We start from the raw sequence: 142,655 nt of genomic DNA, 5'->3' as shown, positions 1-142,655 counted from the left end.
TGTAAATAGCCCATCCAATCTACCTAACTCATCCCCATATTGTTTTTATTTACTTTTTTGCTATTTTGCACACCAGCATTTCTACTTGCACATCATCATCTGCACATCTATCACTCCAGTGTTAATTTGCTAAATCGTAATTACTTCGCTACTATGGCCTATTTATTGCCTTACCTCCTCACGCCATTTGCACACACTGTATATAGATTTTTTTCTATTGTGTTATTGACTGTACGTTTGTTTATTCCATGTGAAATTATGTGTTGTTGTTTATGTCGCACTGCTTTGCTTTATCTTGACCAGGTCGCAGTTGTAAATGAGAACTTGTTTTCAACTGGACTACCTGGTTAAATAAAGGTTACATTTTAAAAAATGTGTAAAATAAAATTCAGTCTACTTTCCACCAGACACTGTGAGATGCAGGACAACAACTAAAACACCAAATCTACACTGGCGTTGCTTACGAAGAAAACAGTGAATGTTCCTGAGTGACCGAGTTACAGTTTTTACGTAAATCTACTTGATAATCTATGACAAGACCTGAAAATGGTTTTCTAGCTGTAATGAACATGATGGGAGACAGAGAGCTGGTTTCATGCGCAGCGCACAGAAGGTGTTTATTTGTGAAGGACCACAGGTGGACTCAGGTAGCTGGGTCCAGGGGCAGGAAGGTCATACACAGGGTTCCAAAAAGGCAACAGTACAGGCAGGGAAAAGGCTAGAAACGTCATCTGGGAGATCAGGCAATAGGTTGATAACAGGAAATCCGATGAGGTACAGGCAGGGAATAGGCAAAAGGCTTCGTTAGTGAGGCAGGCAAAAACTAACATACACGGGAGGAGAAAATCACGGGAAAAAACAGCGCTCCAAATAGAAGTGTGTCACAAAACAAACAATACCTCACAGTAATGGGGGGCAACGAACTGAACCAAATAGTGTGTGATAATGACATACCGGTGTGTGAACAGGTGATCAGAATTCAGGTGATTGGGATCTGGAGAATGAGCTGCATTCAGGGGATCTATGTGTTTGAGAATGTGAGTTTTGACATTTGACAGAGCTTGAAGAATTTATAAAAGAATAATGGGCAAAAGTTGCACAATCCATGAGTGGAAAGTTCTTAGAGACTTACCTAGAAAGACTCACAGCTGTAAGCACTGCCAAATGTGCTTCTACAATGTATTGACTCAGGGGTGTGAATACTATTGCAGATATTTATTTATTTTATTTTCACTAAATGTGAAAAAAATTATAGAAACATGTTTTCACTTTGTCATTATGGGGTAATGTTTTTAGATGGGTGAGCTATTTTGTATATAGGGACTGGGAGATTAGTCAGGATCGAGAGGAAATGCACAGAGCTAAGTACAGAGAGAACCTTGAAAAAAACCTGCTCCAGGGCACTCAGGACCTCAGACAGGGTCGAAGGTTCACTTCCAACAGGACAACAACCCTAAGCATACAGCCAAGACAACGCAGGAGTGGCTTCAGGACAAGTCTCTGAATGTCCTTGATTTTTATTTTATTTTATTTGGATCTCTTTTAGTACCCATTTGGACTAATCTTCCAAGAGTCCTTAAACATTAAAATACCATTTATAATACAAACACATTTTCACATATAACACACTATTACAAACATACATAAGTGACTTGGGCCTTGAGTGGCCCAGCCAGAGCCCGGACTTGAACCCGATCAAACATCTCTGGAGAGACCTGAAAATAGCTGTGCAGCGATGCTCCCCATCCAACCTGACAGACCTTGAGAGGATCTGCAGAGAAGAATGGGAGAAACTCCCCAAATACAGGTGTGCTAAGCCTGTAGCTTCATACCCAAGACCTCAAGGCTGTAATTTCTGGGGGTCTGAATACTTATGTAAATGCTATATTTGTAAAAAAAAACACGAAAAAACAACAAAAACAACAACATTAAAATCTGTTTTTGCTTTGTCATTATGGGGTATTGTGTGTAGATTGATGAGGACCATTTTAGAATAAGGCTGTAATTTACCAAAATGTGTAAACAGTCTGAATACTTCCCGAATGCACTGTATTAGGAAATAAACTGCCTGTTTTCCTATAACTGTTGTTACAAAGACACAATGGATTTATAATAAGCAAAGCATAATGTGCTGGAGTTAGCCATGAAACTCATCTCCAACGCTCATTAACCTCCGGCCCCACTTGTTCTTCTGCCTTGCAGGAACCACAACATTGTCTGAAGATGGCAAACTCCACGGCTTCCTATGACCAGCTGGTCTACCAGGTGGAAGCTCTCCGCCAGGAGAATTCCCATCTGCGGAGAGAGCTGGAGGACAACTCCAACCACCTGTCCAAGCTGGAGAACGAGACCACCGACATGAAGGTGAGAGAGGTTAGAGGGACGACCCCAGGGCTAAGGGAGAAATAAGAATAGGAGGCTAACATTGGGCTGTTGATTTGATGATTGGTTAGAAAAGTGGATTTTCAACCATTTCCAGATTTCCTTGACCTCTTCATTTGTTGTTTGTTATTTCTATGCATCTGGAATTAAGATTTTTTTTAAATATGAAGACACAGATGAGAATATGTTGCTTTGATGATAGCTCATAATAATTGCAGCAATTGTCATTTGTTTTTTAAAAGGACACATTTTTCATTTGGGATTTTCTCTATGCCTACATTCCCTCCATTTTGTCAAGCCATGGCTAATAGTATGATTTAGATAGAGATAGGACATTTCCCCATTCAAAATCCACTCAGTTCTGCCTCAGATGGATAGAGTTCATCCCTAATTCTGAAGGATGCTGTAGACTTCATGTAACTCCTTCACTAGAGACCCGGTTTCTCTCCTGAGTGACTGAAGACACTAATGCTTCATGGCTAGAATTCCTGGCCTGGATAGACGAGGCACTGAGCTACCCTTAAAATCATTCCTCTTTCTGCACTGATCTATCTAACCAGTTGTCCTCGTTACAGTAATGAACCACCAGGGATTGAGACAAGCTGCAGAGGAAGAAGGAAACCATTAGACCACATAGCCCGCTAAGACATTTTCTCATTATCGATTATTTTGCTGCTTGAAATCCCAGCTTGTCTGACAGGATATTTCTTCTTTGATATAGTCATTTTTTTCTCTGTGGCTAAACCTGCTTCAAATTTCTGTATACTCCTCCCTGTCACACCATGTGCAATTAGGGTTTACTGTTAGGTCTGTTTGTCAACAAAACGTTTGGTTTTTATAGACATGCTGCCAGACTGTCATAATAGGATATCTGTGTCAGAGTCTGTGGGGATATTATAGCCTAGGTCACAGTTTTGTGCCAGGCTAGCTTTAAACGTTGCCAGAATCCCAGTTTGTGGGGAGTTTGGATTACTGGCAGAATTAGGGACCATCCCAAGGGGAGTGGAATCAGGGTTTCCAATGTGCTTTAGTGTGGCTTTAGCCTAAATGCTGTGTACAGTGGACTACCACTGAAACACTGGTTACCTGATTCTGAGGCATGAGCAGAAAGGTCAAAACATATATCATAATCTGGTTATTGAAAATGTCCCACTCATCCTTCTTTCATAACAAATTATTTCAATCTGAATTGACGAAGTGAACAACAAAACATACCAAAACAATTTCTCCATTCCAGCCAGCAACATCAATCATATAATAGTCTGGATAGGTCACCATTTTAAGATTTAATTGTAGGTGCCATCCCCAGGTCATGCTGGTACGCCCTATCACTCCTCTGGCACACAGCTGGATTATCCCCAGCTAAAGCCTTTATATTCCTGAGGGAAGCTTGAGCTATCAGCAGACAACCAGGACGCTCTGTAGGGAGCTCACAAAGCCAGACACTGGTGGCAAATAGACCTAACCTTCCATCCTCAAAATAACCCCTTGGAGAATATTGATTTGAGGAAAAGGCTTGGATTTTACATTGACTTGGCTGTGATTTCAGGCGGCCTACTAAGGAAAAATAAATGACAGGAATAGGAGGCATACAGTAGTTGCTTTGCTTTTTTCATCTCTAGGAGGACATTGTAATTACAACAGGTTGTGACTCATTTTTGGATTCACTGTGGCCACAACAATTTCATTTGACTGGGATTCTGGTTGGACACAGATAGTGAATTGCTTTCTCTTCCCTAGGGGGTTCTGAAGGGGCTGCAAAGCAAACTGGAGCTGGAAGCTGGCACTTTGGCCTCTTCCGGGAGGACTGATGTGCTGGACCAGCTCAAAGGTATGTGTGCCTTAACCCTGTGCTTTTCTGTCTATTTTCCCACTATTTAATGTCTGTTTAGACTGATATTGTGCAGAACTCATTAATTAATTCAATATCAGCTATTCCAATCATTCATTTTGAGAAAATAAAATCATATTCAAATATGAATGACATTTCTCTCTCAGAGTTGCACATGGACTTGACCAACTACTATGAGCTGAAGTACCAGCCGCAAAACATGCGCGTTCTCCCAGACAGTCTAGCCAGTCTGGCAGCTCAGTCGGGTGACATGGACGATTGTCTGGCCTGCTTGCCTCCCTCCTCCTCCAGAGCCAGGAGCCCCCTGCGGCCTTCATCCCGCCAGAGCTCCTCTCTGTCTGGGGAGGGCACGGCTGTGAACCCTGGAGCCCTGACCAAAGTCATGCTGGGAGACAGACGCATCACGGCCCAGCATCTGGAAGACCTCTACAAAGAGAGGTTAGCACTTTACCATAGTTCAATCAGATGTATGTATTACTAGTAATACTAAATCAAACATCTTTAAAATAATACCTTAAAAATAATAATTCACTATAAATCAGTAGTCCCTTCAACAACAACAAAAAAGTGAGGTACTATGAATCCCCAGTGATGTTGTGGTGGATGGTAGTCAATGTGTTAAATGTAGCTGGGTGTGTTCCAGAACGATGTTGCTAAGTGAGATAGACAAGGAGGAGCGGGAGCGTCACTGGTACTACAGCCAGCTCCAGGGACTGTCTCAGCGGCTGAACCAACTGCCACGCATCGACACGGTGAGAGCACTTCAACACCACTGAGTCTCCAGAATATTCTCTCCTGCACAGTGCTCAGACACAGTGGACCATAACGTACAGTACAAAGTATACTTGTACTCAGCACTCAGTTGCAGGAAATGTAAACTGTCGCCCCCTCGTATTTCATTGTGTGCTTGTTGTTTGAAAATGACTATTTGGAAACAGTTTAGAGTATGAGTAGAGCATTACTTTATTATTTCAGAGACAGACACAACATGTCTTATTGCTCATTGCTTTCTTGCATGTTCATTGTCATGAAATCAACTCATTATTGTTTTAACAGGCGCACAGGCGAGAGTTAAACCATCAAGTAGAATAATGACCCAGATATTTCACAGGATGTATAAATGTGAAGCATCCACTTGGTATTTCCACTCACTACCAAATATGGTGATGAGAGGAAGCCCAGCGGCCGGCAGTGTGAGAAGATGGAGCGTGATGGATTTTGGCAGACATTCTGCAGATTTTTTCGTCAATTAAGCCAAAGTTTCGTCAATTTGCCAAAGTTTCACATTTTTTGTTGTTGTTTAGAAGGAGTGCAAGGGCGAATTCAGTTATTGCACACGCGCACTTCACAGAGTAGGTCGTTCCATAACAGAAATGTGCAAATAAATGCTAGATTGCACCAGTAGGATCTCTCTAGCTCATGCTTGGTTCTGCCCACTATGATTCATTTGGTCCCATTGGAAACAACAGGCTCTGGTCTATCTTGGGTTAAATCTTTGGTTAAACTCTTTGGCAGAGAAGCTAGCGTCCATTTTGTTTCAGAATGCCCCAAAATGGAGGCTTGTGTTGTGCAGAAACTAATCTCTTTTTCCTTATCTTAACAGTTCTCCATACAGATTGACCTCATTCGCCAGCAGCTGGAGTTCGAGGCACAGCAGTTGCGTTCTGTCATGGAGGAACGCTTCGGAACCAGCGATGAAATGGTCCAGAGGACACAGGTAAGGAGAGGCACTCTCTGCCATGTCTGTCTCTGTCATGGCAACACACACAGTAACATTTGGCAACTATTCTCAATATCTTCACTTACATTATTGCATGTGGAACTTCTTTCTGAAACATGTTTTGGATGCAACCCACACATTTTACATGAAAAACCAAGAAATTAAAACTGCTCTCAGAGGGTGTTGTACAATGTTTGGACAATGTTTGTCGTGCCACAAAATGACTGTGGCGACTAAAGACTCTCTCTCTGTCTCGCCTCACAGATCCGTGTGGCTCGTCTGGAACAGCTGGAGAAAGAACTACAGGAGGCCCAGGAGTCCAAAGGCACCCAGGAGAAGAGCCTGTGTGAGGTGAGAACACAGTTCGGACATATAAAGTTGGTATTTGAAAACTATTTCTAGATGCATATTTTCAGTTTTTCCCGAACCCACTTCAGTCGCGTAAAAGAAGTAAGCTTGCGCTGCTCTTGCTGGCACATGTGCAGATCAAATACAACACAGTAAGTATGATTAAGAAGTTTACATGAAAGATCGCTCATAAAACCAGGTGTTTTAATCGGCGTATGCTTACTTCGATTATAACCTGACGCCGATTTAAGATAAGCAGAGTAAGGTTTTTAAATGACTAATGCCATACTTGGCTTACTGCCATACTCAGTTTAATATCAAATTATTAGTCTGCATGTGAACATACTGTATTCAGTTTTCACAAAATGATTTTGTACTGTAAAAATGAAAGATGACAAGGATTATTTTCTTTACATAGCCACGCTACTGTTGTTTTTATTTCTTTACATACCTATTGTTCACTTTTCTTTTTTTTTTGCACTATTGGTTAGAGCCTGTAAGTGCCTCCTTGCAGCATGCCTAAGGCATGTTCTCGCAGATGAGCAGGGACCCTGGGCATCTTTCTTTTTGTGTTTTTCAAAGTCAGTAGAAAGGCCTCTTTAGTGTCCTAAGTTTTCATAACTGTGACCTTAATTGCCTACCATCTGTAAGCTGTTAGTGTCTTAACGACCGTTCCACAGGTGCATGTTCATTAATTGTTTATGGTTCATTGAACAAGCATGGGAAACAGTGTTTCAACCCTTTACAATGAAGATCTGTGAAGTTATTTGAATTTTTACGAATTATCTTTGAAAGACAAGGCCCTGAAAAAGGGACGTTTCTTTTTTTGCTGAGTTTATAATACTGTAGATTGTGGAATGTTGTGTTATCCTGTAATATACAGTTAATCCACTTTTTTCTCTCTCTCTCTCTCTCTCTCTCTCTCACTCTCTCTCTCTCTCTCTCTCTCTCTCTTTCTCTCTCTATCCCCCTCTATCTCTTTCTCTCTAACCCCTCCCTCTCTTGCTCTCTCTCTCCATCCCCCTCCGTCTCTCTCTGTCCCCCTCCATATCTCTCTCTCTCTCGCTTTCTCTATCCCCCTCCATCTCCCCACTCTCTCTCTCTCCATCCCACTTACCTTGCTCTCTATCGGTGCCGTGCTGCTATGCAGAACACAGGCTTTGCCCCTCTTTAGCTTGGCTCCAATTGGTAGCTCCTCCCAAAGAGTATAGTGTTGCTTGGGCACTGCAAGCTTGGCACAGTAGGAGTGGGTGTTTCGGTTGAGTGGGTCTCAGACTGGCCCGTTTAGGTGTCTGTGTATCTATCCTCTGGGGCTCTGTAGGAGAATAGCAATGAGTTCTCTAGTACCAAGATGCAGGAAGAATGTGAATTAAAAGGGACAACAATAGACACATTGTTCCATGTTTTTCTGGGCTATTGTCAACCATCTTGCATCACACAGCAGGTTCCTATGCAATCCATTGTGAGCGTTTGATTATTTATTTGAACTGCGTGGCTACGACAATTAAAGGGGTAAAATCCACGGCAGATTCAATCCATCAAAACACAGACACATTTAGCATGTTTATCTTGTTATCAGCGAGATCACACTTTATTACTTACAACATGGTGGAGCTATTCAGACTAGCATATGTCTAATAGCCCTTCCCCTTTGTCTGAAAGCTTGTCTTCGGTGTGATCAGGCACAAGCCTGGTTACCATGGTGATCGACTGGGGGAATGAAAGAGTTGATAGATGACTCTCTGAAGATTTGTGATGGAGCCAATTGGTTTGTTGAATCCAAATGGAGTGTGTCTGTATGCTGGGAGTGTGCAACTCATACCTTATGAGAAAAGACATGAATGTCTGTCTGCACGGCAAATATTAAGATGCAGGAGGTGAAATTAATTGTATTGATATCGGTTAGTTGACTACTGACAATAACATCTCACTCTGGTGTTCACTTCAGGAGATACTAATGCTGATTACTAAATACTTTTTAAAATGTTTGGACAGCAAATTTATGTCATTTATTTTTTTCCTATGATCTACTAATGCCAGAGGCTGGATACATTTGTTATTTATTCTGGCCTATTTATCGGGTATAATTATATTTGCACGATCATTTTAATGGGATATTAACAAACATTATTTTAAATTAGATGTTCATAATCTTTCTATTCAGATGTAATTATTTCAAAATAAGTTTGTTAAACCCAATAAACTTAACCAACTCCAATTGTGTACATTCAGTATTGAATATAATTATAGAATATAATTTATCTACAAAGATATTAGTCTATTTTAGATCATCTATTCTATTTTAAATAATCAATAAGATTGTAATTTAGAGTGAAATTAATAACAAAATACATTTTTTCAAGGGAACTTGAAGGCCAGTCTTGATTTGTTTTGGATGATATTATATCAGTACTTTGACTCCAAGTATCAATTTTGAACAATTTTTGTAATATATACAGTAAATCAAATCAAATGTATTTATCAAATCAAATCAAATGTATTTATATAGCCCTTCGTACATCAGCTGATATCGCAAAGTGCTGTACAGAAACCCAGCCTAAACCCCAAACAGCAAGCAATGCAGGTGTAGAAGCACGGTGGCTAGGAAAACCTCCCTAGAAAGGCCAAAACCTAGGAAGAAACCTAGAGAGAAACCAGGCTATGTGGGGTGGCCAGTCCTCTTCTGACTGTGCCGGGTGGAGATTATAACAGAACATGGCCAAGATGTTCAAATGTTCATAAATGACCAGCATGGTCGTATAATAATAAGGCAGAACAGTCGAAACTGGAGCAGCAGCATGGTCAGATGGACTGGGGACAGCAAGGAGTCATCATGTCAGGTAGTCCTGGGGCATGGTCCTAGGGCTCAGGTCCTCCGAGAAAGAGAAAGAAAGAGAGAATTAGAGAGAGCATATGTGGGGTGGCCAGTCCTCTTCTGGCTGTGCCGGGTGGAGATTTTAACAGAACATGGCCAAGATGTTCAAATGTTCATAAATGACCAGCATGGTCGAATAATAATAAGGCAGAACAGTTGAAACTGGAGCAGCAGCACGGCCAGGTGGACTGTGGACAGCAAGGAGTCATCATGTCAGGTAGTCCTGGGGCATGGTCCTAGGGCTCAGGTCCTCCGAGAGAGAGAAAGAAAGAGAGAAGGAGAGAATTAGAGAACGCACACTTAGATTCACACAGGACACCAAATAGGACAGGAGAAGTACTCCAGATATAACAAACTGACCCTAGCCCCCCGACACATAAACTACTGCAGCATAAATACTGGAGGCTGAGACAGGAGGGGTCAGGAGACACTGTGGCCCCACCCGAGGACACCCCCGGACAGGGCCAAACAGGAAGGATATAACCCCACCCACTTTGCCAAAGCACAGCCCCCACACCACTAGAGGGATATCTTCAACCACCAACTTACCATCCTGAGACAAGGCTGAGTATAGCCCACAAAGATCTCTGCCATGGCACAACCCAAGGGGGGGCACCAACCCAGACATATATAGCCCTTCTTACATCAGCTGATATCTCAAAGTGCTGTACAGAAACCCAGCCTAAAACCCCAAACAGCAAGCAATGCAGGTGTAGAAGCACAGTCAAAGGTTTGGACACACCTAGTCATTCCAGTATTTTTTATTTTTGCTATTTTCTACATTGTAGAATAATAGTGAAGACATCAAAACTATGAAATAACACATATGGAATCATGTAGTAACCAAAAAAAGTGTTAAACAAATAAAAATATATTTTAGATTCTTAAAAATAGCCAACCTTTGCCTTGATGACAGCTTTGCACACTCTTGGCATTCTCTCTGTGATGTCTTCACTTTTATTCTACAATGTAGAAAATTGTAAAAATGAAGAAAAACTCTGGAATGAGTAACTTTTGACTGGTACTGTATATATATATATTTATTATCATGTTTTTCTAGGTAGTATTAGCTAGCGCTGGTCGGCTGTAACTCCACAAAACTCTGGTATTTTTCATCCTGTTCTTCTTTTGTTTTTCTCATCTTCTATTTAAGTTTTTTCAGCACTTTTATTTCCATGACTGATCAACATTTTTCTCATGCTCTCTCGTCTCTCTGCAGCCGACATATAGTGAGCAATATGCTGAGGAAATTGCAATAGAATCACAGTATAGAATCGCAATACATATACAGTAGAATCGTGATAATCGCAATACATACCGTATCAGCAGCGATGTATTGTGATAATATCGTATTGTGAGGCAATTCCCAGCCCTAATAGAAAGTTCAAAGCAAACCGCCTGCAATTGACTTTAATGCTACAAAATGAGAAATTTGAAACCATGTCATTTACGATCCCTCTTTCTTTGCAGATCTCAAGCTGTGAAAAGCAGCCTATTCCCGAAACTGAACATGCGTTGACTGCTTCTGCTCTGGATGCACAAGGAGATGGAAGCAAAGTAAGGCCATCATCACATCTTTAGTAATAATGAATGGAGTTTGCAGTAGTGGCTCTGCATTTTTTAGATGACTATTTGTGTGTGGACAATAATCAGATCCCATCGAGCCATGTGTAGTGAAAGTAGATCTTACATGCTTATGATAATATTCAACCACCATTTTCCGACGGGGTATTTCGATGGTTTTGCATATGTAACCCTCTCACCAGGCTCGAATTTGACTCTTACAATATTACCTTACTTAGATTTCTGAACGAGATGGGATATTAGGTGAGAAGGACATAAGAATCCCTATTGTAAACTCGCCAGGGTGATTACAAACTAGGGTAATAACTTCAGATAAAATTTAAAATTGTAGGTTTCTTCCAAGGTTCTGGCCTTTCTAGGGAGTTTTTCCTAGCCATCGGTGCTTCTACATTTGCATTGCTTGCTGTTTAGGGTTTTAGGCTGGGTTTCTGTACAGCACTTTGTGACATCGGCTGATGTAAAAAGGGCTTTACAAACTAAGCATCGGGGAGTGCTGGCTTTCCGGTTGGTGACGTCGGGTCCGGGGGCCGCCACCGATAGAACCGGGGGTGCCTAAGCCAGCTCGTCAGGCTGTCACGCCCTAGCTGGCTCGAGAGGTTTTTTGCCCCGGTTGGCTCGGAAGGCGGCCATCCCACGTCAAGCCTCAGCCAGATCGTCAGGTTTTTACGCCCAGCCGGCTCGTCAGGCTGCTACGCCTCCGACGGATCATCTGACTCCCACCCCTCAGCGGGATTGACAGGCCTTCATGCCTCAGCCGGATCGTCAAACTCCTATGCCTCAGCCGGCTCGCCAGGCTCTCACACCTCTGCCGGTTCATCGGGGGTACTGTCACGCCTGCTCCCGCTCTTTCCCCCTGGTGCTCGAGGGCGCCAGGCTCCCCAGCATTACGCACTCCTGCCACCATCATTACGCCAACCTGCCTTCCTCCGTCACGCGCATCAGCGATTATTGGACTCACCTGGAATCAATCACCTCTGTCATTACCTCCCCTATATCTGTCTGTTCCCCCGCTCTGTTCCCGGCTTCAGCATTGATTGTCATATGTCCTTGTATACCCGTGTGCTGACTCTGTTCCTGTCTTGTTTCATGTCTGTTCCGAATTAAATGTTTGACTCACCATACCTGTTTCTCTACTCTAGCGTTGGTCCTTACAGTTACTGACTACTCGTAGATATTTCCTCAGCACCGTATAGCAGTTTGGTGCAGGTGAGGTGTCCTCACAAGATCCACAGCAAACACAGTTTTCAATGCAGCCAGTACTCCGTAGCAGCAACCGATATCCCGTGGAAACCATAATTCGCCGATCGTTCACAAGTAATTCTCTCCAGACCTTGCAAGATGCTAGGCTAGCCTTGAGGATGTTGAATGTATCCACAATGCGAAGGCAGCTCCAGTCTCTAATAGGTCTTTCTTAACAATATAATAATACTCTCTTGTAAAAAATAAAATCAGTATTTCCCTTCAAAACTCTGTAGGTATGTCTTTGTTCCCTCCTTATAGTCTTCTTTAGTCATTTTTCTTCACCAACACTGACAACGTCTCTCCTCTCTCTTTTTTCAACGTCCCCCTCTCTCTTTTTTTCAACCCAGGCCTCCTGTTAACCAGGTCAACTGTCCCATTGGCCACATCATAACAAGCTACTTCATTAGTCACAACTTAACCAGATACATGGGAAACTTAAACTTAACAGTAAACCAACCTATTCACAAGTACATTAATAAAGAAACATTGCTTCAAAAGAAATGCATTAACGACATAACAAATCAGGAGCAATTCTATCACCTTTTAAATATAATATCAATGAATTATAACAAATAAACTCTATGCTTGGTTTTAACAAAGGTATTAGACATAATATGCAAGTTATGCTTATAATCATTGCTATAAAATATTGAGGCATCTCTCAGTCGACTTATCTGCCAAAATAAAGGTAAATAAATGAATGAATAAAATATGTACTCTCCACTGCCATGTATTTCACCTGGATTAGGTGGAGATGGTGTTCTGGCTGCTCTCCATGCTGGCCAACCGGGACAAGGAGGAGATGTCTCGCACTCTGCTGGCCTTGTCCAGCTCCCAAGACAGCTGCATCGCCATGCGCAAGTCCGGCTGCGTTCCCCTGCTGGTGCAGATCCTGCACGACGGCCCAGGGGGCGCCGGAGAGTCGGCCAGGAGTGTAGCATGCAGCCGGGAGGCCCAGTCCAGAGCCAGCACTGCCCTGCATAACATAGTGTACTCCCAGCCCGACGAGGGCCAGGCCCGGCGGGAGATGAGGGTGCTGCACGTGCTGGAGCAGATCCGCTCGCACTGTGACAGCGGCTGGGACTGGATTGAGAGCCATGTGCGTACTCCCTCTCCTGGAGGTACTACAACCACAGGTTAGTAGAGGAGGATTATTTTAGGAGATTAATGTGATCTCTATAGCAGACTGTGGATTATATAGTGATGTGAGAGTAATTCAAGATATACTTGTCCGTGTTCCGTTCAGACATCCCTGAGCCAGTGGAGCCCCAGATCTGCCAGGCCATGTGTGCTGTCATGAAGCTTTCCTTCGAGGAGGAGTACCGAAGAGCCATGAATGAACTAGGTTAGTGAACAACACGTCAACGGGAAATATACAGACGATAAAGCATAACCATAAAGAAAAATATGATATGTGAATGAATCTATTATTCAGTTTGTGATGTGCTTGGCGGGTGTATCTGTTTAGGAGGGTTGCAGGTGGTTGCAGAGGTGATGCACTTGGACCAGGAGCTGTACGGCATGCAGAACGATCCCATCAATATGGCACTTCGACGCTACGCGGGAATGGCACTGACAAACCTTACTTTCGGAGATGTCGTCAACAAGGTATCATCCGAAAAGCATCGAACCACTGAAAGGGATACATATTTATCTGATTTGTAAAGGCATTTTTCAATAAATCAAATCAAATCAAATTTTATTTGTCACATACACATGGTTAGCAGATGTTAATGCGAGTGTAGCGAAATGCTTGTGCTTCTAGTTCCGACAATGCAGTAATAACGAACAAGTAATCTAACTAACAATTCCAAAAAACTACTGTTTTATACACAGTGTAAGGGGATAAAGAATATGTACATAAGGATATATGAATGAGTGATGGTACAGAGCAGCATAGGCAAGATACAGTAGATGATATCGAGTACAGTATATACATATGAGATGAGTATGTAAACCAAGTGGCATGGTTAAAGTGGCTAGTGATACATGTATTACATAAAGATGCAGTCGATGATATAGAGTACAGTATATACGTATGCATATGAGATGAATAATGTAGGGTAAGTAACATTATATAAGGTAGCATTGTTTAAAGTGGCTAGTGATATATTTACATCATTTCCCATCAATTCCCATTATTAAAGTGGCTGGAGTTGAGTCAGTGTCATTGACAGTGTGTTGGCAGCAGCCACTCAATGTTAGTGGTGGCTGTTTAACAGTCTGATGGCCTTGAGATAGAAGCTGTTTTTCAGTCTCTCGGTCTTTGATGCACCTGTACTGACCTCGCCTTCTGGATGACAGCGGGGTGAACAGGCAGTGGCTCGGGTGGTTGATGTCCTTGATGATCTTTATGGCCTTCCTGTAGCATCGGGTGGTGTAGGTGTCCTGGAGGGCAGGTAGTTTGCCCCCGGTGATGCGTTGTGCAGACCTCACTACCCTCTGGAGAGCCTTACGGTTGAGGGCGGTGCAGTTGCCATACCAGGCGGTGATACAGCCCGCCAGGATGCTCTCGATTGTGCATCTGTAGAAGTTTGTGAGTGCTTTTGGTGACAAGCCGAATTTCTTCAGCCTCCTGAGGTTGAAGAGGCGCTGCTGCGCCTTCCTCACGATGCTGTCTGTGTGAGTGGACCAATTCAGTTTGTCTGTGATGTGTATGCCGAGGAACTTAAAACTTGCTACCCTCTCCACTACTGTTCCATCGATGTGGATGGGGGTGTTCCCTCTGCTGTTTCCTGAAGTCCACAATCATCTCCTTAGTTTTGTTGACGTTGAGTGTGAGGTTATTTTCCTGACACCACACTCCGAGGGCCCTCACCTCCTCCCTGTAGGCCGTCTCGTCGTTGTTGGTAATCAAGCCTACCACTGTTGTGTCGTCCGCAAACTTGATGATTGAGTTGGAGGCGTGCGTGGCCACACAGTCGTGGGTGAACAGGGAGTACAGGAGAGGGCTCAGAATGCACCCTTGTGGGGCCCCAGTGTTGAGGATCAGCGGGGAGGAGATGTTGTTGCCTACCCTCACCACCTGGGGGCGGCCCGTCAGGAAGTCCAGTACCCAGTTGCACAGGGCGGGGTCGAGACCCAGGGTCTCGAGCTTGATGACGAGCTTGGAGGGTACTATGGTGTTGAATGCCGAGCTGTAGTCGATGAACAGCATTCTCACATAGGTATTCCTCTTGTCCAGATGGGTTAGGGCAGTGTGCAGTGTGGTTGAGATTGCATCGTCTGTGGACCTATTTGGGCGGTAAGCAAATTGGAGTGGGTCTAGGGTGTCAGGTAGGGTGGAGGTGATATGGTCCTTGACTAGTCTCTCAAAGCACTTCATGATGACGGATGTGAGTGCTACGGGGCGGTAGTCGTTTAGCTCAGTTACCTTAGCTTTCTTGGGAACAGGAACAACGGTGGCCCTCTTGAAGCATGTGGGAACAGCAGACTGGTATAGGGATTGATTGAATATGTCCGTAAACACACCGGCCAGCTGGTCTGCGCATGCTCTGAGGGCGCGGCTGGGGATGCCGTCTGGGCCTGCAGCCTTGCGAGGGTTAATACGTTTAAATGTCTTACTCACCTCAGCTGCAGTGAAGGAGAGACCGCATGTTTTCGTTGCAGGCCGTGTCAGTGGCACTGTATTGTCCTCAAAGCGGGCAAAAAAGTTATTTAGTCTGCCTGGGAGCAAGACATCCTGGTCCGTGACTGGGCTGGATTTCTTCCTGTAGTCCGTGATTGACTGTAGACCCTGCCACATGCCTCTTGTGTCTGAGCCGTTGAATTGAGATTCTACTTTGAATTGAGATTCTACTTTTTTTCTACTCTGTACTGGCGCTTAGCTTGTTTGATAGCCTTGCGGAGGGAATAGCTGCACTGTTTGTATTCAGTCATGTTACCAGACACCTTGCCCTGATTAAAAGCAGTGGTTCGCGCTTTCAGTTTCACACGAATGCTGCCATCAATCCACGGTTTCTGGTTAGGGAATGTTTTAATCGTTGCTATGGGAACGACTTCTTCAACGCACGTTCTAATGAACTCGCACACCGAATCAGCGTATTCGTCAATGTTGTTGTCTGACGCAATACGAAAGATCTCCCAGTCCACGTGATGGAAGCAGTCTTGGAGTGTGGAGTCAGCTTGGTCGGACCAGCGTTGGACAGACCTCAGCGTGGGAGCCTCTTGTTTTAGTTTCTGTCTGTAGGCAGGGATCAACAAAATGGAGTCGTGGTCAGCTTTTCCGAAAGGGGGCGGGGCAGAGCCTTATATGCGTCGCGGAAGTTAGAGTAACAATGATCCAGGGTCTTTCCACCCCTGGTTGCGCAATCGATATGCTGATAAAATTTAGGGAGTCTTGTTTTCAGATTAGCCTTGTTAAAATCCCCAGCTACAATGAATGCAGCCTCCGGATAAATCGTTTCCAGTTTGCAGAGAGTTAAATAAAGTTAGTTCAGAGCCATCGATGTGTCTGCTTGGGGGGATATATACGGCTGTGATTATAATCGAAGAGAATTCCCTTGGTAGATAATGCGGTCTACATTTGATTGTGAGGAATTCTAAATCAGGTGAACAGAAGGATTTGAGTTCCTGTATGTTTCTTTCATCACACCATGTCACGTTGGCCATAAGGCATACGCCCCGCCCCTCTTCTTACCAGAAAGATGTTTGTTTCTGTCGGCGCGATGCGTGGAGAAACCCGCTGGCTGCACCGCTTCGGATAGCGTCTCTCCAGTGAGCCATGTTTCCGTGAAGCAGAGAACGTTACAGTCTCTGATGTCCCTCTGGAATGCTACCCTTGCTCGGATTTCATCAACCTTGTTGTCAAGAGACTGGACATTGGCAAGAAGAATGCTAGGGAGTGGTGCACGGTGTGCCCGTCTCCGGAGTCTGACCAGAAGACCGCTTCGTTTCCCTCTTTTTCGGAGTCGTTTTTTTGGGTCGCTGCATGGAATCCACTCCGTTGTCCTGTTTGTAAGGCAGAACACAGGATCCGCGTCGCGAAAAACATATTCTGGTTCGTACTGATGGTGAGTTGATGCTGATCTTATATTCAGTAGTTCTTCTCGACTATATGTAATGAAACCTAAGATGACCTGGGGTACTAGTGTAAGAAATAACATGTAAAAAAAACAAAAAACTGCATAGTTTCCTAGGAACGCGAAGCGAGGCGGCCATCTCTGTCGGCGCCGGAAAATAAAGACATACACCTTAGCCAAATACATTTAAACTCAGTTTTTCACAATTCCTGACATTTAATCCTAGTAAAAATTCCCTGTCTTAGGTCAGTTAGGATCACCACTTTATTTTAAGAATGTGAAATGTCAGAATAATAGTAGAGAGAATTATTGATTTCAGCTTTTATTTCTTTCATCTCATTCCCAGTGGGTCAGAAGTTTACATACACTCAATTAGTATTTGGTAGCATTGCCTTTAAATGGTTTAACTTGGGTCAAATGTTTTGGGTAGTCTTTCACAAGCTTCCCACAATACGTTGGGTGAACTTTGGGCAGTTCCTCTTGACAGAGCTGGTGTAACTGAGTCAGGTTTGTAGGCCTCCTTGCTCGCACATACTTTTTCAGTTCTGCCCACAAATTTTCTCTAGGATTGAGGTCAGGGCTTTGTGATGGCCACTCCAATACCTTGACTGTGTTGTCCTTAAGCCATTTCGCAACAACTTTGGAAGTATGCTTGTGGTCATTGTCCATTTGGAAGACCCATTTGCAACAAAGCTTTCACCTGACTGATGTCTTGAGATGTTCCTTCAATATATCCACATAATTGTCCTACCTCATGATGCCATCTATTTTGTGAAGTGCACCAGTCCCTCCTGCAGCAAAGAACCCGCACAACATGATGCTGCCACCCCCGTGCTTCACGGTTGGGATGGTGTTCTTCAGCTTGCAAGCCTCCCCCTTTTCCCCCCAAACATAACGATGGTCATTATGGCCAACAGTTCTATTTTTGTTTCATCAGACCAGAGGCCATTTCTCCGAAAAGTACGATCTTTGTCCCCATGTGCAGTTGCAAACCGTAGTCTGGATTTTTTATGGCGGTTTTGGTGAAGAAGCAGTGGCTTCTCCCTTAGTGAGCGGCCTTTCAGGTTATGTCGATATAGGGCTTATTTTACTGTGCATATAGATAATTTTGTACCTGTTTCCTTCAGCATCTTCACAAGGTCCTTTGCTGTTGTTCTGGGATTGATTTGCAATTTTCGAACCAAAGTCCGTTCATCTCTAGGAGACAGAACACATCTCCTTCCTGAGCTGTATGACGGCTGCGTGGCCCTATGGTGTTTGTACTTGCGTGCTATTGTTTGTACAGATGAACGTGGTACCTTCAGGCATTTGGAAATTGCTCCCAAGGATTAACCAGACTTGTGGAGGTCTACAATTTTTTTCTGAGGTCTTGACTGATTTCTTTTGATTTTCCCATTATGTCAAGCAAAGAGGCACTGAGTTTGAAGGTAGGCCTTGAAATACATCCACAGGCACACTTCCAATTGACTCAAATGATGTCAATTAGACTACTAGATGTTTCTAAAGCATGACATAATTTTCTGGAATTTTGCAAGCTGTTTAAAGGCACAGTCAACTTAGTGTATGTCAACTTCTGAGCCACTGGAATTGTGATACAGTGAATTATTAGTGAAATAATCTGTCTGTAAACAATCGTTGGAAAAATTACTTGTGTCATGCACAAAGTAGATGTCCTAACCGACTTGCCAAAACTATAGTTTGTTAACAAGAAATTTGTGGAGTGGTTGAAAAACTAGTTTTAATGACTCCAACTTAAGTGTATGTAAACTTCTGACTTCAACTATATGTCTGACCTTTATTTTACACAGGCCACTCTCTGCACAAAGAAAAGCTGCCTGCAGGCCATTGTCACCCAACTTGCATCTGATAGTGAGGAACTACATCAGGTTCGATGTTGTTACTACTATACTAAAGCTATTTCCAGAGTGTATTAATTCTGTCACCCTTTCAGGATCACTAGGCATTACTCTTTTTAGTTTCAGTGCTTCAAATATATTTTTACAATACCACATGGCTGAAGAGGTTATGTCTATTGTTCCCTCACAGGTAGTGTCGAGTATTCTTAGAAATCTGTCATGGCGTGCAGACATCAACAGCAAGAGGGTCCTTAGGGACGTGGGGAGTGTAACAGGATTGATAACCTGTGCTCTTCAAGCTACAAAGGTAAAATCACACCTAGATTATGTGATTAATTCATGTTGGCAATTGTAACCAAAGCAATTATCAAAGGAAATAATTGCAAAATATAATATATTTTTTAAATCTCTAATGCAATGTTAATGCAAAATCCCAATTTAGGAATCCACCTTGAAGAGCCTCCTCAGCGCTCTGTGGAATCTGTCAGCACACAGTCCTGAGAACAAGGTGGCCATTTGCTCAGTAGATGGGGCTCTGGGCTTCTTGGTCAGCACCCTCACCTACAGATGTCAGACCAACTCACTGGCAATCATTGAGAGTGGAGGTGGCATCCTGCGTAATGTGTCCAGTCTTGTGGCCACCAGGGACGATTACAGGTATTTCCTTGAATGGAATTCTACATCAGTGCAACTGTTCAATGATTATTGTCATCAATTTCTGCACATTTCATTCTGACATGCTTGTATACTTAGTATGTTCTCATTCTTTCAACACAGGCAAATCCTCAGGGAGCACAACTGCCTCCAAACGCTGCTACAGCACCTGCGCTCCCACAGCCTGACAATTGTGAGCAACGCTTGTGGGACCCTCTGGAATCTCTCTGCCCGCAGTCCCAAGGACCAGGAACTGCTGTGGGACCTGGGAGCGGTCAGCATGCTGCGCAACCTCATCCACTCCAAGCACAAAATGATAGCCATGGGAAGTGCCGCAGCTTTACGGAACCTGCTCACGAACCGGCCCTTCAAGTATAAGGATGCCGCGGTCATATCCCCTGGTTCCTGCATGCCCTCACTCTACATGAGGAAGCAGAAAGCACTAGAGGCTGAGCTAGATGCAAAGCACCTTGCGGAGACATTTGATTCTATTGAAAAAAAAACCTGTGCCAAGCATCCAAGCATCAACAAGCCACTGTGGCACATCGAGAGTCTGGCAAAAGATTATGCATCTGACTCGGGCTGCTTTGACGATGATGAGGCCCCTAATGTCTCCAGTAGTCTGGACACAGGGAGTTTCTCCATGCTCTCCATGTTCCTGACCAACTCCAACTTTCTTCAAAACCAGCCTCGCAAGAAGGACAGTGAACCGGTTAGAGATGTGGAGCCACCACAGACAGAGGAAAAGAAGCCAGTGCCTCCAGAAGATGAGGTGTCTGTTGCAGCAGAAAAATTAGCAAAAAAGATCACCAACACTGTGGCTAAGATTGATAAGCTTGTGGAGGACATTACCATGCATACATCTTCGGAGGACAGCTTTAGCCTTAGCTCAGAGGACCGTTTTGCAGACCTGCCCTATGGATCAGATGAACTCCATGAGGCCCGGGCCAAGTCATGCTCCCCCTGCCGCCTCTCTGATACCAGCAGCTATGCACACAGAGAACGTCTAAACAGAGCCCATGCTATCTTACGTCTCAAAACTACCCATGCAAGTTTGTCCACTGACAGTCTGAACAGTGGCAGCACCAGTGATGGCTATTGTGGTAGCAAGGACCAGATTAGGCCCTCAGCGAGACGGCCTAACAAGCTTGATCTTAAGGTGGCCCATCAAGAATACCTTAACGTCGGAGCTCATGTCCTCAATGAGGCAAATCAGATCGACGTACCAGAGAGAGATTCTGTGGACAGCAAAAATGTGAAATTGCCTGATCTTAATAGCACAGAAACAGAGAAGAGCCAAGCGTTGCCCCCTCAAACACCAGCTAGCCTATCAACTAAATTCTCTTCTGATGTCAGCATGACTTCCATAAAGCTGTCCCCTTCCTATCAACATGTCCCTCTAATTCAAAGTGTCGCTAAGTTTGGTGTTGCAAAGACTGCCATCAATGTACATGCAGCTCAAGCAATGAGGAGACAAGCCTGGGTCCCAACTGTGATGACTGGGGGGAGTTTAACCAAGTTTTCTCCAATGAGCTCTGCTAGAAGTCCTACCATTGGACCAATGGAGACACTGCAGAAGTATTCAGTGGAGAACACACCAATCTGTTTCTCCCGTTGCAGTTCCCTGTCCTCCCTCTCCTCTGGTGATGAAGCTCTTGACGGGCAGAGTCAAAGTGAAAATGAGTTAGAGAGTGACTCATCACTTGAGATCATTGAAGTGGAAGATGAGGATCTGGTAAAGAGGGAGGAGGAGAATGAGACCTTGGAGGATCTTAGTGATAGCCAACTGCTAGTCACTGATTCAAAAACCTGTCAAAGCCTTGGGACTGATCCAATTGAAATTCCCTGCCCAACCAAACATGAAAAGGTGTTCCTGAGGGGTGTCTCACCAGGCATACTTGAGGACAGATCACCTTCAAGTTCGTCAGAGAACTACATCCATGAGACCCCACTTGTGATGAGTCGTTGTAGCTCTGTCAGCTCACTGGGTAGCTTTGAATCTCACTCAATTGCCAGCTCCATACTAAGTGATCCATGCAGCGAAATGATCAGTGGGACCATAAGTCCAAGTGATCTTCCTGACAGTCCAGGGCAAACCATGCCTCCCAGTCGAAGCAAAACTCCATGCTTTGCTGAATCAAATGGTACAGAAAGCCAAAACGCCGGGACAGCAGGGCAGTGGGAAAGCAGCTTGCGCAAGTTCATGGACATTGCAGACTTTAAGGAAAGGTTCAACCTGCCTCCAGATTTAGACACCATGATCTACTTTACAGTGGAAAAGCCGACAGAGAACTTTTCATGCGCCTCTAGCTTGAGTGCTCTACCTCTTCATGAGCACTTCATTCAGAAGGATGTTGAACTGAAATTGACCCCCATACTCCAGCAAAAGGACAACAATCCAACATTCCCACAGGCTCAGGGAGAGCCAGATGACAATGAGCATCCTTCCTTTATGGACCAAGGGGAAAGATATAGTGAGGGCAATTCAGATGATGATATAGAAATTCTCAAAGAATGCATCAATTCAGCAATGCCCTCCAAGTTCAGGAAAGTAAGGCCCTCCCTGATCTCCACCTTACCCACCCATGTTCTAAACTCACAAACCCGAAAACCTATACCTGTTTATATGATGGTTCCTAACAATGCCAATCAAATGTGCTCAGGGAGAAGGATTGTAATGCAACAAAAGGACTTATATCTTGATGATTCCTCATACACTGATTCTGCCGAGGGCACTCCCGTAAACTTTTCCAGCACGACATCGTTAAGTGACGAAACACTTCAGTACCCAGTGAGGGACAAGGGGGCAAAAGATTGGAGGGTAAGAAATGTGAACAAACAGGAATTGTTGGATCAAGAGGCAAAGAGAATTGAAGACCTTCGGGTTTTCTCGCACTTCCACAAGAACACTAAAATGACCAGTCAGCCTGACATACCAGTCAATCAAATGAACAGGTCAATCAAACATGTCATTCCCACTCAAAGAGTACTGATGCAGAGCAAAGAGGTGGCTGATAGAGTGGCTAACCAGAGAAAGCATGATCAATCACCCATTCAACAAAGACAAAAGCAGGGACAGGTCCTGACAAGGAAACTGGATCTGCCTATCATAAAGCCAAACACAGAGGGGAACCAAAATCAGAGAGCACTCCAGGGGAACAAGGCTTTTCAGTCCATCTGCTGTCCCACAGAGGAAGCCATTTACTGCTTATACAATGAACAGACAGACAAAGAGGAGGGAGTGATTAAAAGGGCAGGGAAAAAACAGATGAGAGAGTCCAGCAAGAACACTCTCTCCCGAAGTATGACTAATATTGGTCGCATTGACAATTCCCAGACAAGACCCAAAGGTTTTAATAGGATCAAGCACAAACTAATAATGGACGAAACACCCCCATGTTATTCTCTTAGTGGATCTCTTAGCTCTTTGATTGATGCAGAATTTGAGGAACACCAATCAAAAGCCCAGCAAATATGGGTGAAAAACAAACACAACAAGATATCTAACCAGGCCCAACAAAAAAGACCAATGCACATCCACAATCAGTATGAGGAACAAAGCTCACCAAGCTCAGTCAGTATGGATTCAGAGGATGATCTTCTGCAAAAATGCATAACATCTGCAATGCCCAAGCAGAGGAAGAAGCTTTCTGCAAGAAAGAAAGCAGAGAAGAAGCAGAAACAAAGAAACGTCATGCAGAATGTGGCCAGTGGATGGAACAAAGAACAAGAATTTGACAGTGAGGATATGGCTTCGGATAAAGACTCAGACCTCAACAGTGTTGAATGGAGAGAAATACAAGAAGGCGCTAATTCTGTTGTCACACGCTTACAAGCATCAAAGTCTCAAGAACCGTCCTCTGAAGAGACCGAATCTGTACTCTCTTTTATGTCTGGATCTAGTTTTACTCCTAAAGAAAAGAAGATCTTTAAGGACAAAAAAGCTAACAAACCTCTGGACTTTAACCAACGTAAGCCAGTTCCAAATCTGCCAGTGGTCTTCAGAGGTAGAACGGTGACATACACCCCTAAGAAAGAGATAAATCTCTCACAAATACCTCCTCCTAACAAAATGTCACCCAAGACAGTTGCTCCAAAGAATCCAAACCTTGCTCAACAGAGGTCAAGGAGTCTCCACCGTTTGGGACAACCCCATGACTCCACACAGTGGTGTTTGCCGAAAAGAAGCTCAACCCCACCTCCGAGGATACCAAAGAGCTCATCATCTGGATCATCTCAAAGCTCTACTCCATCGAGACAGTCACCGAAGAAAATAACCTTCCCCTCACAAACTAGTCAATCTGTTTCCAAAAAAGATACCACACCAGCAAGTAGTCCACCTGAAAGGAATGGACGTTCCACTGTTCCTTCAAATCCGACCCCAAAATCTCCAGCACACAAAACACAGAAGTCACCCGTCCGAATACCCTTCATGCAGAATGCAGCAAGACAGTCCAGAACTCTATCACCATTGGTAACCAACCAACCCACAATTATCAGCAGGCAAAATAGTCAGGTGGCAGGAAAAAGAATACCTCCAGCCAATCGCATGACATCTGTCCATTCAAGCTGCAGCGAATCTGACCGCAATGGGTTCCTGAGGCAATTGACCTTCATCAAGGAATCAAAGACTATGATGAGACGTGACGGTCCGTCCTCACGCTCTGTTCCTACCTCGCAGCATGCATCGCCCAGAAAAGCAATCCCAGGTGCTCCTGCAGTCTTCCTCTGCTCATCTCGATGCCAAGAGCTAAAGGCAGTTGCTCAGGGACCAAGAAGGATGCAAGAAAGGGGGCCAGGGCAAAGGCAAGAGTCAAGGCAGGGGCTACAAAGGCAGACTGTGACTCTGTCCAGAGCCTGCTCTAGTGACCGAGACCTCTCAACCAGGCATCCAGCCAGGAGAACCAGCTCAGAGAGTCCCTGCAGGTTGCCTCAGAGGAACATCTCTGCAACCAAGCAGCAGGAAAGAGACACAATCAAGCGCCATTCCTCATCGCCCAGCATTAACATACTGAGCAGAGTAACCAGCCGCTCCTCGCTCCGCTCCTCGTCCTCTGACTCAAGTGGGCGAGCCAAGAGTGAGGACGATACAAATAAGAAGCAGCAGAGAACTGGATCACGTCTCAATGACAGAGTCACCTGGAGGAGAATTCGGGATGAGGATGTCCCTCAAATCTTGAAGAGCACTCTGCCATCTACTGCACTGCCTCTGTTGCCTGTTCCTGAAGGGCCAAAACCTAAACCACCGGCACTGCCAGGGAAACTGCCGACCATTTTACTTAATTCAAGAAAGACTAGCGACGCCACAGTCCAAACAGAGGATTTCTCGTCCAACAAGACCAACTCAAGCACCTCTCCAACTGTTGAGACAGCTCCAGTCATCTCAGAGGAGGCAGCGAGACTAGCCCTCCTTAGAAAGATCAGCATTGGCTCCGGCCAAGATGGAGGCTCTGATGGATCCCTAAAGAGCTACAGCACAGCCTCTACTGGAAATTCACACTCTGTGGAAACTCACACAGGTGGCGTCGGTCATTTCCGTCAGAGCTCCCCCAGCATGGCGGTTAGGGTTACCCCATTCAACTACATACCCAGCCCCATGGCTTGCTGCCTGCAAGACACACAGAGCCAAGAAACAACAATCAATGAGAAGTCATGTGATAAATCTGAAGCGCAGTAGCTACTACGTAGTACCGTATGTACTTCTGTACATTTGAGATGAATAAAATCCTACTGTGTTCCTGATTGATACTAACACTCAGATGGCTTAGTTGTGAATATCAATCATTTTACCTCGGGTATTGAACCTTTTTTTTCCTCACTGCTTCAGAAATATGTCTTCAAAAAACAACACTTGTCATGTCAAATCATCTGATCCCACATGCCATTCATACAAGTTGGATGTATGCATAAGACAAGACTTCAATGGATAGACTAACACTATCCTTTAGAGAGGAGTTACGGGGAATAGCCTATTCTCTTACAAAATAACATTTTTGTACTTTTTGTATTTGTATATAAATCATTGCCTGTTAGAAAAGTAGTGTAGACATGACAACATACAAAAAAAGAAAATTGTATGTGGATTCCAAGACATACAGTACCATCATCAAAATGAAGGAAGTACCATTAATGAAAAACAATATGCAAATTATTGAGTGAAAACCCGGCTGGAAGAGTTTGTGGTTTTGGAAAGGTACTACTGTGTCTCCAAACTAATTTGAGAAAGACCATTGAAATACATCAAAATAAGGACATAATCTCATGTACAGTATTTCTTATGTACTCACATGTCACTGCTTCACCTTCACCACACTACTCACTACTGAGGATACAACACTGTTAGCATTCACTTTTGAACCACTGCAGGAATTATTATTGCTAATAGTTAACCTTAAACAATCAGCACTGCTGGAACTCTGTGTTATCTGTATTCTGTCTTTAAAGTAGTATTTAAATGCGTGCAGGCATACGGTAGAACTATAAGCTTCCCAGTGAGCAAAAACAACTCTGTGTTGCTCCTTACAGCATGTTAAATACACCTGTATTACACCTCTTAATATTGTGGATGTTGGACTAAAATCAACTTCTCAGTGGTATTCTTCATTATTTAAAAAGTTCAACAAAAAAGAACCAGTAAACATGCATTTCTAGTCCATCTGCAATCTGGATCAAGTGGCAATGAAGTAACGTCATGCTCATTGATGCTCATTGTACATGAACAGGCTAAATGACTTGACTGTATTTCAAATTAATAGCTGTAAATGCCTTTGTCTATTGAATGCTATAACATATTTGTGTTTGCCTCTAGAATCAGTTCTACTTAAAGTAATCACAGGCAGGTAAAAGATGGTGTTAAGGTGGCTGATGGTCACTAAGAGAGAAACAACTGTTGGGTTTTACAGACGTGTACTCTTACAGAAATTATTCTGTATAACTATTTACAGAAATGTGTTAATATTTGCTTAAACGTCTTGCTGCCAGTAGTGATAGGTCAAAGAACTCAAGCACTAGAAATTAAAATTAATATTCTCTGTAGTTGTAACATCACCTGTTCATATGTTCTCTGGTCATATGTTCTCTGAGAGATGTAACCAAGACAAAAGTGCTTGACAAAAATGAATCTAATCTGGCTTGATCTCCATGACATTTAAGGGCTGTTTATTCTCATTAAATGTGCAGTGTTGAATTGTGTCAACAAGTAACATGTCCATGTTTTACTCGTGTTTTCAGTAATGCAATGAACCAAGTCTCTTTGTCACACAAACATTGTCACATAATGACCATTGATAATGTATAAACAGCCCTTAAAGACAAATAGTGAGTGTGCAGTATGTAGGAAAGTTTTGTCAAAGACGAAGACATCATCTTTGAAAGTTTTGTCAAGATCCTTACAACTGAAGTGTTGTATATGCTATGTTACGATTAAAATGTCCAAGGTCGTCCACCATGAATGTCATATGCTTTGTTTACACCTGGCATTACATTACTTCAAGTTATATTCAGTGCTTGGAAGCGCCAGAATGATTTGCAAACTGGTTGTGAACGAGTCTAATGAAATCACCTCCAAAGTTGGAACATAAAAGCTGATTTGCATCGGCCATGACTTGGAACTGGACTACTGTAGCAGTTTCCTGTGAAGATAACTGTCATTTTGATATTACCCACTTTGCTACAACTAGAATAAATGAAGTTGGACAACTGGGTGAAGGGAAGGAGGATTATAACAGATCAGATATGGGGGACAAGAAATCTCAAGCCAGGTGTGAACAGAGCCATAGGCAGCAAATGGTACAATGTGAAATAGGCCAAGGAATGAAAGTCATCATAATAAATGTTCTCATCAAATAAATTGTGGACACATTTCATTAACCTGTCTGACTAAAACCTTCATTTGAATTTTTCTTGAATTTGTCAAAACAATAAAATGGGCTTTCAATTATATTGACTTAGCATGCACACATGCCAATGAAATGTGGACATACTGACAGTTGTATGAGCTGTTATCACATGGCTAGATGTTATCACATGGCTAGATGTTATCACATGGCTAGATGTTATCACATGGCTAGATGTTATCACATGGCTAGGTGTTATCACATGGCTAGATATTATCACATGGCTAGATGATATCACATGGCTAGATGATATCACATGGCTAGATGTTATCACATGGCTAGATGTTATCACATGGCTAGATGTTATCACATGGCTAGATGATATCACATGGCTAGATGTTATCACATGGCTAGATGTTATCACATGGCTAGATGATATCACATGGCTAGATATTATCACATGGCTAGATGTTATCACATGGCTAGATGTTATCACATGGCTAGATGTTATCACATGGCTAGATGTTATCACATGGCTAGAGGTTATCACATGGCTAGATGATATCACATGGCTAGATATTATCACATGGCTAGACATTATCACATGGCTAGATGTTATCACATGGCTAGATGTTATCACATGGCTAGAGGTTATCACATGGCTAGATGATATCACATGGCTAGATATTATCACATGGCTAGATGTTATCACATGGCTAGATGTTATCACATGGCTAGATGATATCACATGGCTAGATGTTATCACATGGCTAGATATTATCACATGGCTAGATGTTATCACATGGCTAGATGTTATCACATGGCTAGATATTATCACATGGCTAGATGTTATCACATGGCTAGATGTTATCACATGGCTAGATATTATCACATGGCTAGATGTTATCACATGGCTAGATGTTATCACATGGCTAGATGTTATCACATGGCTAGATGTTATCACATGGCTAGATATTATCACATGGCTAGATGTTATCACATGGCTAGATGTTATCACATGGCTAGATGATATCACATAACTAGGTGTTATCACATGGCTAGATGTTATCACATGGCTAGATGATATCACATAACTAGATGTTATCACATGGCTAGATGTTATCACATGGCTAGATGTTATCACATGGCTAGATATTCATATGACCCATGTAGCTTAATTAACTCCTGCCTGACACTCGATCCATGCACATAAAGTCAGTGTGGTTGAACATTAAAACCATGTTATATTTATTCACAAATTAATATTTTATTCATATTCATTATATAAAACCTAGAAATGTAGACAATACACATAACTCATTTGTTTGACCATTTGTGAAAAGTCACACCAATTTATGGAGACAATGTTAATGCCAACAATTATTTGGAACAACAATCAACTGACAATGTACAATCAATCTGTTGAGTCCCATTTCCATTTCTGAGACCCTCCTGTGTGAGATTGAGGTGGTGTGACTCGAGGAACGCCAAGTTTTCTTGTGATGAATCTGTTCAAGCTAAGGTAAGGTTCTCACCCACCCCTGAGGTTAGATGCTCCCCCAGACCTGAGGTTAGGTGCTCCCCCACCCCTGAGGTTAGGTGCTCCCCAAGCCCTGAGGTAAGGTGCTCCCCCTGCCCTGAGGTTAGGTGCTCCCCCAGCCCTGAGGTTAGGTGCTCCCCCACCCCTGAGGTAAGGTGCTCCACCAGCCCTGAGGTTAGGTGCTCCCCAAGCCCTGAGGTTATAGCTCCCTCAGCCCTGAGGTAAGGTGCTCCCCAAGCCCTGAGGTTAGGTGCTCCCCAATCTCTGAGGTTATAGCTCCCTCAGCCCTGAGGTAAGGTGCTCCCCAAGCCCCAAGGTAAGGTGCCCCCAGCCCTGAAGTAAGGTGCTCCCCAAGCCCTGAGGTGGTGCTCCCCAGCCCTGAGGTAAGGTGCTCCCCAAGCCCTGAGGTTATAGCTCCTTCAGCCCTGAGGTAAGGTGCTCCCCCAGCCCTGAGGTTAGGTGCTCCCCAGCCCTGAGTTAAGGTGCTCCCAGCCCCGAGGTAAGGTGCTCCCCAGCCCTGAGGTAAGGTGCTCCCCAAGCCCTGAGGTAAGGTGCTCCCCAAGCCCTGAGGTAAGGTGCTCCCCAAGCCCCGAGGTAAGGTGCTCCCCAAGCCCTGAGGTTATAGTTCCCTCAGCCCTGAGGTAAGGTGCTCCCCAAGCCCTGAGGTAAGGTGCAGCCCTGAGGTGTGATGCCTCAAAGACTGGTTCGAGGGCTCTCCCTTTGACCTTGGCCAGCTGATCCCCAACTGCTCTCCAGCTGTCCTCAGTTCCTCCCTCTGCTGCACGAGTTCACCTCTGACCTCTTGAAGCCGCTTGTTCATCTCCCAGTACCTGCAGCTCTGAAGATACTTTGTCTCCACTTCATTGTCTGATGACCCCCTCTTGGCATCTGTGGAAGGGGGAAATCCAGTTTAGTTCAATACAGTAGGTTTCCTAAAACACAGGCCACCAAATCGAGTAGACAATTTGCTGAAAGCTCAACATTAGATGCTCTCCCTCATAACATTACATGTGAAATAAAGTGAAGGGTGTCTGCTTGAATTCACTTAGTAATAGTGTCATCTATTTGACAGATGTACAGTAGCTAGGTGCATACCTTGGATGGCATCCTCCAAGACGCTGAAGACTGGATCTTTCGGAAAGGCTCTGATGTCCATCAAGAATGGGATCCACAGTGGGCGGATCTGGTCGACTATGAAGCACCACTTACTTCTTATTTTAGCACCCATGCTGATATTCATTTTGCAGAACCAAAATGCGGATTATCTGGAATAATGGCACCGTGGAGAAGTATGTCTTAAGATAGCCAGCTAATTTATATATCCAATTATCTATTATAGCTAAGAGTCCTATCTTGCTACTGGTGTCTGTCTACACATGTCAAATGTCCTAAGTAAGACAGTCATGGTTTTACGGGGTCTCCTAAACTTGCCACTTCTCTGTTGGTAGCTAGCTGAAGACTTTCTACGGTGCAATTTTACCAAGCTGTCTTACAAACGTTTAGAACTGTGCATACAACATATCTTAAACAATATCAATATGCAACAAAAAAATCATTATTGTGCGCATGCGTGGACCTGAAGTTGAGACGTAATTTGTGTGAGACAGACACGTCATTACGCACGTATTTGTTATATTCTTTGATAACCTTGTTCATTATGTTTTTAATCTTGTTTTAATTTTTTTTTATATCTGTTGAATAATACATCAAATTGTATGTTTTTATTGCCAACACGCAATTTAGAAGCCGTTTTTCATCCCTGTTGACACAATGATGATGACCATCAATAGAGGGTACTCTCCTCTAAAATGCTTTGTCTCCGTTGCTCCCTGCCAAAGAATCTGTGATCATCTTGATAAGCAACATGTCCAGTAAAAAACACACTAAATAAGAGGACACTTTTATTCATACACAATTGGTACAAATGTATGTGCTTTTGAGAGTACAACATCTGTACATGTATAATAATAATAATAATAATAGTAATAATAATGGAATGTTATTGAAATATCTTATTCCATTGCTAACTCACAACTACAATAAGTAGCACTTACTCAGTTTCTCATTCCATTTAAATGATTGGCTAAATATATAGTAGCAGTATTTACCATTGGAAAATGATCTCACCAGAATTCCAAGACCCACTGCATTAAAATCTAACTTACAGTAGAGGTATGTGGCAATTTCATTTTAATACAGCCTAGATCTGACTATAATACAATTTTACAAGACAAAAAGAGAAAAAAACATGTTCAAATAAAAAAAAGAAACAAAAGACAATGATGAATAAATATTTCATTCAGCACAATGAAGTATGTGAAAACAAAAACAAAGAGGTCTAAGACTAGAACACTGTGCCTATTGTTGAAGCATTGAGCCCACACACTCCCTTATCGGAAGACAAGGACATTGACTGTAAAGCGAAGACATATCAGACAAATTCAGTTACTCTAATCAGGTGATGAGAAGGTCAAAATATCAGACATTGCATAGCATTCAACTGACCAGACACACGACCACGCAGCTGTGAAGTGATTTTCAGCTGCAGTGGTTTTGGTCGATATGAAGATTGGCTATGTGTTTTTCCTGTCCCGTTATCTGTCTGTGTAATGGTATCCCATCTCTGTCAGATTTGTTTCATCGTTTTCCCACCATAGGGCATCAAGTATAAGTGGTTCAGCAGTTTGAAAGTCAACATGGAAACCAAAGTCCTTCCGGTGAATCTGGCATGGTTTGGTTTGCTGTCTTCAGTACCATCACTGAGACGATGCCTCTACCTGTGGATCTGTAAATATAATGAAAGACACTTGCTCACAGTTCACTCAAAGTTGCTCATTGTTCTCTCAAAGTTGCTCATAGTTCACTCAAAGTTGCTCATTGTTCACTCAAAGTTGCTCATAGTTCACAAAATCTAATTTTGTAAAAATACTTTCAAATCCCAAAGGTAGTCTTATGTTGAAAGTAGACCCTTCTATCAGTCTATATCTCTATTATTGATTTGCGATTGAGGCATAGCTGGGTCTACACAATGATGTCATGGAACATGAACTCATATCGACATGAGACAACTTTGGAAGTCTGAAAACATCTGACAAACTTTTGGAGTGAACGATGTTTTTAAGAGGTTAGGTATTTTGCTTAATGCAATTAGTAATCTATCTATGCCACCAGATCCAGCCACTGCCCTTGTGGTTGACCAGGTGAATACAGTGTACACACAGTATCACTGCGTGTCACTTACCATTAGTCTACTTTGGGTTCAGTGTAGGTCAACTCATGAATCATCTTATGAACAGACATGGAATAGGACCAAACAAGACAATGAGGAGGAATTACTTTCAAACGAGCTTCACAACCATGTTATGAAAGGGAAACAAAGCAGTGGGAAGCATACGTTTAGCATCCTTGAAATATAGGCTAATTGGCCGATAGTCGACTACCTCTTCTCACAGCTCAGGTAATGGCTGTTGTAGTGGTTCTAGATAAGACCCTGAGGAGGGAAGCCTGGGAGAAGCTTTAGTCCCAGCATGTGTTCTTCTCACAAGCGGGATTTGCTGATTTATGTCCTTGTTTTCTTTCTTCATAAAACAGCCCTCAAGTCCAGACCTCACCATGTGGTTGCTGTGATAAAGTCTCTGACGAATCATATATGAAAGCTTATTTTGTGTTGAGGCTGCACTTCCTACTACATTTCCTTCACAAAGCACTCACAAAACTGAATGTACAATAGACCCACATTCAAGCTTGCAGAAAGAGAAAAATAGCTTTGCTACTCATGGCAGCATTATCAGTATCCATTGTCCACAGAGGAGAGGGATTGGTTTGTTAGCACCCCCATTAACTTCAGCCTGACTCTACAGAGGAATCGCTCAGGACACTCCAACAACATTTACCAACCGAAGGGGAGAAAATAGTGGTCCACCGTGTGACTGAGGGGCTTGACACTTGCACCATACAATGACAAGCACTTTCAATAGTGTTTTGACTTTCAATCCCACTGAGTGTTTTCATCTTCTGTTTTTGACAAATAATAGCAATAAAATGAGATCTACAATTGTTGATTTTCTATGGCTATGTTCATTAAGGGACTGACAAGCGACTAGAATGAAGGAGTGGTTTGCATAAGGTTACAACAAAATGACAAAAATCATGAAAAGGGGTCTTGCCAAGCAAGACTTCTTAAAGGACTAAGGGCCTATTCTCATTGAAGAGACTTGGAGTGGAGATATCGGGATGATTTTTCAATTTCATAATATGTAGATAAGTTTATCAATTCACATTATGGGAGTGTCATAAGCCGAGAAAGAGAACCATTGTTCAAGATCAGATCAGTCACCTGTACACTCATTCTGAACAATGGAGTAGAGTGAGCAAATAATAAATGAATCTCTTGTTGAGAGCTGCAACTCCTTTCTGCCACAAATTTGTCCTTTTGGAAGTTTTTCTTGGTAAGCCCTTTTCATGATCTAAGGGAAACAACTCGCAGACACAGCTAACGTGTAAGTTAACTAATAGTGGGACTATGTTAGCTGAGCTGGAGGGTTGTTAGGGAGTAACTATGGACCAAGGAAAGAAAAGTAATAAGGAGTTTGTTATGAAAATAACCTGTTTGTTTTACATACAGGTGAATCTGATGTGCTGGGTAAGCCTTTTGTCTCTGATGCTTGTTGTATAGTCTTGTTTTTCACCAGTGTTTGAAGGACTGAGGCCAGACAGGAAAGAGAGAAAGAGACATGCAAACAAAGAGACAAAGGTTCCATCAGAAACAAGCAATCTATGCATATGATATTGCAAAAGTAATTGGAAAAATTGTATACAAATAATCAAGGCTGAAACACACACACATATGCACACGCATGCACACACAACAGAATAGCTCTGTTTTTACTGAAAATTGAACGGATCTCAATATTTAGGCTAATTAGATTGTTCCGTATACTTTGCATTATTCTTAAAGCAAGTAGGCATTCTTTCAACAGGTTGCCTCTTTCAACAGATCTATTTATATCAGCTGACCTGGTTCCTGCCATCCTTTCGTCTACCTGCCGTAAGCTGTCTATGACCTCAGCCGACAATGTTAATCCCTGCTAGACCATTTGCCAGTTTATGAACTCCACCACTGGTGTGACTTCATACAGTAGTCTACAGCACATTGATTCTATCCTCATTGTTTACACGCAGGTCTCTAATAGGATTTATACAGTGAAATACCAAGTAATTTAGGGACAGCATTGGGAAAATAGTATGTAGCTGAATCTGGTGCAATATGTTGGGCATCCTTTTAAATGCACTGCTAACCGATACAATACGTTTTCATTAGCATTGCTACTGTCACGCCCTGGCCTTAGTTATCTTTGTTTTCTTTATTATTTTGGTTAGGCCAGGGTGTGACATGGGTGATGTATGGTTTTTGTCTCATCTAGGGTGTTTGTCTTGTCTAGGGGTTTTGTAAGTTTTTGGGCCTGTTTCCTTTCTAGGTAATTGTATGTCTATGGTTGCCTAGATTGGTTCTCAATTAGAGGCAGCTGTCTATCGTTGTCTCTGATTGGGAACCATATTTAGGCAGCCATATTCTTTGGGTATTTTGTGGGTGATTGTTTCCTGTGTCAGTGTTTGTGCCACACGGGACTGTTTCGTTGCCAGTTCACTTTATTATTTTGTATTTGTGTTCATGTTTAGTTTTTCTTATTAAAACCCATGGACACCTACCACGCTGCGTAATGATCCGATCCTTGTTTCACCTCTTCAGAGGAAGAGGAGGAAATCTGCCTTGACAGCTACATTCTCCAAACATACATAATTGAAACAATGGAGGCTCCTCAGATGAGGAAGGGGAGGACCATCCTCCTCAGTGAATTTCAGAAAAAAATAAAAATAGTGAAACATTCAAAAAGTTATCCTTTTTAGATAAAACTATACTAAATATATTCACGTCACCAAATAATTTATTAAAACACACTTTTGCCATGAAGGTCTACAGAAGCAATAGCAGCACTCTGTAGGGTAGCACCATGGTGTAGCTGGAGGACATCTAACTTCTGTCCTCCTCTGGGAACATTGACTTCAATACAAAACCTAGGAGGTTCATAGTTTTCACCCACTTCCATAGACTTACACAGTAAAAAACTTCCGGAGGACTTCCTTCAACCTATCAGAGCTCTTGCAGCATGAACTGGCATATTGTCCACCCAATCAATGCATCAGATAATTAATATAGTACTGAAAGCATAAACTACAGCTAAACTAGCACTGCAGTGCATAAAATATGGTGAGTAGTTGACTCAAAGAGATAGAAAGACAATAGTTTAACAGTTTTGAACAAATTAATGTCCTCCTAAATTAAGGAGAAGCGGCAGAGAGAGAGCGCTAGCTACAGTATATTTGGTTTTATGTTTTTTAACTTTCACTTAGTTAGCAAATGCAGCTAGCTAGTTTAGTCTATTCAAACACCTGGCTCAAACAGAGAGGGATGCTATGTTAGCTAGCTGGCTATGGCTATCCAACACTGGAACTCTTCCAAGTCAAGCTAAGTGTTTAGTTTTATTAATTTATTGTCATCGGGGCCCGCCGGTGTAACTGCTAAACTGTTTTCTGACTGTACACTGTACTGCGTGATTGTAGCGGGTTTACTAACGCGTTAGTTCTAGTAGTTCTAGTTGACAATGAAGTGACAACTATGTAGGCTGTGTGTAGGGGTTTTTCACCTGGCCACAGACAGCTGATGTGTTGTGCACTGAAGTCCACAAGCGAGGGAAAAGATGAGAGGAGGAGAGCACATAGATAGTTGGAGGAGGAATTGTATATACAACGAGCAAAGTGATCATGCTGTTTTTATGTGGCTGCTATGAAAGTGAACTGTTTGCGTGTGATCAAGGGTGTATTCATTCCGCCGATTCTGTTGAAAAACGTTTCTTAAACGGGACGAAACGGAACGAAACAGGGATAAACATACCTGAATTTGTCCAATAGAAACTCTCATTTGCAACTGTTGGACTAATGATTATACCCTAGTTCAGCTAGATGCAGGAAGAGTGTGCAAGGTGGTATTGAATGTGTCACTGTCTGACATCTTGATTACTCAATATTCTCTCGACCTGTGCACCTACTTTGTAAACTTTAATTCCTAGACTAGGTTGTAGCGACCTCATGATGGGTATGGGGAAAATTTGGGTATCATGTAGTAGCCTAAACCTATTGATGTTTCATTGAACTGGGTGAATGGAATATAAATGACAGTCATCCAACATGCTGTAATAGGAATAAGGCCATGCTCATTAAAAAAAAAATCATCCTCCCTCATCTTAAACAGCACCGGCTGCCACTGAATTTGAACATTTATTTTTGGTGGGGGTAGGAACTCAATGTACAGTGCCTTCGGAAGGTATTCAGACCCCTTGAATTTTTCCACATTTTGTTACGTTACAGCCTTAATCTATAAAATGGATTACATTATTTTTTATATTCCTCTGCAATCTACACACAATACCAGATAATGACAAAGTGAAACAGGCTTTTAGAAGTTTTTGCAAATTTATAATAAATGAAAAACAGAAATAATTTATTTTCAAAAGTATTCAGACCCTTTGCTATGAGACTCAAAATTGAGTTCAGGTACATCCTGTTTCCGTAGATCATCCTTGAGATGTTTCTACAACTTGATTTTAGTCCCCCTGTAGTAAATTCAATTGATTGGACATGATTTGGAAAGGCATACACCTGTCTATATAAGGCCCCACAGTTGACAGTGCATGTCAGCGCAAAAACCAAGCCATGAGGTCAAAGGAATTGTCCATAGAGCTCAGAGACAGGATTGTGTCGCGTAACAGATCTGAGGAAGGGTACCAAAACATTGCTACAGCATTGAAGGTCTCCAGGGACACCGTCAAATCAAATCAAATCACATTGAATTTGTCACATGCACTGAATACAACAGGTGTAGTAGACCTTACAGTGAAACGCTTACTTACAAGCCCTTATAACCAACAATGCAGTTTTAAGAAAAAAAAGTTTTGAGTAAAAAAATATAAATAAAAAAAACAAATAATTAAAGATCAGCAGTAAAATAACAGTAGTGACGCTATACACAGGGGGTACCGGTACAGAGTCAATGTGCGGAGGCACCGGTTAGTCGAGGTAAAATTGTCTGGGTTGCCATTTGATTAGCTGTTCAGGAGTCTTATGGCTTGGGGGTAGAAGCTGTTAAGAAGCCTTTTGGACCTAGACTTGGCGCTCCGGTACCGCTTGCTGTGCGGTAGCAGCGAGAACAGTCTATGACTATGGTGGCTGGAGTCTTTGACCATTTTTAGAACCTTCCTCTGACACCGCCTGGTACAGAGGTCCTGGATGGCAGGAAGCTTAGCCCCAGTGATGTACTGGGCCGTACGTACTACCCTCTGTAGTGACTTGCAGTCAGAGGCCAAGCAGTTGCCATACCAGGCCATGATGCAACCAGTCAGGATGCTCTCGATGGTGTAGCTGTAGAACTGTTTGAGGATCTGACGACCCATGCCAAATCTTTTCTGTCTCCTGAGGGGGAATAGGCTTTGTCGTGCCCTCTTCAAGACTGTCTTGGTGTGTTTGGACCATGATAGTTTGTTGGTGATGTGGACACAAAAGAACTTGAAGCTCTCAACCTGCTCTACTACAGCCACGTTGATGAGAAAGGGGGCATGCTCGGTCCTCCTTTTCCTGTAGTCCACAATCATCTCCTTTGTCTTAATCATGTTGAGAGAGAGGTTGTTATCCTGGCACCACACGGCCAGGTCTCTGACCTCCTCCCTTTAGGCTGTCTCATCGTTGTCGGTGATCAGGCCTACCACTGTTGTGTCGTCGGCAATCTTAATGATGGTGTTGGAGCTGTGGCTGGCCATGCAGTCATAAGTGAACAGGGAGTACAGGAGGGGATTGAGCACGCCACGCTGAAGGGCCCCTGTGTTGAGGATCAGTGTGGCAGATGTGAATGCTACGGGTTGGTAGTCATTTAGGCAGGCTACCTTAGTGTTCTTGGGCACAGGGACTATGGTGGTCTGCTTGAAACATGTTGGTATTACAGACTCAGTCAGGGACAGGTTGAATATGTCAGTAAAGACACTGGCCAGTTGGTCAGCACATGCTCAGAGTGCACGTCCTAGTAATCCGTCTGGCCCTGCGGCCTTGTGAATGTTGACCTGTTTAAAGGTTTTACTCACATCGGCTACGGAGAGCATGATAACACAGTCATCCGGAACAGCTGATGCTCTCATGCATGCTTCATTTTTGCTTGTCTCGAAGCAAGCATAGAAGTAAATTAGCTCGCCTCGTAGGCTCGTATCACTTGGCAGCTTGCGCTGTGCTTCCCTTTGTAGTCTGTAATAGTTTGCAACCCTGCCACATCCGACGGGTGTTGGAGACGGTGTAGTACGATTCAATGGCCTCCATCATTCTTAAATGGAAGAAGTTTGGAACCACCAAGACTATTCTTAGAGCTGGCCGCCTGGCCAAACTGAGCAATCGAGAGAGAAGGGCCTTGGTCATTGAGGTGACCAAGAACCTGATAGTCACTCTGACAGAGCTCCAGAGTTACTCCATGGAGATGGGGGAACCTTCCAGAAGGACAACCATCTCTGCAGAACTCCACCAATCAGGCCTTTATGGCCAGATGGAAGCCACTCCTCCGTAAAAGGCACATGACAGCCCGCTTGGAGTTTGCCAAAAGGCTCCTATAGACTCTCAGAAGAATGGGAGACACTCCCCAAATACAGGTGTGCTAAGCTTGTAGCGTCATAACCAATAAGACTCAAAGCTGTAATCACTGCCAAAGGTGCTTCAACAAAGTACTAAATGAGTTTGACACCCCTGCCCTAGGGAGGTTGAAAATAAGCTAATACTTCAACAGAGTGAACTATCACTTTGAGATGTACATTAAATACAATGGGGCTTGGAGCTAGCAGTTTCTCTGTACCTTCTCTGGTGACGGACTCGGCTGCGTTCATGGCTTTCCCGCTGAGGTCATTGACCATGCTGTCCACAGTGGCCTCATGCTTGAGGAAGAAGGGTCGCACCACCCGGTTGTACAGGATCTGAGAGCCGTTCCATGCAACGGGGGCCATGCACCACAACAAGAACAAGCACTGGGAAAGAGGGAGGGAAAAAACAGGAACATTGTGACACGTTGAAGGGCAGCACATACTAAAGGAACAACATAAGCAAAGCATGACTCCTCCATGAGCATAATAAACCATAAATACATGTGTTTGACGACAGGTATTTCACAGCACACCCAGAATTTATTGACAGGAATGTATGAATAACTAGCTCATAATGGCTTGTAAATTGTTTATTAATGTGTTATATACCATATTCCATAGCCTACAGTGATTTTTAATTAGAGTGTAATTGTAAGGTCAGTAGTTGGTCACAATTTTTTTTACCTTTATTTAACTAGGCAAGTCAGTTAAGAACAAATTCTTATTTTCAATGACGGCCTAGGAACAGTGGGTTCAGGAGCAGAACGACAGATTTGTACCTTGTCAGCTCGGGGATATGAACTTGCAACCTTTTGGTTACTAGTCCAACGCTCTAACCACTAGGCTACCCTGCCAGATCTGAGGACCCATGCCAAATCTTTTCTGTCTCCTGAGGGGAATAGGCTTTGTCGTGCCCTCTTCACGACTGTCTTGGTGTGTTTGGACCATGATAGTTTGTTGGTGATGTGGACACCAAAGAACTTGAAGCTCTCAACCTGCTCTACTACAGCCACGTTGATGAGAATGGGGGCGTGCTCGGTCCTCCTTTTCCTGTAGTCCACAATCATCTCCTTTGTCTTAATCATGTTGAGAGAGAGGTTGTTATCCTGGCACCACACGACCAGGTCTCTGACCTCCTCCCTATAGGCTGTCTCATCGTTGTCGGTGATCAGGCCTACCACTGTTGTGTCGTCGGCAATCTTAATGATGGTGTTGGAGCTGTGTCTGGCCATGCAGTCATAAGTGAACAGGGAGTACAGGAGGGGACTGAGCACGCACCGCTGAAGGGCCCCCGTGTTGAGGATCAGTGTGGCAGATGTGAGTGTGTTGATGAGTGAGTTGAGTGAGTTGAATCAGTTTTGGCTTAGAACATAAAGCACACAGATAGTGTATTTCTGTGTGAAACACATCTAATGCTCTCCTTACCTTGAAAGCATAGTAGAAAGGAAACCAATAAAGGAAGATGTCGGAGAAGAATTCTCCCACACTGAAGATTCCGTAGACCACCCAATAGGTCAGCCATTTTGTGTCATCGTCTTTGTTTTTACCCTCGAGGGCTTTGATTCTACATAGAAGAGTGGACAAAGTAACCAACATTACATAAGCCTACTTGAGGCAAGGTACTACATAACATAAAATGGCAATACATACACAGTCTGGCTAATAAATAATACTATCAGGTCTCTACGATCAGGAATCTGTCATGGGCCCAGATTCACAAAACCTTCTTAAGAAGACATTTATTCTTAACTGCCATTTTTTCTTTAACTATAGACTTAAGTAGAAAGTTAAGTTGTTATTCCTCCAAAGGGTTCTTGTAAATTTCTTCCGCAATTTCTCATGTTTCTCCTTAAGCAAAAAGTTAAGAAGAAATTAGAGTCTTGAAAATACATTTATTGGAAATGTTCTTAATTCCAAGATTGCTAAACCCTTGTCTTAAACTCAGGGCATTGAGAGAAAAAGCTCATGAAAGCAATTGAACATGTTTCTTTATAATCATTCTAGGTAGTTGCTGTAGTGTACATTAGAAGTAGATATACAGTACATAAAGATATACAGTTTTAAGTTAATGCTAAATACATGTAACTTTAAACCTAGTTTGCTACTGTACTTACGAATAATATGCAGGATACACAAAACCAATCATGTTACAGAGGAGGGAGGCGCCATAGCCGTATACCAAATACAGTCCTGTCAGAGACACTGCACCTGTCGATAACAGAAAGGACACGACGAGAGGTCAGACTTTATACTGCACAAATATCTTCATCAAGCATTGCACTGCTACTTCATGAGAATGTAAGTAGTCTTACGGAAATTAGGAAGAGTCTCAAACGCTGTTAAATGATTTACAGAACGGTAGAATGCCATGCAAAATGCATAACTGTCTTCATAATTATGGATGAGCGAGAGAGAGAGAGAGCGAGAGAGAGAGAGAGAGAGAGAGAGAGAGAGAGAGAGAGAGAGAGAGAGAGAGAGAGAGACCAAGCCATGAGGTTGAAGGGGAGGTGACCAAGAACCCGATGGTCACTGACAGAGCACCATAGTTCCTCTGTGGAGCTCTGTGGAGATAGGAGAACCTTCCAGAAGGATAACCATAACTCTCAAACCATGAGAAACAAGATCCTCTGGTCTGATGAAACCAAGACTGAACTCTTTGGCCTGAATCCCAAGCGTCACGTCTGGAGGAAACCAGGCACCGCTCATCACATGGCCCATACTATCCCTACGGTGAAGCATGGTGGTTGCAGCATCATGCTGTGGAGATGTTTTTTAGTGGGGGATTGGGAGACAGGTCAGGATTGAGGGAAAGATGGCCAAAGCAAAGTACAGAGAGATCCTTGATGAAAACCTACTCCAGAGTGCTCATGACCTCAGACTGGGGCAAAAGTTCATCTCCCAACGGGACAATGACCCTAAGCACACAGCCAAGACAAAGCAGGAGTAGCTTCGAGGCACGTCTCTGAATGTCCTTGAGTGGCCCAGCCAGAGCCCGGGCTTGAACCTGATTGACGATCTCTGGAGTGACCTGAAAATACTATAGGAGCTATAGGAGGACCGGCTCAATAGCTGGAATGGTATTAATGGAACGGTATCAAACACATCAAAGACGTGAAAACCACATTATACTCCGTTCCATCAATTCCATTCCAGCCATTACAATGAGCCCATCCTCCTATAGCTCCTCCTCTCCTCCAGACTCCAGTGATCAGTACCACCCATTGGCATGAATACACCTGTCCCATGCCTTGCCTTGTCCTCTGGAGGCTGACAATTATGCATTAGACATAACTACAAAGATATTTTTTAAATTTAACTAGGCAAGTCAGTTAAGAATAAATTATTATTTACAATGACGGCCTACCCTGGCCAAAACCTAACCCAGACGAGGCTGGGCCAATTGTGCACCGCCCTATGGGACTCCCAATCACGGCCGGTTATGATACTGCCTGGAATCGAACCAGGGTCTGTAATGACCCCTCTAGCACTGAGCCCATAAATGGCATGGCATGGTATGATATGGTATTGACACTGTGGTTGGATTTCTGACAGTGAAATCTTTGAATGAAGTTGCGTTGTTTTTGTTTACATAGTACAGCAGTAGCGTTTTATATTATAATAATGCACCATTAAAATATTCCTATTCCCAAACATAAAAACATATTATTAAGTAGTTCGATTTATTTCAAGTTACATTGATAGAGTTTCCCCTGATGAGAGTGTGTAAATTGGTCAATACCAAACTGTTTGCGACAGCCTAATTTACGTATAGGTCTACCATTTGGCTGGCTGTAGTTCGTATTCACAGCCAGGATTAACCGAAACGTGTTGTGTATTCAACGAACATAGGTTTACAATGCATTATAGATTTCACAGGTTGCCATCATAGACATAATTAGACATCATATTTCGATTTAGGTATCATCTTTTATGCACATAAAATGTGTCATCATAATAGGCTACACAGAAATGACATACCTACGGCAAAACATTTTTTCTTGATCCCCGTTTTCTCCTCAAGTTTCCCAAGGAAATCTGTCACTATGTTTTTCTCATTTAGAAATGTATCTGCGCGATCTCGAAGTTTGTCAAGTAGTTCTGAGATTCCCATGGTGAACTATTACACGTTTCGGAGTTTTTTATGGGTAAATTATAATAATAAATATGTAAATAATATAATTTTAAGAAATCCCTGTGGAGATCTAAGTACCGTGCAGTTCAAATCCGCTGACGGGACATGTTTCGGCTCCTCAATCCGCTTTGCTGGAGAATCCCTGGGTGCGTCATTTTGCGGTGGAGAGGGAATCGTCAATGATCACGTCTGGCTAAAAGGAATAGGCTACAGGTTATAATTCTCTGAAGTTGTACAGTGCCAAATTCCAACAGGTGTATCCGCTACACTGTATTCATTTCAGCAGGTTAACAACCTGTAATTATATGGGTATGTGCCTATAATTTGTCTCTATTTCCAACGGGAACAATATTTGTTGCTGTGTGCAATGTATTATGTTACCCAGCAGGTGTCAGTGTATGCATTCATAGTGAGCCCTCTGCTGGCTGGCCCGCCAGGCCTGGAATGAAGCCCTGGCCTAGACAATGACCTCAGGTCAGTTTTGCGTTTTTACACTTATGTTGAAGTTTAGCCCTTTGGAAAGGTAAGCTGATCCTGAATATGTGCCATGGGGCAACTTCAACTTTAAAGCTAGAATCCTTAGTTCAGGGGAGTCAAACTCAATCCATGGAGGGCTCAGTGTCTGCAGTTTTTGTTTTTTCCTTTCAATTAAGATCTAGACAACCAGGTGAGGGGAGTTCAAGGGTGGAGCGAAAACCCACAGACACTGGCCCTCCATGGCGAGTTTGACACCTGTTCCTTAGTTGATACATCCATTTTTTCTTTATTATAAATGAATGCATTGATTCTTGAAGTGTATTATAAGTGCCTAAAGAGCTTAGTTCAACTGTCATACTCTATCAGAACCCTACATATTGTAGTACAATTACATTCTGTACATTGTTATACTCCAATGTTGGTAAACAAAATAAATGTAAACAAACACCATATAGCCTCATAACATGGTTAAAACGATACTTTTGACATCATGGATGGTGAGTCCTGCATACGTAGGTCTCTATTTGAATTTAACAGCGGTTACAGTGGTCACCGCTTTGTTATTGTTTCAATTAAAGGATTCCAGTTTTAAGTGAACTGGACCATTATAAATAATGAGGAATGTATTTGGGGTCAACGTCAGGTAGCCAAAGTTCTCTATCAGGTGTAAAGAATGCGTCTTGTAGTGTTGCAACCAGTCCCTAGACAAGCTGAGACACATCTTGAGAGTATAAGCAGGAGAGGGGAAAGGGGAAGACAACTCTTTGCGGTAGTCTGGCGATTTCAAACTACCACACCCGACTTCTCAAGAACTCACATAATACACAAGGAGAATGGTGAAAGGAATTAAAAAATATATAACCATTAAATACACTTTATTCGTCTGCTGTTACATTTTTTGGGTAAGTTGGCAAAAACTATATCATTAGCAGAGACATGCCTTGTGTAGCCCGTATATATTTTCTTTTAATATTGTCAAAGGATGCTCTGCTAATCTATTTTCTCATCAGAAAGATAAGACTGCCGATAGAGGTGGATGTCCTGGGTGTATGTCGTTAACAGTCACAATTTCACAAAAAGCCTGCTGTGTTTACTTTAAAGTTCAGTGATTGACTATTCCTTGTAGCTAATGACAGCCTGCCTACACAGAATATTCCAAGTGAAAGGCTACTATGAAATACAAATGACAAGTTTGTAAATCTGACTGCATGCTATATTACAATTACTTCAACATTCCTTTCTCCAGGTAGCAAGTGCTGTTCTTATAGCAGTAGGAATCTATGCCAAAGTTTCCAAAGAGAAAGGTCAGTCTAAATGTCATAAACACACATTTTCAATGACAAGTGCTTGTCTAGACTCAACTGACACATATAGCCTATTTAGTGCGATACATGCCACTGATGAGACTGTGTGTGTGTGTGTGTGTGTGTGTGTGTGTGTGTGTGTGTGTGTGTGTGTGTGTGTGTGTGTGTGTGTGTGTGTGTGTGTGTGTGTGTGTGTGTGTGTGTGTGTGTGTGTGTGTGTGTGTGTGTGTGTGTGTGTGTGTGTGTGTGTGTGTGTGTGTGTCCACAGATGTTGTGGACACTTTGATGACTGACCCAGCTCTCTTGCTGATCGTCATTGGCTCCCTAATGTTTATGATCACCTTTTTTGGGTGCTTCGGTGCATTGCGCAATGGAACCTGCCTACTGAAGACAGTGAGTCGCTCCTTGCTTGAGACAATACATTATCACTGTGATGAGCTAGCCACACATAACATATTGATTTAAGTACATTGGAAAGCCATAGATAGATGGTGGTGAATAGTAGACATGTAATTATCTAAACATTGTTTATCATTATAATGATTACAGAGAGTAATTAATGCAACTGTCCTGGCCTACTACAAGGTTCAAATGTCCCTTCTGTTTCTAGTTTTCAGGGATATTGGTGGTAATCCTTCTCCTACAGATTACAGCTGCAGTGCTTGGATTCCTGTTCACTGACAAGGTAATGTGAGAACCTTGAAAGTCGGTTTTATGCTGAGAATTGCATCCCCTTTATAGCCAAGCAGGATGCAACTCTCAGCATGCCAACATTTAGAATACAAGTTAACACCATCAATCAAATTATATTGTATTAGATACTTTTGACTCATGAGATGCTTTCTGATGTTCTTTCAGGTTTTGGAGAGGACTGAGAAGTTAATGAGAAAGGCAATTGTTAGCTATCGGGAGGATTTGGACTTGGAAAATGTTATTGACTTTGTTCAAAAAAAGGTGAATTACACTGATAATCACAGTCAACGTGGTTCCGATGGTTCAGTTGGACGAAGCATGGTGCCGGCCCTAAAATAGAATTACTAGAATTGAGGGTTTTATTTCTTTACAGATCACATATACCAAGTATTTGTGTATTGGTGTCTTTGTGTAACTGCTGTAGAGTCAGGCGCAGGACAGCAGATATGAGGAATCAAACGTACTTTACTCAAAAAATGAATATATACAAAGTAACAGAATACACGCACACCATCTCAGACCAAAATACAAATAAACAATCACTCACAAAAACCATGGGGGGAACAGAGGGTAAAATAATGAACAGGTGATTGTGGGATTGAAAACAGGTGTGTGAAACAAAGACAAAACAAATAGAAAATTAAAAGTGGATCGGCGGTAGCTAGAAAGCAGGTGACGTCGACTGCCGAACGCCACCAGAACAAGGAGAGGGACCAACTTCGGCGGAAGTCGTGACACTTTGGATAAAATAATCTGATAAATTAAAATATTATTACTATATTATCTATTTAAGTACAGCACTGTTCACTTTGCTGTACAGGGGTTTATTGATACTAATGCACTTGTCGGTTCTGATTGCAGTTCCAGTGCTGTGGTGTTCACACCTATGAGGACTGGTCCGATAACGTCTACTTCCACTGCTCTGCGGAAAACCCCAGTCTGGAAGCCTGTGGAGTGCCTTTCTCTTGCTGCCTACGACTGCACAATGAGGTCAGACAAACAAATAACCTCAAAACAACACATTCATAATTCATTGATATTTCCTTCACTCAGCTTTATTAAAACACTACAGTATATAAATGACCTCTGGGAACAACCTTTGCCATGATTATGAAATGAGAAGAAGTAGACCACAACACTATGCACTGCATACCGACGGAACAATGGACAGCAGGCTGCTGACTCGACTGAAATACTTCCTGTGTTAGCAGAATCCATGCAAGAGCAATGAAACACAACCTACTATCCTAGAATAGAATGACACAACTACAGTGAAGCAACTCAATCTAAACCTCAGGGGGAAAAAATTAAATAAAGTTTATTCACTATAGTCAATCAGTTTGCCTGGTGTCAGAAGATTCAGGTGTTTTATAGCAGTGCCGCAACAAAAGCCTGCACACCCAGTAGCTCTCCAGGAGGAGCGTTGGCCATTCCTGGACTTCAGTGTCTGTCCCAAAACTCATGCTTACTAATGTTATATCCACTGTATTCTCCCAGACAGTTTTCAACACCATGTGTGGCTATGAGGTCCAGAGTATGGAGCCCAATTCAGCAGGGAGGAGTGTGTACACCAACGGCTGCCTGGATAAGGTTCTGTGGTGGGGGAAGCAGAACCTCTTCCTAGTGGGGGGGATTACTGTGGGTCTGCTCTGCCTAGAGGTAAGACATGGCTCAGTATTAGAAGATTGCAAACATTCGTAGATTCTGGAAAAGTACAAACCCCTTTCCAATGTAGTGCAGTTCAGCAGTTACAATTTAAATACATTTGTTACTTGCTCTGGAAATCTACCTGGCAACAAAAATCCATTTCAAATCATTAGGAATCAAATGTATGACGAACCAGTAAGTAGATGGCATGAACAAATATACAATGTATACACACTAGCATTCAAAAGTTTGGGGTCACTTCGAAATGTCCTTGTTTTTGAAAGAAAAGCACATTTTTTGTCCATAAAATGAACATCAAATTGATCAGAAATACAGTGTAGACATTGTTAATGTTGTAAATTACTTTGTAGCTGGAAACGGCTGATTTTTTAAATGGAATATCTACCTTGGCGTACAGAGGCCCATTATCAGCAACCATCACTCCTGTGTTCCAATGGCACGTTGTGTTAGCTAATCCAAGTTTAGCATTTGAAAAGGCTAATTGATCATTGGAATACCCTTTTGCAATTATGTTAGCACAGCTGAAAACTGTTCTGATTAAAGAAGCAATAAAACTGGCCTTCTTTAGACTAGTTGAGTATGTGGAGCATCAGCATTTGTAGGTTCGATTACAGGCTCAAAATGGTCAGATACAAAGAACTTTCTTCTGAAACTCGTCAGTCTATTTTTGTCTATTCCATGCAAGAAATTGCCAAGAAACTTAAGATCTCGTACAATGCTCTGTACTACTCCCTTCACAGAACAGTGCAAACTGGCTCTTACCAGAATAGAAAGAGGAGTGGGAGGCCCCGGTGCACAACTGATCAAGACAACAAGTACATTAGAGTGTCTAGTTTGAGAAACAGACGCCTCACAAGTCCTCCCCCCACTAGAAGGCCAGCATCCTGGAGTCGCCTCTTCACTGTTGACATTGAGACTGGTGTTTTGCGGGTACTGTTTAATGAAGCTGCCAGTTGAGGACTTGCGAGGTGTCTGTAACAGCTTACAGACGGTAGGCAAATAAAGCAACAACGTCACCTATGGGCACAAACCCAACGTCGCTGGACCAGACAGGACTGGCAAAAACTGCTCTTCACTGACAAGTCGCGGTTTTGTCTCACCAGGGGTGATGGTCAGATTCGCGTTTATCATCGAAAGAATGAGCGTTACACTGAGGCCTGTACTCTGGAGCGGGATCGATTTTGAGGTGGAGGGTCCGTCATGGTCTGTGGTGGTGTGTCACAGCATCATCTGACTGAGCTTGTTGTCATTGCAGGCAATTGCAAACCCTGTGCTTTACAGGGAAGACATCCGCCTCCCTCATGTGGTACCCTTCCTGCAGGCTCATCCTGACATGACCCTCCAGCATGACAATGCCACCAACCATACTGCTCGTCCTGTGCGTGATTTCCTACAAGACAGGAATGTCAGTGTTCTGCCATGGCCAGCGAAGAGCCTGGATCTCAATCCCATTGAGCACATCTGGGACATGTTTGATCGGAGGGTGAGGGCTAGGGCCATTCCCCCCAGAAATGTCCGGGAACTTGCAGGTGCCTTGGTGGAAGAGTGAGGTAACATCTCACAGCAAGAACTGGCAAATCTGGTGCAGTCCATGAGGAGATGCACTGCAGTACTTAATGCAGCTGGTGGCCACACCAGATACTGACTGTTACTTTTGATTTTGACCCCCCATTTGTTCAGGGACACATTATTCCATTTCTGTTAGTCACATGTCTGTGGAACTTGTTCAGTTTATGTCTCAGTTGTCAAATCTTGTAATGTTCATACAAATATGTACACATGTTAAGTTTGCTGAAAATAAACACAGTTGACAGTGAGAGAACATTTCTTTTTTTGCTGAGTTTATATTAGTAGGGAATTCTCAGCTGCAAAAAGGCCACAAAACCAGTCCAATAACACGTTTAATCACATTTGAAGATAAACTGTGCCAGTTTAGTTGAAAACAAGCAGAAACACATAAAGCTACACAAGTCACAGAGAGAGAAAGAAAAAGACAGTGATTTCTAAATTAACAGAAAGACAGTGATTTCTAAATCAACACAAAGACAGTGATTTCTAAATCAACACAAAGACAGTGCATTGAAAAGGACTTGAGAAAATATGTGTGATTGTAGGCATGTTTGTTGTGGCCATTCTTTTTTCATCATGTACCAACTTTTTGTTTTTTTTGCAGCTGTGTATGATTACTTTGGCATCTTGCCAGGTGTCTCGTATAAAGACGGTTCAACAGAGGACAAAACAAGATGGTGGAAAACATCCTTCCTTGACTAGAGAAAGACTAGACAGCAATGTTTGGTACCCTGCTTCCTGGGACTTCAATAAGGAATGAAAGGGCCCTCTTGGTCCATTAGAGTTGTACATGAGCAACAGCTTTGAACAGAAGTCGTGTGTACGCACTGTGAATCTATGTACTTTCATGTCAAAAGGTTGTTCAAGAAAGCACTGTGTGGTCCACTGTGCACAGATGTGACCTTGATGTTTGTATGTTATTAAAACTGTGATTCTGATCATCGCCAGGTTTTTCATTGCAAGCCAGAAAGCAAAGGCATTAACGATCAAATACATGATTTCCAACCACAGGAAAAGTCTCAGATTATTTGATCAACATAAGGAACTTTATTTTGAAACGGATGTTCTATCTTAGTTTGAACAGTTTCTCACATCAGGAAAATAATCCTGTAGCAACAGGAAATGTGAATGAAAATTACAAACTTTAGAAGCCGTTTTAATCATTGAATACACTAGAATTTGCATTATAGTGAAGACATCAAAACTATTAAATAACACATATGGAATCATGTAGTAACCAAAAAAGTGTTAAACAAATCTAAATATATTTTAGATTTTATATTCTTCAATGTAGCCACCGTTTGGTTTGATGACAGCTTAGCACACTCTTGACATTTTCTCAACCAGCTTCATGAGGAATGCTTTTCCAACAATCTTGAAGGAGGTCCACATATGCTGAGCACTTGTTGGAAGCTTTTCCTTCACTCTGTGATCCAACTCATCCCAAACCATCTCAATTGGGTTGTGGTCAGGTGATTGTGGAGGCCAGGTCATCTGATGCAGCACTCCATCACTCTCCTTGGTCAAATAGCCCTTACACAGCTTGGAGGTGTGTTGGGTCATTGTCCTGTTGAAAAACAAATGATATTCCCAATAAGCGCAAATCAGATGGGATGGCTGCAGAATAAGTGTGCCTTGAATTCTAAATAAATCAGACAGTGTCACCAGCAAAGCATCATCACACCTGCTCCTCCATCCTTCACGGTGGGAACCACACATAGATAATCCATTCACCTACTCTGTGTCTCACAAAGACACCTACTCTGTGTCTCACAAAGACACGACCAAACAATCTCCAATTTGGACTCATCGGAGAAAAGGACAGATTTCTACCGGTCTAATGTCTATTGCTCGTGTTTCTCGGCCCAACCAAGTCTCTTCTTCTTATTGGTGTCCTTTAGTAGTGAAGCATTTATTTGGGCTGCAAACTGAGGTGCAGGTAACTCTAATGAACTTATCCTCAGCAGCAGAGGTAACTCTGGGTCTTCCTTTCCTGTAGCGGTCCTCATGAGAGTTATTTTCATCATAGCGCTTGATGGTTTTTGCGACTGCACTTGAAGAAATGTTCAAAGATGTTGAAATGTTCCGTATTGACTGACCTTCATGTCTTAAAATAATGATGGACTGTCATTTCCAAATAATAGAAAAATAATAACACAAGGAATAAATGGACTTCGACATGTTTCAGTAATCTGTACCTGATAGAGAACGCCCTTCTTGGATGCTATAAGTAGTCTGCCATGTTTTGCAGTGAAAGGTTAGTTGTAAGGGTTAAACTATGTGAAGAGTTTTCCAAACGGTCTGCACTGTCTTGGCCTCGGCGGATGGGTTGCGTCTGAGAGGGAGACGACCATTCTGTTCAATACTCCAAGAATTATGGAGATACCGGTATCTTTGACTTGGAAGAGTATGTCTGCTGTGTTAAGATGCCATACTTTCACCTGCAGGTAAAGCAGAAGTGTTAAAGGGCTGATGATAATAATTTGGAGAGTCCCTACTGTATGTATCAAAAAAAGCTAGAAACAGAATGATTGAAAAGGTGCATTTGAAGGAAAATTCATAATCAAAAAAATGTATTTGATATAAGACAATTAACTCCTTCACATCCATGTCATACATGGCGTCCTGAGTGGGTAAAGACGAGGGCACACTCCTCAGACACGTGGATGTGTGAGGAGGAAGGCGAGGGGTTACTAGACACCGCCTCCAGCGTACAGTACAGCTGCCTGCCACTCAACAGGCTCCACCTCCTCAGAGTCCCATCAGAAGCCAATCGCCGCTGTCAATCGCTCTCACTGATAGCACTTTAGCCGTAGAGCACAAACAAGTAGACACACACACACACACACATAAACACACAGAAATAATAAGCAGAATTTGGATATGCCTCACAGCGATTCTGGCAAGGAGATTATTACACAATCAAATACCTTTCCTAAGAAATGCACGCACACACACACAGAGAGAGAGAAAGACTGAGCAAGAATAAGCAGAATTTGAATATGACTGACAGCAATTCTGGCAAGGAGATTATTACACAATCAAATACCTTTCCTACGAAATGCATGCACGCACCAACACACACAGAGAGAGAAAGAATGAGCAAGAATAAACAAAATGTGAATATGCCTGACAGCGTACCCATACTAAATCCTAACCTTAACGATTAGAGAGGTGAAATAGAGACTGAACTTGGATCATCCTATACTCCTGGGCTCATTCGCATTAAATAAGCGAATCCTACAGTACTGTGTACCAACCTTCCTGGAAACCAGCAAGCGTTGTCTTTAGCGCTCCTCCTGGAAACTGGAGGAAGGTGCACTTGGGGGTGAGGATGGGGTCGGGACAGCACAAGAGCCAGTCGTGACAGAAGTTACAGAGTCGTCCTATCAGTGAAGGGTACATCTCAGCGAAAGAGTGGAGCCTGGCCAAGACCTCCATGTAGAAAAGGGAGGGGTCTTTGGAAAGGAAACATAGTATTAGAATGGAGTGAGATGGTTGGTGAGACAGTGTGAAGAGCAGGCTCTCCTGATATCATTCATCTAGCCCATCCATCCATCTACCCAGCTCATCCATCCTAAGTATAATGTCAATGTTTCTGGTTCCAAGCCATAGAGGAATGTATTAGGGACTCATATCCATCAATAACCAAATAATCTACCCTACAGCATGGCTTCTAAATATGTGAAATCGTGATCTACTTTATCAGAAACAGGACAGATTTAAACCCAACAGAACCTGCGTCAATTCAAACGTGACACTTGACTAAGATGCCAGCCCCTGACCCAATAGAGACTGCCCCATCTGTCCATCTAGGAAGTCCAGGGTGGGCTTGAGGAGAATGAACGTGTCTTGGATCAGTTGAGTTTCGGGACAGTCCATGAGTTCGGTGCAGAGGGTCAGGTCCTCAATGACACTGGCCACCCCACAGGTCAGAGACTTACAGTACAGCCACTCACTACAGCCTGTGGGGCAAAAGAGTCTCCGCTTCAAGGTAGACTTTGTAATATGACATCATCATACACAGTAAGGGCGTCAACAATTCAAATTGACGTTCTTAACATTAGCCAATCCTTTAGCGAAACACAGGGGCTGAGGGGGTACCTTGAGAAGACAGCTGTATATTAATGATTCAACACCACACAAATGTCCCATGGGAACATTCTCACAATGGAAACACGGCCGGTTAGCTTCATGCTAGTTTCAGTCCTTATTTACTGTGAGTTTCTGGCTGTAGGTGGCGTGAGATAATTGGTCGAACTGAACTGAAATCCCATCATTCTGTTACCTTGAGGTCAGGATCCATTGTGGTATTCAGTGGAGGTCAAAGGACAGCTATACATTGGCCTTGACTCCAGCTAGCCAGGAAGTACTCTGCCAGGACGCTGTGTCTCTCAGCCCGCTGCTCTGACCTCATCTACCTCCCTCGCACTGTTTCAAATTGTTAAACTGGGCTGTCCAGACCATTTTAATTCAGATCTAGATTTCACATGCATTGTCAAATCAAAATCAAATCACATTTATTTATATAGCCCTTCGTACATCAGCTGATATCTCAAAGTGCTGTACAGAAACCCAGCCTAAAACCCCAAACAGTAAGCAATGCAGGTGTAGAAGCACAGTGGCTAGGAAAAACTCCCTAGAAAGGCCAAAACCTAGGAAGAAACCTAGAGAGAAACCAGGCTATGTGGGGTGGCCAGTCCTCTTCTGGCTGTGCCGGGTGGAGATTATAACAGAACATGGCCAAGATGTTCAAATGTTCATAAATGACCAGCATGGTCAAATAATAATAAGGCAGAACAGTTGAAACTGGAGGAGCAGCAGGGTCAGGTGGACTGGGGACAGCAAGGAGTCATCATGTCAGGTAGTCCTGGGGCATGGTATTATGGCTCAGGTCCTCCGAGAGAGAGAAAGAAAGAGAGAAGGAGAGAATTAGAGAGAGCATACTTAAATTCACACAGGACACCGAATAGGACAGGAGAAGTACTCCAGATATAACAAACTGACCCTAGCCCCCCGACACATAAACTACTGCAGCATAAATACTGGAGGCTGAGTGTCCTCAACACTCATATTACCATATCAAATTATACAAACACTGTACACTGTACAATTGAACAACGCTGTACAATTGATCGAGGGCATCTATTAAGATAAAAAAGTGTGTGTCCTCGCTCCGACACCCCAGCTAGAAGGCTATGGAAGAACCTCATCAGGTCCTCATGCATGTTTGCTGTTAGCAGGTGGGTGGCGGCAAACTGAACGCAGTGCAGATCCGGCGGACACAGTCCACGTCGGAGCTCTTGGCTGACATCCCCAGAAACCTTAACACCACCACGGCCCTGGGATCCAGGAGGCCACGCACCTCCTGAGCCAGCTTGCAGAGCAGCACTGTCTTACCCACGCCCGGAAGCCTGTGCACCATCAGGGGCGCATGTCAGAAGTTGGTGTGCTCCCACATGGCCAGGCAGATCTTCCCCAGGAGGCCCTCCCTGCCTCGGAACACACCCAAACCCTTCCTGGTGCTCAGAGCCATGTGGTGGCTCAGCTCCTAAAGCAGCCACCTTTGGTCTTCTTCCTCTTCCCCCTCCCCCTGCCCTTCATCTCCTCCTGCCCCCTTCATCCTCACCGAACCAGCCGCTAATGGGGAAGCAGCATCAAAATCAAATCAAATGTATTTATATAGCCGTTCTAACATCAGCTGATATCTCAAAGTGCTGTACAGAAACCCAGCCTAAAACCCCAAACAGCAAGCAATGCAGGTGTAGAAGCACGGTGGCTAGGAAAAACTCCATAGAAAGGCCAAAACCTAGGAAGAAACCTAGAGAGGCACCAGGCTATAAGGGGTAGCCAGTCCTCTTCTGGCTGTGCCAGGTGGAGATTATAACAGAACATGGCCAATATGTTCAAATGTTCATAAATGACCAGCATGGTCAAATAATAATAATCACAGTAGTTGTCGAGGGTGCAACAGGTCAGCACCTCATGAGATAAATGTCAGTTGGCTTTTCATAGCCGATCATTGAGAGTATCACTACCGCTCCTGCTGTCTTTAGAGAGTTTAAAACAGCAGGTCTAGGACAGGTAGCACACCCGGTGAACAGGTCAGGGTTCCATAGCCACAGGCAGTACAGTTGAAACTGGAGCAGCAGCCTTGGTCTGGGACACAAACTGCTCGCAGAGGCTCTCCCGGTACTGTGCGTGCTTGCAGCACAGTACCTTGCAGCTGGGCTTGATGTCTCCCTTGCTCAGCTCCACACAGTGCAGGTTGAGGATGCCAGGTGTGGAGGTGTAGATACGCAACTCGGTATCCAGCAGGCCATCAGCCATCACGTCCATGTACTGGGCCAGCTGCCGTCCTTCTTGTGCAGTTGGGCCACACAAAGAGGATGGTGGAGGGCTTGATCTTGTCCCCATTCGATGTTTGCAGAAACTCTTCGATCTCATGCTCCATCACTACGGAGGGAGAACACCAGAAAATGGGTTGATCCATTCTACAATGTGGATTTTTCTACAATAAGTTACAGATGGTAAGCAAATAAGCTACCAAGTAATTGTGAATTCATAGTAGTTTAAGTGGAAATTTAACTAGAAAGCCACCATGAGAACATACAGTACCTTGATCTAGCAACACTTGTCTACACACCACAAGGCAAACATAACAACTGGTTTTTAGCTCGCTCCTATTCTAACATAACTGATCCAAGATATTTCTAAACTCTGACCATATTTGAAGAACTGGTGTTTTTGTTCAGCAGTGATATCCCCATCTTCCTCAACCTGCTCGGCCCGCAGAGCGTGGGAGCTGCAATAGTCGAGCCTCTGTGTAGTGCCAGGAAATTACATTGTCGTCCTGCAGCAGCCCACTGTCAGGGCAAAGGTCATTGTAGTGAGGCAACAGAGTTGTGATTGTCTGAAGTATGTATTGCTGTCTTTTCTGAAACATTTATGAAGAAGCCCCACCTGGTCCTGTAGTAGCTTGGACAGCAGCAACTCAAATTGTTTCCCACAGAGTACACGGGGGATAGGGCGGTGTCCATACTGGTCCCCTAGCAGAGCCTTGAGAGCCAGGGGACAAATTGAATCAAATTAAATGAAATCAAACTACACAAAATACTGGTGGGATTATAGATTTAAAGATCCACTTAATTCAAGGAAAAGAAAAGCCAATGAACATTTGTGCAGGGTTCTCCAACACTAGTCCTGGAAAGCTGCTGAATAATCAACTAATCAGTCTTCAATCTAAAGCACAGTTAATTACAGTAAATCAGGTGTGTTAATGTTGGTCTGGAACAAAGCCTGCATATTCAGTAGCTCTCCAGTCTGGGGTTGGACTCCTGTGCTAGAGGAACAGCACATCTACACAGTAAATCTACAAGGAAACGTGGTCCCACAGACACTCTCTTGCAAGCCTGTATTTCCTGAAGACACAGTTCTGTGGTTATTTGGTCCACGGCGATGGCATCCTGGAGGCCCCATCACATATCCACAACCTTTGGCGACAAGGAACTTTAAGTCAATTTTTAATAGCTTATTAGCGTACACCTAATATGTTCCCCCTGTTGATGATGCTCAATATATATTAAGGTTGAATCAAAAGATTACATGTAACAAATATGAAATGAAATACAAAATTAGTATGCGAAATTTAATGAAACAATAATGTATGTTGATGCTAATATGTACAATAATCCATTATGTTTCTATATGATAACAATAGCATAATATATTTAATATGCCATATACTCTTTTTTAACAGTTTCACTAATTCATTTTAATTAACTTAATCATTATGACACACCCCTCACTATTGTCATTGGTTACACAAATTGCACTGTTCGTCTACATAACCTGGCACACAATGCAAATAGTCCAGGTAGCCATTTGATTAACTGTTCAGGAGTCTTATGGCTTGGGGGTAAAAGCTGTTGAGAAGCCTTTCGGTCCTAGGCTTGGCGCTCCGGTACCGCTTGCCATGCGGTAGTAGAGAGAATAGTCTATGACTGGGGTGGGTGGGGTCTTTGACAGTTTTTAGGGCCTTCCTCTGACACTGCCTGGTGTAGAGGTCCTGGATGGCAGGCAGCTTAGCCCCAGTGATGTACAGGGCCGTACACATTACCCTCTGTAGTGCCTTGCGGTCGGAGGCCGAGCAGTTGCCGTACCAGGCAGTGACGCAACTAGTCAGTATGCTCTCGATGTTGCAGCTGTAGAACCTTTTGAGGATCTGAGGACCCATGCCAAATCTTTTTCATTTCCTGAGGGGGAATAGGTTGAAATGTTTTTATTATTAAAAATAAATGTTAAATAAAGGTTAACTAGGCAAGTCAGTTAAAAACAAATTCTTATTTTCAATGACAGCCTAGGAACAGTGGGTTAACTGCCTTTTCAGGGGCAGAACGACAGATTTGTACCTTGTCAGCTCGGGGATTTGAACTTGCAACCTTCCGGTTACTAGTCCAAGGCTCTAATCACTAGGCTACCCTGCAGGTTGCCGTCGTGTTCTTAGACACAGGGACTATGGTGGTCTGCTTGAAGCATGTTGGTATTACATTCTCAATCAGGGACATGTTGAAAATGTCAGTGAAGACACCTGCCAGTTGGTCAGCACATGCCCCGAGCACACATCCTGGTAATCCGTCTGGTCCCACAGACTTGTTAATGTTGACCTGTTAAAAGGTCTTACTCATGTCGGCTACAGAGAATGTGATCACACAGTCGTCCAGAACAGCTGATGCTCTCATGCATGCCTCAGTGTTGTTTGCCTCGAGGCGAGCATAGAAGTGATTTAGCTCGTTTGGTAGGCTCGTGTCACCGGGCAGCTCGCGGCTGTGCTTCCCTTTGTAGTCTGTAATAGTTTGCAAGCCCTGCCACATAATACGAGCGTCGGGGGGTGCAGTCCGATTCAGCTGGCGGTGGAATTGCAGCTGAGGCTCACCTTTAATGACATGGGGGACAAGGGACATTTTAATATGTACTATCATTGTTTCCAGCTTTCGCCAATTCCTTTTAGGAGCTGATGGGCTTGATGCCACTAGTCAAATCAATTGTCAGAGATCTCGGAAACTGAGCTTTCCTTTTACCATGTGATAGGGATGAACATTTTCCTGAAAATCTACCAAGTTTCTATACCGGGAGATATTCATATCTATCCGAAGGGTCTGGGGAAATACAGCAAAATCAGAAGGGATCAGACCAAGATGCGGTGTGGTAAGTGTTCATGACGATTTTAATAAGAAAAGCACTGAACACTATGAAATACAAAAACAATAAACGAATATGTGACATAACCAAACCGAAACAGTACCACGTTGCAACAAATACACACACACGGAAACAAACACCCACAAACCAACAGTGAAACCCAGGCTACCTAAATATGGTTCTCAATCAGGGACAACGATAAACAGCTGCCTCTGATTGAGAACCATACGCAAACATAGAAACACAAACATAGACTGCCCACCCCAACTCACACCCTGACCATACTAAATAAAGACAAAACAAAGGAAATAAGGGTCGGAACGTGACAATGGTAACCCAGTTCCTGATTTTAAAAATGAATGGAAGTATTGAGGTAGTTTTGTGCCAAGAAAAAAAAGGGGTTATATGTAAAAATATATATATATATATTTCCTGAGCATTCTTAGATATAGAGTACTACCATATGAGTCATAATACACATAAAACCTAGCAGTCAAATAGGGAAATGGTTCCAATAGTTTTTCCACCATTCATTGTTCCCATAGGGGATTTTAGAAACACTTGAAATAAAGGCTGTGTTTCATGTAGGCCTACCCTGGCATGACGTTTTGATAACCATATTGTATATCTCTCTATGTGGGGCTCTATGGGACAGGCACTTCAACATCTTATTCCTTATACTTTTGGATTGTGTGTTTTGCCATTTATGAATGTGTTATTCAATGCAAACTGAAAAACAGCTTCAATCTCAAGGCCATCAGACTGCTAAACAGCCATCACTAACACAGTGGCTGCTGCCAACATACAGACTCAAATCTCTGGCCACTTTAATAAATGGATTTAACAAAAGGTATCACTAGTCACTTTAAATAATGACACTTTAATAATGTCTACATATCCTACATTACTCATCTCATATGCATAAACTGCATTCTATACCATCTGCTGCATCTTACATATGCCGCACGGCCATGGCTCATCCATATATTTTTTTTTTGTACATATTCTTATTGATCCTTTTACATTTATGTGTATAAGGTAGTTGTTGTGAATTTGTTAGATTACTTGTTAGATATTACTGCACTGACAGAACTAGAAGAACAAATTTCTATGGGCTACAGTAGTAAATGCCAAATTCAATATTTAATCAAATATTTTGTTTAAAAAATATATATATACCTACAGGGATCCAACAATTCTAAATCAAATATCTAAATGATCCATGGTCTGACCATCTTAAAACTATTCCATAAAACTCTTCTTTATAAATACCCATATCTACTCTCATGCTGTTGCTGATCACACATTCTTTACAGAAGCTCTTATATGGGCGAAAAGTATGAGACAGGACAGAGAATGTTATAGCTGTATTTTGACATGCATAGTCGAGAGACGTGCTTTGATAATCCAACCTATGGATTCTGAAGGCCTACCTTCAAACTCAGTGCCTCTTTGCTTGACATCATGGGAAAATCAGAAGAAATCAGCCAAGGCCTCAGAAAATAATTTGTAGACCACAAGTTTGGTTCATCCTTGGGAGCAATTTCCAAACACCTGAAGGTACCATGTTCATCTGTACAAACAATAGTACGCAAGTTTAAACACCATGGGACAACGCAGCCATCATAGCACTCAGGAAGGAGACACGTTCTGTCTCCTAGAGATTAACTTACTTTGGTGGGAAAAGTGCAAATCAATCCCAGAACAACAGCAAAGGACCTTGTGAAGATGCTGGAGGAAACAGGTAGAAAGTATCTATATCCACAATAAAGCGAGTCCTATATCGACATAACCTGAAAGGCCGCTCAGCAAGGAAGAAGCCACTGCTCCAAAACCGCCATAAAAAAGCCAGACTACAGTTTGCAACTGCACATGGAGACATGTCCCCTGGTGTGATGAAACAAATATAGAACTGTTTGGCCATAATGACCATCATTATGTTTGGAGGAAAAAGGGGGAGGCTTGCAAGCAAAAGAACACCATCCCAGCCATGAAGCACGGGGGTGGCAGCATCATGTTGTGGGGGTGCTTTGCTGTGCAGGAGAGACTGGTGCACTTCACAAAATAGATGGCATCATGAGGTAGGACAATTATATGGATATATTGAAGCAACATCTCAAGACATCAGACAGGAAGTTAAAGCTTGGTCGCAAATGGGTCTTCCCAATGGACAATGACCACAAGCATACTTCCAAAGTTGTGTCAAAATGGCTTAAGGACAACAAAGTCAAGGTATTGGAGTGGCCATAACAAAGCCCTGACCTCAATCCCATAGAAAATGTGTTGGCAGAACTGAAAAAGCATGTGCGAGCAAAGAGGCCTACAAACCTGATTCAGTTACACCAGCTCGGTCAGGAGGAATGGGCCAAAATTCACCCAACTTATTGTGGGAAGCTTGTGGAAGGCTACCCAAAACATTTGACCCAAGTTAAACAATTTAAAGGCAATGCTACCAAATACTAATTGAGTGTATGTAAACGTCTGACCCGCTGGAAATGTGATGAAAGAAATAAAAGCTTAAATAAATCCTTCTCTACTATTATCCTGACATTTCACATTCTTAAAATAAAGTGGTAATCCTAACTGACCAAAGACAGGGAATTTTTACTAGGATTAAATGTCAGGAATGGTTAAAAACTGAGTTTAAATGTATTTGGCTAAGGTGTATGTAAACTTCCAAATTCAACTTTATATGTGACTGCAACCTCTTTAACATGAGGTTATAATTCACTTGGGATGTACTACTGCTATACAACCACGAGGACTGCCATAGTGTCTCTAAATGAAATACACTACACAAAAGTATGTGGACACCCCTTCAAATTAGTGGATTCGGGCCATTTCAGCCGCACTCATTGCTGACAGGTGTGTAAAATCGAGCAAACAACCATGCAATCTCCGCAGGTGAACGTTGGCAGTCGTAAAGAGGGCACAACAAAACCTATTCCCCCTCAGGAGACTGAAAAGATTTGGCATGGGTCCTCAGATCCTCAAAAGGTTCTACAGCTGCAACATCGAGAGCATCCTGACTCGTTGCATCACTGCCTGGTATGGCAACTGCTCGGCCTCCGACCGCAAGGCACTACAGAGGGTAGTGTGAAAAGCCCAGTACATCACTGGAGCCAAGCTTCCTGCCATCCAGGACCTCGACACCAGGTGGTGTCAAAGGAAGGCCCTAAAAATTGTCAAAGACTCCAGCCACCCTAGTCATAGACTGTTCTCTCTGCTACCACACGGCAAGCGGTACCAGGGCGCCAAGTCTAGGTCAAAGAAGCTTCTAAACAGCTTCTACCCCCAAGCCATAAGACTCTTGAACATCTAGTCAAATGGCTACCCAGACTACTTACAGTGCCCCCTCTTTACACCACTGCTACTCTCTGTTGTCATCTATGCATATTCACTTTAATAACTCTACCTACATGTACATACTACCTCAACTAACCGGTGCCCCCGCACATTGACTCTGTATGGTACCCCTCTGTATATAGTCTCGCTATTGTTATTTTACTGCTGCTTTTTAATTACTTGTTACTTTTAACTCTTATTCTTATCCACATTTTTTTCAACTGCATTGTTGGTTAGGGGCTCGTAAGTAAGCATTTCATTGTACGCTTGTATTCAGCACATGTGACAAAAAAAATGGATTTGATTGACAGTAGAATGGCCCAAACTGAAGAGCTCAGTTACTTTCAACATGGCACCATCATAGGATGCCACCCTTCCAACAAGTCAGTTTGTCAACCTTCTGCCATGCTAGAGTTGCTCTAAGTGCTGTTATTGTGAAGTGGAAACGCATAGAAGCAACAACGGCTCAGCCACAAAGTGGTAAGCCATACAAGTCCACAGAATGGGAGAGTCGAGTGCTGAAGCACGTAAAAAAATAGTCTTTCCTTGGTTACAATACTCCCTACCGAGTTCAAAACTGCCTATGGAAGCAACACCAGCCCAATAACGGTTCGTTGGGAGCTTCATGAAATGGGTTTAAATGGCAGAGCAGCCACACACAAGCCTAAGATCACCATGCGCAATGCCAAGCATCGGCGTGGTGTTAAGCTCGCCGCCATTGGAAATGCGTTCTCTGGAGTGATGAATCACGCTTCACCATCTGGCAGTCTGATGGACAAATCTGGGTTTGGAGGAAGCCAGGAGAACGCTACCCACAATGCATAGTGCCAACTGTAACGTTTGGTGGAGGAATAATGGTTCGGGCTAGTCCCCTTAGTTCATGTGAAGGGAAATCTTAAAGCTACAGCATACAATAACATTCTAGACGATTCTGTGCTTACAACATTGTGGCAACAGTTTGGGGAAGGCTCTTTCCTGTTTCAGCATGACAATGCTCGTGTATAAAGCGAGGTCCATACAGAAATGGTTTGTCGAGATCGGTGTGGAAGAACTTGACTGGCCTGTACAGAGCGCTGACCTCAACTCCATCGAACACCTTTGGGAGGAATTGGAAAGCCGACTACGAGCCAGGCCTAATGACCCAACATCAGTGCCCAACCTCACTAATGCTCGTGGCTAAATGGAAGCAAGTCCCCACAGCAATGTTCCAACATCTAGTGTAAAGCCTTCCCAGAAGAGTGGAGGCTGTTATAGCAGCAAAGGGGGACCAACTCCATATTAATGCCCATGATTTCAAATTGGATGTCCGACGAGCAGGTGTCCACATACTTTTGGTCATGTAGTGGACACTCAATGGTTTCTCTAACGTGGCTCGACAGTGATCAATCCTCAGAGATATGTTAAGATTATAATTATACAGTAACAGTTGTGTTCTTAGGACAGTGTGTTGTAGCAGCTTTATGGTAGCAATTGTAACAGTTGTGTTCTTAGGACAGTGTGTTGCAACAGCTTTATGGTAGCGATTGTAACAGTTGTGTTCTTAGGACAGTGTGTTGCAACAGCTTTATGGTAGCGAGTGTAACAGTTGTGTTCTTAGGACAGTGTGTTGTAGCAGCTTTATGGTAGCGATTGTAACAGTTGTGTTCTTAGGACAGTGTGTTGTAGCAGCTTTATGGTAGCGATTGTAACAGTTGTGTTCTTAGGACAGTGTGTTGTAGCAGCTTTATGGTAGCGATTGTAACAGTTGTGTTCTTAGGACAGTGTGTTGTAACAGCTTTATGGTAGCGATTGTAACAGTTGTGTTCTTAGGACAGTGTGTTGTAGCAGCTTTATGGTAGCAAGTGTAACAGTTGTGTTCTTAGGACAGTGTGTTGTAACAGCTTTATGGTAGCAAGTGTACTTCAAGTGAAAGTCTAGAGCCTCCTTTTACCAGACAGGATACTGAATCTGTCAGAGATACTGACCAGAATGAGTTTGAGGTCCCATGCTCAAGGTACAGTACATATTGCAGCTCTGCAGAGCTACTTCTTCTGAGAAAACTGACAGAAGTCAACAAATGCCGACAAAAGGGTCAAGTCAATTCTTTGTTAGTGTATTTTGCTCTTTCTTACTTGAATACAATTGCAGTTTAAAATATACCTCCAAACACAGCACAAAAGGGGGGAAACTGGCTGATATTGCATGCAGAGCAATCTTTCCCAACCCTGGTCAGTACACATTTTTAATGTAACCCTGGACAAGCACATCTGATTCAACTCATTGAGGGCTTGATGATGAGTTGACAAGTTGAACGAGGTGTGCTTAATAAAACTGTGTACTGTTGGGGTACTGGAGGACCAGGGTTGGGGAACACTGCTGTAGAGCAGCAGAAATGGGAAATTCTTCTCTTTATCAATTCTTGTCTTCGTCTGGGTTTTTTGTAGTTGAAAATGTAGGTCCCTTGTGCCTGTGTCTTAAGTGTATGATTGGTTGGGGATGTTTACACTGAGCTGGCTGTGATTGGTCAACAGGCACATGGAGTGTCCGCCTCCAGCTCAACCGTTAGTCCTTTGCTCAGAAGGAAAGCTTCTTGCTTTGGCTCCCGCCCTAGGAAGTTCTTCAGCATCAGTTCAGCATCCTCCGAGCCTCCGGGCTTCAGGATAAAGTTTCTGTAGTCAAGCCCCACCTGGGAGAGATGTAAAAAGATCTCGGCATTAAACAGGAGGCCATTTTAGTCAAAAAACAATTACATTTCTGTGATGGTGAAATCTTTGGAGCTCAAAAACCAAAGTCAGATGACATGACTCCAGTCCTGGAGGGATGCAGGCAGTCACTGCTCACTAGCATCAATAACCAATGACCGCTGATATAAATTACTAGATAATAGCTGAAGATGGTCAAGTGTAAAAACAGCATTGTAAATAACTAGCTCAGCTGTTCCAACCTTTGGGTTCATGATGCCCTCCTGCTTGAAGCGGGCGTAGAACATATCCATGGAGTAGACCTCGCTCCAGAGGTAACCGTAGTACTGGGCGTCATAACCACCTGCCAGGTGGCCAAACGTGGCAGGCATGTTGGTTCCTATGGGCACAATGGCAAAGAGAATGAATTGTTTAAAAGCTGTGACAATGACCATAGGAGTTGGCAAGATGGCACAAACATATCTGGGACCAGGCTACCAAACTACAGCTGTGATGGTGGTCTGGCTCATTAGTTGAGGTTGTCTCTGACCTGAGGATGCGGGCACACCCAGGATCTCCTGGCACAGCCGGGCATACTCCTCAGCTGGGTCCAGGCCATTCTTGGTGTGGAGTGCCTGGTCCACCTTGGCCAGGACAATCTGACGCAGGTTAAACAGACCTGCATGGGAGGGAGAGAGTTAACACAACACACTGATGATACCTGTAAACCAGGTAGTTCATCAGGAGTCTGGTTGATGACCACAGCCAATAACCCAACCTCCAGCACTGGTGTACAACGTGTTAAGGGGTGTTCTATTAAGGAACCAGGACATTTTTTCGTGGTGACCCACCCGTGTTGGCCAGCCGGGACTTCATGAGTTTATCCAGCAGGTCATCGGGGATAGGGGCGCCCGTCTTGTAGTGTTTGGACATGCGCTGCAGGGGCTCTTTCTCCCACACCCAGTTCTCCAGCATCTGGGAGGGCGCCTCCACAAAGTCCCGCTCCACGTGAGTCCCGCTGAACATGGCAAAGTCCGCCTGGTAGCAGCAGAGACAGAAGCGAGACGGGTATCTGTTAATAAACTAATCCTGAGGTGTAGTAGGTTTTAGTAGTTCATATCAGTCTGAATAAAAAACATCATGCATGTACAATATGAAATATATATTTTAGATTGAATGATCAGAGGAGGACAATGCCCTCTCAGGCATTAAAGTGACTTGTAATAAGTCCTTGTTACAAAGTCTTTCAGGTGGATTTGACAGGAAATGAACAGCCAGAGTGGGAAATATATTAACCATCACACTAAAATGCCTTTATTCAGACAAACATTAATTTCAGTGCACAGGAACAGAACAATGCTGTATACTAGTAATGACACACACAAGCACACACACACCTGAGCGCAGAGCTGGTGCATGACATGGCCAAACTCGTGGAAGTAGGTCTCCACCTCGTCATGCTGCAGCAGGGAGGGGGCATCGGCCGTGGGCTTGCTGAAGTTGGCCACCATGGCTGCCACCGCCATTTGGCGGGTCCCGTCCGACAGCAGACAGCCGGGCTGCAGGCCGAAGCAGGCAGCGTGACCGTACTTCCCCTCTCTGGGGGAGGGGGGATTAAACACAATCACCATGACTGTTAAACATGACTGGCTAAATCTTCATTTTTTTTTTATTGTCTCCCTCATTATGTTGATGAGCAAAAGGTGTGCTCCTTCTCTAATTTAATTACAGTTTAACTTAATTTACAAAAAGAAACCGTAACTCTGCAGAGCAATGAAATACAGATTTCTTCCCTCCAAAACAAATGACAAAATCCTTATAAAAGATCGATATATCAAAACAACTGTACAAAACACATTGCTTTGCTTTTCATGTATTGATGTGAATATTGATGTGCATATTGATGTGTATATTGATGTGTATAGTGTTTGATGTGTATAGTGTTTGATGTGTATACAGGGGGCACATGTTAAAGAGACCTTGGTCTCAGCATGATTCCCTGTTAAAGTAAAGGCTAAATAAAATAAAATAATAAATCAAAAGGCGGCCATCTTTCCTCAGACTCACCTTGGGAAGAGGTCCAGGTAGAACTGGCCCACCACCGTGCCCGAGGTGCGGTCCTTGACGCAGTAGAGGGTGACATCGTCGTGCCAAACTGGGGCGCACTCCACCAGATCAAAGGTGAGGTTGAGCAGCTCCTGGTAGATGTCCAACAGGCCCCGGGTCACCACCTCCATCGGGAAGTACTCTTTCAGCTGGTTCTGGTCCACCGCGTACTGGGTCTCCTCCACCTAAAGGGGGGCAGAGCAGAGGAAATAGATTTAATTAAACACTTCAACACTTTATTTATACCCCCAGGGGCAAATATAAACCACATAGCCAAAAGGGTCAGCTCTACCGCCGCAGTAAAAAAATACAACAATGTTTTTATTATCACAGTATTTTTTTTAAACATAAATATACACACACAAGTATTTGATAACCTGCAAAATCGGCAGTGTTTCCTACTTACAAAGCATGTAGAGGTCTGTCATTTTTATCATAGGTACACTTCAACTGTGAGAGACGGAATCTAAAACAAAAATCCAGAAAATCACATTGCATGATTTTTAAGTAATTAATTTGCATTTTATTGCATGACATAAGTATTTGATACAACAGAAAAGCAGAAATTAATATTTGGTACAGAAACCTTTGCTTGCAATTACAGAGATCATACGTTTCCTGTAGTTCTTGAACAGATTTGCACACACTGCAGCAGGGATTTTGGCCCACTCCTCCATACAGACCTTCTCCAGATCCTTCAGGCTTCGGGGCTGTCGCTGGGCAATACGGATTTTCAGCTCCCTCCAAAGATTTTCTATTGGGATCAGGTCTGGAGACTGGCTATGCCACTCCAGGATCTTGAGATGCTTCTTACGGAGCCACTCCTTAGTTGCCCTGGCTGTGTGTTTTGGGTCGTTGTCATGCTGGAAGACCCAGCCACGACCCATCATTAATGCTCTTACTGAGGGAAGGAGGTTGTTGGCCAAGATCTCGCAATAAATGGCCCCATCCATCCTCCCCTCAATACGGTGCAGTCGTCCTGTCCCCTTTGCAGAAAAGCATCCCCAAAGAATGATGTTTCCACCTCCATGCTTCACAGTTGGGATGGTGTTCTTGGGGTTGTACTCATCTTTCTTCCTCCAAACACGGCGAGTGTAGTTTAGAACAAAAAGCTCTATTTTTGTCTCATCAGACCACATGACCTTCTCCCATTCCTCCTCTGGATCATCCAGATGGTCATTGGCAAACTTCAGACGGGCCTGGACATGCGCTGGCTTGAGCAGGGGGACCTTGCGTGTGCTGTAGGATTTTAATCCATGACGGCGTAGTGTTTTACCAATGGTTTTCTTTGAGACTGTGGTCCCAGCTCTCTTCAGGTCATTGACCAGGTCCTGCCGTGTAGTTCTGGGCTGATCCCTCACCTTCCTCATGATCATTGATGCCCCACGAGGTGAGATCTTGCATGGAGCCCCAGACCGAGGCTGATTGACCGCCATCTTGAACTTCTTCCACTTTCTAATAATTGCGCCAACAGTTGTTGCCTTCTCACCAAGCTGCTTGCCTATTGTCCTGAAGCCCACCCCAGCCTTGTGCAGGTCTACAATTGTATCCCTGATGTCCTTACACAGCCCCCTGGTCTTGGCCATTGTGGAGAGGTTGGAGTCTGTTTGATTGTGTGTGGACAGGTGTCTTTTATACAGGTAACGAGTGGAGAACAGGGGGGCTTCTTAAAGAAAAACTAATAGGTCTGTGAGAGCCGGAATTCTTACTGGTTGGTAGGTGATCAAATACTTATGTCAGCAATAAAATGCAAATTAATTACTTAAAAATCATACAATGTGATTTTCAGGATTTTTGTTTTAGATTCTGTCTCTCACAGTTGAAGTGTACCTATGATAAAAAATTACAGACCTCTACATGCTTTGTAAGTAGGAAAACCTGCAAAATCGGCAGTGTATCAAATACTGTTCTCCCCACTGTATATGCACATATATATATTTAGATGGTTTGGGATGAGCTGGACTGCAAAGTGAAGGAAGTGCAGCCAACAAGTGCTCAGCATATGTGGGAACTCCAAGACTGTTGGAAAAGCATTCCTCATGAAGCTGGTTGAGAGAATGCAAAGAGTGTGCAAATCTGAAATCAAGGCAAAGGGTGGCTACTCTGCAGAATGTAAAATGTACAGTCGTGGCCAAAAGTTGAGAATGACACAAATATTAATTTTCACAAAGTCTGCTGCCTTAGTTTGTATGATGGCAATTTGCATATACTCCAGAATGTTATGAAGAGTGATCAGATGAATTGCAATTAATTGCAAAGTCCCTCTTTGCCATGCAAATTAACTGAATGCCCAAAAAACATGTCCACTGCATTTTAGCCCTGCCACAAAAGGACCAGCTGACATCATGTCAGTGATTATCTCGTTAACACGGGTGTGAGTGTTGATGAGGACAAGGCTGGAGATCACTCTGTCATGCTGATTGAGTTTGAATAACAGACTGGAAGCTTCAAAATGAGGGTGGTGCTTGGAATCATTGTTCTTCCTCTGTCAACCATGGTTACCTGCAAGGAAACATGTGCCGTCATCATTGCTTTGCACAAAAAGGGCTTCACAGGCAAGGATAATGCTGCCAGTAAGATTGTACCTAAATCAACCATTTATCGGATCATCAAGAACTTCAAGGAGAGCGGTTCAATTGTTCTGAAGAAGGCTTCAGGGAGCCCATGAAAGTCCAGCAAGTGCCAGGACCGTCTCCTAAAGTTGATTCAGCTGCAGGATCGGGGCACCACCAGTACAGAGCTTGCTCAGGAATGGCAGTAGGCAGGTGTGAGTGCATCTGCACCGCACAGTGAGGCGAAGACTTTTGGAGGGTGGCCTGGTGTCAAGGAGGACAGCAAAGAAGCCACTTCTCTCCACGAAAACAATCAGGGACAGACTGATATTCTGCAAAAGGTACAGGGATTGGACTGCTGAGGATTGGGGTAAAGCCATTTTCTCTGATGAATCCCCTTTCCGAATGTTTGGGGCATCCAGAAAAAAGCTTGTCCGGGGAAGACAAGGTGAGCGCTACCATCAGTTCTGTGTCATGCCAACAGTAAAGCATCCTGAGACAATTCATGTGTGGAGTTGCTTCTCAGCCAAGGGAGTGGGCTCACTCACAATTTTGCCTAAGAACACGACCATGAATAAAGAATGGTACCAACACATTCTCAGAGAGAAACTTCTCCCAACCATCCAGGAACAGTTTGGAGACAAACAATGCCTTTTCCAGCATGATGGAGCACCTTGCCATAAGGCAAAAGTGATAACTAAGTGGCTCGGGGAACCAAACAGCGATATTTTGGGTCCATGGCCAGGAAACTCCCCAGACCTTAATCCCATTGAGAACTTGTGGTCAATCCTCAAAAGGCGGGTGGACAAACAAAACCCCACAAATTCTGACAAACTCCAAGCATTGATTATGCAAGAATGGGCTGCCATCAGTCAGGATGTGGCCCAGAAGTTAATTGACAGCATGCCAGGGCAGATTGCAGAGGTCTTGAAAAAGAAGTGTCAACACTGCAAATATTGACTCTTTGCACCAACTTCATGTAATTGTCAATAAAAGCCTTTGACACTTATGAAATGCTTGTAATTATACTTCAGTATTCCATAGTAACATCTAACAAAAATATCTAAAGACAGTGAAGCAGCAAACTTTGTGGAAATTAATATTTGTGTCATTCTCAAAACTTTTGGCCACGACTGTATTTTGATTTGTTTAACACTTGTTGGGTTATTACATGATTCCAAATGTTTTATTCAATCGTTTTGATGTCTTTACTATTATTCTACAATGTAGAGAACTGTAAAAAGTAAAAAATAAAGAAAAAACCTTGAATGAGTAGGTATATCCAAACCTTTGACTGGTACTGTGTGTGTATATATGGTGTAGCAACTGTTTAATAGTTTCAAGTTTTATTAGTCATATGTAGGGGATACACATGGTTCCTTCTCGACAATGCAACAATAATAAATAATAAAAAATAAGAATAGGAACATGAAGTAAATGGCTCAGTAGAATATAATAAACATTTTAGCATGAGTATAATACAGGAAGGCACAATTTATAGTCCAATATTTACACGGGGGATTGGGGGGAAAATACAACAGAACAATAATCTTTGCATCCTGCAACTCTGATATCATCCCACACCGATGTATTAATGTGTTAAATAAATCGCTGTTGGGTCACTGAGCATAACAGAGTTGTAGACATTTGTCTTTTTTCCCTCCTCTGCCCTACCTGGGTCATGAAGTAGCGTGTGTCCCAGGCTTGCAGCTCGCCATTGAAAGGCAGGCTCCTCTTCTGGCACTCCTTCTCCTTCAGCGCGAGGATGACCTTGCGCTCCTCCTCCCCCAGGGGCTTCAGCTTACGGGCCAGCTCCTCTGGAAAATAGAAACATTACCTTATTGTCAAAGGTACACAAAGGATATGTGTATCCTCTGAAAGACAGACAGACGTTGGAGCAAAGTGGTGGTAACTAGTGTGTGTGTGTATTGTTTTTTGCAATGAAACATTTTGTGTTGTAGCAGTTGTGTTTGTTAATGCATAGTTGAGTGTGAGCAGTGCCCTCAACAAATACAATATGACATCAAAACTTGGACTAAAATGGAACAGGGTGGTTACGGCCTCTGGGGTCAGGGGTCAGGGGAGTATAGGGAAGCAGCTGCAGCACACATACTTCTACATTTTTTATTGTCACATACACAGGATAGGTGCAGTGAAATGTGTTGTTTTACAGGGTCAGCCAGAGCATTACAGTGCCACTGGAGCTACTTAGGGTTAATTATTACATATTTTTCACATTGTCGGCACAGATATTCAAATCTGTGACCTTTCGGTTAGTGGCGCAACACTTTAACAGGTAGGCTACCCGCCTTCCCAATACTTTGTTTCTGATAGAACTGACAGCAGCCTCTGCAGCTAACAATAGTAAACCACAAACAACTAGCCAAATTGTACACTGGTCAGTTGAAAATGGAATCGCGGACCATAACAACCTTTCAATGAGTTGTACGAACTGAACTCCTTTCTCAACCCCTCTCATCTCGACCCACCTAGGAAGCCAGCCACCTTCTTGCCAGACTTGGCCATGTTCATCTCCAGGACAAAGTCAGTGTGGGTGGTGAAGCCCAGCAGGGAGCTCTTCTGAGCCCTCAGCTGCACCAGCTCTTTCAGGATGGCAGAGTTTTCCTACACCAGGAGAAAATTACAGAGGTTGGAATCTGAAATGAATTCGAGGGGACCATTTTTCAGGTTATACTTGGTGCTCAGAGAAAATAAAAAATGTGGAGCTGAAACGCACCACCCCCAGCCTTTATTGTCTATCATACATTTTGGCTGAAATCAAATTAATGGTACATTTCCGTGCAGCAGTTTGACTTTATTTGAGAGGGCTCAGCAATTTTCTTGCTTCGAATACTTTCTCTGGCCATTGCCGTGTTTAAAAAAAATAATATTACAGTAGGGTACCCAATTCTCTTCCAATACCAGATAGTATCTCTGTCTCACAGAGAACAGACAACGGCTCACCTCTTTGCAGCGAGAGTTGAAGGCCTCCTCCAGCTTCCTACGGGTCTCAGGGATGAAGCACTTCTTCATGGTGGGGAAGTAGTGAGGGTACTTGAGGGTGATCTTCAGCTTGTCCCCGTCCTTCTCCAGCGAGCTCAGGAAGTCCTCGGGGAGACCGCCTAAAGTGCATCGTCATACATGTCAAAAGTCATATTTCTGGATTTGCTTTCAATGATACAGCACTTGTTGCTTATTTTTTAAGCAATTCAATTGGAAACCTGAAAACTGGACTAGAAACAGAGATCATTTTCCTGAGTACAATTTACAGGTATCTTTCCCCTGAATCAGTTATTGTCGAACTGCACTGCAACCGTCGGCGAAAGTTATGTTTTTGGCATTCTTTTGATCGTGACTTCTACAAAAGAACAGGGACCGCTTTGATAAGTGTCTGAGCAAAGATCAAAAATCAGACCAAATCTATATGCTGTGAACTCACCCAGCTCCTCTCTGGTGAAAACCAGACTGGTGGTGTCCTCGTTCAAGTGTTTGTTGAAGTCAATGCACAGGTTGCTAAGCTTCTTCTTAATCCTTTTGACTTCCTGTTTTGAGACCGAAGTAAGACAATGGGTTGACAATGACCCTAATGATCAGAGGTAGAGCTGGGTTCAAAAACTATTAGAAATAATTTCAGATACTCTAGCTGTGCATGCCTGAAGCACTACAGGCAGGCTAAAGCAATCGCTCAGTATTGGAAAGATGGCAAATAGTATTTGAACCCAGGCCTGATCAGAGTATGAGCTTTGGAATTTAAAACCTTTCAGTAAAGTCCCTTACATCCTGTATCTCTTTGGTCAGGTGGAGGCCATTCCTTTGGCCCAGCTTGATCAGCCTCTCCATGTACCTCTTGGATTCATCAGTGAGCGTGTCAGCATCAAGCTTCCCCTGTGAGAGGACAAAAAGCAGAACTCAGCTTTGCATAGCCATAGGATAATTCTAAAGACAGCATGATGAGGCAATAACATGTGAAAACATACAGGCCTCACCTACTGAGATCCTATCGGTACATCGCAACAGGCCAAAGGGCATTTTCCCCTTCTTTATTAGTCCTGATCCCTCAACAAAGTATTTATCAGCTGTACTGATCTGATGAAGTGGGCAGATGAAAGCACATCTACTGAGTGTGTTTTCAGATCAGTTTTCATCAGTCAGACTGCAGATGAAGAATAAATAAAGGATAAATCAAATGTTTTTCTTCCCCTTAATAGATGGTACCTCACAGATAACTACTTTATTGAGGAAAAATGTACTCACTACGACTGATATGTGGTTGTCTCAGAAGAATGCACTAACTGTAAGTCGCTCTGGATAAGAGTGTCTGCTAAATGACTAAATGTCAATATAAAGAGATGAGGACAGGAAGCCACTTCAGACTATTGAGATGGACCTCCTTTATTGACCTCTTCCTCCTCACCTCCAGTGCCACGATCCTCTGGTAGACGTCCTCCCTCATGCTCATCTCCACGTCAAACTCGGACAGCTTCTTGTCGGCGTCGGTGCTGGCCGTGCGTACGTCCTTGGAGGAGGACACGTGCTGAGGGAAGTCCAGCATATTGCGCTCAACTGGAATAACATGTCAAAATGCAAGAGTGAGTAGGTATTATGAGTGTCATTTTCTTTGCAAGTGATTTTTATTGTTATTTAAAACAGGGAATCGCCCTGAGACCAGGGCTTCTTTATTATTTAAACAGGGAGTCTTGCACACAATAATACAAATTCACAATTCCAATGCAATAAAAACATGCAACATTTAAAAGCAATTTTTAAAAAGTAACTTACAAAACAAGATCATGAAAAAAACATTCCTCACTAATAAAGTAATCAACTGTATCATGACGATGATTATATTTGGGGCTTTTTCAGTGCTCAAAGTGCTTTCGTTACTGAAAGAGGGGGACTCACCTCATCCTTTACCAATGTGTAGCACCCACCTGTAGTTTATAAATCCAGTCTAATGTGACAATTTTCAGCTTGAAACACAAGCTCAGGTTTTGGGAAATGTGCATTGTGATGAAACCGTTAATAAAGGGCCTAAAATGATGAGAGGCGGGATAGTGATAATAAAAACATGCTCTTTTGTACGAGATATTTTGCTGCACCGGGTTTATAAAAGACTACAACTGCATGATGCAACATGTACATCCCAGTGTCCACTGCCTGTGCCCTGGTTTCAAAACAATGCCAAAAACACTATTGTGGTGAGCATAGGCTGGTCAGCTATTCTTTATGTAAAAAGTGCTGATTTGTCTATAACATTGCATACCTCTTTCCTGCCAACTCAGACATTTCCCCATCGTTTACAATGGCAGTGGAGTAGACGCTAGGTGTGGTTGCTATGAACTGCTGGACTGAACTGATTATATATCTTTAGTTTTGTTTTTGTGAAACCTGCACATCAGCTACCAACAAAGTGTATGGACTTGTTCTTTGCCCTCTTCACACAAGTATATTGGTTCTACTGAACAAATGCACCAATTGTGTATCAACCTATTTATTTTATTTAACTAGGCAAGTCAGTTAAAAACAAATTCTTAATTACAATGACGACTTACCGGGGAACAGTGGGTTAACTGCCTAGTTCAGGAGCAGTTACTGGCCCAACGCTCTAACCACTAGGCTACCTGCCGCCCCAAACCTATAGGTTCCTACATAGAGGAAATTATAGGGGAAACCTGTTGGGAAGCACTTGTCAAGTCACATACACGACCATCTAATTATTTCCTTGATGGCAGACGACTCTTTAAATAACTGGAGAGGTTGACACCATATTTTCACCGCACTGCTGTAACCTTAATTCAGTCATTTCAATTCACTGTCACAATAGAGGAAAGGGGTTAAAGAAAGGTGTCTTTTTGGAGTATGAATCTCACCCACCTGTGTACTCCACCTCTACATCAGCGAGGGATTTCAGGGTGTTCTCATAGGAAACACTGGCCAGGTCCAGGGCGCCAACACAGTCATACACCTTTTTGGTCTTGTCAATAAGCTCATCTGAGAGCTGATGGATTTGCTCGGGGGTCAGGTCCCAGCGCAGGCGGTTGTCAGCACACACTCGCGCACCACTGCCAGACGCCACCTCTCCTGTGGGGTGAAATAAGGAATGGTCACGAGTTGGATGGTTTGTCTTGGAAAAGGCCTAACTGCTGAACTGTGAGGAAGTGTACAGGTTATAAGGAAATAGCTTTTTTCCCCACTATGGCGGCATTCAATGGCATTTGCTATAAACTATGCCTAGTTTCAGCATCAGCACTGCTCACGTGGTCAGAAGATACTGTGGCTGATACTGTACAATCAACACTACTGTGACCGTTTTTACACCCCATAAAAATACGAGCTAGCAACAGTTTAGTGCTGCCCTTAAAACACTAGCAACCAATTGGCAGTATGCAAATGACAACCCATGATAGTAATAATAGTGTTGACATTTCTACTATTTAATCTATGGAAACTATGTGGATGTGCATTGTAGTAGCTAATCCAGTGATACTTTGGGGTTCAACACTGATTATCTAACACAATTAGCTAACGCTAGCAAACTATCGTTTAATTAATAAATTAGGCGGTTGTCATCCTCCCTACTGAAATATATATCTAGCTAGCGAATGTAAGAGGGCATTGTCAGTACAGCTTACTTTGTACTTCACAAAGATTGTTACATTTGGAAGGTTCCGGTTCATTATCAAAACGCGCCAGTGGGATTCTTGCCAACTTGTAATCACGCCTGGCTTTTGATCTAGTTGGCTAGGTAGCTAACTGAATGGGACGGATGCATGCTGTATTGTAACTAGCTAACTATCAATCGTGTTAGTGCGTGGCTAAGCTGGTTATTTAGCTAGATGCGATGAACCTGCAGGGATGTGCTTGCTTGCTACAAACAACATTTTAATAGCATGCAATACATTTTCTGTTAAATAAGGTTAACGTTAACTAACTAACGTAAAGCGTTTAGTAACCAGAAAGCGTTATCAAGTCCAGCACAGACTGACGATCGAATATGCAAAACGTTGATCTTATTCATTTGACAAAGACCTGTTACAAAATACCCAATGTAATATTAATGAATTTCGTACAGACTCACCTGTCGGTGCCATATTTCAGAAATCTGAGAAGCAACGTTCGCGGTGAGTTTTACAGCCTGTGGTTGACGATGCCAATTCAGCGATTAGGGGTTTTGACGACTGATGTTTCCCTTAGTTACCACAGCCACAAAGTCAAAATTGGAGGCACGCACACTGACGTAAGGACGCATGCTTCAGCCAACGCAGATATGACGCGTCACACATGCGACGAAAATCAACACATTTTTTCCCCCATCACCACCAGCTAACGTTACTGCAAGGAACGTCTGAAGCAAAAGGCAACTGGTAAGAGTAATTATTGCTAGTTTACACATTTGTATATATGTTATATTGTGTGGCATAGCTGAACGTTCTTTAAACCACATAGCTATCTGTCAGTTGAGAAAATCGGGGTAAAGTGCTCAGAAAGCCATGTTATTGCCGTCATGTCAGTAATGCTAAGCTAGATAGCTACAATCAAGATACTAGTTAGCTCTAGTTAAGCTATCCACGTAAGTTTAAACAACTCCCTACACGTAAACAAAATTAGCTTGTCTGTTTATGTGGCAATACACCGAGTGCTTTCACATGGCAGGCTAGCTGTGTTAGCCGTATTAGCTAGCAGCCGACCGTAAGCAACTTACTAGAACAGTCTAGTTAGCAACGTCACCTGCCAAGTAAACTAGCCTGATTGTTAGCATGTTAGTTTCGTTTCTTAATCCTAGACTAACAACAATCTAGTCACTAGCGGACTAAACTCCACGTTGAATTTAAGTCCGCTATCGAAACAGATGGTAACGTATAGGCTCTTTTGTTATGTAGCTATAATAGAAATGTAAGAGACAATTCATCCCAATCAGTTGCCAGTTATTTACAGTGGATGTTTTTTTTTTTATACATACATCTCATTAACTTTCTTCTTCAGGGTCCCTCGCAATACACATTCTACTGAGAGGTTTGGACCTCAATCCAAAATGACAGACACAAAGCGTCTTGCCATCTCCATCATTCAGTTTCTTCATGATCAACTGGGCTCTGGAAGTCTATCGTCAGATGCTCAGGAAAGTTTAGAAGGTAAGTTGGAGTAAGGAAGCCAAGAGTCAGTCTGAGGAGATGGGTTCTCAGCCTACGTTGGACGATGGCCAGGGACTCAACTGTGTCCAGTTAGTGTCATTGCCATTCCTAAACATCTGATTATTTTCCAGTTGCAGTCCAATGCCTAGAGACTGCCTTCGAGGTCTCGACCGATGACCAGACCCTATCTGTCACTCAAACATTACCAGAGATTTTTGCCTCTGCGACACAGAAGGTAGACTCAAAAGACATCCACTTAAAATGAAGGTGATTGTGGCCAATTGGCCTTTGTCTCAGATGTGTTGACTGTCTGTTGCAGCATCCCGAAACCTCCCAGGTGAAAATAAACACAGCCACAGATTCCCCTACTGGGGAGGAAGTAGCAGAGGCAGAGAGACTCAAAACTGACGGTAGGACCTCCCCATAATAGTTTGTGCATTACTCAGTCTTCACGATCAGCTTTAGTATTTTATTAGGATCCCCATTAGCTAAAGCAGCAGCTATTCTTCCTGGGGTCCACCTAAAACATGACATTATGGAACATTAATAGACAAGGAAAGTACTATGTTCTTTAAAATAAGATTGTATGAAAATGTGCACTTATGCCTTGACATTCCATGCATTGTGTACTCATAATCATCCATGCTAATGGCTATACTGCTGCAATTCATTTCTCCCATGCGTGCTCTAGTGCTACAACTGCTTTCTCTAAGCCGGCCCTGATATCCTTATTTCACAGCTCCAGTGTTCTGTCACAACACCAGAAAGAATCTCACAACATCAGGGGGAAAAAACGGAAACAATCCCTGTCCTTATACCTTTAGCAGTCTGACTCTAATATTATCAACAGATATGAACATTTGAGTCTAACATCCTCAACTTAGTACAAACACACTGGCAGAATCATGTGTTTACCATATGTGTCCTTCCATCTGACTTCAATGCTAAGCATAATCATGTGATGCAAAGATGCTATTGAATGTTAACACAACACATGGAAATGTGAAGTTCAATCAAAGTAATTTAATCCTGCTCAGTTCCCCTGATGTGAACAGATCCACATACCACACTGAACGTTGCGCTCTCTCTAAAGTTCCCATGACGTGTACTTAGCTCTCTTCAAATCTAAAGAGCTGTTTGTAGGCCTATAATATTTGTATTTTCTTTATGGCAGGCAATGATCAAATGAAGGTTGAGAAATTTGGGGCAGCTGTGGAATTCTACTCAAAGGCTATTGCCATAAACCCCCGGAATGCAGTCTACTACTGCAACAGGTATTGACCAACAAACTCCTGAACTTGGAGGACACTGACAAATAGTCACACATTGTGTATGTCCAAATGCACATTTTGACGATTTTCACTCATGTATGCAGCTTTAGTCAAGCAATAAATGGAATTGTTTTTGCTAGGGCTGCTGCATACAGCAAACTAGGCAACTACGCTGGAGCAGTTCAGGACTGTGAACTTGCCATTGGGATTGACCCAAACTACAGCAAAGCATATGGAAGAATGGGGTAGGTTAGACACTAGCGTTCAATATTACCGTGGACATGGGCTAGTGTGCTGCTGCTTTGTTATTGACTGATGATTGTGAACATACATTGACTTCAAACGTCCCATGCTTCCAGGTTGGCTCTAGCCAGTTTAAACAAACACACAGAAGCTGTAGGTTATTACAAGAAAGCCCTAGAGTTGGACCCAGAGAACGACACCTACAGATCCAACCTGAAAATAGCAGAGCAGAAAATGGAGACTCCAAGCCCAGTAAGTTGGTAACATCTCAACCACAATGGAGAATACATATCAGTTGTAATATATCATTGTTGATCATGTTATTTTTTCTTCAGACAGGAGGAATGGGAGGAGTTGATCTGGCTGGTTTGCTCAGTAACCCTGGTTTCATGAACATGGTGAGTTCCGTGACAGCTGAGAATGTTTAACTTTTTGGGTGACCTGACCAAATACACATAGAAATAGGAGTTATAGATCTGTCATTGTCTTTGAAAGCAAGTCTAAGAAGCAGTAGATATGTTGTGTGCTATTTCTGTGCTTCCCATTCTTACATTTCAATTTTGCATCTTTCAGGTTTTGTACACAAGCTCAAAATACAATATTTTTGTTTATGGGAAGTATGTATTTCACAGCAGTTTAGATGGTACAATGATTCTCTACACTAGCTTGTTTTGTCACAAACTGAAATTAGGCAAACACCCATAAAATGGCGGCGCGATTTCTGCGTAGTGCACCTTTAACTAAAACGGGCCTTTTTCAAATGGAAAATACTAGGAATGACAAGAACATTAATTGGCTAATGGCAAACAAGCTGCGTCATGATCTAGAAGAAAAAGAAACGCACACCTATTAAGACGAGGTGCTGGCTAGCGGAGTAGAAACTTGAAAATAAAAGAGAGCCGCACACTCTAGGAGCTCAGATGCAAAAATGTAATGCCAACGTTTCAACAGCCAAGCTGTCTTCATCAGGGTGTAATCACAAACACTGTGGGATGACTTGTTTTATATAGTGTCAAAAGACACAGGTGTCTGTAATCATGGCCAGGAGTGGCCTAATATCATTAGTTAATAATCAAATATTAAAATGTCATACAAAAAACAATTAAACTTGTATAGTCAAATTAATCTATGATTGTATGCTATCCATTTGTTTGTATGCTGTTTTTTTTTTGTATGACATTTTAATATTTATACTCCTGGCCATGATTACAGACACCTGTGTCTTTTGACACTATATAAACGAGTCATCCCGCAGTGTTTGATTATACCCTGATGAAGACAGCTTGGCTGTCGAAACGTTGGTATTACATTTTTGCATCTGAGCTCCTAGAGTGTGCGGCTCTCTTTTATTTTCAAACAAGCTGCGTCATCCATAAACAAAAAGTACAGCCATCATGCTTGTAAACAATTTATAGTGTTTAAAAGCCATATCAAGTGCCTTCAGAAATTATTCACACCCCTCAACTTTTTCTACATTTTGTTACAGCCAGAATGTAAAATGGATTAGATTGCGATTTATCTTGTCACTGATCTATGCACAATACCCTTTTTTGTCAGAGTGGAATAGCATTTTTCATTTAAATTTGTACAAATTAATTAAAAATGAAAAGCTGAAATGTCTTGAAAGAAAGTATTTAGCCCCTATGTTATGGCAAGACTAAATAAGCTCAGGGGTAAACATTTGTTTAACAAGTTGCATGGACTCACTGTGCAATAGTGTTTAACATGATTTTTGAATGACTACCGTATCTCTGTACCACACACATACAATTATCTGTAAGGTCCCTCAGTCAAGCAGCGAATTTGAAACACTGATTCAACCACAAATTTATAGATGGGTAAAAAGCAAACATTAAATATCTGAGCATGGTGAAGTTATTAAATACACATTGGATGTTGTATCACTACACCCAGTCACTACAAAGATATGGTCGTCCTTCCTAACTCAGTTTTCAGAGAGGAAGGAAACTGCTCAGATTTCACCATGAGGCCAATGGTTACTTTAAAACAGTTAGAGTTCAATGGCAGTGGTAGAACTGAGGATGGATCAACATTGTAGTTACTCCACAATACTAACCTAAATGACAGAGTGAAAAGAAGGAAGCCTGTACAGAAACATGCATCCTGTTTGTAACAAGGCACTAAAGTAATGCTGCAATAAATGTGATAAAGCAATTTGCTTTTTTATCCTGAATACAAAGTGTTATGTTGGGGGCAAATCCAATACAACACATTACTGAGTACAACTCCATATTTTCAAGCATAGTGGTGGCTTGATTTGATATGGCTGCATCATGTTATGGGTGTGCTTGTAATCATGGTTCATTCTGCTATCCACCAGACACTGGGGGATTAATTTGCCTTTCAGCAGGACAATAACCTTAAAATGCAAGGTCAAATCTACACTGGAGTTGCTTATCAAGAAGACGGTGAATGCTCCTGAGTGGTCGGGTTAAAGTTTTAACTTAAATCTATGGCAAGACCTGAAAATGGTTGTCTAGCAATGATCAACAACCAATTTGACAGAGCCCGAATTTTTGTAAAGAATGATAGGCAAAAGTTGCACAATCCAGGTGTGGAAAGCTCTTTACCCAGAAAGACTCTCTGCTGTATTCACTGTCAAAGGTGCTTTTACAAAGTATTGACTCAGGGGTGTGAATACTAATGTCAATTAGATATTTCATTTTCAATAACATTTTAGAAATTTCTAAAAACATGTTTTTAATGAGTTTCCCACTAGTTGGAGAGGCGTTCAACTGGATTCCCCCCAGTCATATTTATGAGATGTCATGAATGCAGCATATGTAGAGAAGGTTTACTGAATTAGAAATCATATTGACATTGTTAGGGCTGCTTTGTCCTAGGCGTCCGGTTTGATGAACAACCCACAAGTACAGCAAATGTAAGTTATCCATTAATTGTCTATCAAATACATTTTTTATTTTTTTAGATGTAGCACAAGGACTTTGTAAATTCACTCTGAGATTCCACAATTAGTTGTGAAATGTAGGGCGCTTTTAAAGTAAATGCATGTAGACCACCTTTCTTGTCTGTATTGTACAGGATGTCGGGGATGATGTCAGGGGCTTATGGGCCAATGGGAGCTCCAGCAGTGCCTGGGTTAGGAGCAGGGTCAGGGTTAGGAGCCGGACCAGGGTTAGGAGCCGGACCATTAGGAGCTGGACCAGGGTTAGGAGCTGGACCGGCAGCAGGAGTTGGAGTAGTGGGAGCTGGTCCAGGTGACATCTCTGGTCTCATCCAAGCGTAAGTCTACCACCAGCTCTACTCACTCTGTGCCAAATATTACTTGTATATTATACCCGTAGCATCAGTGATAAAGACATGATAACATTTTAATGTGAGTATAAATAAAATGCATTGTTTTTGTGACTTGTACTTGGTAACTGCCATTCCATCACCTCGCTGTGTCCATGTCCATTTTAGGGGCCAACAATTTGCGCAGCAAATGCAACAGCAGAACCCAGAGCTAATTGAACAGCTGAGGAGTCAAATTCACAGCCGGACACCTAGTGGTAGCAACGAAGAACAACCTTGACCCTCAGACGGGTAAGATGAACATTTTGAAATGGTTATGGGTTGGTCCATGTATTGTAGATTTGTACTGGGTTTTTGCAATGTCTTCTTTATTCCCCTTTACAAAGCTCACATGTAGAGCTAATCATAAAATTGTCTGCTCTCCCTTTTCTGACAGAGGAAGATTTGTGTGGAGAAGTAAAGACATGTATTTTTTTCTTTCTATGTATGATTTGTATTATCTCCCAACTCTATGGACAAAAAGCTTTTCATCACTGAGTAATTGTTGCATGTGTGCCCCCCCCCTGTTTTTAAGGAAACTGATCAGCAAAACCTTGCGGGAATGATGAAATTTGATAAACCTGCTGTCAACAGATATCTAGTCTGAAGTGTCTGCAATGTCACACCAGTTTAGCTCTTGGTTTAGCTGTTTAATGTTACTATTCCTTGCCAGTGAACTGTTGTCGGAACTGAACACCCCCCGTGAACTACATGCAGCTGCATCACTTGAGCTTTATCATTTCAGGTACACAGAAACACCTTGAGATTATATTACAGTTTAGCAGTCATATAAATTTGAGAAGCATCTATTTGTACACCGAAATACTGGTTGGCAGGGATGGTATCTAGAGTACTGTCAATATTATGGGAATTTCAAATTAGCATATCAAATAGGACCTATTGGTGTCCTCCATAATCCAGGAGTTGTTTAAGCATGATACACTGTTTTTTGTTATTTTATAATGCGAATGTCAGTGTTACACTGTTTGGGTTTTTTCTAACGTGGGTGGCTGTCTGTTTTTGTTCACAATCTTTGATTAAATCATACTAATAAATTACCCTAACATGTTTGCTTGATTTTTAAACCCATGTGTTTCAATTTAGGAAATTAATTGAAATTAAATTAAATTCCATTTAGAAAATATATTCATGAATTAAAGTTTTGACTTGATTGCATTGATATTGATGCATTTTTACAAAACTAAACTCAGGAGTTTAGATTTTAATTTACAGTAGAGAAACCTCAGTCATCTGGAGACCTCTGTTTACAAAAGCCCTTTCATCGAAACTGCATCACTTAGCTCATTGCAAGCTTTTGCTGTGCTCAAAACTCGTACATTTCCAACTTCAGTGTGTTCAAAACAACTGGGAACTTCAGTAAAATAACGAGCCTTTGCTGGGAAAAGCGTTTTCAATGGTCATCCAACTCGGAATTCCAAGTCGGAAACTTGGAGTCTTTATACAACTAAAGATTATGGATGTACTATCAAGATGCATGTCTCTCCGCACTGACAATAGGTGGTTGGAGGGGGGGGCCATTTATTAATTTTTTTGTTCAAATTCGACCCTCATTGCTCTCCATTAAAAAAAACACCCCAAATACAACAGGATTTTGAGAGTTCTTTGTCAGGCCATATTGTAGAATGGAATTTTTTTTTTTTTTAATGTACTGTAGAAAAAAAATCTGGACTTGTCTACAGTATGGGCTGGTTTGGAGAGGATGGAAGAGGGTGAGTTGGAATATACAATATTTAGCTTGGGTACAAGTATGCTAGGAGTTAGAATATACAATATTTAGCTTGGGTACAAGCATGCTAGGGGTATACCAGATGAGACGAGCTGACCGTGGCCCCTATTGCAGCATAAACACAAGGGTATCGAGAGACTGGCGCCGTCCAACGCCAACCCTGAGTGCAACAAGCCAGGGACTCAGCCCCCTGTAATAGTAAGTGGTATGGAATCCCAGTTGAGATTGGGGAGTTGACCAAGCAGAGACCGCAAGGATGGTTCATCAGTCCAGTACCTTGGGACCTGATGCCTTTGCTTGGCTCTCAGCATTAGGGAACTAGCGTCCTGTCCCGGAGGTAGAGGCTACTAGTATATCAAACTGCCTTACGTGACAGAAACAGGAGAGGCTTCTGCCCATATGGGCCGCACAGACCAGGATTATTTGTCCAAGGCTTAGCTACGTAATGTAATTTACAAGACTGAAATCAAGCCTGAGTCTCACATAAGAGGAGCTTTGTAGGAGAAAGCCTTGTATCCATTTGTTTTCTTAAATATTGGAGGAACAAGAAGTCCTGCATCTTGTGGTTCTCTTCTGTTTTCCCTTTAACACATACTCTATTGCAAGTTTTCACGATGCGAGAAATGAGAAGTTAAACAAATGACAAGTTAGAATAGCAGTTCATTTTTATTGTTAACTTGATGGATGATCTAACATCGATTAACACACACGTCTGTCTACTTATTGTATCTATCTAATGTTAGTCATCAGAGTTAGCTAGTTTACTAACGACCTAGACTAATATCACTCCTTTCTGTCCAGACGCTTTATCAATTTGGTTTACAACAAATGTTGTCCTTGTCTTCTGTTTCTAATGGTTCAGATTGTATACAAGAGGATAGTAAAATACTTCTGCAGACGGGACTATGACGTATCGTTTACAAAATCGATATCCCTTCTAGCCAGTTGTCTTGAAAGCATCTCCACCAATCAGAAACGTTTTCGTCATGTGAACAGGAAGTGTTACGGGGGGAAAAAGCTGTGAAAGGTCAGTGTAGAGGTATTAAATATTTCTCGTCAAAAAGCACGATAGAAATTATTATGTACGTTTCAGCTGCTGGGAAAGCTTGCAACGTGACGCAAATGAATATTAATGATAACTAGCACCCACTTAAAGCTTTGTTTTGTGAACTGGTCGACCCGATAATTTGCCAACGTTATGTTGCGTGCTAGTTTGGCTAGAATAGCTATAAGGGTCTTCTCATAAACTAGGGTAACGTTACCAGTGCGCTGGACAACTTTGTTACAGCTGTTGCTAAATCATTGATAATCTGCTTATTATTTTCATGTCATTACATTAAGATATGAGGGGGAACATAGCTATATAACGTTATATTCAATAATATTCACGAGTTGTTTTAAAACCGACGTTTAACCCATTGTCATGGTTGGTGTCTTAAAAACATTACTTTTCTGTCCTTGCATTTACGGCAGTGTAAATTGTAGTTGTATCAAATATTAAGCATGAATCAGTTAAATTAGACATTCAACTTGAACCCTGTAAGAATCCTGGATCTAGCTGTCGGACTGTTTTTTTGTATAGAGATCGCTGAAATATTTCATGTGATTGTAAAATCGAATGCTTCTAACCGAAAGTCACTTTACCTTGATACTTAACCCAAATCCTTACTGTCATTAACATGGTTCTTCAACAATTTAGCATAATACTTGTCAGATGTGCATTTGGTGTCAAGTTGTTTAATTACGCGGTAATAGTCTATCCTATTTTACACGTCATCATTTGATCCAGGAAGGAATTTTCTAAATGACAGTCAAGTGACGAACAGCTGTTGTGATGGTGCATACGATGCACCAGCAGACACAGCCTAAGTGCTTGAAAGAAGGTATTCGCGAGGAATGTCCAGAATATATTGGTTTATTCATTAAGCTGATGAAGACAGCTGTGCCTGGATCCCCATTGAATCTAATACCACTAGGGAATTGATTTTGATCATGTGACTTACAGCGTTAGATTTAACAGAGAGGGCATCAAGGTAATGAGTTCATGTTTTCGTGCTTCAGATTGGACACGGGGTCTATTGTGCGCAATTGTGTAAAATAGACTATTGTGCAACACCCCACACTATTCTTATTATTTTTTCTGGGTCTAATGACAGCCCAGTGGGCTTCTTCACCGCATGATTTGGTAATGAAATACATTTTGGTTTCCATGTTACACCTTAAATTTTAAACAATAGGCCTACAAGGGGCTTGAAGTAGCCTACTTGAACTTTAATTTGGAGCTCAGAAATTGAAGTACTAGTATAGGCGCATTGGCAATTTTAGCATGTACATTTTGGTGGGGCGAACCCCATATCTCCCTGGCATATTACATAATTTATGCAGCAGCATATAAGACATTTTTGGACTCACCTTGTGTGCGGCAGTCCTTCGCTTGCAAATTTTGTCATCGAAGGAAGAGAGATTTACAATTCTGAGTCGGATGACAAAGCGTATTTTCCCAGTCTGACTTCCCAGTTGCAATGCTTGCGGTTTGCCACTGTCACCGATTCCTTCCAAACAACTCATTGTTGAATTTGCAATGGCTGATGAGCACCAATATGTTTTATCTATAATTTCTCATTATTTCTCTTCATATGACAAAGATTAAAAAGGATTTGCCAGTAGGTTGTCTACTTGATTTATGATGACTGCAAGCTAAGCTTTTGAAAGTAAAATGTTGACATGATCAGTCCAATCAAAGCTAGTGTAGAAATGTGATTTGACATCATTTTATCTGTGGCCAATGACCTTCTTGGAAGGGCACTTCTAATCTAAGTCTATTGCTGAACCCAATGGGCTCACATTTTTTATATCTACCCTTACTAAAGGTGGGTTAAGTAGTGTCCGCATGGTTGACAGAACACTGAGCCAATCACGGTGCAATGCTCCTATTTTCTGCTGGCCTGCCCCAGCACAAACAGCGCTGAGTTAGGCTGAAACACCTGCATTTTGGAGCTGCCTGTTTTGTATGTGGCTTTATTAACTTTTTTTTAACGTTGTTTGCAAACATATATGTGACACGTAATAATTCCAAAATAACATGCAGAACAGGCAAGCCCCCCCCCCCCATATATTTATTTATTTAATGGATTTTTGTCTATATTGCCCAGCTCTAAATTACGCTTTGCAACATTCAAGATTGCACATCTAGCTATCACAGCTGTTATCATGTTGAATCAAACCAGTCAACAAAGTGGCCATATTAGCTTAGTTAAATGATAGCTAGCTAGCTGTTCTAGTTTCTGACTGATTGTCATGACAAATAAAGCTATAAAAGTTTGTTTGCACATCTTTGACATTTTTCTTTTTTCATCTGTTGTTCATGTCACAGCTGGAATTGTCTCTGGGACCAGGATGACGAGACTCTCTGTGACCTGACAGAGAAAAGGAGCAGAAGAGGCTTTGAGGGTTATGTGCCACTCATATTACTGAGCAATACCATATCTGGACATCATGGAGCTTGTAGTGGCCAAGGTCCTTTGCCTTCTGGGAGTATTTGCCCTCATGTTGGCTGGGATTCTTGTCCCAGTGCGCCTAATGATGCAGGTGGATTATGAAAAAGCCCAAAACTACAGGAAGGCTCTTGCACTCTGCAATTCTTTTGGGGGTGGTGTATTTCTGGCCACTTGCTTCAATGCTCTTTTGCCAGCGGTAAGAAACAAGGTAGGTAGCCATGTCTTATCAAAAGGGAACCATGGGGCTCTCTCTGAAGCTTGGCTGATGTGTAAAACCCATGAATTCAGACAAAGAAGTGTAATGAAGTTCGTACTCAAAAAGATGTCGCGTAAAGCTTACATTATTCAATGTTATTCATTATTCAATGTTTTTAATTATTTTCACTGCATCAGGGATAGCGTACACAGACGTCTCGGCTTTACAGGTTTCTTCGGTGTGTGTAGGTCTTGAAAACATGGTATTTTGCAGAGTAAAATGTATTTTAAATACAAATTTTAAAAAGATGATCTTTTTAATTATATTCTGACAATCTGTCGAAACCGCAACCATTTTGCTGTTGCAGAATGTTTATATGCTGATGTTAATTTATTGAGTGTCTTTTCTTTAGGTGGATGAGGTCCTAAAGCTGGTGAATATAACCACAGACTACCCCCTGGCAGAGACCATGATGATGCTGGGCTTCTTCCTCACCGTCTTTGTGGAGCAGGCAGTGCTCACCTTCAAGAAGGAGAAGCCATCTTTCATCAATCTGGAGACCTTTAACGCAGGGGTCTCCGAGGCTGGGAGTGACTCTGAGTATGACACTCCATTCATTTCACCCACCCGGGGCTCCCCTGTAGGCCACCACCATGGGCATCACCACGGACACCTCAGCCCCACTGAGCTGGCCAGAGCTGGGCCTCTGCGGCTGGCCAGCCTGGTCCTGGCTCTCTCTGCCCATTCTGTGTTCGAGGGGCTGGCCCTGGGCCTCCAGGAGGACGGGGCCAAGCTGGGAAGCCTCTTCCTGGGGGTGGGCATCCATGAGACCCTGGCTGCCGTGGCTCTGGGGGTGAGTGTGGCCAAAGCTGCTTTGCCCATGAGGGATGCCATCAAACTGGGTGTGACGGTCAGCCTCATGATACCCATTGGCATCGGACTGGGCATGGGCATCAATAGTGCCCAGAACCTGGCAGGCAGTATTGCCTCTGTGGTGCTCCAAGGCCTGGCTGCTGGTACTTTCCTCTTTGTCACCTTCTTTGAGATCCTGTCTCGGGAGCTGGAGGATAAACATGACAGACTGCTAAAGGTGCTCTTTCTCATACTGGGCTATGGGGTACTAGCAGGCCTAATGTTCATCAAGTGGTGATGGGCAGAAGAGGCCTTTTTAATGCACTGAGATGTCTATGAGTATCTTACTGGCCACACTTTACATTGTGTGCACACCTGCACTACCACAGTAAACTTTTTTTGTTTTGATAAAGGGGTACAGTAAATCAAGTTTAATAGTTTTTTTTTTCTTTGCATTTACACGGGGACATGTTTGCTTACTAAGTAAGGCTAGGTTACTGTTTTAGTTTCTGCCATAGGGAATACTCCCATGTTCCTGCCATTGAGTAGCAATAGTGAAGTCAGTCATTTTGACAGTATGCTTTTGCATGTGTTGCCAGACACATGATTACATCTTATGTAGAGATATCAGGAAAAATACTCTATAGCATTTCAAGTAAAGACACTGTTATCTTATTGGCGTTTTGCAAGATGAGTGAAGTGATATACAACTTTATGTTATAAGTAGGTTAACTACTGTATCCCTAATCAAATATAAGAACCAGTTCCCTGGAAACCTTTTGAGTAGCCTGTTGTATGGTCCTGATATCTATCGTCCGAGATGAAATCCATGGTCTACTTTTCCATTGTTTTGTATTTTAAACATTATACATTTTAACAGGGAGTCACATTGAGAACCATGTATCTTTTTATAAATGATGAGGTACAGGTTTTATGGGTAGTAGAAGGTCTATTATATTTTGTTTTAATGATCATGAAGGATGGGAAGACCAATGTGGTCTCTACTGTACATTGTTGTCACATTTGTGCTGTTTGCAAATAATGGGATCCCTGTGACTGAAGCCTTCAGACTTGGAGCTCTTGTTTGTATTATGTGTTAGGTGTCTTTACCACAGTTCGCTATGACAGATAATTTTATACAGCTTCTTAGATGTAATTTAGCCATTTTCAACTAAACACTCCTATTTCAAATACTGCCCAGGAGTATCCTTGTTTGTTTAATTTGTATTTTTTCTCCTAATGTGAATGTGTAGAACTTGTTTTGCAGAAGCCACTTACTGAAGGAAGCCTACAGATAAAGGTACATTTATCAAGTTCAGAACTTGCTGCACTCTCTAAAATCTACATAAGATCAATTCAATTGTTGTTGGTCACATACACATATTTAGCAGATGTTATTGCGGGTGTAGCAAAATGCTTGTGATTATATAAACATAGAGTAGGCTAGGTCAGTTTGAATTTGTCCATGTCAATTTGTGCTTTTAGGGACTTTAAACAAAAGGAAACATTAATTGCTATTTTAATGCTGTATTCCAAAATAAATTGTACTGCTAAATTATTCAGTGGCAACCAGATTTCCTTATATAATGAGCAGTGGAAATGCACATAAGTTATGACTTGTATTGCAACATGGTAATGGTTTAATAAACTACTTTATGTTAGATGAAATAGTAATCCTTCAAGGAAAACTGTTTGCAATGTTATGACAATTAATTTATTTTCCTTTGTTGAAACTATACCATGTTTTGTCAGTAAAAGTTTCCAGAAATTTGAATTCGATTGATTTTAGCACTAAAGACAAACCTTACCCACTCCTTGGCCAGATAAGTCTTTGCCTGAGGACTAGAATTGGCAGTACTAGAGTAGTATCCTGTTAAATACATCTAGAGGGTCAGAGTAGACATGGTTTTGACTCAATGCCCTGTTCAGCATGTTAAAAGTTAAACTTCTAGCTAATTACTGAGTGGGTATTACTGAAGGTTCTGAGTATTCCCCTACCAAAATCATTCCTATCAAAGTAAATGAACCATGGGAACAGTCAACAGTGATTCAAATCTACTACTGTAATAAATATGTTTCACATTCTCAAACATGATGGGATATAAAAACCACGGGTATAGGGGGAATTCAACCTAATTACAAATTCACCTCACCATATTAATACCCAGAAAGACAGCAAATCATCATTCACTGACTCCAGGACCATGCTAGGTATCCATGAGATGTTAGCTCCGGCCCTCATAACTCAATGCAAATGGGTCCGTATAGATCAGAAACCTTTGGTGGCAACAGGAAATATTACTGCTGTCCTGTGCTGGACAAAAGTATACCAAAATGCTTAGGTTGTTATATGTTAATGGAATGTTATAATACGTTAATTATTATGTAGCAAAGAGTACGTCAATAGTTAAATGTAAATCCACAGAAAAGACATTCAGTGGCACATTAAGAAGATCTTGAATTAATTGAAGACCTTTTGGCACACACATCTAGGTCAAAATGTGGCACAACCTCTTCCCAAGCCTCTCAAACTAGTTGCATTAACCATTGCTTAGCTGTTGGCTCACCTTTCCACCTACGCATCTTATATAGCCTGTCCGGGGTTAGGATTTGATTGGATTGCAGCCATCCCTTTGTTTTGTTATCTAGATCACAATGACGATCAAACTTTATAAGATTGACCTTAATGGGGATTCATCTACTGATTCTTAGATGTTCGAGATGGGATCAGTTTAATTGGGATTCATTTAATCTGAGTTCATAAATTCAATTTGAAAGCACATTTTAAAAAAGAATCAAGGATGCGAATGCAAACGTTTTTGAATGTATAATTTAATTGTGCAATGCTGGGGGAAAAATTGACCTACAGGCGGCCATATTGGTCAGCTAATACAGGACTAGTAAAGGCACAGTGCACTACTTTGTTATTTAATAATTTAAAAATATATATTTTTTATTATTCTATTTTTCAGGGGGTCCTGCAGCATCCTCAGCACCCCTACTTCCCACAGCTATGCCCTCAGTAGCCTATAACGTGTCCAAGAAAGTTAAAGGTCCTGCGAAAAGCAAGGTTGTTGCAGATTGCCTGTTACACCTAGAAGAGGATGGACCTTATGTTCTTAGCTTTGTTCCTCTCTAGGTTTTTCTCTAGGCCTCTAAGGAGTTTTCCTGGCCACTGTGCTTCTGCTTCCACTTCTGCTTGCTCTTTGGGTTCTATGTCGGATTACTGTAAAAACACTTTATGACAACTGCTGATGTCAAAAGAGCTTTATAAATGTGACGATTGATTGAGATGACAAGACATCAACAATGAAGAAGTACATAATCATGGCAGCCGCCTAACAAGAGAGACTTGTTAGATTTTATTACACACTTGTAAGCCTCTTAGTCCCGCTAATTCTCCCTGACTGTGGGCTGTGGCTGGCAGGTGTTTACTCTACACAGCAATGATGGCTTAATCCCCATGTAGGCTATGTGGTTCCTCAGAATCGCCCCACTCCAGAAGAATTTGACGGTCTTCCCAGTGAAGGACTTGGAACTATGGAGGAGCTACTACTGCCCACTGAACGCGAGGAGACGCGCTCCAACAATAGCTCATATTCTCCAAGAGGAGAAACCATGTACCAACGTGTCAATAGATTTCTCCATGGGGCTTTTGTTGATGACGTGAAACAGTGGTTAAGGGGCTACGTGAAGCGCAACGGCTTGCTGACGCTCTCGGTTTTTGCCGTGTTGACGGGCTGTGTCCTGGGGGCTGTGTTAAGGGGGAGCCATCTCTCTACCCAGGTAAGTTGCTCTTTATCACAGTCAGATGCATGTGCAAATTCTGTTTGATTATTTGATGTGCCAGCCTTCCAGGTCCATATGTCTCTTGGTTTGAAAGTCTCTTAGCAGTGCATACATACACTGAGTGTACAAAATATTAAGAACACCTTCCTAATATTGAGTTGCCCTCCCCTCAGAACAGCCTGAATTTGTCGGGGTATGGACTCTACAAGGTGTCAAAAGTGTTCTACAGGGATGCTGGTGCATGTTGAACCCAATGCTGCCAACTGTTGTGTCAGGTTGACTGGATGTCCTTTGGATGGTGGACGATTCTTGATACACACAGGAAACTTGAGTGTGAAAAACCCATCAGCGTTGCAGTTCTTGACACAAACCGGTGTACCTAGCACCTACTACCATATCCTGTTCAAAGGCACTTAAGTCTTGCCCATTCACCCTCTGAATGGCACACATACACAATCCATGTCTCAATTGTCTCAAGGCTTAAAAATGCTTCTTTAACCTGTCTCCTCCCCTTCATCTTCACTGATTTAAAATGGATTTAACAAGTGACATCAATAAGGGATCATAGCTTTCACCTGGATTCACCTGGTCAGTCTATGTCATGGAAAGAGTAGGTGTTCTTAATGTTTTATACATTGGGCACTTTTCTGTTTGACCACCTCGCCCTCTTTTCGTGACGGTGTTCCACTTAAACGCCTACAGAGCTCCTGTTTGCATTGCCTTGATGCACTGGAGCATTTCGTTGTTGGGTTGTAGAAAACCAAAGGATATCATCAGCAGCCAGACCTAATGAACCATTGAGAGAAGCTTCAAGTGCACAACACTATCAGCAAAGGATGGGAATGGAACCCTGTAAAGTGTTGTGCGTTACAGTTGTTATAGGAACAGCGAGCCAGTGCACAGCTATAAGAGCAGCCTGCATTCATCCTCTTGATTGAAAAAAGTGGTTGTTGGGAAGGAGATAATGACCTCTACTAAGCAAAATGTTTCTGAGAGGAAAGCACTCCGTTGACGCACATGTAGCAGTCTCAATACATTTTGTGGAGGAAGAAATTGTCATCTAGACCATAGATGGTGAATCGATGAATGGCTTCAGAAAAGGAATTGCAGCATATTCTTGGAAAGCAACAGGAGATACCTAGATGGTTACAGGCCATCTTTTGGGACTCATAAGTTTAGGAAGGAAATGTATCATCTGCCCACATTATCACGCCCTTCCAGTTCACTTGTACGTGAAAGATGAAAGAAAACCGATGTTCAGAACAGGTCAATCCAAGCTCAGTCGTGTCAGGAGAGGAGAGGGGATTATTTGATCTCAGACTGAGAATTGGCTTGCCAAAGCAAACATGGCCTTAAGTGTGCTCGATAATCACAGGTGACGTGTGAACCAAGGCTGATGTTCAAAAGTGAGCAAAGGTTTAACTGGAGGGAATTACTGTGCGTGTTACAACTAAGAACTGTGTCACTCATCAGGGTTGTGGTCAATTCCATTCCAATTCTCTTCAATGTATACTTTCTGAATTTAAAATAAATTGACCCCAACCCTGTCACCTACAGCAAGTCATCTATGGCTCTGAGACCTACAGTATATGCATGATGGATGAATGCAGGCTGCTCTTATAGCTGTTCACAACGCCATCCAAACATTTGAAACCACATCGATTTTATATTTGATCAATGACTAATGTAAATTATAAAGATTCTATTCCTATGAACCTGATCGAATCAACCAAGATTATTCCACTTTTTTTTGTACTAATTTGAAAACCAAGAACAACGTTTTCACAAGGGGTGAATCTGAAAAGCAAAAGGCATTTGAGATTCACCCAAGTGTGTGCTGATGGGAACTTTTTCCTATTGGAAAGGAATACTTGAAACAAAAATATCTGTCCAACCTTTGAAAAGGGTCTCCTGTGGAAAGAGTTTGAAGTCAGGAACACTGCTTGGGTTTCTTATCTTTTGTAATATGTTTGAAGATGCATCCTTTTCCTCAAATTAAGTCACCAGCTGCCACTGCTTTGGAGGGGTTCATGTCTACTTATAATGTATAATAATTGTTTTTATGTAACTTATGTTTCTTCTGATTTCCCCTCCAGGCTAAGATATATTTCTCGTTCCCTGGAGAGCTTCTCATGAGAATGCTCAAAATGCTTATCCTCCCCCTCATCACATCCAGGTAAACATCTGTGATGTCAGCCTCTGTCCCATAATATGGTTTTATATTTCATCAGCAACAGCGGAATACAAATATTTGATGTTCACTCAACACAAAAGATATTCAGCCTCAAAAGTTACTTTTAAAATGCTTTTGAGAAAATTGCATAACTGGACAAGGGATGTTGACTAATTTTGCTGCTGTTATCACACTACACCCAATGAAAGTAGCTTACCCCCTACAGAATGGTAATTTTGCTGCTGTTATCACACTACCCCCAATGAAAGTAGCTTATCCCCTACAGAATGGTAATTTTGCTGCTGTTATCACACTACACCCAATGAAAGTAGCTTACCCCCTACAGAATGGTAATTTTTGGAAACCAAATGTCAATAGATTCCATATTGTCTACATAACATGACTGGTTCCAGTTATATCACACCTGTCCAATGGTATAAGAAGTAGTAGTACTTACAACAAACATTTGAAACGGGGTCCCCACTTCATTAGAAATTTGAATTAGATCTCGCTTAGGTCCACACTCCTAGTCATTCTCCGTAGCTTCATTTAACAGGTCAGTAGATTGGAACCATATTTGAGTACAAGTTTAGGCACCAGAGCAATTTTTGGGACATTTTTTATTGTATATTTCCATTATTTGATGCTCTCTCTCTTTTCCCTTTTACAGTTTAATGTCAGGCCTGTCATCCATGGAGCCCAAATCCTGTTGTCGTGTGGGTGTTCTCACTGTGACCTACTACCTGTGGACCACCTTCATTGCGGTGGTGGTGGGTATCCTGCTGGTGATCATCATCAAGCCTGGTGTGGGCACTGAGATGGACAGCATCAGGCTAGGAGGAGGGCCCGTCATGACTTCTGCTGATGCCTTGCTAGATCTCATCAGGTGAGTGACCAATGAAGATAAACCTGAAGCTCGACAAGCAATATCTACAAACAATCAATACTGTCTAAGGCAGGGGTAGGCAACTAGATTCAGCCGTGGGTTGATTTTTGTCGGAGCGGATGGTCGGGGGACCGGAACATAATTATAATAATTTGTACACTGCAAATTGACCACAACTAAGCCCAAAAATGTATTTTATTCTAAAATAACAATAATTTCATAGCTTGATTACATTGAGACACGATCACATACACTCCATGGCCAAAAACATGTGGACACCCCTTCAAATTTGTGGATTTTGCCATTCCAGCCACACCCGTTGCTGACAGGTGTATATTTCTGCCCTGCTAGAGCTGCCCCGGTCAACTGTAAGTGCTGTTATTGTGAAGGGCAAACATTTAGGAGCAACAATGGCCCAGCTGCGAAGTGGTAGGTCACATAAGCTCACAGCTTATAGTGCTTAAAAATTGACTGTCCTCAGTTGCAATACTCACTACCGAGTACCAAACTGCCTCTGGAAGCAACGTCAGCACAAGAACTATTGGTCGGGAGCTTCATGAAATGGGTTTCCATGGCCGAGCAGCCACACACAAGCCTAAGATCACCATGCACAATGCCAGCGGTCAGCTAGTGGGGTGTAAAGCTCGCCCCCATTAGACTCTCGATCAGTGGAAACATGTTCTCCGGAGTGATGAATCATGCTTCACCATCTGGCAGTCCGACGGACTAGTCTAGGTTTGGCGGATGCCAGGAGAACGCTATTTGCCCCAATGCATAGCGACAACTATAAAGTTCGGTGGGGGAGGAATAATGGTCTGGGGCTGTTTTTCATGGGTCGGGTTAGGCCCCTTAGTTCCAGTGAAGGGAAATCTTAATGCTACATTATACAATGACATTCTAGATGATTCTGTGCTTCTAACTTTGTGGCAACAGTCTGGGGAAGGCCCTTTCCTGTTTCAGCATGCAATGCCCCAGTGCAGAAAGTGAGATCCATACAGAAATGATTTTTCAAGATCGGGGTGGAAGATCTTGACTGGCCTGCACAGAGCCCTGACCTCAACCCCATCGAAAACCTTTGGGATGAATTGGAACGCTGACTGCGAGACAGGCCTAATCACCGAACATCACTGCCCAATATCTACAGCAATCAATATACGTGGTACTGGGACAAGCAATATTACAAAATACCTATATTTTATGGACAACCAATATCTACAACAATACTTTCAGTCTAGGGACAAACAATATGGTCATTTTCATGTTAAAGGAAACATAAGCACCAACATGTGAAGATCATAGGAGCATGTCAATTTGGGTGTCAAATGAAAGCTAAGAGTGTATTTTTTATTTGATTTATTAAGGCATATCAAGATTTTCAACCATTTACCATCATAAAAATGTGATTTGGGATTTGGAAAAATATGAATTGCTGCGATTTAATTAGCTACAATGGGAAATCATGGTAGTTACAAACCCCAGTTGGGTCACCTGCTATTGTCTTCCCTTCCACTGGCATACTGTTATGTTCAGCTGATGTTCAACTGTTTTCTCTCTCTTTCTGTCATCTGGTGGTCAAACCAAAAGTCTGGACAACCCCTCCTCTCTCTCGCTCCAATTAATGTCACCTCTCCCGGCTCTTACTGACCGGACCAAATCCGAACCAGTCATAGAAGTCTATGTTTCACAAATTCGGACATCCCAGTACAGTACATTACAGTAGAGTGTAGCCGGTGCTATACTGCACCGCTGTAACTCTGCGTTGTGTGTGGTTGATAGAGACTATAAACGTGGACTTTGGAGATCAGGTAGTTTTAATCAAGCAGAACTGACTCTCTGCATCTTGCATCTGCATCCAAAAGGAAATAAAACATTTGTAGAGCACATCTGTTCTGAGAAGGGTCACCTCTTTCTCTCTCAGTGCATCAAAATGACCAATTTGATTTGATATGATGAAAACTTGTCCTCTAGCAAATGTTGCAACTTGAGACTTGACTTTGCAAAAATAAAAAACACTTGCCACTCGATATCGACTTGAATTTTGTCATCTCACGCACTATATTATCCTATATGTCCTTTGTCGTGTCTTTGGCATCATTAAACTGAAGACTTATTTTTATCAAATTAATTCTCTGTAATTATTATTACGTGATTAAACTAACTTAATCATGTAAATGTAATTAACTAGGAAGTTGGGGCACCAAGGAAAATATTCAGATTACAAAAATATTCCTAATACAACTTTTCAGATATTTTAACATCTGATCAATTAGTCTTCTAATGAATGAATTATTCTTTACCTCACGTTAGTCTCATTCCAAACGTCGTAAATTGCTGGTTATCTGCACGAACCCAGTCTTCACTATGAATCCTCCATACATCAATAGTCTCAATAATTTATTTATTAACTAACTAAATCACAGAAATGCACACACAAACAGAGTAAATATGGTTACAAGGAAATGATATGAGATGTGCCCTAGTGGCCTAATCCGGCATGGCGGCTTGGTAGACAAAGGGACTGAGAAGGGCGCCAAAGATAAAAGACACTACAAAGTTGATAATTATAACAATTGAAATGCTAATCCTTTGCACATGAACGCTCACTCGTTCGGGAATAATTGCAATCAATATATAAATTTAAGCTCAGTGTGTCGTCTTGATCTCTTTTGGAAAGTTTGTTTCTGTTGGAGAGTTTGTCCTCCCTCTCTCTCTCTTCCGTGGTTAGAATGGATAGTTCAGAGTAACATTCAGCAATGTTGTTATAGATAGATGTTTCGGCGATTGTCGGCCTTCGCATTCACGGGTACACAATTTCTAACTGAAGACTAGTAAATAGTATCTAAGAGTTGTTCTTATTCTGTTGGATCGATAGTTTCAGAGTTTAACCACGTGGTATGGTTAAAAGATTCAACAATCAACTCACACCTTAACTCCCTCTGTGATGAGGTACTGGTCTGAAACCTTAGCCCTCTCATGGTTATCGAGGTAAATTGGAGTTGAAGATAAATTCTCAAGGTGGGGGTTATATTCGGAAGAGCAGAAAAAGGCTGTCCCATGACGCCAGATCAATGTCTGTGCTCATGGGGCAGACCAATGACTTACTTAACTTTAAAGGGAATTGGGTTCCCTTGCATTAAACAGTTTAAAATCACATTACATAATTTCACAAATAGTTTCATCATTACTCATTCATTTTATACAACAATTAGATGCAAGCCTCATAACTGAGACTCTTGTATAAACAGAGTTATGGTAATGTGGCTGTATTGTCTCTCATGAGTTTCACAAACATTAAACGAAATGGACCAGTCGTAGCTGGATTCTTCCCCGACCGTGTACACCTTCTCCAAAACATGTACATTGTTCAGTTCTCAAGTTCTATGCTGGAGAAGAGGTTCCTTTGTTCTCATGTGAAACCTTCTCTCTCTATATACTGTCTGGCCATGAGGAAGAGAATCTCCTCCAGGAATTTACGACCTGAGATAACAGCAGGCTGGGTGTAGGCGAGAAAGAGAGGGCCAAAGAGGGCCACGTCATGACTCCTTTATAACGGAGTGCTGCAGGTTATATGCTTTCTGTTCTGTGTCTTGAACACTCAGAGTCACTTAAATCACCGGTTGCGCAGGCCAGACACAAACTATGTAATCTAACGCGCACAGCCCCATTGTCCTCCGGTATTTATTTACTAGCAAACGTGATAACACATCACTCCCAACATACACAAGCAATAACTCTTCACAGAAATGTTGCAGCACCCTACACCTAAACTGTATGGGAAGAAAATGAGATGATTTTTCAGTCTGATGTAAAGGGAAGGAACATTTTAAAATAAAATGTTCTATAAGTAAATGTTAAATAAAAAGCTTGCTGCAGTTTGACAAGGTTTTCATCCTCCCTGGGGCCAGGGGTTTTCCAGAATTAATTTAAAACCATGTGTCCTGTTTAGAAAATGCTGTATCTGTATACCTAGGTGAGTAGGTGGCAGGTAACCTAGTGGTTAAGAGCCTTGGGCCAGTAACCGAAAGGTCAATGGTTCACATCCCTGAGCTGACTAGGTGAAAATCTGTCAGTGTGCCCTTGAGCAAGGCAATTAACCCTAATTGCTCCTTTAATTTGCTGTAAATGTTAATCTGGTCCCACTCCCATAAAAATACCTTTTTACAACTACTAATTAATCACTGTCAGACCCTATAGGGTCCTGATTTATACCTGGTTAGGTTACCAGATTAGGAAAATCTCCAGGCCCCAGGGAAAACAATTTGCCCCACCACTCTGGGACCTGTGGGGCAACCTCTGCATCAGGGCATCATCAGTCCCAAAAATGGTTGCATTCAGTTTCAAAGACTGTGGTAGTGGGGGGAAAGGGATGCAGTTTGTAAAACATGTGGGTCCAAAATCGCTGATGTATTGCAACTGCATTGAAATTGGCATAAAACACAGTGACTTGAGGACTCTAAACCCCAAATTAGTGACTTGACCTGAGCCGTGGAACTTGGAATTTTACTTGAGACTTGCCCATTATTACTTGGGAATTGACTCGAGACTCAAAGATTAAGACTTGAGACTTGCTTAAGACGTCCAAATTGTGACTTGGTCCCATCTCTGGTACTAGATACAGGCCTAACATGCATGCTACTACCTATTGTTGTCAATGCTTGCGTAGTCCTGTGCAGTAGCAATGACTGTCTCACAATCCAGTTAAATCACAGGGGTGATTAGGGTATTTTTAGTCATCCATAAGGGATGATTTACAGATTAACTCAATCATGAACGGTGGAGGATCTCTTCGCCAGCACACGTCAGGAGGGAGTCTGGCTCATGTCTGTCTGATCGTACCTCCCTCTTTTAAGGGCCCTCATGGGAGTGGTCTGCCCACTTTATCTAATTATTAAGTTAAGGAAAGACCGGAAGAGAGGAGAGCCCGAGTTAAACTGATCAAATTAATTTTTATTTAACTAGGCAAGTCAGTTAAGAACAAATTCTTATTTACAGTGATGGCCTGTAGGGGGCCTATAACATACTGTAGGGGGCCTATAACATACTGTAGGGGGCCTTATAACATAGGGGGAAAATGGCCTCTACTGTGTTCACAAGTTCTTACTTTCTTTGCAAATACATCAAATTACTTGTTTGGCCCATGCAAATACTTTAAACACATCAAATATTTTATGCAGACATATCTCAAAATGTGTATTCATCACTGAATATATACATTCTGTAGAATACATCAGATCAATTCTCAGAGTGCAGGGGACCACTTTCCTTTGTATGGTTCACAACTTCCTGTAACAATTCAAAAGGATGCTATTTGTGATAATCATTCTCATCAAGTTGGAATAATTATAACGTATTATGACTCTCTCTTGTGCTGTATTGATTACACCTTACTGACACTGATCATTAATGAATGACCACGTGTTTCACCCTTAATGCATACACCAACATATCAACATGCTAAATTATAACATATTATCTTTTTACAGGAATATGGTTCCTTCCAATCTTATTGAGGCAACATTTCAGCAGGTGAGTAACAGTAGACCAATGATACATTTACCATTGTTCCTAATAAGTCAGATGTTCCATTGGTTGTGATTAACAAATCCCTACAGCTGATGGGTATTGTAGTTTATATTGCCTTACTCATCTGCAATGTTCTTATTGTTCCAGTACAAAACAGATCTGGTTCCTATCCTGAAAGTCTCCAGGGTCACAGTGCAGCCCAACTTTGTGTACGCCATACCTGATGAAAGTGACCCCAGTGGTCGGACGGTGTCCCTGGAGCTCACTCCACCCCCTGAGATCCACTACAAGACCAGACCTGGCAACAGCCAACAGATGAATGTGCTGGGGATCGTCATCTTCTCTGCCACTATGGGTAAGACCAGCAGTGGTGTAAAGTACTTAAGTAAAAATACTTTAAAATACTACTTTACTGTACTATTTATATTTTTGACAACTTTTACTTTTACTTCACCACATTCCTAAAGAAAATGATGTACCTTTTACTCCATACATTTTCCCTGACACTCAAAAGTACTCGTTACATTTTGAATGATTTGCAGGACAGGAAAATGGTCCAATATGCGCACTTATCAAGAGAACATCCCTGGTCATCCCTACTGCCTCTGATCAGGCGGACTCACTAAACACATGATTTGTTGCAGTGTGCCCCTGGCTATCCGTAAATGGTTTGCTTAATATAAGGAATCTGAAGCGATTTGCTGTGCCTTCAGAAAGTATTAATTCCCCTTGATTTATTCCACGTTGTTTTGTTACAGCCTGATTTCAAATGGATTAAATAGCTTTTTTTCTCTCACCCATCTGCACACAATACCCCATAATGACAAAGTGAAATCATGTTATTAGAATTTCTTTTGCAAATTTATTGAAAATTAAATACAGAAATATCTTATTTACATCAGTATTCACACCCTTGAGTCAATGCATGTTAGAATCACCTTTGGCAGTGATTACAGCTGTGTGTCTTTCTGGGTAAGTCTCTAAGAGCTTTGCACACCTGAATTGTATAATATCTGCCCATTATTCTTTTAAAATATTCTTCAAGCTCTGTCAAGTTGGTTGTTAATCATTGCTAGTAAGCCATTTTCAAGTCTTGCCATAGATTTTCAAGACAATTTAAGTCAAAACTGTAACTAGGCCACTCAGGAACATTCAATGTAATCTTGGTAACCAACTCCAGTGTACATGTGGCCTTGTGTTTTAGGTTATTGTCCTGCTGAAAGGTTAATTTGTCTCCCAGTGTATGTTGGAATGCAGACTGAAACAGGTTTTTCTCTAGGATTTTGCCTGTGCTTAGCTCATTTATTTTTATCCTAAATAACTCCCTTGTCCTTACTCATGACAAGAATAACCATAACATGAAGCAGCTACCACCATGCTTGAAAATATGAGGAGTGGTACTCAGGGATGTGTTGGATATGCCCCAAACATACCACTTAGTAATGTAGACAAAGTACATTTCTTTGCCACATTTTTTTTGCAGTTAAGTAGATTTTAGCAATTACATTTTCTTTTGATAGTTAAGTATATCAAAACTTTTAGACTTTTACTCAAGTAGTATTTTACTGGGTGACTTTCACTTTTACTTGAGTCATTTTCTATTAAGGTATGTTTACTTTCACTCAAGTATGACAATTGGATACTTTTTCCACCACTGACTGTATTCTGAAGGCCAGTCTTTTCTGTTTCCTTCTTTTTTCTGTTTACATTATACATCTGCAGCTGTCTATCCCTCTAGTATCAATATTATATGTATCCATCTCTCTAGACTGAGAAGATAGAGCCAGATATATATATTTTTCATTTTGTTCCTTCAGGGCTGTTGCTGGGGAAAATGGGCGAAAGAGGAGCACCACTAGTCAACGTGTGTCAGTGCGTCAATGAATGTGTCATGAAAATCACCAACACTGCTGTTTGGTAAGCGGGGTACCAGCTTTATAAGTACCAGCATCTGTGTCCGTTACCATATTTATCATTAGTTTAAATTATAAAGGTTCTAATTTACTGGCTCAGTGGGTTAGAGGATGGTACCGGCAACACCAGGATTGTGGGTGTGATTCCCACACTGTATACTGAATACTGTACACTGTATACTGAATGTGTGTCACTATAAACTGTCAGTTTGGATACAAGCATCTGCTAAATTACCCAAGAAATATCATAAGTCTGTTGCATTTGATAGCAACCTAGCCTTTTGGCTTTCTGCTATGAACAGCATAACCCATGAACATTCAAACTAGTGGGATCTAAAGAAACAGTCTGCTACCCAGATGTGTGTTCCGTGTTACTTTCTGAGGCTACGGCCTGTACACGGGCATGTGGTGAGAACGTGGTCATCGTCTTGTGGTCAAGATGTGGTGGAGACGTTAGGCAATCATCTTGACTCGCTCCACCCAGCAGTGAGCTGCACATGCCGAGGATTAGTCGACCAGGAGTAGCACACTCTGTGCTCAGGGTCAACAGTGACTAATCCCAGGGAACTTTGGCACCACCCATGCAGCTCAGGTTTACCTCAAACGGCCCGGCCAAATTGTTCAAACAGCCTTACCATAGAAGTTCACTTGCTAATAGGATTTACCTCAAAGCCTTGAATGACTCTTGGCTCTGACATGGTTTTAGTGGCAGGGATCAACTCAGGTGGCACAACACAGCAATTTTTTTCTTATGAATAAAGTAGTTGTCTAATTTTCACAATACATAATGTAATAGAAAATAACAATTTATTTAGTTTTATTCTATTCCACTGGGTGGAAACTGCTCATTAGGAAAAACACATTGACATTTCACCTAGTACAGACAGTCTTTGAAGGTGTGTATTTTACAAACGTGAAACACAGTTGTATATATACAGTAGGTCATTCGTTCTTCCTTTTTCTTTCAGGTATTTTCCATTTGGGATCATATTCCTCGTAGCTGGAAAAATCCTGGACATGCAGGACCCATCTAATCTTGGGAAGAAGCTGGGCTGGTACACCATCACTGTTCTGGCCGGGCTGTTTGTTCACGGCCTCATCCTCCTCCCCTTCTTCTACCTTGTCCTGACTCAGAAAAACCCCTTCACTTATATCAGAGGCCTGCTACAAGCCTTGGTCATAGCACTGGCCACCTCCTCAAGGTAAGCAGTTGTCTCTCCGAGCCCATTTTTCTCATTGAACAATGATGTTCATTGTCCTGAAGGTCTACAGTATGTAACCAGGGTTGGGGTCATTTCCTTTCTTAATTCAGTTAGTTCAGCATGAAATTAATTGGCATTCAACTCATGTTGAATTGGAAATTGAGCTTTGCTTTTGATGAGGAATTGAATTTCAGCTCACCCCCTGAATAGAAAAGTAACTGCCCCCATTCAACAAAGTTCCATAACACCTGATTCATCAGGTGTGTTAAGGCATCAGCATGCTTCAGTTTGGCTGGCGCCGAACCAAACCTGTGCTCGCATATTCCCTTAAAAGACCTTCACTTGAAAAATAAGAAAAAAGCGACAATAGTACTGTTTGTCCATTTTGAGATGCCGTAGCCAGTATGCATTTCCTCAGAATAGTCCGAATGAATCTAAGATAACTCAAGAAATCTGTCATTTATTTTGGCGTTTTTGCAGAGATCTTAGTTGCGTCGTTTCACATCTAACTATACTGCTTGGTGCAGTATTTTTCAAAACAAAAAATGTGCAGGAAAACGAGTCGTCTCTGGTTGAATGACAGCTAAGACTTTATTGAAAAATCCTTACTGTTGAACAATCACAGACGAAGGGGCGTAGACTTTGGCTCCAAACTTCGGTGTCCCCCCAGCAAAAATATAATATGCCCGAACAGTCGAAAAAACGCTCACTGAAGTCTAGTGTTGGGCAGGGACAAATGCACTGTGGCCCTCCAGGACCAGATGTGAATAAAACTGTCAGAGGATTGAGCTGAATGCGTGAAAAAGGTTCCTTATAAACATTGTAATGGCGAGTTTGATTGATCAGCTTCAAACACTACAAAACCTTTACCGTAGGCAAATTCATCTGTATCATGTTGCAATTGATCCCCAGTATGGTGAGTTTCAAGAGAAGGACAGAAATGTATTAAGATAATAACTTAAATGTCAAAAAGTATGTTTAAAAATTCACTTTAAATCACTTTAAAGCTCAGTGTTGCAATTGTTGTAAGTAAGGAGTGCAAACAGAAGGATGCGAAAAGGAGGAAAACTGACAATATTCTATCCAGAGGATATCAGTTCATAATGGTAGAAGCCCCTTAGTCAACGATCTCTCTCTCTCTCTCTCAAGTTCTGCCACTCTACCCATCACTATGAAGTGCTTGCTGGAGAACTGCAATGTGGATCGGCAGATAGCACGCTTTGTGCTGCCTGTGGGGGCCACCATCAACATGGACGGAACGGCTCTTTATGAGGCCGTGGCGGCCATCTTTATTGCCCAGGTCAACGATTATGAGCTGGACTTTGGCCAGCTGGTCACCATTAGGTATGTAGTGGTGGAGAAAGTACCCAATTGTCGTACTTGAGTAAAAGTAAAGATACCTTAATAGTAAATGACTCACGTAAAAGTGAGTCACCTAGTAAAATACTACTTGAATAAAAGTCGAAAAGTATTTGGTTTTAAATATACTTAAGTATCAAAAGTAAATGTAATTGCTAAAATGTACTTTAGTATAAATAATTTTAAGTTCCTTATATTAAGCAAGCCAGATGACACAATCTTGTTGTTGTTTTTATTTATTTACGGATAGCTTGGGGCACGCTCCAACACTCAGACATCATTTACCAAGCATTTGTGTTTAGTGAATCTGCCAGATCAGGTAGTAGGGATGACCATGGATGTTTTCTTGATAAGTGTGTGAATTGGACCATTTTCATGTCCTGCTAAGCATTCAAAATGAGTACTTTTGGGTGTAAAAAGAAACTGTATGGAGTAAAAAGTACATTCTTTTTTTTAGGAACCTAGTGATGTAAAAGTAAGTTGTTAAAAATATAAATAGTAAAGTACAGATACCAAAAACACTACTTAAGTAGTACTTGAAAGTATTTTTACTTAACTACTTTACACCACTGGGTATGTATTGGGTTTCAAATCATAAAGCTACCATTGCATCTGCAGGGTGAAACTTTGAGTCCAAACTCAAAAGCAGTAAGCACCCGGTGTAGTCTGCCATGACAGCCTTGGTCCTGGGTGCTGAGATTATAACCGGTGTGTTACAAATGTTACAAAAAGTAACATTCCTCCTGATATTACTTTTGTTTCACACAACATTAGTACATGTGAATGTGCATTATCGCTGTACTGAGTAAATATCCTTATTTTCATGATGAGATTCAATCACTGTGTTTGATTTAATAAAAAATCCTTACAAGCAATAAGGCTGTCAAAAGGTATTGCTCATATCAGTGTTACCATGGCAGAATAGTATTGTAATGCACCTTCTTAGCTTTGTAATTGATTGTTTTGGTCTCTAACAGTATAACAGCTACAGCTGCCAGCATAGGTGCTGCTGGGATTCCCCAGGCTGGCCTCGTTACCATGGTCATTGTCCTGACATCAGTGGGTCTGCCACCTGATGACATCACCCTCATTGTGGCCATCGACTGGGTGCTGTAAGTTCACTATGACATAAGTTAGTAATATTCAATATCTACAGTAGGCCTACAACATATTAGAACATATGCTACACATGTAGTTAATAGTGACTTAAACAGCTGACAATGATTTAGAATGGTTGTCAAGGGAAACCTTAAATTGTTTACTAACTTCATGGCATAGGAGAGACTGGTTGTTATGGGAAAGTATGTTGGTGCATTCGGAGACAATGTTTGTGGTTGGAGTGGGAGGCTGATCTCTGGAGCTTTTGTATTTCCTGTCTTTTCAGGGACCGATTCCGAACCATGATCAACGTGCTTGGAGACGCCCTGGCAGCAGGAATCATCGGCCACTTATGTCGGAAAGACTTTCCTCGCGGTGGTACTTGCAAGGTAGGCAGCTGTCACTGTCTAGCTGCAACCATATCATATCATCCACCTATAGTCCCGAATTTCTGTAAAACTGTTTTAATGTGAGGTATAAGAGACCCTACACAAAAATAATTACTGACCAGTGTGCTGACCAGGGTTACAAAAAACCCCATATGAAAGCAATATGTCATGTGAATATAGACCTCTGAACATCTGAACAGTTTTTGTCACTTATCACAGAGATACTGATCACGTGTGTGTGTGTGTGTGTGTGTGTGTGTGTGTGTGTGTGTGTGTGTGTGTGTGTGTGTGTGTGTGTGTGTGTGTGTGTGTGTGTGTGTGTGTGTGTGTGTGTGTGTGTGTGTGTGTGTGTGTTCCTTCCCAGTCTCAGCCTTCATACGGCACACAGAACAAACACAACTTGCACGACATGCAGAATGGCATGCCACTGACCGAGTTGCCTTTGCACAAGCAAGACTGTTGTTATGAGGTGATGGAAGACACAGTCAACGAGAGCCCCACTATATACTACAATATCTGTCAAGTTTAACTCCTGGGAACACGCTAACCTCAAATGCTGGACATTTTTGGAGCGCTTTTCCCCCACCTCTGCCATGAAACAGTATTAAACTGCTGTCATCTACTCCTTTTTTTGTGACTTAACTTTATGTGACTGAACATTTTGTTCCACTTTGATGGTGACACTGCAAAGGTCAAATCAGTGTTTTCCACAAATATTTTTTTAAATATATTTTTTAACAGTGATGAGTTAGGAATTGCCCCATTCTACCACTACCATCTTATGTGGTATTGACTATGGCTATTAACTCGGCTCATCCAACATCAAGTGGATTCCCTGGATGTTTTTATTTGATTTATTATTGTTCTCTACTGAACTGTTCCTCATCATGATCCCTGAGTTTATAACTTCATCCATTTTGAACAACTTTATTGGGAGTTGTAGACTATGTGCGTTGTTGATTTGTTTGACAAGCATAGGAAGTATTGAATGGTCATATTGTACATTCTGGGTCAATTGCAATGAACTCATATTTAACTCAACTAAATCTTCCTTTTAATGTACCTAACATTTAGTGGCAGTTTCAACCATCTCTAAATGCAATAAAGTACAGGGAGAAATGCTGTAAAATTCAAAACACCTCCTCTGATTATCTTTGTATATGAGACCACTTTATTAATATTCATAGACTTTCAAAAAAGAAAATGTAGTGTTGCCTTAAATAAAATATTTAATTTATCATCTACACAGACACCAACCATTTCGTCTGCCAACACATAAGCAAACGAACATACCATTCCTCCCTTAATCCTAGCAACATATTACTTTAGGAATAATATTGTTTCTTCAGATTAATTTATTGTACATATTTTGATAAACATATTTTTGTTGTTGATTTCAAGTGATTTCTGGTCTATTTATATTTTGCTATAAAATGCAACATCAACATGGACTTGAGTTCCTTCCCACTGGGCACAAACTGAATGAATCAACAGTGTTTCAACGTCATTTGTCAACATATTTAGACATGGAATCGACATGTAAAATACATTTCATTTGAAAAAAGTCAAAGTAAACTGTTTTGAGGGTGAAATTTCAACTACAAGATTATGTCATCATGGGAACCAATTTTCAACCTTGTATAGAACTTGTACCTTTGAACAATGTCAGATCGTCAACGTTATATCCACTATCAGAGAGAAAAAACAATAGGCTGGGCAGCACCTCCTACTGGATAGTTGATCTATCTACAGCTATCCATTTGGTCTCCCATCCAGGGTTTTAACTAAAACCAGCTCTGCTTAGCATTGATATTGTTTACTGACTACTACCAATGTGCTATCTTGAGAATTGTTTTTGAGAGACCTCTTTATATCTGGTTCTATCGAAGTCATACCGAAGGATTGATTTAGCAGAGCAAATTAAATGTAACATACTTTATAAGTCGAATATAATCAACGATACTATACTGAACAAAAAATATCAACGCAAAATGTAAAGTGTAGGTCCCATGTTTCATGAGCTGAAATAAACTATCCCAGAAATTGTCTATATGCACAAGAGTTTATTTCTCTCAAATTTGGTGCACAAATGTGTTTAAATGCCTGGTTACACACACATTTGTTTTCATTGAATGTTAATTTCTCTACCATATGTCGTTTTAGAGAATTTGTCAGTATGTCCAATCGGCCTCACAACAGCAGACCACGTTTAACCACACCAGCCCAGGACCTCCACATCCGGCTTCTTCACCTGCAGGATCGCCTGAGACCAGCCACCCGGACAGCTGATGAAACTGTGGGTTTGCACAACCAAAGAATTTCTGCACAAACTGTCAGAAACCGTCTCAGGGAAGCTGGAGAAGTGTGCTCTTTACGGATGAGTCCCAGTTTCAATTGGACCGGGCAGATGGCAGACAGCATGTATGGCGTCATGTGGACGAGCAGTTTGCTGACGTTGTGAACAGAGTGCCCCATGGTGGCGGTGGGGTTATGGTATGGGCAGGCATAAGCTATGAACAACGAACACAACTATAACCCCATGCTGTGGAGCAACAGGTAGCCTAGTGGTTAGAATGTTGGACTAGTAACCGAAAGGTTGCAAGATTGAATCCCAGAGCTGACAAGGTAAAAATCTGTTGTTCTGTCCCTGAACAAGGTTAGTTAACCCACTGTTATTAGGCTGCCATTGAAAATAAGAATTTGTTCTTAACTGACTAGCCTAGTTAAAAATTACTACATGCCTCAAAAGAATAGTTTGGATTTCTGAAACTCAGATCTTTTAATTTCTGAATGTATATTAAAAGTACATGATATCCGTGTGTTTAGCCCCTTGAAAAAGTATTTGAATGAATTGTTTTGCCTTTCCTCCATCTCACTGCTGGCACTATATTGCTCCTGCCCTGGACTGGTGTATCCAGGTCTTAAGTGTGAAATGCACATTTAACACAATATATCCATGGACTTAGTTATGTCTTTTTCAAAAGAAATTTTGTACAGTTTTATCGATGGCAATTTTAATGCGGAGAGATACCGTGACGAGATCCTGAGGCGCATTGTTGTGCCATTCATCTGCCGCCATCACCTCATGTTTCAGCATGATGCCTGGACCCATGTTGTAAGGATCTGTACACAATTCCTGGAAGCTGAAAATGTCCCAGTTCTTACATGGCCTGCATACTCATCAGACATGTCACAAATTTAAGCATGTTTGGGATGCTCTGGATCACCGTGTACAACAGCGTATTCCAGTTCCTGCCAATATCCAGCAACTTCGCACAGCCATTGAAGAGGAGTGGGACAACATTCCACAGGCCACAATTAATTAACAACCTGATCAACTATACTCAAAGGAGATGTGTCGCACTGCATGAGGCAAATGGTGATCACACCAGATATTGACTGGTTTTCTGATCCACGCCCCTAACTTTTTAAGGTATCTGGGACCTACAGATGCATATCTATATTCACTGTCATGTGCAATCCATAGATTAGGGCCTAATGAATTTATTTAAATTGACTGATTTCCTTTATGAACTGTAACTCTGTAAAATCTTAGAAATCGTTGCATGTTGCATTTATATTTTTGTCAGGCCTATATAGTTTTTGCGAAGTCATCAACAGCTGTTGTTTCAATTCAAACAGGCATTCAACTAAAAATCGACAATACATATAGGCCTAGGGTTCAAAGATTTGGCTGACATCAAATGTAATCTTCAAATTAATAATTAATATGTTGGATTCACGTCTCCATCTCAACCAAAAATCTAAGTCAAAGAATAGGTCTAAATCAAATCAAACTTTATTTAAAGTGCATAAAAAATACATTTGATTTAGTCATATTCTTTAATATAGATTTTTGGTTAAGATGGAGACGTGAATCGAACATATCAATTATTAATTTGTAGACAAACTGGTTATTGAATTGTGTTTGGTTGTCAACGCAACTAAATATCAACATTTTAAGGAAATGTATATTCTGCTTGGATAGTTCCATCTGTGCCACTAACTTAGTCTGACTTTAATTCCCATTTGTAATTTGATTTAGTCCAATTCTTTAACTTTTATTTTAGGTTGAGATGGAGACCTGAATCCAATATATTTGTTTTTCATAACAAACTGGAATTAATGCCAGACTAAATCAGTGGCACAAAAAATACATCTCCTTCGAATGTTGACATTTGGTTCTGTTGACAACGAAACCCAATTCAATATCACTTCTGTAATACAGTAAATAGCCTATTTACTTGTCGACAAGTTAACAAATTATATGTTGGATTCACATCTCCAACTAAACCAAAAATAAAAGTTAAAGAATGGGATTAAGCAAGTGTCTCAGATGAAACTATCCAAGCATTAGATACATATCTTTAAAATATTGATATTTGGTTGCTTTGTCAACCAAACAATTCAATATTACTTTAGTAATACAGTAATTAGTCTAAAGTTAAGGCTATCTTACAAACTACTGTAACAGCATTTATTATAAAAATGAGTAACACATCCATGGCCACATTTTGAAGTTACTGTAACTATTTTTGTCTTATGTAATCATAGAAAGTGTGCATGTTCAAGATGGCATGAAAGGTCACAGGTCAGTGGAGGTCTTCACAACTAATCTGTACAGAATCTCGAACTGCATTGATCACTTGTACCATGTACTTTTAATGTAATCTCAACTGCAATCCAGGTCATTTGGTTCTGCTATTAGATGAAGCACAGAGATAACACATGAAGTTATTGTATAAATACAAATGTCTGACATTGTGTTCCCATCTGAACTTTGTTTTGCTTTTAAATGGTTGAAAGCGTAACAAAGATTGGAATTTGGTTGTGCTTTTCAGATGGTTCGAAGCATAGTGATAATGCATTGGGAAACTTCTGGGTTATTTTTTGAAGTGGGCAGATAAAGCTTGAAATCTCATTGATCAACGTCTCAACCAAAAATTACCCAAATTCCATGTTTAAATGATGTGGTGTGCCCAATAGGTTCCAGTAATTAATCCAGTTAGTTAGTTAGGACATGAGGAAGACACGAGGCTGAAGCCCTCGGGCGGCATGCAGGTGCAGGTGCCGCCGGTGTTAGCCAGAGATTAAATCATGATGAAGTCTTGGACAAAAGACAAGGATTACGGAAGAGGGTCTTTAAATAAACTAGCCATTTGGGTAAATGTGGGTGTGGAAGATACAATTGTTGTTAATGGCATGCTTTTGGCTAGTTTGTAAATCTTATTTAGTTGTCTAATAAGGCTGAGTGTTGCCTAATGCTGTCTGTGAGATGTACCTATCATGTAGGCATATAACCTTTTCTGTTACCTTCTAATTTCAGCTGATCATAGTCTGCTGGCTGTTTAGTTCAGTGGATAGGACTGTCTGGTGTTTTTCCCTCAGGATCAGGATTGGAACACAGAAAGAGGCGTCTGTCATTCTGCATCAGGGGTGGCTATAACTTCCTGAACTCAAAAGCCTGAGAGAGAAAATGAAAATGAAAGAAAGATGTTCCACCAACATTCCAGTGGAAGATTTTCTCAGAGACTTGTATTGGTGTAATATGTTTTACAGTACTGAAACAGTACCTGTTTCCACTTCCTGATAAATACTGACCCCAATACCTCATGCAGATCATTACACTGGTCTCCCTCCTCTAAAGGCAGGATAGGTGAAAACAACAGTATGTAATGGAACAAAGAAGGTTGTTTTATGCAGTGGAGGTTGCTGTTTTATGCAGTGGGAGGATGGCACATATTAAAATGGCTGGAACGGCGTGAATGAAATGGCATAAAATACATGGAAACCATGCGTTTGATGTATTTGATACCATTTCATTAATTCTGCTCCAGCCAATACCAAGAGCCTGTCCTCCCCAATTAAGGTGCCACTAACCTCCTGTGGTTTTATGTTAAAAGTATTCCATTGTTGACAAAATGACATATCTACCCTAGTATTGTTCACCAGCTGTCTGTCTGGTAGAGGTGAGGCCAGTGCATATAAGTGTTTCCCACTGAGCTGTGTGTCCAGCAGATGTCCCTGTGGTGCAGCGGATGAGGCTTAGCTGTCTTTCACCAGCCATGAACACTACATGGCCAAAAGTATGTGGACACCTGCTTGTCGAACACCTCATTCCAAAATCATGGGCATTAATATGGAGTTTGTCCCCCCCTTTCGTGCCATAACAGCCTCCACTCTTCTGGGAAGGCTTTCCACCAGATGTCGGAGATTTCTGAGGGGACTTGTTACCATTCAGCCACAAGAGCATTAGTGAAGCCAGTTACTGATGTTGGCCAAGTAGGCCTGGTTCACAGTCGGTGTTCCAATTCATCCCAAAGGTGTTCGATGGGGTTGAAGTCAGGGCTCTGTGCAGTCCAATCAAGTTCTTCCACACTGATCTCAAAAAACATTTCTGTATGGACCTTGGTTTGTGTACGAGGGCATTGTCATGCTGGAACAGGAAAGGTTCTTCCCCAAACTGTTGCCACAAAGTTGGAAGCACAGAATCGTCTAGAATGTAATTGTATGCCTGTAGCGTTAAGATTTCCTTTCTGGAACTAAGGGGCCTAGCCAGAACCATGAAAAACAAGCCCCAGACCATTATTCCTCCTCCACCCAACTTTATAGTTGTCACTATGCATTCAGGCAGGTAGCATTCTCCTGGCATCTGCCAAACCCAGATTCGTCCTTCGGACTGCCAAATGGTGATTCATCACTACAGAGAACGCGTTTACACTGTTTCAGAGTCCGATTGCAGCGAACTTTATACCACTCCAGCCAATTAAGGCTTGCTTGTGGCTGCTCGGCCATGGAAACCCATTTCATGAAGCTCCTGATGAACAGTTCTTGTGCTGACGTTGCTTCCAGAGACAGTTTGGAACTCGGTAATGAGTGTTGTAACCGTGGACACTACGCGCTTCAGCACTCTGCGGTCCCGTTCTGTGAGCTTGTGTGGCCTACCACTTCGCAGCTGAGCCGTTGTTGCTCCTAGACATTTCCACTTCACAATAACAGCACTGCTCTAGCAGGGAAGAAATTTGACGAACTTGTTGGAAAGGTGGCATCCTATGACGATGCCACGTTGAAAGTCACTGAGCTCTTCTGTAATGCCATTATACTACCACTGTTTGTCTATGGAGATTGCATGTCAGTGTGCTCAATTTTATACACCTGTCAGCAACGGCTGTGGCTGAAATAGCCGAATCCACTACTTTGAAGGGGTGCCCACATACTACAGCCAATGTTTGTCTGTGGAGATTGCATGGCTGTGTGCTCAATTTTATGCACCTGTCAGCAACGGGTGTGTCTGAAATAGCCGAATCCACTAAGGTATCTGCCTTGCCTGGCTACCCAGACTCCTTGCTCGGGCCAAACGCTACGCCACACCCACAAGTTTCTTCCCCACAATCGAGAGCAATAGCAATGGCGTCTTTTTGTAGGCACTAACTCCGCCATGGTTCGTTGGGAAAATGTATGGAGTTTTTGTAGGGTTTTTCGATCAACTCAGGAAATAAGGTATATGGTAAAACACAGGCTTAGGAGATCTTATACGTTTTGTTCTATGACATAATCGCCATCAGCTAACGTCATTCTGAATTGTTAAGCATTTAGGTAATAATAAAAAACACATAAAGCAGAGATAAAAGCTTGATAATGGCCAAGGTCAATGCTCCTTGCCAGATTGATGAGGAGGATCATGACAGCAAACCATTGTTGTCGAACTGGCTGTCACTCAATCTTTACTTTGAGTGATAATGTAACATTCAACAGATAATGTAACACCCCCCCACCCCTAGAAAAAGTAATACAGGATTCCTGCCGAATTAGTTTGCCATTGTGAAGGAATTGCGGTGACTTGCAGGAGTCCTGTAGGGCTTTATTGTAAGAGTTTCAACGCATAGTTATAACGCCCTACATAAGTATATCCTCATTCATTTAGCATACAAGTGTTTTTGTAACAAATTGTCTTGACATAACACACACTCAGCAGATCGCTCACTCAGTCTTGACAGTCTTTGCCCAACAGGTAGACTATATGTTAATGTGGACATTGGAACTCACGAGATCGACCTCTCCTGAGTCCCCTCATCAAGCTTCAGCCAGCAACTAAGGATTCTGGCGCGTTTGGTCGGTTTAAGGATGTGTAAACAGACCAATGTCCCTTTCTGGTCGAAGCTGCTACTCTTTCGAGTTCGAGCATTAAAAAAACAAACAAGCAGGAACAAGGCAATCTTCATATAATTAAAATGCCTTTATTTTAATGGCATGTTCAATGGAACAAAGATTTCAAAACTCCGGCGCGTTTCGGCAGCACGGCCTTCGTCATAGGCCTACAAAGATACAATGATGTCTTGTTTTTGAACAAACCATGTTCCGACCGTTTGTAGCTCCAGTAAAATGTCACACACACTCATTAGCGAACAGATGAAACTGGGGGAAAATAGGGGTGTATTCTAGGAAGGAAAATGGGAGGGACCTAGATGCATTTAAATAGGAACTTGTTTCCGTTGCAAAACGCAAATGTTTGGACAAATGATTGCACCCCAGTTTTTGTTGGTACCAACGGCAACAATAATTTGAACTCAGCAAAATGATCTAAACGTTTTCACTTCACAGGCTGTGGTCAGTGCGGTAGTAAAATGGAAGAAATTACAACATGTATCCCAGTGGACCCTGCCTCGAACGGTAATCCACTCATTTATGGCTCCATCATATCTAAATTGCCTGCAGAAGGCGGCTCTTTCAGTCGAGCAAGGAGATGGATGTCAATCGAAATAGAAGAGATGGTTGAAATTCTAAAACTTGCTTTACCAATGGTAAGCTTGATACTTCTAGAAAAACGTGTTAAAATGCACTTCGTGTACTTTTTCTAGGCTACAGTTTTTTATTTGTATTATTTGATATTGAGTACCATAGTACTTTTACAACGTTTCCTTTTGATAATGACAACACGGATTATGTATCTGTTGTTGTTGAACGTGATTGGGACTTGTTGATTTAAAAACCAGGGAGCATATAAATAAATTGATACAACTCCTTTTCCTCAGTTCATCTCCATGCTGATGCTCATGCTAATCAGTTTTGTTAGTACGGTGTTCTGTGGACACTTAGGCAAAACGGAGCTGGCAGCTGTGACTCTGGCCACTTCGGTAAGCGCAGCTCTTTGACTACTTTGAACTGAACGGTGTGTAGCCAATAGCCATGGCTTGCTTTGAGATCACTGTCTTCCTGAAAAAGCAATTCATACAAGTCACAAGAAACATCACCATTTACCTGCAATCACTCAAAGTCCCTTGTGTGGTGAACAGCTAGGAGCTCATGAATAAAACAATTATGTGCCTTCTGACCAGCATGCATGTAATCTTAACTCATGACAGAATCTCGCCCCTATGTCAACAGGTGGTCAATATTACAGGCATATCCATCGGCACTGGGCTGGCATCAGCCTTCGACACACTGATTTCTCAGGTAAGGCGAATGACTGACTGATGAATTTGGGGGGGGGGTTAAGAATATTGGAATTTCAAAGGAGCTTCCTGAATTGACTGTAATTCAAATGGAATTAACCCCAAATATGTTAACTTTGTACCTAAAATGATAACATATCATTAGGGATGATCCTTGAGATCAGCAGCACCTTCATCCTGTCAATCCATCTCTGCCATGTGACTGTAGATTTTCGGAAGCAACAATCTGAAGTATGTGGGTGTGATTGTGCAGAGAGGGATTCTGATCCTGCTCCTGTCCTGCTTCCCCTGCTGGGCTCTCCTCATCAACACAGAGCCAATCCTACTGGCCTTCCATCAGAACCCTGAGGTCTCCAGGTCAGCCCCACTATCACATACTATGTCACATCCCATACCTGGGTTATGTTCCAAGTAGGTGTGAAATGGGAGAAACAGTTTTAATTAGAAGAATTTGGTACTGGCTGAGCCCAGAGGTCTCCAGGTCATGCTCACTGTCAGTCACATCTCATATCTTGGTCAAGTTTCTAGTAGGAACGACACTGGATATTATAATTAAAACATTTATTATAAGGACGAGGTACTGGCTGAATTTAGAATGCTCATTTAAAAAAAAAGTTTTTTGATTAGGAGAACCTGAGATCACATTTTAATATAGGGCATTCTGAAGCCGTCAGACCTGCCATTTTGATTAGGTGTTAAGGAGTCTTATGGCTTGGGGGTTGTTTTGAAGCCTCTTGGACCTAGACTTGGCGCTCCACTACTGCTTGTCGTGCGGTAGCAGAGAGAAGTCTGACTAAGGTGGCTGGAGTCTTTGACAATTTTTAGGGCCTTCCTCTGACACTGTCTGGTATGGGTCCAGGGTGGCAGGAAGCTTGGCCCCAGTGATTTACTGGGCCGTATGCACTACCCTCTGTTGTGCGTTGTTGTCGGAGGCCGAGCAGTTGCAGTGGTGCAACTAGTCAGGATGCTCTCAATGGTGCAGCTGTAGAACCTTTTGAGGATCTGAGGACTCATGCCAAATCTTTTCAGTCTCCTGGGGGGGAATAGGTTTTGTCATTCTCTTCACGACTGTCTTGGTGTGTTTGGACCATGATAGTTTGTTGGTGATGTGGACACCAAAGAACTTGAAGCTCTCAACCTGCTCCACTGCAGCCTCGTCGATGAGAATGGGGGCGTGCTCGATCCTCTTTTTTTCCTGTAGTCCACAATCATCTCCTTTTTCTTGATCACGTTGAGGGAGAGGTTGTTGTCCTGGCACCACACGGCCAGGTCTCTGACCTCCTCCCTATAGGCTGGCTCGTCGTTGTCGGTGATCAGGCCTACCGCTGTTGTCATCGGCAAACTTAATGATGGTGTTGGAGGCCTGTCTGGCCGTGCAGTCATGAGTGAACGGAGAGTACAGGAGTGGACTGAGCACGCACCCCTGAGGGGCCCCTTTGTTGAGGATCAGCGTAGCGGATCTGTTGTTACCTACCCTTAATACCAGGGGACGGCTCGTCAGGAAGTCTAGGATCCAGTTGCAGAGGGAGGTGTTTAGTCCCAGGGTCCTTAGCTTATTGATGAGCTTTGAGACACTGGTATTGAATGCTGAGCTGGAGTCAATTAATAGCATTCTCACATAGGTGTTCCTTTTGTCCAGGTTGGAAAGGGCAGTGTGGAGTGCAATAGAGATTGCATTATCTGTGGATCTGTTGGGGCGGTATGCAAATTGGAGTGGGTCTAGGGTTCCGGAACAGCTGGTGCTCTCGTGCATGTTTCAGTGTTATTTGCTTCAAAGCGAGCATAGAAATAGTTTAGCTCGCGTGGTAGGCTCGTGTCACTGGGCAGCTCTCGGCTGTGCTTCCCTTTGTAGTCTAATGGTTTGCAAGCCCTGCCACATCCGACGAGCGTCAGAGCTGGTGTAGTACAATTCAAGCTTAGTCCTGTATTGATGCTTTGCCTTTTTGATGGCATAGTAGGATTTCTTATAAGCTTCCGGGTTAGAGTCCCCCTCCTTGGAAGCGGCAGCTCTAGCCTTTAGCTCAGTGCGAATGTTGCCTGTCATCCATGGCTTCTGGTTGGGGTATGTACGTACGGTCATTGTGGGGACAACGTTATTGATGAAGCCAATGACTGATGTGGTGTACTCCTCAATGCCATTGGAGGAATCCCAGAACATATTCCAGTCTGTGCTAGCAAAACAGTCCTGTAGCTTAGCATCTGCTTCATCTGACCACTTCTTTATTTATCTGGAATATATAGGTCACTTGTTTGTAAGCAGGAATCCGGTGGATAGAATTATGGTCAGATTTGCCAAATGTAGAGCTTTGTATGTGTCTCTGTGTGTCGAGTAAAGGTGGTCCAGAGTTTTCCCTCTGGTTGCACATTTGACATGCTGATAGAAATTTGGTAAAACAGATTTAAGTTTCCCTGCATTAAAGTCCTTGCTACTAAGAGCGCCGCCTCTGGGTGAGTGTTTTATTGTTTGCTTATGGTGGAATACAGCTCATTCAATGCTGTCTTGGTGCCAGCCTCTGACTGTGGTGGTATATATACAGCTATGAAAAATACACATGAACACTCTCTAGGTAGATTGTGTGGTCTACAGCTTATCATGAGATACTCTACCTCAGGTGAGCAATAGCTCGATACTTCCTTAGATATCGTGCACCAGCTATTATTTACAAAAATACATAGTCCGCCGCCCCTTGTCTTACCAGACGCCGCTGTTCTGTGCTGCCGGTCAGGGTATAACCAGCCAGCTGTATGTTGATGGTGTCTCCGTGAAGCACAAGATATGCTGTGTCAGCACAGTTGGGTATGACTCCTTTGGGCTCCCATAAAAAGCAGGGGGTAAAACGCTTCGAATCTTTGTGATAGGGTAAGTTAATAATGTGATACTACTCCACCTGTAACTTTATTTATTAGGGTGGGTCAAGTTTACTAGTTGGGCCCTGGTGAGGACACCATGTTGGATGACATCTTTCCTGCTGTTCCTACAGGGTCCTGCCCGATCATGGGGTGTGTGAGGTTTTCATTCTGACATTGACTGACATTGAATTGATAATGCCCGAGCAGTGGCGTGTATTCATGGAAGTCAAGGGACCCGCCCCACAAAAAAAAGTTACCAATGTATTTTGTTCAATTCGCAGAAGACGCTCAATGTATATAATATACATTCATACCATTCTCCAAGTGGAAAGTTTGTTTGGAGAGCTCACAAACTGCATAACACTCATGATAAAGAACTTTTGGTTAACTTAATTGCATTTACTAGTTTACTGTCAAGTTCTTTGGCGAGCATGTATCCGGTTTCTCCATGTTTAATGTTGTGGTTGCAGAGACAAAGACCGTGTTTGAGAGGGTTTTAACTAGAGGTCGACCGATTAATCGGAATGGCTGATTTAATTAGGGCCAATTTCAAGTTTTCATAACAATCGGAAATCTGTATTTTTGGGTGCCGATTTTAAGTTGATTTTTTAAATACCTTTTTATTTAACTAGGCAAGTCGGTTAAGAACACATTCTTATTTTCAATGACTGCCTAGGAATGGTGGGTTAATTGCCTCGTTCAGGGGCAGAACGACAGATTTTCACCTTATCAGCTCGGGGATCCAACGCTCTAACCCCCTGCCTCTCATTGCACTCCACGAGGAGCCTGCTTGTTACGCGAATGCGTTAGAAGGCAAGTTGCTAGCTAGCGTTAAACTTATCTTATAAAAAACAATCAATCATAATCACTAGTTCTAACTACACATGGTTGATGATATTACTATTTTATCTAGCGTGTCCTGTGTTGCATATAATCGATGCAACGCTGGGGGATATTTAACAAAAGCGCATCGTTGGACGACTGTACCTAACCATTAACACCAATGCCTTTATTAAAATCAATACACAGAAGTATATATTTTTAAACCTGCATATTTAGCTAAAAGAAATCCAGGTTAGCAGGCAATAATAAACAGGTGAAATTGTGTCATTTCTCTTGCGTTCATTGCAAGCAGAGTCGGGGAATATGCAACAGTTTGGGCAGCCTGGCTCATTGTGAACTAATTTGCCAGAATTGTACGTAATTATGACATAACATTGAAGATTGTACAATGTAACAAGAATATTTAGACTTAGGGATGCCACCCGTTAGATAAAATGCATAACGGTTCCGTATTTCACTGAAATAATAAATGTTCTGTTTTCTAAATGATAGTTTCCGGATTCGACCATAGGAATGACCAAAGGCTCGTATTTCTGTGTGTTATAATTAAGTCTGATATGATAGAGCAGTCTGACTGAGTGATGGTAGGCAGGCTCATAAGCATTCATTCAAACAGCACTTTTGTGCATTTTGCCAGCAGCTCTTCGCAAGCACAGTGCTGTTTATGACTTCAAGCCTATCAGCCTAATGGCTGGTGTAACCGATGTGAAATGGCTAGCTAGTTAGCTCGGTGTGCTAATAGCGTTTCAAACGTCACTCGCTCTGAGACTTGGAGTAGTTATTCCCCTTGCTCTGCAAGGGCCGCTGCTTTTGTGGAGCGATGGGTAACTCTGCTTCGAGGGTGGCTGATGTCGATGTGTTCCTGGTTCGAGCCCAGGTAGGGGTGAGGAGAGGGACGGAAGCTATACTGTTACACTGGCAATACTATAGTGCCTAGAAGAACATCCAATAGTCAAAGGTTAATGAAATACAAATGGTATAGAGAGAAATAGTCCTATAATAACTACAACCTAAAACCTCTTACCTTGGCATATTGAAGTCTCATGTTTAAAGGAACCACCAGCTTTCATATGTTCTCATGTTCTGAGCAAGGAACTACAACGTTAGCTTTTTTACATGGCACATATTGCACTTTTACTTCTCCAACCCTTTGTTTTTGCATTATTTAAACCAAATTGAACATGGTTCATTATTTATTTGAGGCTAAATTTATTTTTATTGAGGTATTAAAATAAGTGTTCATTCAGTATTGTTGTAATTGTCATTATTATAAATAAATCGGCCGATTTAATCGGCAGCGTCCTTTTTTGGTCCTCCAATAACCGGTATCGGCCTTGTTTTGGGCCTCCAATAATCGGTATCGGCGTTGAAAAATCATAATCGGTCGACCTCTCGTTTTAACAGCAATGTATCATAGGTCAATTGTGACTGACTGATCTACCAGTAATTAGTCGTTATTTAGGATGCAAGGTGATTTTGTAGCTCAGTCAGTCGGAAGTCGACCTGCTGTCATTTTGATCCTCTCACACGGCCAATATTTTCCTGATTTCCTGCAACCCTACACATTTTGTCAAGGGTCTGAGATAAAACTATTTCAGTTTTAAAGCTCATTTCTTACAATTCCATATTGCCATATTTTTATGCTCTGAGTGACAAAATCAGTGTGGGTCCCATGCCATTTATTGAATTTTTGATTCTGTCTAGTTTTCATTTTGGTTATTTGTCAAATATGATCTTATATAGTTAAGTCGGAAGTTTACATACACCTTATCCAAATACATTTAAACTCCGTTTTTCACAATTCCTAACATTTAATCCTAGTATAAAAAAAAAAATCCCTGTCTTAGGTCAGTTAGGATCACCACTTTATTTTAAGAATATGAAATGTCAGAATAATAGTAGAGAATGATTTCAGCTTTTATTTCTTTCATCACATTCCCAGTGGGTCAGAAGTTTACATGCACTCAATTAGTATTTGGTGGCATTGCCTTTAAATTGTTTAACTTTGGTCAAATGTTTTGGGTAGCCTTTCACAAGCTTCCCACAATAAGTTGGGTGAATGTTGGCCAATTCCTCCTGACAGAGCTGGTGTAACTGAGTCAGGTTTGTAGGCCTCTTTGCTCGCAGACACTTTTTCAGTTCCTCCCACAAATTTTTCTTTTTCCTCCAAACATAACTATGGCCAAACAATTCTATTTCATCAAACCCGTGGACAAATTTTAGTCTTTAAAAAAAAAATGTTTATGGTGGTTTTGGAGCAGTGGCTTCTTCGTTGCTGAGTGGCCTTTCAGGTTATGTCGATATAGGACTCGTTTTACTATGGATATAGATACTTTTGTACCTGTTTCCTCCAGCATCTTCACAAGGTCCTTTGCTGTTCTGGGATTGATTTGCACTTTTCACACCACAGTACGTTCATCTCTAGGAGACAGAATGTGTCTCCTTCCTGAGCGGTATGACTGCTGCGTGGTCCCATGGTGTTTATACTTGCGTATTATTGTTTGTACAGATGAACGTGGTACCTTCAGGTGTTTGGAAATTGCTCCCAAGGATAAACCAGACTTGTGGAGGTCTACAATTATTATTTTTTGATGTATTAGGGCCGAGTTCTTTTGATTTTCCCATGATGTCAAGCAAAGAGGCACTGCGTTTGAAGGTAGGCCTTGAAATGCATCCACAGGTACACATCCAATAGGCTAATTGACATCATGAGTCAATCAGAAGCTTCTAAAGCCATGACATCATTTTCTGGAATTTTCCAAGCTTAAACAGCTTAGTCAACTTAGTGTATATAAACTTCTGACCCACTGGAATTGTGATTAAGTGAAATAATCTGTCTGTAAACAATTGTTGGAAAAATTACATGTGTCATGCACAAAGTACTTGCACAAACAAACTATAGTTTGTTGACAAGAAATTTGTGGAGTGGATGAAAAAAGTTAATGACTCCAATCTAAGTGGAAGTAAACTTCCAACTTCAACTGTAAATACTGTATGTTGCGCCATTTTATGTTATCAACATACAGTACTTTCTGGTTTAAGTTTACACTGAACATGTTTTGCAATCCCAAACATTCTATTCATATGTGTATATATTATTTCTATTAAATATTTTTTGGAGTGCGACACCGCTGCTAAATGAATATAGGGGAAACACTGAGATGACGGTTTGCTCCTGCATGTTCATTAGATGGTATTTATTTTGTGTGTCCCTCAGGCTTACTCAACTCTATGTGAGGATCTTCATGCCTGCTCTGCCAGTGAGTTAACAAAGCCCGTAGTTCTTACAGAATTCTACAAAGTGTTGGCTCATCCTACTGATTTAAGATCTGCATGTGAATCTCATGGCTGCAGTGTCTCCACAGGCATGTTTCATGTATCAGCTGCAAGGAAGATACCTTCAAAACCAGGTGCTGTATGCGTTTCAATAGAACTTGTTTGTCATTGTGGTTGCGACTGGGACCCAACAGACCAATCAGTGGGCGAGGTTAGGCCACCGTTTTCCCATTCCATCCTCATTGTCTAGTATATATGCTTGTGTGTATTACTCACAACAATTGACAGCGATTTTTATATTAAGTTAAAATAAATGGCACCAAAATGCGTTGTACTTGATGCACTTGCGAGCGGAAGTATTCCTTACTTGTTTTGGATTACATGACGTCTATTTTAAATGTTATGGTTATTTTACATCCTTTTGAGGGGGAAATGAAATGGGAACACCGTGTGCCCACCCTCTGAGCTTATGAGATCTGAGGGGTATACTACAAAGCAGAAGCAAATCAAATTTGATTGGTCACATACATAGTTAGCAGATGTTAATGCAAGTGTAGTGAATAACAATTCCCAACAACTACCTAATACACACATCTAAAGGGGTGAATGAGAATATGTACATATAAGTATATGGATGAGCGATGGCCGAGCGGCATAGGCACGGTGCAGTAGATGGTATGAAATACATGTGATATGAGTAATGTAAGATATGTAAGCATTATTTAGGGTGACATTGTTTTAAAGTGACTAGTGATCCATTTGTTAAGGAGTTGGCCAGTTAACTTGCCTGAATATTCTGAAATAAATGTTTTGTTTTTAGTAAGATAAGCTTGAAATGGGCATGGTCTCTATCTGTTAACATTGTCCAGTGCTTATTTAATTTGTTTTGTTGACATTTAGAAGGTTTGCATAGAAAATAGATGCGACAATTGCCTGCTAGGATTTGTTTGTTTTGCACTAGCTTGTGTTGATTTAAAAACAGCTAGATGTAATGTTGCACACAAAAACAAAACAAAAAATTCATGTAGTAGTTAGTGTTTCCATTATCCATTTGGGCAAATTGCGTGTTCCAACCTGTCTCAGGTATCCTGCGAAAGCCAGCATGGATAGAATGCAATAATTAACAAAAATGTGCCATATTCTTATGTGCCGACGTATCGCCACAGTCTGTGCTATGGTGAAATTCCCGTAGATCTGAAATAATTGTATGGTGAAACTTGCCAGCAAGGCAAAGCAATTCAGGCATTCTTGAAAGTCAGGACAATCTTTATGAAAAAAAAATGTATTTAGCAAGCGGTAGGCATTTAGAATTAAATGTGGTGACATCATGTTCCCCCGCATTATTTTATATCTGACATTCCATTACACATGTCGCAAAGATTTTTTTGTTCCATTTCTGTTGTCAAATAAACCTGGGTCAATGGAAACGTGCCTACTGACTCAACAACCAAAACCACGTATCTGTTTGGCTTTCTTAATGATCCAGAAAATGAACTGTTTTATAAGAAGTTAGCTGGCTAACTGATTGATTATGCTTTGTAGAATACCCATCTGTTCCAACGCCCACTGTGACATTGTAAGAACAATGTTGTCCTGCCGTTGAGACTGTATTTTTCCGACAGGGTATCATATGGCCCCAGGTGATAACTGGAGTGGTGGGGAACCTTCTAAATGCGATCACCAACTACACCTTCCTCTATCAACTCAACTTGGGCGTGGCGTGAGTTACATTTATAAAAAAACGTTGTCATACAGCCATATCAAAAAAAACATGAGAGATGGCGGTCACCCCTCCACTTTCATCCTCTCCATCACAGGGGCTCTGCAGCTGCTAACACCATCTCCCAGTACACCTTGGCTATAGTCATCTATGTGTACATCCTATGGAGAGGGCTGCACAAAGCCACCTGGGACGGTGAGTCCCTGACCTCTGAATTCAGTTTGTATTGATGTGATGAAAGTCAATATATTGCTTTGCACAATAGCCAGGGGACAAGGTTGATATTGATGTGGTTAGTTTTAGATCATGTCATATAGATGGGGAACCATCTAACCAACTGTAGTCAGACATTGCTAATTGCTGAAGCGAGTGATATATACAGTGGGGCAAAAATGTATTTAGTCAGCCACCAATTGTGCAAATAAATTCATTAAAAATCCTACAATGTGATTTTTCTGGATTTTTTTTTTTTTCTTATTTTGTATGTCATAGTTGAAGTGTACCTATGATGAAAATTACAGGCCTCGTATTTTTGACTTAAGTGGGAGAACTTGCACAATTGGTGGCTGACTAAACACTTTTTTGCCCCACTGTAAGTGTACTTGTGAATAGAAATGATTAAAATATATTTTCTCTTGGTCACTTGGTATTTTCATGATTACAGGAGCTGTTTAACACCCCCCAAACCATGTGTACAATTACGATACTTAATTGACAGTGACTGATATTTTAATATTGATGTGCCAATCTGATGACAGGCAGTCGAAATCGTAATGTGTGAACCAGTGTTTGTTTACCCTGCTGTCAACTAAATGTCACCGTACCCTGTCCCTTTGACCCCCAGGCTGGTCACGTGACTGCCTGCAAGAGTGGGGGCCTTTCCTCTACCTGGCTGTTCCCAGCATGCTCATGATGTGTCTGGAGTGGTGGACCTATGAGATTGGAGTATTCATGGCAGGTCAGGGATCACATTCGGGCATTTACCTTCAGAACTACCATGTTTTGTTAAAAAAATATATGCATACACAGCACACCTATTCATTCCAGGTTGTGTTTTTTGTACTATTTTCTACATTGTAGAATAGTAGTGAAGACATCAAAACTATGAAATAAAACATGGAATCATGTAGTAACCAAAAAAGTGTTAAACAAATAAATGATATTCAAGGTTCTTCAAAGTAGCTACTCTTTGCCTTGATGACAGCTTTGTACACTCTTGGCATTATCTCAACCAGCTTCATGAGGTGGTCCCCTGGAATTAATTTCAATTAACAGGTATGCCTTGTTAAGTTCATTTGTGGATTACTTTCCTTCTGAATGCATTTGAGCCAATCAGTTGTGTTGTGACGACAAGGTAGGGTTGGTGTATAGAAGATAGCCCTATTTGGTAAAATGCCAAGTACATATTATGGCAAGAACAGCTCAAATAAGCAAAGAGAAACGACAGTCCATCATTACAGTCCATCAAGACATGAAGGACAGTCGATACAGAACATTTAGAACGTTTAAAGTTTCTTCAAGTGCTTTTGCAAAAACCATCAAGCGCTATGATGAAACTGGTTCTCATGAGGACTTCCACAGGAAAGGGAGAACCAGAGTTACCTCTGCTGCAAAGGATACTTTCATAGTTATCAGCCTCAGAAATTGCAGCTTAAATAAATGCTTCAAAGTTCAAGTAACAGACACATCTAATCAACTGTGTGAATCGGGCTTTCATGGTTGAATTGCTGCAATGAAACATTACTAAAGCACACTAGGAGAGCAATGGACATCATTCTGGTGGAAATTTGTCCTTTGTTCTGGATTCCAAATTGGTGATTTTTGGTTCCAGTCACTGTCTTTGAGACGCAGTGTGGGTGAATGGATGATCTCTGCATGTGTATTTCCCACCATAAAGCATGAAGGAGGTGTTATGGTGTGGGGGTGCTTTGCTGGTGACACTGTCTGTGACTTTATTTAGATTTCAAGGCACACTTAACCAGCATGGCTACCATAGCTTTCTGCAGCAATACACCATCCCATCTGGTTTGCGCTTAGTGGGACTAGCATTTGATTTTCAACACACCTCCAGACTGTAAGGGCTATTTGACCAAGAAGGAGAGTGATGGAGTGCTGCATCAAATGATCTGGTCTCCACAATCCCCTGACCTCAACCCAATTGAGATGGTTTGGGATGAGTCGGAAAAGCAGCCAACGAGTGTGCAGCATATGTAGGAACTCCTTCAAGACAGTTGGAAAAGCATTCCAGGTGAAGCTGGTTGAGAGAATGCCAAGAGTGTGCAAAGCTGTCAAGGGAAAGGGTGGCTATTTGAAGAATCTCAAATATAAAATATATTTTGATTTAACACTTTAACGTGTGTGTATACACACACACAGTGCCTTTGGAAAGTATTCAGACCACTTGACTTTTTCCTCATTTGGTTAGGTTACAGCCTTATTCTAAAATCGATTTAAATAGTTTTTTTTCCCCTCATCAATTTACACACAATCCCCCATAATGACAAAACAAAAACAGGTTTTTAGAAATGTTTCTTAAATATAATATTCAAGTTGATTTTATAAATTAAGTATTCAGACCCTTTAATCAGTACTTTGTTGAAGCACCTTTGACAGCGATTACAGCCTCGTCTTCTTGGGTATGACGCTACAAGCTTGGCACACCTGTTTCTCACATTCTTCTCTGCAGATTCTCTCAAGCTCTGTCGGGTTGGATGGGGAGCGTTGCTGCACAGCTATTGTCAGGTCTCTCCACAGATGTTTGATCGGATTCAAGTCCGGGCTCTGTGCTGGGCCAATCAAGGACATTCAGAGACTTGTTCCGAAGCCACTCCTGCGTTGCCTTGACTGTGCTTAGGATCATTGTCCTGTTGGAAGTTGAACCTTTGCCCCAGTCTGCGGACCTGAGTGCTCTAGAGCAGGTTTTCATCAAGGATCTCTCTGTACTTTGCTCTGTTCATCTTTGCCTTGATCCTGACTAGTCTCTCAGTCCCTGCCGCTGAAAAACATCCCCAAAACATGATGATGCTGCCACCACCATATTTCACCGTAGGGATGGTGCCAAGTTTCCTCCAGACAGGACGCTTGACATTCAGGCCAAAGAGTTTCATCAGAGCAGATAATCTTGTTTCTCATGGTCTGAGAGTCCCTTAGGTGCCTTTTGACAAACTCATAGCGGGCTGTCATGTCTCTAAGGGGCTTCTGTCTGGCCACTCACCATAAAGACCTAATTGGTGGAGGGCTGCAGAGATGGCTGTCCTTCTGGCAGGTTCACCCATCGCCACAGAGGAACTCTGGAGCTCTGCCAGATTGCCATCGGGTTCTTGGTCACCTGCCTGACCAAGGCCTTTCTCCCCTGATTGCTCAGCTCTAGGAAGAGTCTTGGTGGTTTCAAACTTCTTCCATTGAAGAATGATGGATGCCGCTGTGTTCTTGGGATCTTCAATGCTGCAGAATGTTTTTTGGTACCCTTCCCAAGACCTTTGCCTCGACACAATCCTGTCTAGGAGTTCTACAGACAATTCCTTCGATCTCGTGGCTTGGTTTTTGCTCTGACATACACTGTCAATTGTGGGACCTTTTTATATAGACAGCTGTGTGTGTGCGCCTTTCCAAATCATGTCCATTCAATTGAATTTACCACAGGACTCCAACCAAATTGTAGAAACATCTCAAGGATGATCAATGGAAGCAGGAGCTCAATTGAGTCTCGTAGCAAAGGGTCTGAATACTTATGTAAATGTATTTTTGTTTTATTTTTAATACATTTGCAAAATTTTCTAAACTTGTTTTCACCTTTTCATTATGCGGTATTGTGTGTAGATTGCTGAGAATTGTTTTATTTAATCAATTTTATAATAAGGCTGTAATGTACAAAATGTGGAAAACGTCAAGGGGTCTGAATACTTTCCGAAGGGAACTGTGTGTGTGTTTTTATATGCACGCACCTAAAAGGGAGGGGGAGAAACAAACAGGAATTTTCACAGAACCAGTCACAGCAACATTTAGTTATGTTCAGAAAGTATTAAATTAACTGTCCAGTGAATCATACTTTTAAAGTTAATTTTCTGTTAACCCAAATAATGTTGTTGACTTGTCCTATAATCGTATTTGTGGACAAAGCATGAATTGAAGAGGGAACACTTCAAAAACTTGTCTCAAACAGATTGAGGAAATAGCAAGCATTTTTGAAACCTAGAATGTCAAACTGCTGAGGAGAATGAGCTTGCAAATCAGGGTCTACTCTCATTTAATATTTCGATTGACTGGTATACGCCCACACCATATTTAGTTTTCCTTCCAATTTTTTTATTTATTTCACACACATTGTAATTATTGGTCATATTTCATAGTCTGGAAACAGTGGACAGTTACTTTTTAAGATGACTGTTTATTTAAAGATAAAAGTGGTGTCAACCCTTGTCGGCATAAACCGGTAAAGTATATTAGTGCTTCAAATGCATTTAAGTTTTTTGTGAGCGTTTTCCTGTATTTCACTTTCAACTTTTAGCATATTGAAAATATACTAGTTATGTTGACAATTCCTCACATTCAGATTTCTCCAGGTTTTATCGGTGAAGCTGAGCTGGGAGCTATGTCAGCCCTCTACCAGGTGTCCAGCATCACATTTATGGTAAACTTAAAGGGATGCTCTGTAATTTCAGCCAGTAGTTTTGAAAGTAGTGCTCATTAACCAAAACGGGTCGCTGAAAAATGGTGTTCGACATCATCCATTTCGTATATGTTGCGAATTCGTAAGTGCTTAAGATCTCGGACTGCACCTTTTTTTTTTAAACGGATACTTCGGGATTCTGGCAATGAGGCCCTTTCTCTACTCACCAGAGTTGGATGAACTAGTGGATACCATTTTTATATCTGTGTATGATGTGAGTTCGAGGTAGTTTTGTGAGCCAGTACATGGAAGTCTGTGTATATGCTAGCAGATACCATACATTTCCAGTCATTGCGCTAGCTCTAGTTGGCAACTTCTTTCAAATAGCAAGCAGAGACATTAAAAATGCTATCCACAATTTTAATCTGACTGGGGAAGAAGAAAAAAGGCCTCATTTATTGCCACTTTCTTGCTATCATGTCAACTTATTTGCATTTACAACTGGTTGAGAGTTGCATGAATTAAATAATTTAAAAAAATCTCTTTCTCACACAAGTTTCCTCTAGGGTTTGCTGTTGCTGCCAATGTGCGTATGGGGAATGCTCTGGGTGCTGGGAACACAGAGCAGGCCAAGCTGTCTGGCAAGGTCTCCTTCATCTGTGCATGTAAGAGCCCACCCCTGCTCCCTGGCTACACACGAACTTCTACTAACTAACGATAACTAAGGCCAACGGCAATTAGCCACCTCACACATTTTCAGTTAAAAAAAACAAGGATAGTTTGAAAATCTTTTGCCTGATTAGTAACTTCTTTAACTCGGACACCCTCTTCTTGTTGTAACTTCATTGTCAGCTGAATCGCAATTGTTAGGTAGTTTGTCAGATTTGGTGTTTGTCTCGCCCTTGATGCTATATTCTAACCAGCTGGTGTAAAAGTTCAACTAAACATCCCAGCCATAAACTTTTTATTTTCTAAATGAGCCTGTTTGCTACTTGTGCTCTGTCCCAGTCACAGTTTCCCTCGTCATTGCCATTATCCTTGGGTTGACTAAAGACGTGCTAGGATACATCTTCACCCAGGACCAGTGAGTAGAGCTGGGGGCTGCCGCTGGGCCAATGACGGATGACGTAGTCCTGCAAGGTCTTCAGCTGTGGCTATGTTACTGTGTATTGATAAATGTGTGTAATGGGCTCTGGGTATACTTATTCACTAACCGTCTCTCTCTCTCTCTCTCTCTCTCTCAGGGATGTTATTAAAAAGGCAGCTCCGCTTTTACTGTTGTATGCCTTCCACCATGTATTCGATGCCATAGCGGTGAGGGCAGCACTGCTTCAGCTATAAGCCAATTGTACATCTTTACACTCATTGACTTGCTTGGTTGGTGACTGAATCGTTACTCCAATTAGGATGTAAGTCCACAATTATCACCTCCCATTGCATGTCGTGGTGGATAGGCTTGAGGTGTACAGTATATTGATGCAATCAACTACAGCCTAGAAAATAACTGGTCTAATCAGTGATTCAGAGGACTCATCATTTTGTGCACATGATCATTGAGCTTTGAAACCCCTTCATCTCTCGTCATGTGTTACCCCACAACCCCCCCTATTTTTTTTTTTTATGGTTAGACAAATCTAAAGGTAATTGCCAAAATAAAGGAAACCCTTGAGTAGGTCCACTCAACCCCTCAAGGTGAATGCCAATAATTACACAGCCATTCTGAGTGATCACCTTCGACCTATGGCGAATAATTTCTATCCTGATGGGAGTGGACAAAATGTCCATCCCCCTATCCACAGGGCACAAGTGATCACTGAATGGTTTGATGAGCATGAAAATGATGTAATCCATATGCCATGGCTGTCTCAATCACCCGATCTCAACCCAATTGAACACTTATGGAAGATTCTGGAGCGGCGCCTGTGACAGCATTTTACACCACCATCAACAAAACTTAAAATGATGGAATTTCTCCTGGAATAATGGTGTCGTATCCCTCCAATGGCATTCCAGACCCTTGTAGAAGCTATGCTAAGGCGCTTTGAAGCTCTTTTGGCAGCTCGTGGTGGCCCAATGTTTTTATTATTTTGGCAGTTACCTGTGTATGCACATATAACAGGGCCTTTTCCTCCTTGGGAAGCGAAGTAAAGCCTTCTGGGTGTTTCTACAGGTGTTGATGGGTGGCGTTGTAAGGGTAGCAGGAAAACAGATGGTTGGTGCTGTGTCCTACCTGGTTGGTTACTACATTATAGGCCTGCCCATTGCAGTGTCTCTTATGTTTCCCTTCAAAATGTGCATATTAGGTAAGGCATTAGACATTTGGAGACTACAATAACCCATCATTGTGATGTACAGTGTAACCTTTTCTCACATGGTCATATTGCCCATTTCTCTCAGGATTTAGGATCGGGTTCTTCCTATGTAGCATCCTGCACGCTATTTTCCTTATTGTCTACATATGTAAACTCAACTGGAAACAAACCACCTACGAAGTAAGCAGACCCTCTTCTAACCTTTCTTTTCATCCTGTTTTGAAATTGTTTTACCGTCTTTACTGAACCAATGTTATACTTCTGACAATAATACATGTGGATTGTTTGTCAGTGATGCATACTGTTTTTTTTTTTTTTTTTTTGTCAGGCGCTGGTGAGGGCAGGAGTGCAGAGCCTTAAAGAGAACGCTCCTTGTCTGGATAAGACTCTGGGTATTTACAGGAACACTTTAACTTGTGCAAAGTCAACCATGCACACCAGCCCTTAAAGAAACAATGAAGCTGCATTTCCTTGTCTTCTAACCCAATCTTTCCATTCCCCTCTGTCTCCTCATAGGCTCGTACCAGACCCTTTTGACCAATGAGTTGAGTACGGTGGGTGTAGTTCTGTCTGTCAGGCATCTGGTTCTTCGGCGTGGCTTGGCTGTGGTCATCATGCTGCTCATCCTCGCCATTGGAATCGTCACCAACCAGCTGCTGACTGTTACGTTGCCCCCCAAGCCCACATTACCACTTTTATTCCCTAATGCAACAAACACACAACTTGCATAGACATACTCACACAAGCTTTAAACCTAGTTGGCCTTTATTATTTCAACCACATTTCTTGTGTGCTATCAGTAACCTGGCAGTAATAATGAGCCAGAAATGTGCCTTTTAATATAAAACCTGAAACTAATCCAACATTATTGCATGTTTCAGGGAGATTTCCACACAAGGAATGTTTATAAAGGTTATTGATATCGTTCAACTTAATAATGATCTTCTGCTACGACAGCTTGGTTAGTCGGCTATGTTATGCATTGTGTCCATAGACAAGCGGTGGGGTCTGTCTCCACTCTTATTTCTCTCACCAGATTGTGGCCCTGCTGTGAAGTTGATTCATGAAACTAAAATAAAAACATAAAATGCAATGTTTGTCCCTGGCAAAAGACCAAACATCAGCGCTGGTCACTGTGGTCAGTCACCGTTGTCATGTGATTGCTTTGAAGAAATGGACCCGGACCATACAGTTTGTCCACTTAGTTGTGGGCTGTAGTACATATTTGCATATTGAGCGATGTACATTTGCAAAAATATAAATATATATATATATGCGCCTCATCAAAAACATAAAATTGTTGAGTGTACTGATTGATTACATCAGCAAATGTCATTTTGATGAACTTGTTTGCATTCTTTAACAGATCTAAATACACATGTATTACTATCAATTGTTTCAAATATTAAAGTGATTCTTACAAAATATTGTTTGCAAGCTGCAAGTTACACGACTTCGTTATAATTGACACATTCTATAACATTGACGACGCATAGCATACGAATGTGTACTATGTATTTACAGTTGAAGTTGGAAGGTTACACACACTTAGGTCGGAGTCATTAAAACTTGTTTTTTTTCAACCACTCCACAAATGTCTTAACAAACTATAGTTTTGGCAAATCAGTTAGGATATCTACTTTGGGCATAACAAAAGTAATTTTTGTTTACAGATTATTTCACTGTATCACAATTCCAGTGGGTCAGAAATGTACATGCACGAAGTGGACTGCCTTTAAACAGCATGGGAAATTATGTCACGGCTTTAGAAGCTTCTGATAGGCTAATTGTCATTTTTTGAACCTTTATTTAACTAGGCAGCCAGTTAACAAATTCTCATTTCCATGATGGCCTAGGAACAGTGGGTTAACTGCCTGTTCAGGGGCAGAATGACAGATTTGTACTTTGTCAGCTCGGGGATTTGAACTTGCAACCTTCCGGTTACTAGTCCAACGCTCTAACCACTAGGCTACCCTGCCATGTACCTGTGGATGTATTTAAAGGCCTACCTTCAAACTCAGTACATCTTTGCTTGATATCATGGGAAAATCAAGACCTCAGAAAAGAAATTGTAAACCACAAGTCTGGTTCATCATTGGAAGCAACTTCAAAAAAACCTGAGGGTACCATGTTCATCTGTACAAACAATAGTATGCAAGTGTAAACACCATGGGACCACGCAGCCGTCATACCTCTCAGGAAGGAGAAGCGTTCTGTCTCCTAGAGATTGAACGTACTTTGGTGCGAAAAGTGCAAATCAATCCCAGAACAACAGCAAAGGTGAAGATGCTGGAGGAAACGGGTACAAAAGTATCTATATCCACAGTAAAACGAGTCCTACATCGACTTATCTTGAAGGCAGCTCAGCAAGGAAGAAGCCACTGCTCCAAAACCACCATAAAAAAGCCAGACTTACAGTTTGCAATTGCACATGGGGACAAAGATCGTACTTTTTGGAGAAATGTCCTCTGGTCTGATGAAATCTAAAATAGAACTGTTTGGCCATAATGACCATCGTTATGTTTGGAGCAAATGGGGATGCTTGCAAGCTGAAGAACACCATCCCAACCGTGAAGCACGGGGGTGGCAGCATCATGTTGTGGGGGTGCTTTGCTGCAGGAGGGACTGGTGCACTTCACAAAATAGATGGCATCATGAGGACTGAAAATTATGTGGATATATTGAAGCAACATCTCAAGACATCCGTCAGGAAGTTAAATCTTGTTCGCAAATGGGTCTTCCAAATGGACAATGACCCCAAGCATACTTCCAAAGTTGTGGCAAAATGGCTTAAGGACAACAAAGTCAAGGTATTGGAGTGGCCATTGTAACAGTATAACTTTAGCCCGTCCCCTCGCCCATACCCGGGCGCGAACCAGGGACCCTCTGCACACATCAACAACAGTCACCCACGAAGCATCGTTACCTATCACTCCACAAAAGCCACGGCCCTTGCAGAGCAAGGGGAACCACTACTTCAAGGTCTCAAAGCAAGTGACGTCACCGATTGAAATGCTATTTAGCGCGCACCACCGTTAACTAGCTAGCCGTTTCACATCCGATACACTCACCCCCCTTTTGACCTCCTCCTTTTCCGCAGCAACCAGTGATCCGGGTCAACAGCATCAATTTAACAGTAGAACTTTAGACCATCCCCTCGCCCACCCGAGCTCGAACCAGGGACCCTCTGCACACATCAACAACTGCCACCCACGAAGCATCGTTACCCATCGCTCCACAAAAGCCACGGCCCTTGCAGAGCAAGGGAAACCACTACTTCAAGGTCTCAGAGCAAGTGACGTCACCGATTGAAACGCTATTTAGCGCGCACCACCGCTAACTAGCTAGCCATTTCACATCCGTTACACCATCACAAAGCCCTGACCTCAATCCTAACGAGCATTCGTGGGCAGAATTGAACAAGCGTGTGCAAGCAAGGAGGCCTACAAACCTGACTCGGTTACACCAGCTCTGTCAAGAGGAATGGGCCAACATTCACCCAACTTATTGTGGGAAGCTTGTGGAAGGCTGAAACTTTTGACCAAAGTTAAACAATTTAAAGGCAATTCTGTCAAATACGAATTGAGTGTATGTAAACTTCTGACTCACTGGGAATGTGATGAAAGAAATAAAAGCTGAAATAAATAATTTTTGCTACTATAATTCTGACATTTCACATTCTTAAAATAAAGTGGTGATCCGAACTGACCTAAAACAGGGACTATTTACTTGGATTAAATATCAGGAATTGTGAAAAACTGAGTTTAAATGTATTTGGCTAAGGTGTATGTAAACTTCTGACTTCAACTGTACATTTTAATATTGATCTCTGTTGGTCTCTTGATCTCTTTTATTTGACACCAGTGCCTTACTCAAGGACATATCAACATATTTTTAATCTAGACTAAAGCAGCATTCACCTAAAGCTGTCATTTGAAGACATTGAATTGATGATAATCATCTCCCACTTAAAAAGATGAGAGAGGCCTGTAATTTTCATCAAAGGTACACTTCAACTATGACAGACAAAATGAGAAAAAAAATCCAGAAAATCATATTGTAGGATTTTAATTAATTTATTTGCAAATTATGGTGGAAAATAAGTTGAGGTAGGCAAGTTGAGAACAAGTTCTCATCTTCAATGCCCTTGCTGATGGAAGGAGGTTTTCACTCAAAATCTCACGATACATGGCCCCATTCATTCTTTCCTTTACACGGATCAGTCGTCCTGGTCCCTTTGCAGAAAAACCCCAAAGCATGATGTTTCCACCCCTATGCTTCACAGTAGGTATGGTGTTCTTTGGATGCAACTCAGCATTCTTTGTCCTCCAAACATGACGAGTTGAGTTTTTACCAAAAAGTTATATTTTGGTTTCATCTGACCATATGACATTCTCCCAATCTTCTTCTGGATCATCCAAATGCTCTCTAGCAAACTTCAGACGGGCCTGGACATGTACTGGCTTAAGCAGGGGGACACGTCTGGCACTGCAGGATTTGAGTCCCTGGCGGCGTAGTGTGTTACTGATGGTAGGCTTTGTTACTTTGGTCCCAGCTCTCTGCAAGTCATTCACTAGGTCCCCCCGCGTGGTTCTGGGATTTTTGCTCACCGTTCTTGTGATCATTTTGACCACACGGGGTGAGATCTTGCGTGGAGTCCCAGATCGAGGGAGATTATCAGTGGTCTTGTATGTCTTCCATTTCCTAATAATTGCTCCCACAGTTGATTTCTTCAAACCAAGCTGCTTACCTATTGCAGATTCAGTCTTCCCAGCCTGGTGCAGGTCTACAATTTTGTTTCTGGTGTCCTTTGACAGCTCTTTGGTCTTGGCCATAGTGGAGTTTGGAGTGTGACTGTTTCAGGTTGTGGACAGGTGTCTTTTATACTGATAACAAGTTCAAACAGGTGCCATTAATACAGGTAACGAGTGGAGGACAGAGGAGCCTCTTAAAGAAGAAGTTACAGGTCTGTAAGAGCCAGAAATCTTGCTTGTTTGTAGGTGACCAAATACTTATTTTCCCCCATAATTTGCAAATAAATTCATAAAAAATCCTACAATGTGATTTTCTGGAGAAGAAAATTCTCATTTTGTCTGTCGTAGTTGAAGTGTACCTATGATGAAAATTACAGGCCTCTCATCTTTTTAAGTGGGAGAACTTGCACAATTGGTGGCTGACTAAATGCTTTTTTTGCCCCACTGTACAGTGCATTTGGGAAAGTATGCAGACCCCTTCCCTTTTTCTACAATTTGTTAATTCACATCCTTATTCTAAATTTCATTAAAAACACTTTTTTTCCTCAATCTACACACAAAACAGATTTTTGCAAATGTATTACAAATAAACAACATAAACATTATTCACATAAGTATCAGACCCTTTCCTATGAGATTTGAAATTGAGCTCAGGTGAATATTGTTTCCATTGATCATCCTTGATGTTTTTACAACTTGATTGGAGTCCACCTGTGGTGAATTTAAATGATTGGGAAAGGCACACACCTGTCTATATGAGGTCCCACAGTTGACAGTGCATGTCAGAGCAAAAACCAAGCCATGAGGTTGAAGGAATTGTCCGTAGAACTCCGAGAAGGACTGTATTGAGGCACAGATCCCGGCAAGGGTACCAAAATATTTCTGGAACATTGAAGGTCCCCAAGAACAGAGTGGCCTCCATCATTCTTAAATGGAAGTTTGGAACCACCAAGACTCTTCCTAGAGCTGGCCAAACTGAACAATCGGGGGAGAAGGGCCTTGTCCAGGAAGGTGACCAAGAACCCAATGGTCACTCTGACCAAGCTCCAGAGTTCCTCTGTGAAGATGGGAGAAACTTCCAGAAGGAAAACCATTTCTGCAGCACTCCAACAATGAGGCCTTTATGGTAGAGTGGCCAGACAGAAGCTACTCCTCAGTAAAAGGCACAACAGCCCACTTGGACTCTCAGACTATGAGAAACAAGATTCTCTGGTCTGATGAAACCAAGATTGAACTCTTTGGCCTGAATACCAAGCTGCACGTCTGTAGGAAACATGGCACCATCTCTACGCTGAAGCATGGTGGTGGAAGCATCATGCTGTGGTGATGTTTTTCAGCTGCAGAGACTGGGAGGCTAGTCAGGATTGTGGGAAAGATGAACAGAGCAAAGTAGAGAGAGATCTTTGATGAAAACCTGCTCCAGAGCACTCAGGACCTCAGACTGGGGTGAAGGTTCACCTTCCAACAGGACAACGACCCTAAGCACACAGCCACTCGGCTTCGGGACAAGTCTGAAGGTCCTTGAGTGGCCTAGCCAGAGGCCAGACTTGAACCCGATCTAACATCTCTGGAGAGACCTGAAAATAGCTGTGCAGCGACGCTCCCCATCCAACCTGACAGAGCTTGAGAGGATCTGCAGAGAAGAATGGGAGAAACTCCCCAAATACAGATGTCCCAAGCTTGTAGTGTCATACCCAAGAAGACTTGAGGCTGTAATCGCTACCAAAAGTGCTTCAAAGTACTGAGTAAAGGGTCTGAATACTTATATATTTTTGCAAATTAAAAAACAACCTGTTTTTGCTTTGGCATTATGGGGTATTGTGTGTAGATAAATGAGGCTGTAACAAATTGTGGAAAAAGCTAAGGGGTCTGAAGTTTCCAAATGCACTGTACATATAAAAATACAACTTTTTATTTCAAACCTACAAAGAGGAAAATGTGTGCTGTGACAGGCTGGTAGACTTGCCTTTAATGAGCATGGAAATTATTTTTTGCTTTGCCTTTTGAAGGGTGTCGTGGAAATTTCCTGTATTACCAAATCATGAGAGAGCAAACCACACACAAGTCAGAGTTATATCATAAAGTCCATCTTTAATTATATATGAGCTTCACCATAGCCCTGTGACTCTCAGATCAATTCAGTGTCTATAAATTAATTATCTGAGAGTGCTTACAAAACAGTTCTTCGTATCATTTATAGCCAAGACACACCCATCTCAACTCACATGACGAATAACAGATCTTAGGAACATTACACAAAGAACCTTTTACTTGAAAGAGGAGTATCCCATAGCTAGATAGCATTAGCTATAAATTATTGTTCAGTTTACTCTCTTAAACGAGGTTCTACTTCTCGTTCTTGGTACAACATAGTACCAAAACATTACCTCATCCAATGGCATATATCAATTGTCAATTCTAGATACTCCCATCTCAAATACAACCCCTTCTGTACAAGATCACCGAGACAGTGAGCCTCTTAGGTCATATACTAGATCAAGATAAGGGCAACCTCAGAGGGGACATACAGTGCCTTGCGAAAGTATTCGGCCCCCTTGAACTTTGCGACCTTTTGCCACATTTCAGGCTTCAAACATAAAGATATAAAACTGTATTTTTTTGTGAAGAATCAACAACAAGTGGGACACAATCATGAAGTGGAACGACATTTATTGGATATTTCAAACTTTTTTAACAAATCAAAAACTGAAAAATTGGGCGTGCAAAAATTATTCAGCCCCTTTACTTTCAGTGCAGCAAACTCTCTCCAGAAGTTCAGTGAGGATCTCTGAATGATCCAATGTTGACCTAAATGACTAATGATGATAATTACAATCCACCTGTGTGTAATCAAGTCTCCGTATAAATGCACCTGCACTGTGATAGTCTCAGAGGTCCGTTAAAAGCGCAGAGAGCATCATGAAGAACAAGGAACACACCAGGCAGGTCCGAGATACTGTTGTGAAGAAGTTTAAAGCCGGATTTGGATACCAAAAGATTTCCCAAGCTTTAAACATCCCAAGGAGCACTGTGCAAGCGATAATATTGAAATGGAAGGAGTATCAGACCACTGTAAATCTACCAAGACCTGGCCGTCCCTCTAAACTTTCAGCTCATACAAGGAGAAGACTGATCAGAGATGCAGCCAAGAGGCCCATGATCACTCTGGATGAACTGCAGAGATCTACAGCTGAGGTGGGAGACTCTGTCCATAGGACAACAATCAGTCGTATATTGCACAAATCTGGCCTTTATGGAAGAGTGGCAAGAAGAAAGCCATTTCTTAAAGATATCCATAAAAGTGTCGTTTAAGGTTTGCCACAAGCCACCTGGGAGACACACCAAACATGTGGAAGAAGGTGCTCTGGTCAGATGAAACCAAAATTGAACTTTTTGGCAACAATGCAAAACGTTATGTTTGGCGTAAAAGCAACACAGCTCATCACCATGAACACACCATCCCCACTGTCAAACATGGTGGTGGCAGCATCATGGTTTGGGCCTGCTTTTCTTCAGCAGGGACAGGGAAGATGGTTAAAATTGATGGGAAGATGGATGGAGCCAAATACAGGACCATTCTGGAAGAAAACCTGATGGAGTCTGCAAAAGACCTGAGACTGGGACGGAGATTTGTCTTCCAACAAGACAATGATCCAAAACATAAAGCAAAATCTACAATGGAATGGTTCAAAAATAAACATATCCAGGTGTTAGAATGGCCAAGTCAAAGTCCAGACCTGAATCCAATTGAGAATCTGTGGAAAGAACTGAAAACTGCTGTTCACAAATGCTCTCCATCCAACCTCACTGAGCTCGAGCTGTTTTGCAAGGAGGAATGGGAAAAAATTTCAGTCTCTCGATGTGCAAAACTGATAGAGACATACCCCAAGCGACTTACAGCTGTAATCGCAGCAAAAGGTAGCGCTACAAAGTATTAACTTAAGGTGGCTGAATAATTTTGCACGCCCAATTTTTCAGTTTTTGATTTGTTAGAAAAGTTTGAAATATCCAATAAATGTCGTTCCACTTCATGATTGTGTCCCACTTGTTGATTCTTCACAAAAAATACAGTTTTATGGCTTTACGTTTGAAGCCTGAAATGTGGCAAAAGGTCGCAAAGGGGGGGTTCAAGGGGGCCGAATACTTTTGCAAGGCACTGTATAATAGTTAGACACATACCCATAAGAAGACAAGCCTGACCTCTCCCCTCTCTGGGCCCCTAGTGACTAAGCCCTAGCAGAGAAGGGATAACTGGAAACTGCCAACAGTATTATCCAAAAGAAAACATCCTAATGACAAATATCTCACATAAGCATAATTATGGAAATGAAACATCTTATTTATCAATGTTACCAAACTAATTCTGATTCTGCTACCATAGGGGGCAAGCAGCAGTTAAATACTATTTTTTTTTACTTATAAATTCATCTTGAACCTATATTGGTGTTCATATTACTAACTGCAGAGCAATGGAGCTCCTTGTAAAAATGCTGCTGAAATCTGAATATTTGAGGGACATGCCAGTATTAAGTACATGGCCATGTTCTGAATGTTTGTAGATTAATTTAAACTTTTGTAGAAAAGGGGCTCACTGAAAATTAGCGCAGTAGAATTTACCCATACTCAAGTTCATTTCTCTAAATGAAACAGAAAATCAAGGAAAATACTTGAAAGGTTAGCTGGGTAACTCAATGATCCTGCTTTATGGCACAGCCAACAGGTTGGGAACTGATTTCCTGCACAGTAGACATAAAAACAACTCCACTCCATGGTTCTGAAAGCTAGGCTGTAGTAAAAAAGCAAGAAGCAAATAAAGATTGTGTGTTGTATGGGAGGGCAGTTAACCAAAAGGAACGAGATGCAGGTTTTACTGTACAAAGACAGACAAAAAGGTAAAATGACCCAAAAAGGCTTTATTCAACTTTGATTAGAAACATTCAAAGCTCTCCACAAGCATGCAAATTATGTTCTCCATGGTAATAAAAAAAACAAGCAACCGTCACAATGGTAAAATATAGCAACAGTACATTATGAAATGTATTCAACCTCACGTTTGCCTTGAATTGTAAAAATGTATTTTCATTGATGTACACAACTAGCAAAAATACATTTTTGGGGCTGCCTCTCGTCCCTGTTGCGCTGCCGTGCCAACTCCTCAAAATGCTACTGCTCTGCTTTGGCTGCCTCCAACTCTTCCCTGGGGCGGCGATATTCCCCAGCCTGTGCCCAGGGTCCCTCTCTGTCCAAAATCTCCTCCCATGTCCAGGAGTCCAGAACTCGCTGCTGTCCGAAACCACGCTGCTTCGTCCTTGGTTGGTGGGTGATTCTGTAACGATCGTGTTACGAATCCCTTTTGGCTCGACAGTCTAGGGGGGGGATGGTAATGAGACCCGTAACATAACTCATGCAAATTATAATTGTGACAAAGTAAAAGTGTGAACGAAATAACCACAACAACTGAAATTATACCGTCAAACTCAGGGTTTATTGTAAAACACACGGTAATGGGGGGAGCAGGAAAAGGGGCTGAGCTGGACCCAAGGAAAGAAACAAGCATCCAAAACACCCCTAAGCTAGACTAGCCTATTTTAACAACAGCTAACTAACTAACCAAAAATACAGTGGGTGGTCTGCCCAGTTCTAACTAGTGTTTTTAACAAAGTCTACCTATGGGTAGTGTATGCCCATGGGCGACTTGTCTTGGTTTCCCCTTTTCCCACCAGCAATCAAACAAATCAAATCAAATTTTATTTGTCACATACACATGGTTAGCAGATGTTAATGCGAGTGTAGCGAAATGCTTGTGCTTCTAGTTCCGACCATGCAGTAATAACGAGCAAGTAATCTAACTAACAATTCCAAAAAAAAAAAGAAACTACTGTCATACACAGTGTAAGGGGATAAAGAATATGTACATAAGGATATATGAATGAGTGATGGTACAGAGCAGCATAGGCAAGATACAGTAGATGATATCGAGTACAGTATATACATATGAGATAAGTATGTAAACCAAGTGGCATAGTTAAAGTGGCTAGTGATACATGTATTACATAAGGATGCAGTCGATGATATAGAGTACAGTATCAACGTATGCATATGAGATGAACAATGTAGGGTAAGTAACATTATATATATACACAAACACCATAACCAAAAACAATACTCACAGGAGATGACAAAGTGATTTGGAGGTGCTCAAACAAAAGAGAGGTTAAGACACAAAGAGAGAGTGAAACACAGAGATCTACAGACATGGCATTTACAGAGAGATTGAGCTCTAGAGCAAACAAATGATGGGGTTTTTAAACCAAGGGAAAGGAACTGTGATAGGGTAGGAAACAGGAGGAGGTGTGTCTTCTGATTGATGATTGATTGTTGACTGATTGGGGAGTGATGATGTTCACCTGTGAGGGGAGAAGGAGAGAAAAGAAACACACACAGGATACTTGTATCCGTAACAGATCGTCTGTGGTGGAAGAAGGTGAGGACCAATGCGCAGCGTCGTAAGTGTTCATATTTTTTATAAAATAACTGAACACTGAACTAAACAACAAATGAACAGTCCCGTAAGGTGAATGGAAAAAAACACTAAACAGGAAATAATCACCCACAAAACACAGGTGGGAAAAGGCTACCTAAGTATGATTCTCAATCAGAGACAACAAACGACACCTGCCTCTGACATAGAAACATAGAAAAAATAACAGACTACCCACCTCAACTGACCAAACTAAAACAAAGACATAACAAAGGAACTAAGGTCAGAACGTGACAGTAAGTAAGCATTTCACGTAAAAAATAAACTTTGATTTGATTTGGAAATCACCCTCTAGTGGCCTCATGGGTGGAATGTAAATATTTTTCATTATTTTCTCATTAATAAACTTAAGTGCCGAGAATCCGATGTTTC

General features: G+C 42.0%; 8 protein-coding genes and 1 non-coding gene across 14 annotated transcripts in view; 6 read left to right on the top strand and 3 right to left on the bottom strand.

The window, feature by feature from the left end:
* Positions 1-27,418, top strand: part of LOC112252102 (adenomatous polyposis coli protein 2-like) — a 46,646-nt gene extending 19,228 nt beyond the window's left edge. The window contains exons 2-15 of the mRNA XM_024423051.2: positions 2,203-2,364; positions 4,123-4,213; positions 4,381-4,672; positions 4,878-4,986; positions 5,838-5,951; positions 6,219-6,305; positions 10,648-10,734; positions 12,752-13,139; positions 13,250-13,348; positions 13,472-13,611; positions 18,833-18,910; positions 19,071-19,187; positions 19,323-19,537; positions 19,658-27,418. Of these exons, the coding sequence (XP_024278819.1) occupies positions 2,224-2,364; positions 4,123-4,213; positions 4,381-4,672; positions 4,878-4,986; positions 5,838-5,951; positions 6,219-6,305; positions 10,648-10,734; positions 12,752-13,139; positions 13,250-13,348; positions 13,472-13,611; positions 18,833-18,910; positions 19,071-19,187; positions 19,323-19,537; positions 19,658-25,211 (7,512 nt within the window). The 5' untranslated portion in view covers positions 2,203-2,223 and the 3' untranslated portion in view covers positions 25,212-27,418. The remainder of the gene's footprint in view (positions 1-2,202; positions 2,365-4,122; positions 4,214-4,380; positions 4,673-4,877; positions 4,987-5,837; positions 5,952-6,218; positions 6,306-10,647; positions 10,735-12,751; positions 13,140-13,249; positions 13,349-13,471; positions 13,612-18,832; positions 18,911-19,070; positions 19,188-19,322; positions 19,538-19,657) is intronic.
* A 3,379-nt stretch (positions 27,419-30,797) lies between these two features.
* reep6 (receptor accessory protein 6) lies at positions 30,798-43,010 on the bottom strand. Of its 3 annotated transcripts, none has more exons than XM_024423048.2 (7): positions 42,613-43,010; positions 40,749-40,842; positions 40,060-40,198; positions 38,850-39,018; positions 33,515-33,611; positions 32,151-32,194; positions 30,798-31,694 (listed from the first exon to the last, which is right to left on the bottom strand). In XM_024423048.2, the coding sequence occupies exons 1-6, from the start codon at positions 42,743-42,745 to the stop codon at positions 32,191-32,193; spliced, it is 636 nt and encodes a 211-aa protein (XP_024278816.1). In that variant the 5' UTR covers positions 42,746-43,010; the 3' UTR covers positions 30,798-31,694; positions 32,151-32,190. The 3 variants fall into 3 exon arrangements, with proteins under 3 accessions (XP_024278816.1, XP_024278815.1, XP_024278817.1); XM_024423047.2 differs by having other exon boundaries at positions 33,532-33,611; positions 42,613-43,004; XM_024423049.2 differs by lacking the exon at positions 32,151-32,194 and having other exon boundaries at positions 33,532-33,611; positions 42,613-43,008.
* Positions 43,011-43,967: 957 nt separating this feature from the next.
* Positions 43,968-49,420, top strand: zgc:113223 (uncharacterized protein LOC541424 homolog). The gene is made up of 8 exons (XM_024423046.2): positions 43,968-44,145; positions 44,490-44,547; positions 44,816-44,940; positions 45,158-45,232; positions 45,406-45,501; positions 46,102-46,230; positions 46,738-46,899; positions 49,082-49,420. The coding sequence occupies exons 1-8, from the start codon at positions 44,077-44,079 to the stop codon at positions 49,235-49,237; spliced, it is 870 nt and encodes a 289-aa protein (XP_024278814.1). The 5' UTR covers positions 43,968-44,076; the 3' UTR covers positions 49,238-49,420.
* A 13,679-nt stretch (positions 49,421-63,099) lies between these two features.
* On the bottom strand, positions 63,100-75,559 carry LOC112252097 (thimet oligopeptidase). Its single transcript, XM_024423043.2, has 14 exons — positions 75,420-75,559; positions 74,216-74,422; positions 72,756-72,904; positions 72,119-72,226; positions 71,781-71,883; positions 71,306-71,463; positions 70,831-70,966; positions 70,016-70,158; positions 65,751-65,974; positions 65,081-65,282; positions 64,535-64,721; positions 64,234-64,362; positions 63,947-64,083; positions 63,100-63,688 (listed from the first exon to the last, which is right to left on the bottom strand). The coding sequence occupies exons 1-14, from the start codon at positions 75,430-75,432 to the stop codon at positions 63,527-63,529; spliced, it is 2,058 nt and encodes a 685-aa protein (XP_024278811.1). The 5' UTR covers positions 75,433-75,559; the 3' UTR covers positions 63,100-63,526.
* On the bottom strand, positions 71,611-71,736 carry LOC112253595. Its single transcript, XR_002954035.1, has one exon. It is a non-coding gene; the product is annotated as a small nucleolar RNA SNORA16B/SNORA16A family (small nucleolar RNA).
* Positions 75,560-75,585: 26 nt separating the features above from the next.
* Positions 75,586-82,360, top strand: LOC112252098 (small glutamine-rich tetratricopeptide repeat-containing protein alpha). Of its 2 annotated transcripts, XM_024423044.2 has the most exons (12): positions 75,586-75,705; positions 76,325-76,473; positions 76,605-76,708; positions 76,793-76,883; positions 77,648-77,747; positions 77,885-77,989; positions 78,104-78,239; positions 78,323-78,385; positions 80,852-80,889; positions 81,051-81,251; positions 81,432-81,554; positions 81,700-82,360. In XM_024423044.2, exons 1-11 carry the CDS (start codon positions 75,623-75,625, stop codon positions 81,541-81,543), a joined length of 1,182 nt encoding a protein of 393 aa, XP_024278812.1. In that variant the 5' UTR covers positions 75,586-75,622; the 3' UTR covers positions 81,544-81,554; positions 81,700-82,360. The 2 variants fall into 2 exon arrangements, with proteins under 2 accessions (XP_024278812.1, XP_024278813.1); XM_024423045.2 differs by lacking the exon at positions 81,700-82,360 and having other exon boundaries at positions 80,836-80,889.
* Positions 82,361-83,981: 1,621 nt separating this feature from the next.
* On the top strand, positions 83,982-89,255 carry LOC112252096 (zinc transporter ZIP3). Of its 2 annotated transcripts, none has more exons than XM_024423041.2 (3): positions 83,982-84,076; positions 86,423-86,754; positions 87,155-89,255. In XM_024423041.2, the coding sequence occupies exons 2-3, from the start codon at positions 86,545-86,547 to the stop codon at positions 87,890-87,892; spliced, it is 948 nt and encodes a 315-aa protein (XP_024278809.1). In that variant the 5' UTR covers positions 83,982-84,076; positions 86,423-86,544; the 3' UTR covers positions 87,893-89,255. The 2 variants fall into 2 exon arrangements, with proteins under 2 accessions (XP_024278809.1, XP_024278810.1); XM_024423042.2 differs by having other exon boundaries at positions 84,023-84,088.
* A 1,251-nt stretch (positions 89,256-90,506) lies between these two features.
* On the top strand, positions 90,507-107,975 carry LOC112252095 (excitatory amino acid transporter 5). Its single transcript, XM_024423040.2, has 11 exons — positions 90,507-91,380; positions 93,480-93,559; positions 94,227-94,442; positions 99,926-99,968; positions 100,113-100,320; positions 101,783-101,882; positions 102,847-103,080; positions 104,230-104,424; positions 105,417-105,551; positions 105,824-105,926; positions 106,291-107,975. Exons 1-11 carry the CDS (start codon positions 91,135-91,137, stop codon positions 106,453-106,455), a joined length of 1,725 nt encoding a protein of 574 aa, XP_024278808.1. The 5' UTR covers positions 90,507-91,134; the 3' UTR covers positions 106,456-107,975.
* A 6,392-nt stretch (positions 107,976-114,367) lies between these two features.
* Positions 114,368-132,406, top strand: LOC112252094 (multidrug and toxin extrusion protein 1-like). 2 transcript variants are annotated; one of them, XM_024423039.2, is made up of 17 exons: positions 114,368-114,727; positions 114,959-115,060; positions 115,311-115,379; positions 115,632-115,735; positions 122,289-122,331; positions 122,437-122,481; positions 123,970-124,067; positions 124,165-124,262; positions 124,912-125,025; positions 128,630-128,697; positions 129,233-129,341; positions 129,685-129,760; positions 129,921-129,990; positions 130,847-130,979; positions 131,074-131,168; positions 131,317-131,380; positions 131,505-132,406. In XM_024423039.2, the coding sequence occupies exons 1-17, from the start codon at positions 114,551-114,553 to the stop codon at positions 131,717-131,719; spliced, it is 1,680 nt and encodes a 559-aa protein (XP_024278807.1). In that variant the 5' UTR covers positions 114,368-114,550; the 3' UTR covers positions 131,720-132,406. The 2 variants fall into 2 exon arrangements, with proteins under 2 accessions (XP_024278807.1, XP_024278806.1); XM_024423038.2 differs by having other exon boundaries at positions 114,372-114,727; positions 115,587-115,735; positions 131,505-132,404.
* Positions 132,407-142,655: the final 10,249 nt, after the last annotated feature.

This window comes from Oncorhynchus tshawytscha, linkage group LG06 (genome assembly GCF_018296145.1).
Source record: "Oncorhynchus tshawytscha isolate Ot180627B linkage group LG06, Otsh_v2.0, whole genome shotgun sequence".
Classification (NCBI taxonomy): domain Eukaryota; kingdom Metazoa; phylum Chordata; class Actinopteri; order Salmoniformes; family Salmonidae; genus Oncorhynchus; species Oncorhynchus tshawytscha.
This window is presented reverse-complemented; position numbering and strand designations above follow the sequence as displayed.

Excerpts from the sequence above, each read along its gene's own strand:
- LOC112252097 (XM_024423043.2), bottom strand. Across the intron at positions 65,975-70,015 it reads CACGCTACTTCATGACCCAG|GTGGAGGAGACCCAGTACGC; the intron begins GTAGGGCAGAGG and ends GCCCCCCTTTAG. Across the intron at positions 64,084-64,233 it reads GGGTGTGCCCGCATCCTCAG|GAACCAACATGCCTGCCACG; the intron begins GTCAGAGACAAC and ends TTGTGCCCATAG.
- LOC112252095 (XM_024423040.2), top strand. The coding sequence starts at position 91,135 with ATGGAGGAGCTACTACTGCCCACTGAACGCGAGGAGACGCGCTCCAAC. Across the intron at positions 100,321-101,782 it reads CATCTTCTCTGCCACTATGG|GGCTGTTGCTGGGGAAAATG; the intron begins GTAAGACCAGCA and ends TTGTTCCTTCAG. Across the intron at positions 105,927-106,290 it reads CTCGCGGTGGTACTTGCAAG|TCTCAGCCTTCATACGGCAC; the intron begins GTAGGCAGCTGT and ends GTTCCTTCCCAG.
- LOC112252094 (XM_024423038.2), top strand. The coding sequence starts at position 114,551 with ATGGAAGAAATTACAACATGTATCCCAGTGGACCCTGCCTCGAACGGT. Across the intron at positions 122,332-122,436 it reads TCTTCATGCCTGCTCTGCCA|GCATGTTTCATGTATCAGCT; the intron begins GTGAGTTAACAA and ends GTGTCTCCACAG. Across the intron at positions 124,068-124,164 it reads CAACTCAACTTGGGCGTGGC|GGGCTCTGCAGCTGCTAACA; the intron begins GTGAGTTACATT and ends TCTCCATCACAG.
- zgc:113223 (XM_024423046.2), top strand. The coding sequence starts at position 44,077 with ATGGTGAAAGGAATTAAAAAATATATAACCATTAAATACACTTTATTC. Across the intron at positions 44,146-44,489 it reads TCTGCTGTTACATTTTTTGG|GTAGCAAGTGCTGTTCTTAT; the intron begins GTAAGTTGGCAA and ends TCCTTTCTCCAG. Across the intron at positions 45,502-46,101 it reads TTGACTTTGTTCAAAAAAAG|TTCCAGTGCTGTGGTGTTCA; the intron begins GTGAATTACACT and ends TTCTGATTGCAG.
- LOC112252098 (XM_024423044.2), top strand. The coding sequence starts at position 75,623 with ATGCGACGAAAATCAACACATTTTTTCCCCCATCACCACCAGCTAACG. Across the intron at positions 78,240-78,322 it reads AAATGGAGACTCCAAGCCCA|ACAGGAGGAATGGGAGGAGT; the intron begins GTAAGTTGGTAA and ends TTTTTTCTTCAG. Across the intron at positions 81,252-81,431 it reads ATCTCTGGTCTCATCCAAGC|GGGCCAACAATTTGCGCAGC; the intron begins GTAAGTCTACCA and ends TGTCCATTTTAG.
- LOC112252096 (XM_024423041.2), top strand. The coding sequence starts at position 86,545 with ATGGAGCTTGTAGTGGCCAAGGTCCTTTGCCTTCTGGGAGTATTTGCC. Across the intron at positions 86,755-87,154 it reads TGCCAGCGGTAAGAAACAAG|GTGGATGAGGTCCTAAAGCT; the intron begins GTAGGTAGCCAT and ends TCTTTTCTTTAG.
- reep6 (XM_024423047.2), bottom strand. The coding sequence starts at position 42,745 with ATGGGAATCTCAGAACTACTTGACAAACTTCGAGATCGCGCAGATACA. Across the intron at positions 40,843-42,612 it reads GAAAAAATGTTTTGCCGTAG|GTGCAGTGTCTCTGACAGGA; the intron begins GTATGTCATTTC and ends TGTTATCGACAG. Across the intron at positions 32,195-33,531 it reads CCAGCACATCAGATTCACCT|ATGATTCATGAGTTGACCTA; the intron begins GTATGTAAAACA and ends TCTGTTCATAAG.